This window comes from Diuraphis noxia, unplaced genomic scaffold, assembly GCF_037042655.1.
Source record: "Diuraphis noxia isolate RWA-SAM2 unplaced genomic scaffold, SU_Dnox_SAM2 contig0003, whole genome shotgun sequence".
Taxonomy (NCBI): Eukaryota; Metazoa; Arthropoda; class Insecta; order Hemiptera; family Aphididae; genus Diuraphis; species Diuraphis noxia.
Window position 1 is genome coordinate 77,475,867 of NW_028301713.1, and position 102,176 is coordinate 77,578,042.

At 27.6% G+C, this 102,176-nt stretch overlaps 11 protein-coding genes, 1 long non-coding RNA gene and 2 pseudogenes across 17 annotated transcripts; 6 read left to right on the forward strand and 8 right to left on the reverse strand.

Moving 5' to 3' along the window:
- Window positions 1–3,302: 3,302 nt before the first annotated feature.
- Window positions 3,303–14,718, reverse strand: Naprt (nicotinate phosphoribosyltransferase). Of its 3 annotated transcripts, XM_089223530.1 has the most exons (15): window positions 14,284–14,641; window positions 14,055–14,196; window positions 13,002–13,172; window positions 10,364–10,490; window positions 9,723–9,806; window positions 9,533–9,660; window positions 6,957–7,075; window positions 6,215–6,408; window positions 5,533–5,580; window positions 5,054–5,194; window positions 4,859–4,983; window positions 4,653–4,796; window positions 4,448–4,584; window positions 4,232–4,360; window positions 3,303–4,157 (listed from the first exon to the last, which is right to left on the reverse strand). In XM_089223530.1, exons 2-15 carry the CDS (start codon window positions 14,128–14,130, stop codon window positions 4,080–4,082), a joined length of 1,701 nt encoding a protein of 566 aa, XP_089079656.1. In that variant the 5' UTR covers window positions 14,131–14,196; window positions 14,284–14,641; the 3' UTR covers window positions 3,303–4,079. The 3 variants fall into 3 exon arrangements, 2 of the variants coding, with proteins under 2 accessions (XP_089079656.1, XP_089079657.1); XR_016190918.1 differs by lacking the exon at window positions 4,448–4,584 and having other exon boundaries at window positions 14,284–14,718; XM_089223531.1 differs by lacking the exon at window positions 5,533–5,580 and having other exon boundaries at window positions 14,284–14,628.
- A 225-nt stretch (window positions 14,719–14,943) lies between these two features.
- On the reverse strand, window positions 14,944–32,352 carry LOC149057781 (uncharacterized). Of its 2 annotated transcripts, none has more exons than XR_016190919.1 (3): window positions 32,164–32,352; window positions 31,965–32,076; window positions 14,944–15,593 (listed from the first exon to the last, which is right to left on the reverse strand). It is a non-coding gene; the product is annotated as an uncharacterized LOC149057781 (long non-coding RNA). The 2 variants fall into 2 exon arrangements; XR_016190920.1 differs by lacking the exon at window positions 14,944–15,593 and adding an exon at window positions 20,547–20,667.
- LOC149057782 (uncharacterized) lies at window positions 15,625–26,253 on the forward strand (annotated as a pseudogene).
- Window positions 32,353–33,157: 805 nt separating the features above from the next.
- On the reverse strand, window positions 33,158–34,002 carry LOC149057783 (uncharacterized; annotated as a pseudogene).
- A 2,757-nt stretch (window positions 34,003–36,759) lies between these two features.
- Spase12 (Signal peptidase complex subunit Spase12) lies at window positions 36,760–38,688 on the reverse strand. Its single transcript, XM_089224598.1, has 4 exons — window positions 38,476–38,688; window positions 37,962–38,021; window positions 37,800–37,886; window positions 36,760–36,991 (listed from the first exon to the last, which is right to left on the reverse strand). Exons 1-4 carry the CDS (start codon window positions 38,509–38,511, stop codon window positions 36,851–36,853), a joined length of 324 nt encoding a protein of 107 aa, XP_089080724.1. The 5' UTR covers window positions 38,512–38,688; the 3' UTR covers window positions 36,760–36,850.
- A 180-nt stretch (window positions 38,689–38,868) lies between these two features.
- LOC107169757 (uncharacterized) lies at window positions 38,869–41,631 on the forward strand. Its single transcript, XM_089221777.1, has 3 exons — window positions 38,869–39,071; window positions 39,302–39,788; window positions 40,483–41,631. The coding sequence occupies exons 2-3, from the start codon at window positions 39,336–39,338 to the stop codon at window positions 40,693–40,695; spliced, it is 666 nt and encodes a 221-aa protein (XP_089077903.1). The 5' UTR covers window positions 38,869–39,071; window positions 39,302–39,335; the 3' UTR covers window positions 40,696–41,631.
- A 1,745-nt stretch (window positions 41,632–43,376) lies between these two features.
- Window positions 43,377–71,103, forward strand: Gbeta13F (guanine nucleotide-binding protein subunit beta-1). Of its 2 annotated transcripts, none has more exons than XM_015519600.2 (9): window positions 43,377–43,731; window positions 60,336–60,432; window positions 64,844–64,989; window positions 65,411–65,581; window positions 65,652–65,774; window positions 65,831–65,960; window positions 66,022–66,093; window positions 66,224–66,440; window positions 68,072–71,103. In XM_015519600.2, exons 2-9 carry the CDS (start codon window positions 60,376–60,378, stop codon window positions 68,176–68,178), a joined length of 1,023 nt encoding a protein of 340 aa, XP_015375086.1. In that variant the 5' UTR covers window positions 43,377–43,731; window positions 60,336–60,375; the 3' UTR covers window positions 68,179–71,103. The 2 variants fall into 2 exon arrangements, with proteins under 2 accessions (XP_015375086.1, XP_015375087.1); XM_015519601.2 differs by lacking the exon at window positions 43,377–43,731 and adding an exon at window positions 52,413–52,864.
- On the reverse strand, window positions 66,874–67,394 carry LOC149057784 (uncharacterized). The gene is made up of 3 exons (XM_089221779.1): window positions 67,276–67,394; window positions 67,106–67,217; window positions 66,874–67,047 (listed from the first exon to the last, which is right to left on the reverse strand). Exons 1-3 carry the CDS (start codon window positions 67,392–67,394, stop codon window positions 66,943–66,945), a joined length of 336 nt encoding a protein of 111 aa, XP_089077905.1. The 3' UTR covers window positions 66,874–66,942.
- Window positions 71,104–74,497: 3,394 nt separating the features above from the next.
- On the reverse strand, window positions 74,498–80,841 carry dor (vacuolar protein sorting-associated protein 18 dor). Its single transcript, XM_015519597.2, has 19 exons — window positions 80,687–80,841; window positions 80,435–80,562; window positions 79,652–79,832; window positions 79,381–79,523; window positions 79,107–79,292; window positions 78,855–79,044; window positions 78,489–78,613; window positions 78,199–78,423; window positions 78,024–78,140; window positions 77,836–77,948; window positions 77,625–77,736; window positions 77,382–77,558; window positions 76,493–76,637; window positions 76,252–76,424; window positions 75,818–76,172; window positions 75,597–75,748; window positions 75,253–75,519; window positions 75,054–75,193; window positions 74,498–74,966 (listed from the first exon to the last, which is right to left on the reverse strand). The coding sequence occupies exons 2-19, from the start codon at window positions 80,507–80,509 to the stop codon at window positions 74,903–74,905; spliced, it is 2,940 nt and encodes a 979-aa protein (XP_015375083.2). The 5' UTR covers window positions 80,510–80,562; window positions 80,687–80,841; the 3' UTR covers window positions 74,498–74,902.
- Window positions 80,842–81,009: 168 nt separating this feature from the next.
- Chrac-16 (chromatin accessibility complex protein 1) lies at window positions 81,010–85,178 on the forward strand. The gene is made up of 4 exons (XM_015519599.2): window positions 81,010–81,352; window positions 81,417–81,583; window positions 83,595–83,715; window positions 84,918–85,178. Exons 1-4 carry the CDS (start codon window positions 81,337–81,339, stop codon window positions 85,052–85,054), a joined length of 441 nt encoding a protein of 146 aa, XP_015375085.1. The 5' UTR covers window positions 81,010–81,336; the 3' UTR covers window positions 85,055–85,178.
- Window positions 84,881–95,153, reverse strand: LOC107169765 (U11/U12 small nuclear ribonucleoprotein 25 kDa protein). 2 transcript variants are annotated; one of them, XM_089221781.1, is made up of 3 exons: window positions 95,012–95,153; window positions 85,552–85,868; window positions 84,881–85,421 (listed from the first exon to the last, which is right to left on the reverse strand). In XM_089221781.1, exons 2-3 carry the CDS (start codon window positions 85,807–85,809, stop codon window positions 85,176–85,178), a joined length of 504 nt encoding a protein of 167 aa, XP_089077907.1. In that variant the 5' UTR covers window positions 85,810–85,868; window positions 95,012–95,153; the 3' UTR covers window positions 84,881–85,175. The 2 variants fall into 2 exon arrangements, with proteins under 2 accessions (XP_089077907.1, XP_089077908.1); XM_089221782.1 differs by having other exon boundaries at window positions 85,552–85,865; window positions 95,012–95,147.
- On the forward strand, window positions 85,916–90,866 carry LOC107164740 (trypsin-1-like; the record flags this gene model as incomplete). The annotated part of the gene is made up of 6 exons (XM_089223489.1): window positions 85,916–85,931; window positions 86,993–87,114; window positions 88,844–89,057; window positions 89,461–89,622; window positions 90,068–90,268; window positions 90,470–90,866. Coding segments are annotated over 6 exons (849 nt in total), but the record flags the coding sequence as incomplete, so codon positions are not given.
- Pss (phosphatidylserine synthase 1 homolog l(3)77CDf) lies at window positions 91,166–95,154 on the reverse strand. The gene is made up of 2 exons (XM_015519602.2): window positions 95,012–95,154; window positions 91,166–94,789 (listed from the first exon to the last, which is right to left on the reverse strand). Exon 2 carries the CDS (start codon window positions 94,770–94,772, stop codon window positions 93,486–93,488), a length of 1,287 nt encoding a protein of 428 aa, XP_015375088.2. The 5' UTR covers window positions 94,773–94,789; window positions 95,012–95,154; the 3' UTR covers window positions 91,166–93,485.
- Window positions 95,155–97,777: 2,623 nt separating this feature from the next.
- Window positions 97,778–99,635, forward strand: LOC107169760 (uncharacterized). Its single transcript, XM_015519598.2, has 5 exons — window positions 97,778–98,025; window positions 98,193–98,291; window positions 98,360–98,506; window positions 98,570–98,736; window positions 98,808–99,635. Exons 1-5 carry the CDS (start codon window positions 97,912–97,914, stop codon window positions 98,950–98,952), a joined length of 672 nt encoding a protein of 223 aa, XP_015375084.1. The 5' UTR covers window positions 97,778–97,911; the 3' UTR covers window positions 98,953–99,635.
- The last annotated feature ends 2,541 nt before the right edge of the window (window positions 99,636–102,176 follow it).

The window sequence follows — 102,176 nt, forward strand, 5'->3', positions numbered from 1 at the left end:
AATAATAAATAAATATTTAAAAAAAGAAATTGTTTTATTTTTTCTTTACTTCTAATACTCTATAGTTCTGATATTAGTTTAGAGATTAAATTAAACCACTAATCATTTCTAAATGTCTCATTGAATTTTTAAGATATTACGGTAATACATTTTTAAGTTAATAAAATACTATTTAACTTGTATTATACTTATAGTTGTAAATAATTACAGCTGTTAGTTTGAATCTTAGCAAAATAAATTAATTTATAGTTTTTAGTAATTATAGACTTGATATTTGAAAGTTTAAACTTTAAAGATTAAAGATCAATAACATTTTTATAATACAGAAACATCTGATCAAAAAAATTATGCTAATTAATGTAAGACACAAATTATTAATGTTAGATGATATATAAATAATTTAAGAAATATACTCATGTTAGCAAATTCTCAAACACCGTAATTTTTAAAAAGTTAATGCATTTCAAATTAATTTAAGCAAAAAAAAACTTATTGACTTAGATAAATCTTTTTACCATCGATATTATTCTTATGGTTAGATTCACAAATAGGCTATTTTGAATTTATCCAAAAAACAAAGGATTATACATGTAGCGCGCTAGGGTCACTTAATGAACAAAAAATAAAAAAGCGGGAAAGTGGATGTCGCTCTGCTGTACAGTAGGTTACAAGTGGGTTACTGTAATGGATGGAATTAAATTTGAATCCAATAATATTATATCATTGTATACAAAAAATGATTCTGAGCAAAAACGGTTTATCTGACTAGGATATATTATAGATTATTAAAAATTTTCAAATCTTAGATTTAAAAAGAAAAATTTTTTATGAATTTCTAGCTTAAAATAATTTGTGAATTTTCATGATTTTTACGTATGTTGTCAAAATTCAAAATTTGAACGCTTGTAAAAAAAATTGTGCCTATATGTATCTTTTATTTTTCAACTGCTATTGTAAAAATATGATAGGAGCCTTGTATTAAATTTTCAAATCTTAGATCTAAAAAGAAAAACTTTTATGAATTTCTATCCAAGATAATTTGAACATTGCCGAAATTTTTACATATTTAGTCAATATTTGAACTTTAAATGCTTATAAAAAAAAATCGTGCCTATGTATTTTTAATATTTTTTTACTGCTATTGTTACAATGTGTTAGAAGCCTTGTATTAAATTTTCAAGCTTTTCTACCCAAGAAATAAATTTTTATCGATTTTTAAGCTCAAAACAAATCAAAATATTTTGAAGATTTTATAAAGTATATAAAATACCTATATAAACATTCAGTGAAAATCCAATGTTGTAAAGATTTAAATTTCAAATGCTCATAAAAATTTAATTTGAATTTCCGGTGGACTTTTTATTTGTGATAAAGATTGAAAAACTTGTAAGGAATCTTGTATTAAATTTTTAAATCTAAGATTAAAAAAGAAATTTTTTTATGAATTTTTAACTTAAAATAATTTGTGAATTTTTGTGATTTTTACGTATTTTGTCAAAAATTCAAACTTTGAATGCTTATAAAAAAAAATTGTGACTATGAATTTATTTTATTTTTCAACAGCTAATGTAACAATGTGTTAAGAGCCTTGTATTAAATTTTCAAACTTTTCTGCCAAACAAATAAATTTTTATCAATATTAATTTTTAAAAAAACTAATAATGATCGAAAATTTCAAATACCCATGAATAGTTAAGTCGAAAATTTTTGAAAATTGCATGGTGGATAGAATATACTTATATAAACATTCGGTGAAAATTTCATGTATCTATTGGATTCATGGATCATTCGTTTTAAAGTTACATCAAAAATCAAAATCGATTTTGTTGAAAACTGATTGTACGTAAAATTTCGCGTTTGTTTATACCGATTATTTAGAAAAGTATTAAGAATTTTTTACTTTTGACCCCCCCCCCCCCCCCAAATTACCAACAAGATTCACTTTCTGATCGAACGAGGTACTGAAGTCAAAAGTCAAAGCATTTTTACTGTTCCAAAACGTGATGTCAGACACACAAAAAAAAAAAAACACATCATGGTAATCAATACATTCATCGCTCCGTTTAGAATCTAAAATCGATTTTTGAACAATTAGTTAATGAGTTTAAGTATTTGAAGTATATTTTAGTGGTGAACACTGAACATAGTGAAGTTGTACAGACTACAGGAGTAACCCGTGAAATGTTAGTACTACTTCGCTTATTTAAATTTTAAATACTTATAACTCACAATTTACTTGTGTAAAATTTGACTTTTATATATCAAAATACTCTAAGGGCCGCTTTCACCAAATACTTTAAACGTCGATTACGCTTAATCGACTGATAACAGTTATTTAACCGGCCAAATTTGGCCGATTAAACCCCGGTTTAACTTAATCGTAGTTTAAAGTAGTGGTGAAACCAGACCTAAATAAGTTCCTATTTAGAAATATGAAATATAAAATATTGTTTTGTAACAACTAAAAATCATGTAAAAGAAATATTTTTAAAAACATTGGTGTTTCTGGAAATAATAACTGTCGTATATAAGTTAAATGGATCATTTCCGTATACTATCTACGGTGTCCAGCTAGGATTTACTCATTGCAATATCTCCCAAAATATTGGTTTTGTAATAAGACTCACTGGGATAAGAACCTTTTAATGTTTTGATAAAAAATGATATTTTTTTATTAAATTATTTCCAAAAAAAATCACTATAGTAATTTTGAAGAGTTAATTTTTCTGAAAAAATTGACGTTTCAAAATTATATTTTTGCAAATTTCCAAATTTTCAATAATTATTTAACACCATAGTGTTATCAAACATGTGGAACAAAGCGGCACGGGTGTCCTCGTATGGCTGGCCAAATGCTTTCAGTGTGCCTAGTTATAATGAAATTTTATTTCTTCAAAACTAGAAAAAATATTAGAAATCAGGAAATTAATGAAAATAAAATTTTGTAAGTCAATATTTTTAGAAAAATAATCTAAAAATGGTTAACTTCAATATTTTTGGAAATAATTAATTAAAAAATACATTTTTACCAAAACATTAAAATAAATTAAAAAATGAAATCATTGTAGTTCTTATTCTTGAGTCTTATAACAAAACCAGAATTTTGATATCTCCATTATGTCATAAAATTATTGCAATGGGTAAATTCTCATAGAACGCCTGATATAAACATTCTGATTTCAAACAATTATAAAATTATGTTTCTGGATTGTTTTGGAAGCAAATCCGAATAGAGTCAAGATATAGGATCAGGATGGAATTATAGAGATTTTGTTTTAAATTAAAATAATAATAAACACTGATGAAATACTAAATAGAAACGTGTAATTATTCTACAATTCAAACATTAACAATGTATAAGCTTTCTTTGTCTCTTAAAAATACATTTAAATACCTAAAATACCCAAAAAATGTATATCTATAACATAAATATACTCAATAAAATTATACAAGTAAAAAAATAAACTTTTTGAAAAATTACAAATATTAACTTTTGTATTTCCTAAACATCTAAATAGAATCATTAGCTAAACAACATTTTTCACTTTTCAACAAAAAAGTGGTGAACACAAAAATAATAAAATTAAAACAAAAAAAAGGAATGCCATACACGCTGGTATTAATCTTATTGAGATAATAAACAAAACAATTGCATTAAGTACTTAGATAAATTACTATTGTCAAGACTAGAAATTGTTTGATTTATGTTTTGTTCAATTTCATCACATCATTCTTGTGTAAGATAAACTCAAAATTTACAAAATAAAATAAGTGATTTCATTTTAAATTTAGTTGGAGTATTTTAAAATGTGATCACTATTTGATAACCAAAATATATCTTTTGTGCTCAAAATTAATAAATACATTGGCACCTACATGTTGAATTAATATAATTAAATAATTTATTAAGAGATTGTTAAATAATTTATTCATTCCTTGATCTCAAAATGAATTTACTTTTAGTCAAACAACTTAAAGCTTGTGTTTAAGTGAGTGCACATTCAAGCGTGTTGTTGAGGTTATTTTGAATCTAACTTCATCAGCTGATAACTGTAGGTCATATTAAATCAAGCATCACATCAAGACAACTCTCCGATTGGCGTATTTCGCATCCATAGTTCGTGCATAAACTCATACAAATCATCTGACACTGATACCTATTGTTTTTAAAGATAAATATGTTATTATAAATTTAAACTTAAATACTTTAAGTATAATTTTGAATAAATACTTTATAAGGAGTAGGATTCAAATTTCTTTTAATGTCAGGGCGTATTGTTCTTAAAGATTCTTTAACATGTTCTCGAACTTCTTTTAAATCAGGTAGTCGTTGCATTATATGTCCATTTTCCCAATAAACCTAGATGTACAAAATGAACCAATATAAATAAATAATCATAAATTGTATTAATATATTATTATTTATGATTACAAATCTAATTTATACTTTGTATAAAGGTTTTATTTCTGATGGTACAACAAACGCTCGTTTTTTTTGATCAAATGGATGTCTGCAAAGAAGTTTTGTTTTGGCTAATGGTGGATCTTCAACAGACTTTTTCAATAAGTCTATCAAGGCAAATCCTAAGAGCAATTAAAATAGTATAAATTATATTTTAATCATTCAAACATACAATTCTTAGTTTACATACCATCAGCACCATACAGTCGAAAAGCATCCTTTTTACCAGGCATTGTAATCTTACTGCCATCTTGACTTAATTTAATTCGAGGTGTGCCATTTACTTCAACTAATTTATACACACATCCCAAGGCTGGTTGCCTTTGACAAGTAACTAAATTCAAAACATTTGGTGCATTATTGTTTGAAATATCATAAAATATATTTCTAATTTACCTAGGTGCGTTCCAATTCCAAAACAGTCAATATTATGCTTTTGATCATTTAAACTCCAAATCGTTTCTTCGTTAATATCATTCGATGCGATTATAGTTAAATTAGCAAACCAAGGTATATTATATCTACATAATTTAAATATTAGAATTTATATTTTCATTTTTCGTTCTATTTTAAATTAAACAATTTGCTTACTCTTTTGCAATTTTGACAAACGTTTCACGAGATTTATTTGACAAATAGGCTAAATCACCACTATCAATTCTAACACCAATAGCCTTGTATCCTAGATCATTTAATGCCAAGGCTACAGCACAGAAGTTCAAAATTCCACTTCTAAAAAAGGAAAAAAAACTTATATAAACACCACACGTTATATAAATTATTATATTAATTAATATCTAATTCTAAAGACTATAACTATATATTCGAATAGTTATTATATTAAACCAGTGCGAACCATTGAACCTAATCAAGCATGCGTTTATGACCAAAAATGATTTGTGGATTTTTACAAGCTGTAAATGTAAAAATTGTAATGGGTATAAGTGAAGTATGGATATGGAATATAATTTTGATATTATTATTAAATTTAGAGTTAAAAAACATAAAAAGCATTCAGCGTATCTCCCAAGGTCAAACACATGCGAATAATGGATAATGGGAATTCTTACCCAAAACTTGAAATGACAGGTAGTTCTTTTGGTCCTAAGAAATGCCACCTGTAATATTTAGAACAGAAAAAAATACTGACTAATTTCGTAGGTTAGATTTTTTCTATGATTGTTATAATGTTTTGATAATTTTAAAGGAAGAGGAAAATTTGAAATTTGCTGAAATGCTCAAAGATAATAACCTTTTTCTTGTATATAAAATCTTAAAAATTCTAACATGTAATTTAAACGTAACTAACATTATCATATTTCCTATTTATCTAAGAATTTTAAACCATTTATTTTATTTTAACACATTAATTGTTTTATGTAATCATTTAAAAATCTAACTTTTGGAATATTTAAGAATTTTAATCATATTACTTGTTAAATTCACTTGAAATAGGCATGCTATAAATTTGAATAATATAGAAACATAAAAGCACAAACAAAAATATTAGCTGAAGTTAAGGTTGTTATAAAATATATTATATATATTATATAAAATATACATATGTATATGTTAATTATGAATTGTGAAAAATACAAATGTGCAATATCTGCATATCCTTAAGTATCCCAAAAGTTACATTTGAAGCAAAAAAATCAAAGTAAATTTGGTATGGTCTATTAAATGAACCACCTAATATCATAAATTAGGTGAATCACCTAATATTTATTGTAAAATTCACATTAAACTCACTTATTTACATCATAAGTGTCTATGAGTGCTACAAAACCTTCAGGAAAAGCAATTGCAAATGAAACAAGAGCAGCTAGTTCTCCATCAGATGCTTGGCTTTCAGATATGTGTAAAAGGCTTGATAATGTAGTACGCCATGATAAAGTCAAGTCAATCAAATCTTGTTCTTTGCCATTATTCAAATTAATAAGAGTCTAAAAAAAAATCAAAACATAATATGTATAATAATCAAGGGTATAATACATAAAATATTTAGTAAAAATTGTTTCCACGTGAGTAGAAAATAAAATTTTATTTAGACAAAGCAAAATATTGTTTATGATAGGAATAGTACTTAAAAAGTTTCATAAAGCAACTATGAAAATAAAAACTTTAGAGACTACGATAACATCATTGATTGGTCTTCTCAAAGCATTATAAAAAATATAAGAAAAAAACAAACAGCAATAAATTGTCAAAAAAAAATTAAGAAGTGTAGGGTAGTTGGTTTTTTATCTAATACAATTTAGAAATATTTATAAAATAAAAAAATTACTAAATAAAAATACAAAATTATAAAATTCTTAATTTCCCATAAAATATAATTTTTTTCATTAATTTATCATTGATATCATAGAAGAAACATTACGTTTAGTTAACCTTCAATTAATGTTTTATTATTTTATTTTTAATTTAAAAACCAAAATTTAGAACCATATAAAAAAATAGGAAAAGATTTAACATTAAAAAAATATATTAGTACCTTAGTTTTCAATTCACTAGGATTAGAAAATGATGTTATATATGCATGAGCATGAGTTCCTTTAACTGGTATATTGAACATTTTTCCAGCAAGTAAATTACTTGTTCCATCAAATCCTCCTAAAGAATAAAAGTATAAAAAAATTACTTAGCATTGATGATATACTATTATTATTTTATTTTGATCAATGAAAATGAGTCAGAGTGGATCAGCTACTAATTCAAAGAATAGTTTGTATTATAACTTAAATTTTCTTAGTAAATTAAACAATCATTTTTGCTAAAACATTTCATATAACTTGGAAGTCAATATTTGGTTATATCTAATTAGTATGTCAAACACCATAGAATGATGTCAATAAATTTAAAGTACAAAATTAGTTTAAATATGAGGTAACATTTTTTAAGTTTCTACAATTATTTCAATAATACGTATAATAATACACTTCAATAATTATTGATAATACATATACCCCCCAAAAGGGAAGCTTTATTGAGCGTATTCTGAATTTTAGAAGCAACGTCCCCAGGGTTGAAATGGTATAGTATACTTTTTACCGTACTCAGTGAATCATTGAGGATTATGAACTTAGTATGAGCTTCATGTATTATAATCTCGATTGCCAAGAGGATAGCTAATGCTTCGGTTGTGAATATAGAGCAAATATTGGGTAATTTGCGTAATATATTCTTATTTGGGAAAATTATCGAGAATCCGACCCATTTTGATTCATCAGTGTATACTTCCTGGAAGTCTTTGTAGTTATCAAGTATGCTTTTAAAGAAGTTTTTGAAAATAATGGGAGGGGTTAGATGCTTAAGAAGCTAGCTAAGTTCAATGTTAATTGGGTATGACGTATGAACAAGTCCACGGAGGATGAACGTTTTTTTTCTTAAGTTATGATGAGCAAGTTGATATCTTTCAACTCTTCTGTAAAGAGGTGATTGTTTATTTCGTGAATGGTGTTATTTGGTTTAGCGGATCTTGCTGCGTATTTAAGATGTAACTCTAACCTTTTTATTTCAGGAATGGTTTCACCGGCGATATTATAAATACTGATACACTGGGCTACTCCGAAAGACACCTAGAGCCAGTCTCAGACCACAGTTATTAACGCTGTCAATCCATTTAAGTAAGGATTTGGATGCAGTCATGTAGATCTGTACAGTGATGAGCCGTAGTTGAGTTTAGACTGTATTAATGATTTTTGAATCTTAATTAACGTGTATGTTTTCCCACCCCATGAAGTGTGAAAAAGAATTTTCAAAATTTTGATTGAGTTACCGGAAGAACATTTTAAATGTTTAATGTAAGGAGCCCATGATAACTGTCGGTCCAAAATTACTCCAAGAATTTTTACAATGTTTTTGTGTGCGACTTCAGTACTGTCGATGATTATTTTCAGAGCAAAAACATTCCTTTTTTTTGTGAACAAGGCACAGCCAAATTTTTCTGAAGAGAAATGAAACCCGGTATTTTTTTGCCCAGTTATCTAAACTAGTAGCTATTGATTGTAGCATGCATTGTATTGTGTTTATAGACGTTTATACAATTACTTCTGCACCAGAAGTAGAGATAATATATAATTACATATTATAATAATACTAATAAATTTAACACCATAACCAACCCTCAAAGATAAATACTAAGCAAATTTAATTAAAAAGAAAATTAAGATAATAATTAAATAATACAGAAATAATATTTTGATTTGAATATTGGCAACATATTATGTAAAAATCACGAATTCGTAAATCATTTTATGCTAGAAATTCATAAAAAATTTTCATTTTATATCTAAGATTTGAAAATTTAATACAAGGCTCCTAACATATTTTTACAATAGCAGTTGAAAAATAAAAGAAATATATAGTCACAATTTTTTTTTATAAGCATTTAAAGTTTGAATTATCTATAATATATTCTAGACAGATAAACCGTCTCCACTCAGAATCGTTTTTCGTATACATTGATATAATATCATTGGATTCAAATTTAATTCCATCCATTACAGTAACCCACTTGTAACCTACTGTACAGCAGAGGGACATCCACTTTCCCGCTTTTTTTTTGTTAATGATATAATTTTGTATAGGTAACACTGATTCTGATTTTTATTTAATATTACAAATACACAAATTTTAGTATATTAAATTTAAAAAATAAATTTGTTGTATCACCCTGATTATGTACTAGGAATATAAAAAAAGTTATATTAATAACTAAACAATTATTATTATTGTTATAGAAGAGTTTAAAACTCAAAAAGTAATTTATAACCTGTCAGAAAAATAAAACTTAGGTTTATTAAAAATCTATTATAAGTCATTTACTTAAGGAATTCGTGATAAAATTACACAAAACAAAATAAGTTTGAGTTCAAGTTTAGTGTTGATTACTGGTGGGTAATAAAACACATATCTAGCCATAATTCACTTGGTACCAGTCACTGCCTGACATTGCTTGTATTGCAATCAATAGCCAAGTTCAACCAGTACTCAGCACACTAGCAAATTGTGATCGTAATAATTGATAACGCATGACTATTTTTTGTTTTTAATGTTAAAATTACATACCAATGTATGCATACTTAGAAGCAGACAAACCACCATCAGGACCTTGGGCACGCCTTAAGCCGAATTCTAATAGTGATACATTATCACCGGCTGCCATTCTGTACCGAGCTGCATTTGTTGCCATTAAGCTAAAGCAATTTAAAAAATATTATTAAGTGCTAAATTTATACATTTTATAAATAGTCAATACCTAGAGAAGTTGACCAATGTTAATAAAGTTGTTTCTAGAAGTTGAACCACAATTAAAGGTCCTTCGACTCGAATTAGAGGCACTCTGAAAATAAAATACTAATTGAATTCTATATTATAATTACAGAAAACAGTTATTTAAACAATTCTAAAATCAAATTTTGATAAGACCAATAAAAATATAATATAAACTATAATATCATACAGTAGTAGGTACTGAGTCGAAGTAATTGTATTGGTACTTAAGTGTTTTGATTCCATTTAAAGGCTAACTCTATTAAATAATAGCAATGACATAAATGCTGTTTGGATTTTAGAAAAATAATTATATCAAATATAATCACAATTAAGTGATACTCAGAATAAATTCACTACTAGTAGTTTAGTAATAATATAATATACTCGAAAGAATCTTTGTAAAAAAAAGTTTAGTCACAAAAAAATAATTTACAAAAACTTTAAATGCCTATTTAGTATTTTCAATTTTGACATCAATGACCCAAATTAATATTATACAAAATAATAAGTGTACAACACAATAATTATTTATTATTTATTATTTATATAACTAAAACCTGTTTAATCTTAACAGTGCTAATAAACACTTGACTAATAAACAATTTACATTTCCTTTTCAATTACCTTGGAAACACTACTGAACCTTCATCAATAGCATATAATTTCACATCTTTAGCTGTCAATTCCTTCAAATACCCAAAAAATGATTGTTCAATAGTCGGCGGTAATGTTGTTTTTAAGTACTCAATATCTGAAAAAACAAAAATCATTTTTCACAATTACTCTACTACTATTACAATAAAAGTTATAAAAAAATGTATACAGGTAACTATTGATAGAATAATTGACCAGCAGTTATTGACAAAAATATTAAAATGACATCAGTGCACTTTATGTTGCCTCTCTTTGACCCAGACAAACAAAGCAAATTTGCGTTAAAAAAAACTTTCCTCGAGTAAATAACTTTAGAATTAGAATGAATTAACCTCTAATATAAAACCAAAAATAAGATTATCTACTTGTGTGTTGATTTTTGAGATATTTGGATATGCTGGGATATATGAACATTATGTAATTATAATATTTGTACTCATATTGCAAAAAATTGAAATATCATAAAAAGTCAACATACAAACACATATAATGTTTTAAAATATAAGTTTGATAATAAATAGATTACTTTAAATTGACTCATATTACATTAAATCTAACAACGTAAGATCGGTTCTATGAAACACAAATTTTCAATAATATGTGTAGGTTCTTGTTAATGCACAAACATTCTTTAAGTTAATAAGATTTAAGATTTATTCAATAGAAATTAAATAATGTTAACTAATAATACTTAATTTAAGCTATCAAACAATCTTAAAATTATTTACTATTTTTATCATTTTATATAGACTAAAACCATACCATCATAAGACACCTTCCTTAAAGACAAACTAACCAGACAACTAACCAAAAGATATTATATCTTTGTTTAATTATATTTATTTGCATTTATTGTTAATTTATAACTTCGTAAACACATAAGGTATGTTGAGCTTGAGACAATTAATTAATTAAATAATTTAACATAATCATAATACGCGGAAATAAAATTTTTTTCTTCAAATTGTGTTGGTACATTTCTCCAAGAATAATATTATACATTCTGAATATTTTACATTATTTTTAGCAAATAAAGGTGATGTGAAATATTGTGTATTTAACAAATTGCATGCCCAAGAGCACGATCACCTATATTTTACTTATTATACACCTAAATTTAAAAGCAAACAAAAAGAATATCTCTTTTTAAATATAAAAAGTTGTAAAAACTAAATACAACTAATATTTTTGAACATAATACAGAAGAAAATTAAGAGGATGTAACACTAACATTTGTTTTCACAGTCTTGCAAATGCATAAAACAGCAAATATACGCTCATCAGATCATGTGTAGATTCATTAGTTTAAAAATTATATTTAATCAATCTTTTACGAAACTTGATGGTAAGAATATTATTTGTGTTTGAAATGTAGGTTTTTTACAATAGTAAAATTTTTTAGCAAGTTTTTCATAAATAAAATAACATAAATTAAAAAAGCTCATAATTCACTTGAAACTGAACAACTAACAACTGAACTATTGTAAAAAAAAAAACACATACAGATACAGATAATATTCTTACCAACGTAATTGATTATAGGTCAAATAAATAAGATGCAACATTGAAATAAAAATGTTTTACGTAAAATCATTTATCAAACAAAAGAATTGTAATAAAATATTATTGACAATTTTAATGATGGATTCAAATTCCTATAAAATAAATAATATTATAAGAATTAAGTACCAATCCAAATAAGTTGTGAAATATTTTAAATTAGTATTTATTAGTGTTTATAGCAAATATACAAGTAGGTATTCAATAACAGATATATTGTTAAAGATATTTGATTCAGTATCTATAATACCTAATTATTTTTATGAATTAATTATCTTAACTGTTTAATAGCTTTACAATTCGAACAAAAACAATGTTTATACTAAAAATCTTTTAAGAACATACAGCACAGAAATGTTATGTATGAATATGTATAATATAGTAAATTAATATAATTTAACTACCTAGTTACAAATAGTAATTACTCAGTCCCATTCATATTTCTCAACTTTTGCTTATAATAGAATGACAATATACAAATAAATGTGTTCTACAACCTAACCTATTCATAAAATCCAAAAGGTAACCTACCATTATTTAACATTTAAAAACTACTTAAACAAATTAGAATCAGAAAAAAGTTAATTTCTTGTCATCAATAATTGTATTATAGTACACTAAACAAAACTCAAGTTTAATTAATAAATCTTTACTTTGAAATATACCAAAATTTCAACCATTATTACATACATTATTTAATGCTTTTATATATTTTAATGAACTTTTAATAAGTATCAATATGTAAATACCATTAAAAATATATTTTAATATATTTAGGTAATTTACAAGTGATACCTAAGTCATTATCTCAATAATCAGAAGCGACTTGATTTTAAAATAATGTTCAAAAACTGTCGAACAAACTAACATTATTTATTGTACTATTTTATAATAAAAATGAAATTATTTATGTATGTTTCAAAATACAAACATACACTTTGAAATAACCTAAAATATTACATTGGTACATATACATTATTAAATGTATTTTCTCATTTTGAATTAAACATCCACAATTTTTCAAAAAGAAAATATTTCAAAAACTTACCACTGTCAGAATAACTAAAATTTTCCAAAAATCTTAAGCATTCCTCCAATCCACCAAATATGGTAAACTCGCCTTGGAATGGATTCTGACGAAAAAATAAATCAAATACAGCTGTATCGGATGTTTTTTCTGATTTCCAATATGCATAAGCCATTGTAATTTGATATAAATCTGGTTAAAACATTATAATATTATGTAAATGAATAATAAATTCAGCTAAAGAACATTTTTATTTAAAATAATTATTAAAGCTTTAAATTGAAAAGTTAGCATAAAATTTAGTGCCTCTTTATGCATGCATATTATTGTTTAAGACCAGTATATATTTACAAACTAACTATACATTTATTTTAAATATAACATCAAGCAATGTATAATAAATGTAGGTATGAAATTGTGAATAAATTAACCGTGGGTATGTCATCCAATATAATACAATTTGTATCAAATAAAATCATTAAGCAACGAAGTAAAAATGTAGGTATCAATATTTTTTTTGTCAAATTTTAAAATAGAAAGGTTTTTTCATAACAATGTCTATAACTTCAACCAAATAAATTTAAGTAATAGACTTGCGTATTTTCAATGGCAGGTAATAAACTAATAAATAATGATTGAAAAATTAAAATAGTTATAGAAGATGATGAATTAAATCCTGTTTTTTTTTTTTTTAATTTTGAAAATAATTGTTTAGTAGTATTAAATAAGTACCTTATCATGATGAACAGTTAATAACACCTAAATAAACAACACTAGAAATTTAGTATATTATTTATAACTTAATGAAAATCTAATAGTTTGTAGGAACCTAATTTAAATTAAAAAAATTTAACTATACCTAACAACCTGAACATTATTTCACTACAAATACATATATTAGTACCAAATATATAGTTTATTTTCGAGAAGTCTAAATAGGAAAGTACTTCAACTTTGCACTTTGAAATTGATTAAAAAAAATATAGGATAACTCATTAAAAATGTATAATATTATGAAACACAAACAAAATGAATGGGTAGTGAAAAAAACAAACCCATTTATTTGTTAGGTACCTGTGAGTAAAGGCTGCACTACACAGTTGTGGACCTGAAGTCGTGTATGGACATTGTTGCTTTCATCGATACTCATTTTGCAAATAGGTATTGCAAATGTCAGAGATGAATAATAGGTTTAAAATAATTTTTTTAATTTCCCCTAAAATAATAAATACAAAAAAAAATAAATAAATATTATAAAAACGACTATCTAGGACATTGTTGTGTAAATCGTGTTATGAAATACCTGTGTGTTTGTACACACGTCCATTAACGAACACTTAAAAAAAAAAAAAAAATGAGAATCAACAAGAACGGACAACCGTGCAGGACGGCTTACACAAGCCAACTGAATAGTGAATTCTGTTTATTCCGAAGTCTGAACCGTGAACATCGCTTTGAACTACCAAAGTCCACAACACGATTCCATTCCACTCATTCGCATTATAGTCTATAGCCAGGTACGTTTTGTCAACACGCAAATTGTGTTCAATGTTCGTTGTCCAGTAACCGCAATTGCCATTTACTGCAACTCGTCACGAATGCATGATTTATAAGAATATCAGTACGGTAAATACTAAATTTAGTGTCGGTGAAATTTTAAAAAGTAAAAACTGATAATTTTTGTATTATTATTATTACACCAGAATTCGGTCATGTATTATGGCGCGCAGTAGCACATATGCACAATCGTTGTTTATAATACGTGATATTATTGTCACAGAATGAGAATGTGGTAGGTAATAGGTAAATGACTAATGGCTGGCAAATTGCAACAACAGGCTCTGCGTTGATAAATGATAAGGATCTTATAATATGGGACAATAATAATAATATGATGATGATGAGATAACGAATAAAATTAAAAATCTACCGTGGATAATATAAAGGACAAAGGAAAACATAATAATACTGCAGATTGTTTTATTATTGGACAGTACCTAATCATTCGATGATGTACCTATTCAAAGTCTATTATGGACAATGGTCAGGTATCAAATATATCTAATGCCTATTATAAACTCCTGTATAGTCGAAATGAATGTAATTTTAAATCACATCGTTATAAAACCGTATAATAAATAAGTAATCTATTATAGATTTATATACAGGTGTATAGGTAATAACTAAATAATATTATAATAATATGATATTACTGATACTAGACTTATTAGTTATTAGTAACGTGCCTACCTAGTACCTACATAGTTACATTGCCTAAATATAAAGGCACCATTCCTAATCTATAAACCTTTACCGCTAAATATATAGTTACCTCCCATAATAATGACATAATCCCATAGGTGCTAATTATCACTAGAATATTATTACTATGTATATGTTATGGCTAATATAAAAGGTTAAGTAACATTTTTATACATACAACGTGAAAGATAGTTAGAATAATAAATAATAATAACCTTGACTTGACATTAAAAAAATTATTAAAAATATAGTAGTACCTACCTAGTGTTGTGTATTCCATTAACAACTTTGTATGACCTGTGTCTTACTGTCTTGTACTAATTGTACGAGTGCCAGCTTACTTCTTCTGTACTATAAAAAAAATAAAAATAAAAAAAATAAAATGCGTATCTATGGAAGTATGTAGGCGCCTATATTAATGAATAAATCAATTGTTTTGAAAGTCTAAAACATATGTGATTTAATTTTTTTATTGCAACTGTTTTAAATATTAATATGAACTATTATATACTTAGGTATAGCAACTATAAGGTAAGTATTTTGTTAGATACAATTATACAGGATGATTGATTTATCAAACAACACTCATTATTTAAAAAAGTATTGACTTTTTTCAAAATATTTTTTGACATAGTTTCAAGTTATTAAAAAACCAACGTTTTTATTAAAAAATTATATTTTTAAATATTTTTATCCTTATAATTTTTTAAATTTTTTACTTTTTTGAATGACAATATAGAGTTTTAATTTCATATTCCAAAGCAGAAAATTTTGCTAAGTATTTTGATACATAGAAATCGAATTTGGGGCTAGTAGTTTATGAGTTATAAGTATTTAAAGTTTTGATAAGCAGAGTGGAGTGGTACGGGATTACCCTGCAAAATGTTTGTCCACTACTCCGCTTGTCTAAACTTTAAAAAATACTTATAACTCATATTAACTAGTAATTAATATAATATGTATTGAAATTGAAATGTAGGTTAATACTAAATTATAGATAGGTACCTACCTCAGTATTGGTATTACCTACCTAGTTATTAATTTATAGGAACTTACTACTTACTATAAGTTATTACTGCAGTTAAGATTGAAATGATGGTCTCTTGATCATTCTATCTTAAACAAAATATATCTTTACGTATGTACCCTTTCTAATCTAACTAAATTACATACGATCATTATTTATTATAACAAGTAAAAAAGTTTTCATGAACGCAAATGTTTCCATATAGGTGAGTAGTGAATAATAAATATTTCAAATAGCTTGATATCTAGGTACCACATAGGCATATTGACATGCGAGAGAAACAGTAATGTACCCCCGAGAGATCTGCTGTTCACAAGTGGACTGGATTCCAGAAATTATAAATACTAAATAGGTAGTTTATATGCCATAAATGCTCAAAAGAAAGAATAAGGGGACAACTCCGCCATTAGCTAATAGCTATATAATTGAGAATTTTTATTTTCTATCGTTCTATGATAGGTCAATATTATAAGCAAATAGCATTTATATATATTTTAGTATTAAAATAAAAGTAATATTTTTACTAAAAATTAATTCCAATTACCGGTTGCCATATCATTAGTACCATTAATAATAAACACAAATGTCCAATATAACTTATAAGATAAAATATTTATTTAGGTTAACAGACCTACTCTCGTTTTTGTATGCAATGATTTATTATTAAGTTCAAATATAAAACACTTAACACGTCCATTATAAATATCTACTCTCATTAACAAAAAAACGCTCAAAACTCGATCCATGAAGTTGGCCACTGAATTTCAAAATTTTCAATTCAAGTTTTCTCAACATTTTGTAATAATTAGTAGTTAGTACAAATAAAAGTATTGGTAATTCACAAAAAAAATTGTAAGCAAAAGTTCGAAATGTCCAAGTTATCGCTCTTCCTTAATTATTCATAAAAAATTAAGTATATTTCATAAAGCTTTTCGAACTTAAACTGTGCTAAAATTGCATGTGCGTTTACAAATTTATATTTATTTCAAACAATATAAACCATATTTTTACAAGGTCAACTACTTGAAAATCACAGACAGCCAGGTGTTTCGTAGAAGTTAGCCGTGATTTAATTATAGTGGATAATTGAAAACAGATTAACTTTCAAATTATCAATTTGTGCTTACAAATACTTACTTCAAAAACCGTAATACATTAAAAACTATATTGATGTCCTTAGTTAGATCTAAGCTTGAATGCCATTAACAAGTATGGTCTCCTTAGTCCTTACTATTAAATATGCAAATTCAATGCATTGCAGGGAATATTCAAAATCGTTTTCTTCGTTTCATATCTTATAAATACAATATTTTACGTGTATACCTAATTCGACTTATCAACAACACAATGTTAAACAAATGTAATATTTAGATCTAATCAAATAGAAGAAAAATTAATAGTTAAATATTTTTTTTCAAACTACTAAATGCAGTAAATGGTTTTGTTTTCTTTTAGGACTTCCAAAGTTATTAAGTTTTTCAATTTGTTTGTTCCCCAATTTAGAACTGGGTCATCAATCATTACTACATTCTATCTAAATAAATACAATACAAATTATGCATCATCCGCTCCTATAAATAGAATGATGTCTATCGCTAATGATGAAGAAATTGATTTTTTTAATTTTAATCCTATAGGTATTTCTGTTAATTCTTTCTATGTCGATACAAGAAAAAACGTTTATATTCTAAGATCTTTTAAATTTATAAGAACTAAGTATTTAGTTATTATTTTTATTTTTTCGCAAAACCTTATTTATACTTCTTATATATTTATATGTATATTATGTACTGAATTATTAATTTTATGTAATTGAATTCTTACCCGTAAATAAAATAATAACAAATAGTATTAATAATAATAAAATTACTTGGATAGTTGGATATTAATTAGTAATTATTGAGAAAACTTTAACTTAAAATTTTGTAATTTGACTATATTTCAAGGACCTCCTGAATCTCATACTCTATAGCAGCTGGTCAGTAGAAGTACTGTTTTATCGACTTGCCCGCTTTTTTCGTCAAATATTAAATTTTGTAAAAATTACTTATTACACTATAAAAAAACTTATAAAGAATCATGGATGATTCAGATGATTATTTTAACCTTTTGACTGATAAAAATTGTTTTATTAACATTTGTGAAATAATTCCAAATTTGAATTGTCTTTAATAATTCCTCATGAGTTAAAAGTACCAAGTCAAAATACTTTAAAAGTACATTGTGTGGGATAAATATTTAAGTAATAATAGAAAGTTTTAACCCCCCTCACCAAATTTCAAACTCTATTACTTGCACCAATGATGACTGTTTTTTATGAATTATTTACTATGTGGTAAGTATACAAAATAATTTGAAAATTGTCACATTATTGACAAATTTAATAATTCGTTAACACTATTGTTATAGATTCTGAGCGGAGCGATAAATGTATTGAATTTCCAGTAATGTATGTGTTTATATATATATATGTATTAAATTTAAAACAAGGTCCCAGGTTAATTATGAGACAAAAAAAAAAATCTAAAAACTATACAAACATAGTTTTTTTTTTATATTCAGTTAAATTTAAGTTCAAATTTAGATGAAATTACATATTAAATAACCAAGAATAACAATTTGAGTTATGTTGTTGTAATTTAAAAATATAATTAGTGAGTACTTAAAATTTCTAGAGTATACTTTATGTCTTTATATTCTAATATTAATACCTAATGTCGTTAATGACTTATATTAATACTTTATAATACATTGTATAATGTACATACCTACTATGAATGACTGAGTGAGTGAAATTGTTGGGTAAATAATGAATATGATTTGAATATTTGGAATTTATTTTTTTTTAAATAATTACATTTTAATAAATTAATTTAGTATATAACATATCCTATAGACTGTTAAATCATCTCCACTCAGGATCGTTTTTCTTCTACAATGATATAATATCATTCAATTCAAATATAATATCATCCATTACAATAACTCACTTGTAACCTACTGTACAACAAAGCGACATCCACATATCTGCTTTTTTAAATTAAAATATGAAATAGAATAAATTATAATAAATATACGCACATTCGTTAAAGTATTTCAATAGTTTATTAACAAATCCACTCATATTTACGTAACCTTGAATATTCTTTAAAATATATTGATATAATATTATTGCATATTGGCATGGAAACGATAAACATTTGTGCTTCCCATTATTTTGCCATCTAATTTATTTGGGACAACATAAATCAAAAGCTATGTTTAGCGGAGTGTATACAATGCCTCGAAAAATTTGTTCACGACTCCGACCCGCTAATCTATACTTAAACTTTATAATTTATTAACTACCTACTGATTTTTATGTAATGAAATTCTTTAAAAAATATTTGGCTTAAGAATATTAAATTAAGTATGTATTTAGGACGACTAACTCTTATACAGGGTGATTGATTTATCATAAAACACTCATTATTTCAAAATATTTTGAAAAAAGTCAATACATTTTGAAATAATGAGTGTTTTATGATAAATCAATCACCCTGTATATACTATAATTTAAAAAGGTAAAACATTAATTAAATGATACAAAATAATGGAGTAGTCACTCTAACGTATAGAAGTAGATAGTATTAACAACAACTAATAAATTTAGTTGATCATTAATAATCATTATTGTATAATGAGTTGGTTAGGTTAACAAAATTAAATGATCAGAACTACCTATTTTAACATGATTTTGCTTGAATGAAAATTATATTTATTTTAAATTTGTTCACTTTTCAAACTATTTGTATACCGCTCAATATTTAATATTGATGAATTGATAAATCTTTGTCGTATGATAGTGTAATCTTACAGTATTCGATTTGAATGCAATGATTACATTCGATAAAAAAACTACTCCGAGCGGACAAAAGAATATTTTTTATTCATTTGATATTTAAATATTATTCGTTTCTATGGTGATAAACAAAGCGTTTTTTGCAAAGCAAAATTGAAATCCCGTTTTTTCGTAATTTTTCGGTAGTTTTTAACCGTGGCGTTAAATAACTATTGAGAAAATCGAAAAATTACCTTCCTAAAGTATAACCTGGGTCCAATTTTCTAAAAAAAATATACTACCTATATAATATGTGAAAATCGAAGCACTCCTTCTGGTAGACATTTTGTTAACAGGATGAAAAATAAAAATAAATATCATTGTAATACTAAAATTAAGTTAAAATGTTGAAAAGTTTTGAAGATATATAAACAAATGAGTGATACCTATAGGTTTGGTTTTGATAAAATAGTTGATTGCCCATAATTTAAAAATAAAAAAGTTAGACCCATTATTTAAAGGGTATTTTTTCATCATTTTTGGTATATTTTCATAAGACGTCGGCCAGTAACTTCCCCCTGGAACACATTGCATTTATTTGTATATTATACAATATGTCTATATAGTATATAAAATATAGGTACATAACATAATAACCTACCTATTTTTCTCAATATAGGTACAACATATTAAAGAAAAAAGCTTATATATTTTTTGAGAGTGCACATTTTACAAGTATCCTGTGCACCCCCCTAGTTGCGCCAATGTCAACTAATGAAATGCGAAAAACTATGGGTTAGGACGCTAGAAGCAATAGTTTTATATTATATAGAATAGTGGGAATATGCGCAAACCAGACGAAAACTGGTTGTTTTATAATCGTGCTTATTTATTTATGTCATAGACGAATCATGGAAAAAAACCAAATTTTTATATTTTGCCATATATTATTATGTCATAATTCATTAGACATAAGTTTTAATTTTCTAAATAAAAATGTAGATCAATAATTCAACTGTCCTGCAGGTGTTCTATCTGTTGAATACTTTCGTAACCAAATTTGTAAATTTTTAATAATTAATATATATATTTTTATATTTAAAAATAATATTTAAATTATTATTTTTTGTGTTTAATAATGGAAATAATTACATCTAATAAAGGAAAAGATAAAATAGCCTTTGAAGGCAATAGTTCGTTAGGAAATACGCGGGAAAAAATATTATACATGGAGATGTAGTATAAAGAGTTCTTTAAACTGCCCATCAATTCTCCACACCACTAAACTTTTAACACACCCAGTACTCAAAGAAATGCATGAGTACCCAGCTGAACCAGCAAAAATGTATGTTGCAAAAGCCATCAATAAAATTAAAGAGATTGCGAAGTGTTCTGTAGCTAATCCGTGGCAGATGTGTGCTAGGTTAGGTTCAACTAGGAGCACCACAACAGAAACGACAAAAAACGGTGTACAAAAAAATACATAATTTTCCTACCGTCACAGACATGTTTCATACATATTATATATTTATATTATCATAGAATAGGTTTATGGCCTATTCGCCTATCATCTTATTGTCATGTATATCAATCTTGTTTTGTTTAAAAAATCTTAATGTACATATTATACAAAATTATATTTTCTTATAACATAAAAATATAATATAATCTCCAAATCACAGATATAGTTAATCAAAGGTCCAAAAATAGCAATACCTACATTTTTAAATGATGGGCTTTTTATTATATTTTAATTTTAAGGCGGGTTTTGAGTATTTTAAGAAATATACAAACAATTTACTAGCTTTAAAATTAAAATATAATAAAAAGCCCATTATAATATAGATGTCCTGGATAATAACCTTTCCTTTAATTTTTACATGAAGTCAATTCACTCTAAATTTTAAACCAACAAAACAAAGCTTAACGTGGTATGCTGAAAAATTTGTTATGTTACACACTTGTGGGACAGAGACAACACATCATGCGACATGTGGGTATAACTCAGTATAAGTATAACGTTCGTTATTGTATGTAAGTAGGTATAACTAAACTTTTTGATAAATGTTTAATTTTCTTAATAAAAAAGGTTTTACCTTATGGATAATAGGAAAAATGAATATTCTTGTTACCTAATATATGTACCCCAAAGTTTGTATCAACTAACTCAGAACACGAGATTAGTTGAACATTAAATATTATTTTTTTTTTTCACAAAATTCCGGTATTCATTTTTACGAAATTTGAGTAGGTAATATTTAAAGTAAAACTAACAAATAGTAGCTTGCATATTTATAAATCAATATGATAACTACGTGTGAAATTTATTAAGCAAAATGTTGAGTGTGAAAAATACAGATTAAGTGTGTCCATAAGTCTGCATTTTTTCTTCTATTAGAAAAGCTATTGAAGAATAATATTCACGATACCACTGTATTTTCAGCATTATTTTGGTATTCCTTGAATACACTAATACACTATATGTACGTAGTATAGCGTTAGTAAATCGTAATATTATGATTTATGAGTTTAAGACTGATTAGAAGACGATGAGGAAGTGAAACTGCGAAGTTTACCTACGACTTTTTTTCATTTTTGGATTATAATATATAAATGATAGTGTCCAGAATGGCAAATAAGGGAATACCTGTGTGAAATAAATTAAGTAAGGATATTTTCTGTGTAAGTTGTAGACTTTTTTATTATATGGTGTAGCAGGGGCACCCGCAGAAAATTAGCTCAGTAGGTGCAAAATTAAATGCATTTTATATATTCACATAGGTAATCTGGTATTCACATTATTATGTATTAAGGCATTTGGCCATACATCTACGTAATAAACATAACTCTAAATGTAATACAAAAAAAAAAATTATAATAGAATTTTAAACATAGGTATTATTTATAATATTGCATGAAATATGATTCAAATAGTATTATATATAGAAATAAGAAACGTCTGACATTTAGTCCAAAATATACTACACAGACACATTGCGGTGTGTCAGTAGTAAGTGAATGAGTGTATGATAGGTAGTAGGAAAAAAGAAAACTGAAAAAAACAACGGAAAAAAGCAATGAAAAAAAGGCGGGTAAGTCGTGGATGTCACTCTGCTGTGCAGTAGGTTACAAGTGGATTACTGTAATGGATGGAATTAAATTTGAATCCAATGATATTATATCATTGTATACGAAAAACGATTCTGAGCGAAGACGGTTTATCTGTCTAGAATATATTAAAGATTATTAAAACTTTTCAAATCTTATTAATTCAAAAATTTAAAAAGAACATTTTTTATGAATTTCTAACTTAAAATATTTTGTGAATTTTTGTGATTTTTACGTATTTTGTCAAAATTTAAACTTTGAATCCTTATTAAAAAAAAATTGTGACTATGAATTTATTTTATTTTTCAATTGCTATTGTAAAAATATGATAGGAGCCATTTACTAAATTTTCAAATCTTAGATATAAAAGGAAAATTTTTTATGAATTTCTAGCATAAAATAATTTATGAATTTTCGTGATTTTTACGTATCTTGTCAAAATTCAAACTTTGAATCCTTGTAAAAAAAAAATTGTGACCATGAATTTATTTTATTTTTCAACTGCTATTGTTAAAATGTGTTAGAAGCCTTGTATTAAATTTTCAAGCTTTTCTACCCAACAAATAAATTTTTATCGTTATTTATAGAAAAAAAAACTTAAAAAGTTGAAAAATTAAATTGTCAGTAAACAGCTCAAAACAAATCAAAATATTTTGAAGATTTTATAAAGTATATAAAGTACCTATATAAACATTCAGTGAAAATCCAATGTTGTAAAGATTTAAATTTCAAATGCTCATAAAAATTTAATTTGAATTTCCGGTGGACATTTTATTTGTGATAAAGATTGAAAAACTTGTAAGGAATCTTGTATTAAATTTTTAAATCGAAGATTTAAAAAGAAATTTTTTCATGAATTTTTAACTTAAAATAATTTGTGAATTTTTGTGATTTTTGTGATTTTTACGTATTTTGTCAAAATTCAAACTTTGAATACTTATAAAAAAAAATTGTGACTATGAATTTCTTTTATTTTTCAACTGCTATTGTAACAATATGTTAAGAGCCTTGTATTAAATGTTCAAGCTTTTCTGCCAAACAAATAAATTTTTATCAATATTAATTTAAAAAAAAACTAATAATGATCGAAAATTTCAAATGCCTATGAATAGTTCAATTTAAGTCGAAAATTTTTAAAAATTGCATGGTAGATAGAATACACTTATATAAACATTCGGTGAAAATTTCATGTATCTATGATAATTAGTTTTAAAGTTACATCAAAAACCAAAATCGATTTTGTCGAAAAATGAGTGTGCGTAAAATTTCCCGTTTTTCCCTTAATTTTTAGTTTGTTTTTTTCGATTATTTAGAAAATTATTAAGAATTTTTTACTTTTGACCCCCCCAAAGTACCAACTAGATTCACTTTCTGATCGAACGAGGTACTGAAGTCAAAATTCAAAGCATTTTTACTGTTCCAAAACGTGATGTCAGACACAAAAAAAAACACACACACACACACACACACACACATCATGGTAAAATCAATACATTCATCGCTCCGCTCAGAATCTAAAATGTTTATGGTACTTAAGACACAAAGCACGCTCCCTAGTTGCGCCAATGGTATAGCGTTCTCTTAAACAATATAGGTATGTTAGTGTCACGCTACTGTTTGAATTAGTCAACAGTAGGCAAATTTACGTAATACGATAGACTGTTGGTAGTTTAGTAGGTAATGTAGGTACCTATATTGAAAACAATTTCAAAGTGTAACATAACACGATGAAATACTTGATAAAGTCATGCAACTAGGTATTAGTTCATTTTGTGTTTAAATACTAATGCGTAGGTTTTATTTTAGTTATCGGTTCCTGTACGACTATATATACATTTTTATTTTTTTTAAATTTCCCGTTTTTCCCTTAATTTTTAGTTTGTTTTTTTCGATTATTTAGAAAATTATTAAGAATTTTTCACTTTTGACCCCCCCCCCCCAAAGTACCAACTAGATTCACTTTCTGATCGAACGAGGTACTGAAGTCAAAAATCGAAGCACTTTTACTGCCCCAAAACGTGATGACAGACACAGAAAAAAAACACATCATGGTAAAATCAATACATTCATCGCTCCGCTCAGAATCTAAAAGATAAGTTAAAATTAGTTTACGAAAATAAATTTACAAAAATAACTATAATAATAAATAATATTTAACGAAAATAGACGTTAAATATACATGGTTATTTTGTGCCTTAGCTCTTTGGGTCTCCCTTCTTCTCTCTCTTATTGAGAGGTTTTATAATTTACTGATGACAACCCATTGGAAACCACAAGTCACTAAGCAAGAGAAAATAATCTTTATTATTTCGATTTTGAGAAAGCCGTTATTCAAGCTATTGATAATGTTTTGGGAGAACATATATAAATTGAAGGTTGTTATTACCACTTAACGCAGATAGAAAAATCCAGCCGCTTGGTTTGGAAAATTTGTACCGTGTAAATGAAGAATTTATGTTATTTTGTGGACAAGTCGATTGGCTTTTTTGCCGGTATCTGATATATTTAAAGGGATGTCTCATTTACGTAAAATCATGCTCGAAGAAACACTAGACTTGGTGGGATATTTCGATCAAACATACTTCAATGGGACCTACAGATGTATTGGTCAAGGATATATAATACATTAAAAATATATAAAATATATATAAAAAAATATATAAAATATATACAATACATTAAAAATTCGAAAAGTAACGCCTCCTTTTCCACCTGAAATTTGGAATATACATGAAAGTACACTATTAAACACCGAGCGTATACTAATAACCAAACTGAGGGTTTCAATAATAGGTTTTCAAAGTTGGTAAGTCATAAGCATTCTTCTATTTGGAACTTCATAAAAAAAATGACACTGGAAGTGTCAGTCGATGAGGCGAAGATCCAGCAGCAATTATTAGCTGGCACTGTCCAATAAAAAAAAAAAAAATTAGACGTATGAAAAAATGCAAATTAATTTTAAAAAATTATGTGAAGAGTACCTATATAGAGATGACAACCGGGATCTACCGAATTTTTTGATTCCTATATCTCATGCTATACGATTAATTAGATAATTTTTTTTTTATTATTATAAATTTAAAAAAATTTTACCGATAATATATACATGACCATGTAATTTTATATATGTATTTGCTCTGTTTGCTTTTTTTCATTGCTTTTTTTCGTTGCCTTTTTTCTAGATTCATAGTGTACCTATTTATGTTCTATATTCTTTTGGATTTCCCGGTAATTGTCGTACTCGTAACAACACTGTGTTATTTTGGTAGAATTGAGATGATCAAAAATATTATTTTTGCTTTGTGTAGGAGGTAATCCACTCATGCGGACTTTTATGAACGCCGAAATTTTATAAAATAAAGTTATGAATCCCATGTGCACAATGATGTTTTTGCTTATTAAAAAATTGCCTGTGGGTGCAATACTGCAATGGCACCCACTGGCCCCTATCTGCGGTTGCCCCTGTGGCGTAGACGTGCGATAGTTACATCGTTACATGTATAATTTGTAAGGCTGTTGTAAGGTAAGATGGTAAGAATATCAAACATGACAAGTATACCTACTTTCTGACTGTTTGATAAATTGCTATAGGTACGACGTACGACAGATATAATATTGCATAATAGTATAATACAATACATTAAAGTACCTATTTAAGTGAAGCCGTGAAGGTAAGCGTTTGATTTTCGGTAGACATTACTAGTATTATTATAAAAACTAATAAATAACAACAACTAGGATATATGATACCTATTTGTGTCTCCTTGATTATAATGCTTATTGTTATCTAATCAAATATTGCACTTATAATGGTTTATAGTCACGTAATTTGTTAATTAAAATTCGCAAAAAATATATATTAATAAAATACTATAATAGGTACTTAAAGTTAAAGCTGATTTGGCTTTTTAGTATTTAACATTATATCACGATGTTATTGAAGCTGAATTTCAATCGTGCCAGTCTAAGAAGAAAACAGTCGAGTCAAAATTCCGCCCATTAAATGCAGTTGAAACATTATCAAAATGTAACGCTATTTAGCATGTTTCAAAAATGTTTCAACTCCTAAAGTTAGGCTCTACCTGTATAAATGCTATAGCAGAAACGATTTTTTTTCTTTAAGAAGTTTAAAAACCTACTTTAGGGATAAAACGTCAAAATTTAGACTGATCAGGCTCGCATTATTATCTATTCATAGAGATATTTATATTTTATTTGATAAAACATTGGACACATTAACTTACAGAGAAAAGTCTCGAAGGATAAAATTTTTTCTTAAATTATTTGGTAGTTAATAATTTTAATTTCCTAATTAGTAATATTGTTGATTAAGAACTGTTAATTTTCTGTTGGTCATATTATATTCATGTTTAATTAATACGTTTTTGTTTACATTTATAAATCAATGTTGACAAATTATACTTCTTAATTAAAAGGAGAATCGATTTCTACGTCTTATCCTTCTCATTTTAAAATAAGTGTAAAATCAATGATTTTACCTAGAATGTTTTTGAGTAAGTATGTCGTAAAATAAAAATAAAAATGTATATATAGTCGTACAGGAACCGATAACTAAAATAAAACCTACGCATTAGTATTTTACATCACAGCTATGTATAGTATCAAGCTACGAGTAGTTATGATAATATGTAGGTATTATAATTTAACCATTCTTCTACGCCTTAGCTATTATTCTACCAGCTTGAAAATTAAAATATCGTAAAAAAAACAATGAGAAAAACAGATATTGTTCATAATTTTAAGAATATTAGGACACTCTAATAAATAGCTTTCTATATAAATTGTAACATAAACTTTAAATAATAGGTTAACCAGACTTTTTATAAAAATAAAATAAAATATTGATTATATATCTTGATATTACCGATATATAATAGTCAACAATCGAATTATCTATTAATTAATAATTATTATATTAATCTATTTTCTATGGATATTACCAGCAGCTACGTATAATCGTATCTTAAACACATATTTGGTATGTTGTTTGTTTGAAAGACAGACTACATAATATGATGAAGTTGCATCCTCTTAAAGAGTTAATTAATCCTATTTTTTAAAATGTTTGAACATAAAATGTTATACAAGACTTTACAATAAGGGAAATAAGTAGGTAAGAAAATAATGATTAATTATTATTGCTACACATTCATTAGAATTTAGCGTAAAACATAATTTGATGAAATTAAATGAATTAATATTTAATATTTACAATTGGCCAATTAAAAATAAAAATTAATCACAAACAAAGTACAATACACAATGGTATTATAGTTACAAGATTCCAAATTCCAATACGACAATGGAAATTATGGCTGTACAAATTATTGGTATTTTTAAATTTAATATTAAACACAAAATGAACTAATACCTAGTTGCATGACTTTATCAAGTATTTCATCGTGTTATGTTACACTTTGAAATTGTTTTCAATATAGGTACCTACATTACCTACTAAACTACCAACAGTCTATCGTATTACGTAAATTTGCCTACTGTTGACTAATTCAAACAGTAGCGTGACACTAACATACCTATATTGTTTAAGAGAACGCTATACCATTGGCGCAACTAGGGAGCGTGCTTTGTGTCTTAAGTACCATAAACATTTTAGATTCTGAGCGGAGCGATGAATGTATTGATTTTACCATGATGTGTGTGTGTGTGTGTGTGTGTGTTTTTTTTTGTGTCTGACATCACGTTTTGGAACAGTAAAAATGCTTTGAATTTTGACTTCAGTACCTCGTTCGATCAGAAAGTGAATCTAGTTGGTACTTTGGGGGGGGGGGGTCAAAAGTAAAAAATTCTTAATAATTTTCTAAATAATCGAAAAAAACAAACTAAAAATTAAGGGAAAAACGGGAAATTTTACGCACACGCATTTTTCGACAAAATCGATTTTGGTTTTTGATGTAACTTTAAAACTAATTATCATAGATACATGAAATTTTCACCGAATGTTTATATAAGTGTATTCTATCTACCATGCAATTTTTAAAAATTTTCGACTTAAGTTAAACTATTCATAGGCATTTGAAATTTTCAATCATTATTAGTTTTTTTTAAATTAATTAAAAATTTATTTGTTAGGCAGAAAAGCTTGAAAATTTAATACAAGGCTCTTAACATGTTTTTACAATAGCAGTTGAAAAATAAAATAAATTCATAGTCACAATTTTTTTTTATAAGGATTCAAAGTTTAAATTTTGACAAAATACGTAAAAATCACAAAAATTCACAAAATATTTTAAGTTAGAAATTCATAAAAAATTTTCTTTTTAAATTTAAGATTTGAAAATTTTTAATAATCTTTAATATATTCTAGACAGATAAACCGTCTTCGCTCAGAATCGTTTTTCGTATACAATGATATAATATCATTGGATTCAAATTTAATTCCATCCATTACAGTAATCCACTTGTAACCTACTGCACAGCAGAGCGACATCCACGACTTACCCGCCTTTTTTTTTTTTTGAACTTAAGTCCCATTAAGTTACAAAATACAAAAACCTGGAGCTTAAGCACCCACTTGTTCAAAATATTTTCCAAATATTTGCTATATACAGGATAGCTAGGTTATGTACCAAGCATGTTTACCTCTCCTTTTTATCCTTCAATAATTCAGTTAAGATCAGAGTTTGAAATATGTTTACTTAAATACGATATTTTGCAATTTAAGAGATGTTTATTTTATCATTTACTTATGAAGTGTCCTGTGTAGATATAGATTTTTGTATTTCAAATGAGAACCCGCCAGTGGCGGATAGGCCCACCGTGAATTCGGGATTTTCCCGGTAGGCCTTATCCTGTGTTGATATATATGGGGCCCTAGGACTATTTATCAAGTACTGAACCTTGTGTGATGAAAATTGAAAATAATTTTAATAAAGATGCAAATTGAGTAATTTAATATTTTTAACCACTGTACCATAAAAAAATCAAAAATACCATAATCATTTAGCTATAAACAATATTTATTTTTGTTCCCCGTATCGGCCGTATCATTGGAAATATTGAGATTTATTTTTAGATCAGAGTGATTGAAAACCGTATTTAATATAGATACATTTTAGCTTTACTATAATGTACCAATGCGGTAGTTATACACTTATACGCTCTTATACAAATTTATAATTTTATTTTTATGTCCTATTGGCAGCCAATGAAGAAAACATCAGCATTATCAATATCATGTATTGAAAATGAAATTGTCAAGAATATCAGTTGGACAAGTCTAGTTAAAAAATTCTCAAAAATTAAAGCTAGAAAAAAAAACATTTGTATAAAGTTATTTATAAAATCGTTATTCAATATTATAATAAAAAAAATGTTGTTGTTATTCATGTTTTTATACATTTATTCTTACTGTCTCCTAACCAAATTCATTGTTTATTAATTGAGTTGTTTTACTTGTTAATTTATTAATTATTATAAATGTAAATAATTCAATGTGAAGTGACCGGATAATAATAACATTTTGAATAGTTTCGATTTTTGGAGGGCTTTAGGAAAATGTTTAATGCCCCCTCCCCTCTCTTACGACCACTTGAGATTAGGGGCGCCAAATTTAATTGCCCTAGGGCGCCACTGATGGTTAGCACGGTACTGTATTGGCTGTTGTCATTTGTGTCAGTTTTCACATTATTATTAAGAGTACTTAACAGTGGTATTTGTTGTCTCCGTCTTACCAGTGCGTAATGTAGCAAATTTACGCTCAGCAGAACACTTGTAGCTCCTTTAGATTAAAAATTACAGTAAATCGTGTACAACAAATACCACTGTTACGTACTCTTAAATTGTTTGATTATATATTCATATTTTTCAATGAAGTGTTTAATGTATAGTTTATGCGTATATTAATTTAGATACGTTATAAAATATAAATATAAATTTTAATTTTGCTTTTGAATTACTTAATAAATTATAATATATTATTATATACATTATTTATTATTTAATTATAAACAAACTATGAATACTGATGGCAAAAATTGAATAATTGAATATGAGTCGGAGCTTTGAAATAAGGTAAAAAAAAAAAAAAAAATAGAGAGGCATTACTACAATGTGCAAATGACAAAAATAAATTTTTTTTTGTTCAGATAATAAATACAATTACTTTTATCAATTTCAGTCACACAAGTTGGTTGGTAACGGAGTTTTTCCAAATTAAAATGTATTAAAAATTACTTGTGAAACTCAATTACTCAAGACCATTTAGAAAGTTTTATACTCATGAGTGTAGAAAAGATATATAATAATATATATGATATAATTGATAATGTTTCATTAAATAGTGAATTCTTTAAAAAATGTAGATATAAAATATATTATAATATTATCTCATACCTGATTTAAAACAATAAAAAATAAACAAATTTGTACTAAGAGTACCAATATTACTTATTATATAGTTTTGTATTGTATCGTTTTATAAAAATAAAATGTGGCTCGTGTCTTATTTTTTGGAGGCCCTTATTCAAATTACTTCACGGTAAAAATATATAAGCCTATCCGCCACTGAATTACCCCTATTCTACTATAAACTATTTAGTGGATTATTGAGTTTTATTTGACTTTATGTACCTACTCTGGCTACTCAGGATAATAACTCCATGATAATGGCCATTAGCCATTTTAGGCTTGGAAGATTGGAGGGAGGACAATGTCGCAATGGTGATTTAAGAATTTTAGTATTTACATTATTTTAGTAGGTATTTAGTTAATTAGTTTATTTTTTTACCTAATTGTTTCACATGATGAGCATGGTTCAGACAATCTGGTTGATGATTATCACTTTATCAGCATCTAAGAAAAATGATTCCACAACAGGTTCCACGACATCTGGGTTGGAACTTAAACACGATTTTAGTTGATTATTATATAATATTAAACAAATAATCATCATATTTGATAGTGACATTTTACAAATATGTACCTACTTGGTTTTGTCATGAATTCCTATAATATGCATCACTATAGACACTAGAAATATCAACAGTTTGTTAACTGATAATTTGTTTGATGGATGTAGACGAGTTCGTTTATTAAGTTGATCCATTTTCACGTTAAGAAGTTTAAAAAGTTTAAAACCGTATAGTAAAAATCTAGCAAAAATGTAAGTTATTAGTTTTTACTGACGTTGTCAGTTGAAACTGAATGACAATATCTGTGTCCATTTATTTTGATATTTAATGACATAATTTACAATTAAATAATTATTATTTAATTAGATACTTACCAATGACGTGAATGCGATAACTAAATAAAAATATAAAATTAAGCGTACTTATATCAAATATGATTGATGACCTTCGTCCTATATAATATATACTATTTGGTCATATACTCATATATACTAATGTTCTGGCGTTCTGCAGTTATACATTTATCCAAATCATATAAATGGAAACTCGTGTTTCTACAAATTTATATATTATATCCACAGCATTATTTTACTTGAAAATAGGTTTTTACCTTTCTCTATTATACACAATTGTCTACTATAGTCTTGAATTCAGAAAGGCGTTACAAGTATCATTGATTATAGAATAGACTATTATCCACCTTATAGATATATGCCCTTTTTTTTAGTTACGCCTATGGACTTATTATTGTGAATTAGGCTGTACCTATATACTAGTAGTGTTCAAGAGATAACTACGAAAAAAGTCCAATACGAGTTTTTTAGCGTCATATCCTAGTCGCGACCAGTGGCGTATTTAAGGTTTTTCCGCCTATTGCCTATAGGCACTTTCCAATTCGCCACCTTCCTCCCCCTTCATCATTTTTTCAAAGTTTATTAAGGCTTCAACAACACAGGTTTTTAGCCTACTTTAGTTAAAATTTATACAAGAAAAAGAAAGGAAAATATATATACCTATATATATACATTAAATTTTGGAATGCATTTTACTGCATTATTATAGTTATTATTTACAATGGGTGTTTAGTGTTTATATTATGGAAAAATGTACTGATTGCAACTGTGTTTTCATCTTTGAAGGCTTGATAGAGTGATGCTGGATTTTGGAGTATCTTGCGTGCTTCAGTGAATTTGGGGCAGATGATTACGATATGTTCAATTGATAGAGTTACGTTGCAAGTATCGCATATGGGTGCTGGTTCTTTTTTGATGAGATGTACATGGGTTAAGAAAGAGTGGCCTATTTTGGCTCGAGTAATATTGTTATTTCGTCTTTTCTTTTTGTGCCGGGAGGATAGTTTAATTTCTTGACGAGTATTTTAGTATTTCTCAGTTTGTTGGTTAGGGGAATATTTTCCCAAAAAAGTTGCCATTCTTCCATTATTTTCCGATGGATTGTGCTGAAGATTTCAAATGAGGACGTAGAGTTGATTTTAATGGACTGTGGAGATGTAATGGCTTCATAAGCTGATGTGTCTGCTTTTTCGTTTCCGGGTATCCCGATGTGTGAGGGGACCCACATGAAACATGTGGGGGTGTTTATTTCTGATATTAATTTCTGTATGTGTTGAATAAGTTCATTTTTAGGGTAGGGGTTAGAGATTGCAGTAAGGGCACTCGGAGAGTCACTGATAATGATGTGACAGTTTGTCGGGTTTGAAGCTGAGATGATTAATAGTGCTTGGTAAATAGCATGAGTTTCAGCTGTGAATATACTAAACGACGACGGTAGTTTAAAAAGATGGTTCTCCCAATCTGTGATTACAGAAAAACCCACCCCATTTTGACTTTTGGATGCATCTGTGTATATTTGTGTATAGTCCGGATATTGTTGCGACATTATTTCTGCAAAATGGTTGAGTATGATTCGACTATCTGTATAATGTTTACAGTATTCGGCCAATTGGGTGTTGATTTTTGGCGATCAGAGCCACGGAGGGAGAGGAGGTTGAATTTTGTTAAGAGATTGTGCTTGGAAATCTTAGTTATTACTGATTATTTTGAAGTTTTCGAATACTGTGGTTCGAGAGGGCAGCATATTGGTAGGTAGAGGGCTGTGGAAGATGTTTTCGGTGATGTGGTCAGTCAGATTTTTAATTTTAGTCACATATTTTAGTATATGGCTATGGCGTCTATATTGTAGAGGGGGTTCTCCTGCGTAAAAGAGTATGCTATCGACAGCCTTCATCATTTTCTACAATTTAATTTCTACATGTTACATACAATAAAATTCTGTCTTTATTATAAGAAATCGAACCCGCATTGAATGGGCGTGTTTTGTTATCTATGTGCTCGTACTGTGTTGCGTATGTGTATAATATAGTTGTAGGTACCTACATGTAGATGATTAATTTTGAGCGAACAAAAATTAGTTGAGTTTGATTTCATCAAATGAAAAATACTTTTTATAATTTTGTAAAAAAAAATCGTTGAAATTTGCCGCTCTAGGTCCGGGCCTGAGCCTAAATACGCCTCTGGTTGCGACCTGATATGGAACATAGAGGACGTAATACTGGCATTGTTGTTACCGTCTTACAAGTGTGTAAATTTGGTGTGCAACGCACTTGTAAGGCGGAGACAATAAAAAATGTAACTATTACGTCCTCTTAATATTTTCCATATCTGTCATACACTCATACCTATATATGATATTTAATAAATTATTATTGTTCCTTTGTGTAGCTTGTGTAACTTTTAGATTTATGTTTTTCTAAAGCCGTATATTTTAATGTTTTTCACCCTTATAGGCCTTATATTTATTGGTAAAACCACTATCAACTTTTGATTTTCAAATAGTACCTAACATTTAATTAAAATATCATGAACTAATAAAATTATTTATTTTTTCATGAATTTACCTACGTGTTAACATTTATATTTTTTTGTGATATACAGCTCTAAAGTATTGGTGGTTTTTACTATTTTTCCAGCAATTGTAAAGACCAGGAGCTAGTGATAAATTTTATATTCCTGAATCCAAGGTAACAAAATAAATAATAATTAATTAAAGATTACTAATGTACACTTTGAACCCTTATCATTTATTAACATATCGACTAATTGGAGAATTGGATTAATTATGTTAGGTACCTTGGATTCAGCGGTATCGAATTTATTACTAGCTCTTGGCCTTTACAATTATTGGAAAAATATTAGTGTACACACTTAAATAGATCTTTTTGTATATATAACCTAAATATAAAAATTACTCCTGTCAACATTTATACTAAAATTGGATGTAAGATGTTAAAGTTAAAAACCTGTATTATTCGCTCTACTTATAATTGATGGAGAAGTGGAGAATGATACCAGATGCAATACACTGAATAGTGAATAATGCTGGTCGTAAAAAGACCAATTGTCGCTAGCAGTGTTCGGTATCGGTAGGTTGTCGATAAAATGGCTGGTGCTCATACACTGATTAAATAATAAGGGACGACACGGATATGCTGACCAAAGACAGATAGACGGCCGCGTCAAAAAGTTTCTTTTGCGCATCTGGAAAGTAGATTTCTCTTCGACGACTGAGGCCTTTTTCTTTGGCGGTAAAGAAAGCTACTCGTCTTAAGCTTTGCCGTAGATGAAGTAGGTGAGTGCCGATTTCTTAATTCTGGATTGTATAATATGGATAATTTATTTCTGTCTGAGACATACCACATAGACATAGAGTATTGTAACTCTATGCAACGAGATGAAAATGGTTTCATTAGAGATGTCTGATTTCTACTTGCGACAGTCTGGCATTATTTATTATCGGTTACATTTTATTTTATTTGATTAAATGTGTGAGCATTTCATAACAAATGTCGATTTTCCCTGGGTCGAAAAACTTGAAAATTTAATAAAGGTTCCTTATAAATTTTTTGTTTAACAATTAAAATATAACAAAAACATATATTTCCAATGAAGTTAAAATCTAGGAACTTTTGGAAACAACTGTGTTTTTATAAATATATGAAATGCTGAATTTTTCTAGCTTAAGATTGAAAAGTGAATATGAGGTTTCTCATAAGCAGGTTTAATGTGACCAAAAAATATATAAATTATTGAAGTAATTACTATTTATTTTTTTTTCATAGATATTTTAAGTTCAAATTTGAACAGAATAAGATATTTAAAATTAAAAATAACAAAATTTCTTTGTTATTTTGTTGTCATATAAATATATTATTCTCGAGTACACGAAACTTTTAACATATATTTGCATATATTTACATACCAATTCCAATTATTTTATTTGACAAAAATTAATTTAACCTATTGTATTATTATTAATAGTATAATATTATACTATAATATTATTATTATTATTAATAGTAAAAGAAACTTTAATAGTCATATCAATATATAATAAAATATAGGCAGTAATATAGGCTGACAGACTGTCATCTCTCAGAATCATTTTTCATGTGCAATGATTTATCATTAAATTTAAATTCATCAAAAATACAGTGACTTGATTCAAATGTTGAGATAGATCCAAAAACTACCGTACAGTAAAGAAGTTACTAACTTTCGTCAATTTTTAAAAGTTCTTCTTCTTGCTTTTAGGGCATTTAAATCCCCATCTAATTCATTTAATGTAAACATTAATACTTTTAATACAATAATATATACGTAACATAATTTATTTCAAATAATGGATTTAAATTATATAATATAATAGGAAAAATAAAATATTAAAAAAATTGCTATAAACTAGTTCACTTTATCTTCTTTTTTTCTTTCTTTTTATCTTCTTTGTACTCATCATAGGTAAGGTTATTTTCAATTTTCTTAACTTTCTTTACTTTTTGCCATTTGAGTGGATTACGAGCATAAAAAGGCCAAGGTGGAATTGTCAGCTAAAAATAAATTTTTTTTTTAGAAAATAAGTATTTCTAGTTTTTAGTTATTGTTAAAAAAGTTAGTTCAATTGTTTAATAATCATAATTACAATGCAACATTAAAGGGCTTAATATTTAGTATAATGAAGTACCAGTTCATTATGCTATCAACTGCAGTTTTTGGTTTCAGTATACATTTCGGTGCTAGTGTAGTGTGCGATCTACCTGCTTGTTTTTGGAAATATAAAATTTAAAAAATCCACACATAAGTTTCGTTTTAGCCAATTTAGTCATCGTTAGTTAAGTAAATATATATGTATAATGTATTTATATAAAGAACTGGTTAGTAGGTAATGGGTAGATCACAGGTAGAGCACACATATGCGGTAGATACGTGTACACTAGCATCTACTTTCCATTACCATTATTGTCAGATAATTTAATACAATGGCGGAAACATAAACCTGTGGTTCTCTCTATATTTTGAATTATTAATAATCTAATTACAGTTGTAACTAAAAATTTTAAAACTGATGGTATATTTTTAACATTCAATTAAAAACTATCCTGCTTGTGCCAAATTATCTGACTACTACTGTATAAATTATTAAATATTACATTATCTGATATGAATGATAAAATTAAAATATGAATTTAAATGTTGAATAACTTGATTAACAAAAATACAGCTAAACAAGAGCATTGGTTTATCGATAATAAACATATTTTTCAGTTTAATACATTTTTTTTTAAGCTGAATACTTAGTTTTTCAATAGCAATCATCATGTATTAATAATATCAAATATGTATAGTTAATTTACTTACTAAAGCAGAAACAACAAATCCAATTAATGTTAGACCAATTGTGATTGAAAATTGCTCTTTTACATAACCCAAAATAAAACCAACAAACTGTCAAGTATACAAACAAAAAAAGTATTAATATCAATAATATGATTTATTTTTCTAAGTATAATAAGAACTTACCCCGCACATAGTAATAATGGTTCTAAATAAATATTCAGCATGTTTTTGTCCCACAAAATCCTTAAAAAAAAAAGGGGGGGGAATTACTAAAACATGTAACTTGAATTTTATTCAAAAATTCAGTTAGTATAGGTGCCAAATGAAAAGTTAATTTATATTCATAATTTCAAGGTGCATAAATGATATAAATATTAAATCTATTTAGTACCTAACTTGATAACGAAATATATGTATTTAAAAATAATGTTAGTTGTAATAAAATATTAGAAGAATAATAGAAAGTATGATTGTGTATATACATATATTTATACATTGACATACAAAAAAATTAGGGGTTATTCTATTTATTGAATATTTTTAGCATAGCTCTAATTTATACATTTGATGGGACAAGTTATGCATATTATTTTGAGTTGAGGATGTGCATTAAATCAAATTTATGAACATTTCTAAAAAATCTTGAAAATATACCTTGATTATAATGTTAAACGTTTTTAGAATTTTGTATTCTTACCATATGCCATTTCCAAATTGATAAATTATCAAACATTATGGGAAGCTCACAAATAAAATAATATACTTTACAATATTATACTTCTTAACTATATAAAATAGTTAATAATTAATTTTCAAAAGCTCTAAGAAAGTAAGAAGTAAAACCTAACACTGACTCAGTAACTTGTATTTTATTTTTCTAAATACGAATATTCGAATATTGATATTGAACACCTATTACAAATTTGTATACGACTTACGTTATCGTATTGATAATACTATCGACACACGTCATCGTCCTATTATTCAAAGACCTTGTAATTCGATAGAAGCCCTCTTTGGTTTTGACTTATCAATGTGTTTCGCGCTTTTATCACTATCACTATATAATATATTTTAACTTATTATTTGTTTACACTTTTTTTATTTGAAGAAACGTCTACTCTTTTTTTGTACTTTTAGTCCTAAAATAGGAATCATGAATTAATAAAAGTACTTAATATTTTAATTATTACAGTTAAATTATATTTTTGCTATGAGTATTTTTGGAACAGTTAAATTACATACATTGTTAATACGATTTAGTCATCATTTTTAAAGCAAATCTTATGAACGGTTTGTTATTATTTTTCTTACGATATAATATCTTGTGAATATTGATGATTGACAACTTTTGTTTATTGTGTAGTTATTTCATTTCTAATTATAGTTATGAATAAGAAATTTAATTGTTATAGTCTATTTTTTACCTTGTATGTTATATGTATATACTAGGTTAGGTAGAAACAAATAAATTACTGAAACAAATTGATCTTATGATATATTTTTAATTTTATGTTAATTAGGTGATGTAACTATACCTTGATTTTCTAACTAAATATGGATACTAATCGCAATACAGTTGCAGCCATATTAGAAGAAGTGAGGGATGATGTACACAGTTCAACAAGTCGTTTATCACATCCAGTTCGTCCAACCAGCACTAATGATGCTAATAAAATTGTCATTTATGTTCAAGACAAAAATCGTTTTGTGAAGACTGAACAGCATGAATTCTTTAATCATGTTAATGATCATCCACCTTCTTCAGAGAACTACAATAATTTACGTCCAATAGCAGCAAGAGTCCAAAGGGTATTTGCATCTTTAGGCACTGTCAGTCAAGGCCTTTTAGCAGGAGTAGCATTAGCACAATTATTTTTGGGTGAAGCATCTCAACGATCACCTTTAATATTGATGTCATTTTTCTTATTGTCAACCATATGTATGTGCACAGTTCTTGATATTTTTGACTTGTACAGATGTGAGAGCTTCAAACCAAAATATATTTTAGTAAGTTTAAATAGTTAAGTGATATTTCTCAAGTATTTGGTAATAACTAAGACTAGAAAACTACAAATATTTTAAATTTATAAATGTCTCTACATATCCTTATTATAGATATTTTACAATCTGATCTAAAAATTCTGTTTTTTGTTTTGAAAATAAATGTAGTCAAACTTTTCTTTCCTAATGAAATGTTCAAAAAGAATAGTGATTTTTTTTATTTAAAGATATTATAATTTCAGTTCTCAAAATCCGACCTAACTCCTTTGATTGTGATTCAAAATTTGGCTCTTTTTATCTATAAAATCAAAAAAAATTATATTCTCTTATTTTTATAATTTCTGATTATTTTATCCATTTTATGTAAGAAAAATATTTTTGTGAAATTTAAATTTAATATTAATTTAAGTACAATGATTAAGTGAATAATGATAAACCCGATCTACTCAACGTTTAGTTCAGATGAGTCCATTCTTATATTTCTCTCCTATTACTTTTCTGTTTTTATAAAAAAAAATTCTTAAAAACTATTGAAAATTGTTTTAAATTTTTTAATTTAATTCTCTGATTTAAATTTCCAATCTTGATAGCCAATACATATAACATTGTTTTAAAAGTTACTTAGTTGAATAGTTATTTATTTTCCAACCAATGTAAACATTATATCTTATAGTCATATTACTTTTGATATATTTTTCAGGTATTATTCTTGAGTGTATTAACAGCTTTAGCAGCATTTGCATGTACTACATATGATACAGCTATTATGTCTGGTAGCAAAGTGGAAGCCAAAGTTTCAGAAACTTGGCGAGCATTAAATTGCTGTCGGTGTTATGGTGCTGTTCTTGGATGGATTATTATTATTATTATGAAGCCTAAAGATCAATTAGCAGAATTTTTAAATACTAATTAGTTTTTAAGAAAAAAAATATTTTTTTAAAAATTTCACTAAACATATTTACTATTTAACATTTGGGTAATACACCAATTTATGTTAATGAGTTTCTATATACTCAGGTGTCATAGACAGAGGTTAAAGTGGGAAAAAATTCCTGAGGGGACTAATGTCTCCATATAGTTTTAAGCGTTCCATACATAATTTTATGTATAATGTCTAATGTATAAAATCCTAATTTGTTAAAGGTGACGCTTTTTCACGGCGAGTACCACAATTTTTTTTGCCGTATATAATAATCTACTTAAAATATTGTCAACAATAGGTGCTAATAAAATAACAGTATGAATCTATAGCAGTGATTAAGAGATATTAATGAATAACCCGTTATATAATATTTAAAATACTAAATTAATTTTATATTATTGTATAAAGCCAAAACGCAGTTAATTTAATTACAGGCAACTAGTTTTACCTGTATTTTTATTGTATTTGGATAAACTTTTAAAAAAAAACTTCATGTAAATAAACAGTATTAAAATAATATCCATAGTATTACGGGACAATTGCTTGCACCAACATTTAAGCACCTAAAAAAACAAATGTATAATGCACAGTTTTTTTTGTTAGATGCCAAATTATTATTAATATTATTTTACTAACTAATGTATAATCAAAATCATAATCAAAATTATTTTTAAAAAATTGTTATTATTCTATGTAATGTAATAACAGTAAATGCAATGTACAATGTATTTATGTGCCTTATGTACAGAGTTATTGTTCCTAAATCAATTTTAATCTAGTATTTTATTTTTGTTAAAATTAAAAATTTTTTTTTTTTTTTTTGTACTCTTATTGCATGTGTACTTACTAGTAACTACAAAAAAATATTATGTTCATGTTAATTTGTACTAATATTTATGAGCAAAATAAATATAATTACATAATTGATTAATGTGTTTTGAAGGTCCTTATTGATTTCTTTATACATTTGAGTCATAATCATGTAATAATTTGATCTTGTATATTGTAAAAACATATAAAGATCCAATTGTTTAAGTAAGACCAAATTCATAAAATCTGGGTAGAAGTTATTTTATATCTAAAACACACCAAATTAAAATTTAACTTTTATTAAGAATTTTTATGTATTTATACAACTCAATTTATATTTAATAAATTTTAATAAATTTGACATAATGAAAATGTTTTATTTCAATATAAGACATAATACTATAATAGACAAATTTAGATCACTAAGATATTGTATTATTTATTAAACTTATCAACTTATTGAATTGTATTTTTTGATTCTTAAATATTAGTGTTCAATTAATTATTAATTTTATTATTTGCTCCTAAAATTTTGAGAAATTCTGATAGAAAAATTTATCAGAAACATTACATTTGTACCCACTGAAAGCAAAAAAATAAATATTTTATGACCAATACAATAAAAGCCTTCACCAAAACTATCTTTTTATTGAAACAAAGTTTATATATTTAAAATCTGTAATTACATGTTATACAATAAGTAAATTTGATATTTGATTGAAAGGAGGGGGAAGTCACCCGACACCCAGTGGCCAGTGGCGGCACCTCGTAAAACGGTCTATACAGATTTTTTAATGATATTGATCCTTGGATGGTATAAAGTATGTTAAACTGTACTTTTATGTGAGTAAAGAAATGGGGAATGTCTGAATACCTGTACAACTGTGAACTGATCAAATGCAGATATAGCCAATTGTTGTGTTTTTTATGTAACTTCAACTGCAGTTATCACTTTATAATATTCTCACATCAAAAAACAATGACGGTTTCTAACATGGTAGTATGGTACAATATTTGAGTTACAACTGATACTCGTAAATTTCAATACCTAACATATATAATTTATAAATGAATAACCGAATAACTAGCCAAATAGGTTTTGATTGTTTTTTGTTAGAGTTTATAAAACCAAATTGTTCGCTTTAAAAATTTCCACGCAAACAAAATGCCATGAATGACGTCACAGTGATATATTTTTATTTTCGTTTGCATTATAATCAATATAAGTTCAACCACAATTCTTTTTTTGGTAAAATATGAAAGCATTTTTTAAACATTCCGAATGTAGGACCATAATAAGCTCATTCGGCATTAGTGTAGTTACGCAGTTACGCTGTTACGCATAATTTGGTAAAATGTATAGATGATTATATAATTCATTATTTCGACAAAAAAAAAAATGAAAAATAGATACACTCCACCACTTCCGTATGGATAATATAAAATCAATGGGCCACCTGTCCTGTGCAACTCAAAATGCATACGATTTCTTGATTATTATTATAGACTATAAGTTTTCATTGAAAACATTAATTAATAATTATCAACTATAAATCTGTTATTTTGCTCTAGATTTCATCGATTCTATTTCTATATTTCATATTATAGGTAGAATCAGTAGAATCATTATAGAATCGCGGCCGGCGTTCCCATTTTCCCGATTTGATTTTCTCTTCCAGGAACGTCGAGAATGACGTCAACTACCGGTAGCGGGCCAGTCTGTCGTGGTTTGGCCGTACATTACGCGATGTGGGTGCGGTGAAGTGGTGGTATAACGTCGCCCGCCCGCCAGAACAGCGAAGCGATCGAGTGGAGTGTGGAGTCCTCTACGGAAGCCGCACCCAATTTTTATCACTTCGTGCCGCGGCGCGTATCACACAGAATAATTTTTTTTTTTTATTATTATTATTATTAATTCGATAAAAAAAAAATTGTGAGAGAGAGAGAGAAACAGCGAGAAAGAGAAAATACTGAAAATAGTAAGAGTAAAAGCGAATTAAGAAAATCGCGTCTCGTTACTCAAGTAATATGTGCAGTGCGCCGTCTTAGCCGAAAACTTTGTGCAAGTCGTCCGTCCGGGTTCGTCTTGAGTTTGGCATTCTGCGTGTCGGCCGTGGAACTCGGTGTATCGCAAGTGCGTGAGCGACGTGAATGTGCTTTACAGGAACATCAAGGATTCGGCCGGACTGAATAGTGTCATACAATACACGGACAAGGGTGAGCATTAGTTAATAACAGTAATAATAATTAAAATTAGTTGCTTATAACTAGGGTATGGTTAGGCGGTTAGAACGCAGACATAGTGCACTAATTGGATGATAAGCAATGTATCGGTGCTTGTATGGCGGGCTGACAGCGAACCGTGTATCTACAAACGCATACTGTCAATTACGGTAACGCCAGACCTAATAGTCTGAAGTTTTCGGGACGCCCTTGGAGATACTAATAGGCACAGTGCACTAATTCAATGTACACATTGTATAATTTAATTACACAGAACCTAATTATGTTTAGTCGCTACCCTATACTGTGTCCAACTTTCAAACTTAAAATATTGTCTCATTGATAAAAGCCCTTCAAAGGTGTTTCTTCATTAGTATGTGTAAGTTTTATTTGCTTATATCCATAAACAAAATACATAATTTTCAATAATTATCGTTTTATGAACAAGTATTAATTGTATTAATTTTAGAAATATTTAGTTGCTGATAGCTACCCACATATTTTATTTTATCAACAGTTTTTATTTAATAACTTATTTTATACTAAAAATTAACGTTATAAGCATTTAAATATTTAAAAATGATTTAGGTTCTCAAGAGTATATAATTTAATAAATTATATTGGTGGGTTGTAATAAGTAGTTTTGATAACAATTTATAAATAATTATATTGATTTAAGTACTTATTAATAAACAAATTAATACTGGTTATTAGTATTATATTATTATATAGTTAGGTACTAAACGTTCTGTCATATGACCATATTTTAGAATATTAAATAGGTAGGTAATAGGTACATAAAATAGATTATTTTTTAATGATGAACTATGTTTTAGAAAATTCAAGTATGTCACCCTATCAATTAATTAACTGTTATGATTTATTTTTCAATTTTGATATGCAGTATTGTATTAAATAGTACAAGCACAACTGCTGAGACGAATTTTCTTTAATTTGACATATTACTTAGTAGGTAGGTACGTCTTTAAACGCGTGAATTGTTTTTTTTTTTTTTAGAATATAGCTTATTTGATATACCAACTAAAAATATTAAAAACTATCAATGGATAATTATTTTAACAAGTAAAAAATTCTGATGAAAATTTTCCTTTTTAATATTAACTCTTTTTTGTTAACAATATTTTAGAATTGAGTAATTTTATGTAAGTATAGATGAAGGTTTATAATAACGTATGATAAAGACATGATATTGGTTTCATCAATTATACTTCTATTCCTCATTGTTACTTCCTTTTTGCATCAATTGATATGTTATGAATTATGATAGGTACCTGGTACCTTAATAGTTATAACATTTTATTTGTATCTATATAGTATAACCTAAATCTTATTACTTAACATAATCATTAATTATCCTTTAGGCTTTATTTAAAATTTAAAAATTAATATTGAACTGTATGGTTTATTTATTAATTATGCCATGAAAAGTTATAGTAATGTATAATAATTGTTATGAAAAATTAGGTATGTTTATTGAGTAAAATTATATAAAATATAAATAATATTGCATTTGCTCAAAATTAAAAATAAAACCATAATTTCTGTTATATATCAAGATGCTAGATACTGGTTGCAATGCCTATAAGTGTAATTAATATTGTTTATCAATTTATCATAATAAATATTAGGTATAGATATGTACTTATTAGTTTATTTATTTTCGCTCAACTCTACTCCTGTGTGCATCACATCTTGAGAAAGTCTCTATTCATACTTTTTTTTATTTTTGTTACATTAAAGTCAGATCCTTAATTTTTGATCCCTGTCATTTACTTTTAATTAAATTTATTACCAAGGCAGTCATCCTAATGTAGATTTTTATTTAACATTTGCATCACCTACTCAATTGTATTTTTATCTACTTAGCTATCCCGTGATAACATTATGTGCTATAATACATTATTATTCGTATAATCCGGGGTATAATCCATATTAAGAATTCATGTAATTGGTGCGCTATACCTTTAGAATTTTTTACCTGGACAAAAATAATAATAATCTTGTATTATGTAATATGCAATAGATTAATGTTAAGATCAAAGTTAGTATTATTTAAACATAGTAAGGTATGTTTGGAATTAACTTTTAATGGAACAGAATTTTTCAAAATTAAAATGATATTGAGTTGCATTTACTTCTCACTGTTTAGTGTTATGTGGAGTTAAATATTTACAATCTGTTGATTTACTACCAATATTTTGTTACCAACATGTAAATAAACAGAACCGACACAATAGGTAGTGAAACACACTTTTTTCAGTTGGCTATTTCTGAACCCCAGTGTTATGGTATAATGATGTTGTGAATAATGGTTAATAATTTTAGTATAAAACATGTCGACCTGTTATCTCTAATTGTAGTTAAATTTGGTAAAAAAATGTATTCATATTACACTATTATATTGTATGATGTATTAAACTATGTATGGTTTCAACTAGGTATAATGTTTATAATTGATGTTATGAAAGCCCTAACTTTGCTCTGTAATATTTTTAAATAATTAAAGTTAAATTGAACGAGAACTTTTTAAATTAAAATTGATTTTAGCCTTTTTTTAAATTAATTCAATACATAAATGATTGTAAATTTTGATTATAAGTATTTTGTTAATTGCATAATTAGGATTCTATGATATAACACAATATGTCAATATGTTATAACTATTAAAAAAAAAATAACATTCAAAAATCATAACTAAATACTAATAAATAAAAAATATATAATATGTGAAGGTATTACTATCTGTTACTATCCAAATGAAGATACGTTGATAAAGGAATAGTTACATAAACATTTATAAATGTTTATTGTTTATAACTAGCTATGAATATCGAATAAATGAATAACCTAAACATGTTTGATAAATATATTAATATATCAAAATTCTTAAGTTATAACATTATATGCAATATTATAATAGGTATGTCACTCAGTACTACTCTATACTAGTGGAAATGTTGAACACCCCTAAACCCCTAACAGTCCCTAACCCTTAAAGTCTACATACTTATTGTACATCATGTTTGTACAAAATTCTGATGATTTTTCTAAATGCGATACAAGAATGATAAATTATCAAATAGAAAAGTAAAGAAAATTATCTTCAACGTATTTTGACAAATGGAATTTGAGAAAAAACATTGCTGTCAAACACATTTATAAAAAAACATTTCCTGAGATGACCCATATTTTTAACAAAAATTTGTGGCAGAGTGTTCATTGCTCATCATTCGTCACTTATGTGTTCCTATTGGAGCCATAGTAATTTAGTATACACGGATATGGTGAAAAAAAAAATTATACTTAATAATATCATTATATCTTTGAATAAAATAATGTGTTATATCAAATTTTTATTGATAATAATATTCTTTCAAAATCACAATATTGTGTGAAACTAGAGTCCCTTAAAGTGTTGAATAAAAAGTAAATATAATAGTATTATTATGTATATAAATACATATAAATAATATTTATAGACACCTATAATATTGTACTATAATAATTATTTACATATTTTTTGTAGATAATAATTATTAGTAATTGATAAGATAGCTTACGAATTTAAAACAGTTAAAAATTGTATATAGAAACTATAGAATAATATATGGTCTTTTTTTGCGTGTGAAGTATAAATATGAAATAATAATTAATATAGGTTATAAATTTTATTTTACTTTTGTCCATTAGTAAAATTATTCGTATAACTTTGTACATAAATTAATGTGCAGTAAATGTATTCCCCATTTAAATGCATCACTAATTATGTAATTACACTCTCCCCTTAGCGTATACATTATCATCTTTATTGCAATCTAATTTTTTCGCTGTTAAATTTCTTAGAAATATTCAAATTAGAGTATAAAATATTATAACTATAAAGTTTTAACATTATAACATAATATAATGTCTGCCAGACGCAGATATTTTCACTGTGGATACTTACTACTTAGTGGTTCTATTTATATACCTATATTCCCTTGTTATCATGAGTACCACGTGTATCTAAACGTAACACAAACGTTTTTAAAACATCTTTGAAACAAAATCATACTTTTTTTTTAAAATATTTGAGTTATTTTCTAACAATTGTTTTAGGCTTTTTCGAGATCGTAAATAGCGCATATTTGCTTTTACAACATCTCCACGTTTCTCCATGTGACGTCAATCCCACTATGTTCAACTATCAACTCTACTAAGATCTTTTTTATTTGACCCTACCACAGTTGTCTAGGCCTCCTCCTAAGTCGTAATTTATTTGGTCTTCATTTCGTAACTCCATATTCGCCACTATCAATAATTCTTGCTCTAGCGTCTACCCACTATATTAGAATCGAGTGTATTGACGTATCTTTAAATACTTACATAGTAAGTGTTTACTTTGTTTGGTCTTATTCGTAACCACCTTAGATTATCTTTTTGGTCATCTATTCATCTCAGATGTTTATAGCTAACATTCGTCCTTCGGCGATTTGATAAATGCTCATACTCCCAACTTCACTAGCATAAAGTAGGTATAATGGATCTAACTAGGATTTTATCAAATCTAATTTTGTTTCTCTTCAATAATTGTTTAGATTAAAAAGGATTTAATTAGGTTGTTGAAAATTACATTTGTTTTTTACTGGTATCTATACTTTTTTGCATTTCTTCATGGCTATCGGCTTGGTCTTGGTGTATTACTACATACAACAAATGTTTGTTGAATTTAAAAGTGTTATTTTACAGTGACTTCAAAAAATATGTAAAAAAAAAAAACGTCAATTTTCGAGATACTGTATTATTTCGACCCTGTAATTGTGTTCAGCGTTATTTTGCTAATGTATTTCTGAAAAAAAAAACTGGACGGATGTCTTCTTTTGTAATCACTTATCAAACGAACCATTTTCACTCTATCCATATGTTATTCAATCATTTTAAAGGGCACGTATATAAATGTCGTATATTGTGTATACTGTATATTTAAATAGTAAAATATCAAATTTTTGCCTTTAAATAAATTCTATTAGAGATGTTTCTCGGTCTATTTTTTCTATCCATAATCATAGCACATAGTGAACAGTAATTATTAATTTAAATAAAATTACTAAATAACTAATTGAAACTTAAAATTTCTACTAAAAATGTCATTAGTGCTTACCAATTTAATAAAAAATGTATATACGCCCCAACGCCTGCAATACTCTATGACAACTTAAGTGAAAATACTAAATAGTGGTCAAAATATTCTCCACGTCTTGTATGACTTAATTAAATGCCTTCATCAAATAAGTATTTCATGTTTATTCAATAATAATATAATCCCATACAAAGATGGCATCATAAGTGGACATCTTATTACACAAAATTAAACCACATAAAACATAACACGGACAATTGGACATTTCCCTTCGAAATCCAAAGAAAATTTGAAGTAATAATAACCAGACTGAGAATAGGACACACAAAAAACTCCCACAGTTTTTTAATGTCCAGGGAAGAACCTCCAATATGCACAACCTGCGGTGTTCAAGTAACCATTAAACACATCCTCACCGATTGCCGAACATATCTCAGTACCCGTACAAGCTTCATCCTACCCGAATCATCACTTTCAGAAATATTGAACAACAATTCTCAATCCATTACCAACATCATACAATTCATCACAGCCGCCAATCTTCTTACCAAAATTTAGTTTAATTTAGATATAGATACAATTCATGTAATTTTTTTTCCCCCTTTATATTAATAATTTCTCACGTTAAACCCAATGGCCCATGTTGCCGAGGGTATTCATAAAAAAAATTTAAAAAAAAAAAAATATAATCCCATATTATTTATATATTTTCGTCCATTCTTCATATTATACTTATATGTATTTCATTAATAGCAAACATTTTTTCGTGTTATAAATTGCATTCCTAATATATTAAATAAAAGATAACGGCAATCGCTTTTATATACCTAATTTATTAATATTTTAGTTATTTTCCAAGTAAAATAGTAACCTAACCCAAAGTAAAAATTATTTGATCCATTTGGTCAACTGGTTGTCATTAGTCATATTTATTATGATTTGTGGTAAGGTAACCTTAATTTAAAGTGTTGATGTTCACTTTCTTAGATTATAGTAACATAATACAATACTAAAAAAATTGAATTTTTATTATAAAAACGAATTTAATAAATTTTTCTAATTCAAATTATAAGGTACACTATACTATAAAGTATAAGTGATAATAATAAAGTACACTATAGTATAAGTAATAATTATACTAAAATATAATCGAATTATCATTTATTATTTTATCATATATAATAAATTATACTGTTATCCGTATAATTATTAATAAACATGATGGTTATATTATGTATTGTTTCGTGTCCTCTCCAGAATCCAGTCTACCATTTCCTCTGATTGTATATTATATCGTGTCTGCGAGGTCGGTATACTAGCAGTAGGTGTCCTCGTAATCAGCAGCGCCCACCGGCCCTCTCAATGGTTGTGTTAATGGTGGGGAGTCCGATCAATCTAAAAGCTCATGCGTGTTGCGCCCGTCAAGACGCGGTGTCGCGGTTGAACCGGCAACAGTACCGGTGGTCGACGTTTTTATTACTACAATTGAACGTAATCGAGAACACTCACAGTAGTTATTCTCAGAGTTATTCTGTATTAGATTAGCAAGTAGATTTTAGGGGACTCAAAATTCAATTGATGGTTTATAGTTTTATACTTACATCATTTTACAATATACTAATATATATGTATCTAGTAATTATGGGGTAATTAATACCAAGTACCTATATGTTATGTATCAACTGCAGGAAGTAATATTAAATATTCTGGTATATTATATTTACAGTTTTAATTTCTAAATTGAGTAAATATTTATACCAAGAAAAGACACTATAAGTTAATAAAAATTCTCACTTCAATTTTTTTTTTAAATAATGCGTTATCTGGTTTATTTTATTTATGTTAATTAAAAATGATCATTTGTTGAATGTAATTGTATTGTTCTTATTTTTCCTCTAAGAATGAATACCATGAAAAATATTAAACATATTTTATTAATTAATTACCATCGTTATAATTTCGGTTTTAATTTATAAATTCTTGAGAGTTGTCTATGTGAAATCAATTGTTTTATCATGTGCTTTAAGAAATATAAAGACCATATTATTTATCCATGCAATACAGTATCATGGTATTAGTTGCTTTTTTTAAAACTTAGAAATGTACCAGGTCAAACAGTGAAACGGTCTACCTTAATACCTTATAGGTACTGATATGAAAATGATTTTTTATATTTTTTGTACACAATACCTATATTGAAGTAAACCTTCATCAGAAAATTATTAGTAATATAACGTAGGTACCTATGTCTATAATAAACTTTGAAAACAAAATTATTTAGATCTTTTTTTATGGACAGTAAATTGTTTTTCAATATTATTACTATGTTATAAGAGTTAAGTTACTCATATATTAATATGATATCTTAATTATAAATTGTTTAATACTATAAAATACATAACCTATTGATATAAAATAAAATTTGATAATACGAGGTACAAATTGGTTATACAAATTATTTATTTTATTTCGATTAGATAAATTTATTGCTTTATTGAAGAAAATAAATGAATGGCCGTATGTTCTGAATGAGAAACAATCTACTATAGTTTTTGAATTCACAAGATTTACTCGGAAAAAAAATATCATTTTTTTTATTCTCATAATAAAGGTATCTTGATTTCCCCAATAATTTATTAATTATTATTATATTTCATGAATTTGTTTTTCTCATATTACACTCGAGAAACAACATTAACAAACTTCAGTGTGTTATTAATTTAATTTATTTTTGTATTATTGGTTTTGGTAGAAAGATTTCTTATTAGTTCTTAACCAGAGAATTCGGGGTATTACGATATCATGATTCACAAAGCTTCATATATTATAAAAATTTTATTTTTGCTATTATTTGCTAAGTTATTTTGATTTTTGTCGTAAGAATTTAAAATATAAAGATCCAATGCTTTAGTTGAAATTAATTTGAATCTTGAACGAGTTGCTAATATTATTATTTTTATTATTTTATGTATACCTTTCATAAGTCATTCTATTTTATGTTTAGTAATAATATATTATACATATTATTTTTAATTAAACTGATTCGATGAATGTAAATATATGTAATTGTGTAGATAACACATGCCTTCAACAGTTAGTTATATGGTATATAGAACTTAATAAATTACTGTTAAATAACTTTAAAAAAAGGTAGAACGCTTTAAATATCTATAATAATATGATATGTTTTAAAGTAAGATATTACTTATTTAAAGTTTCCATCCAGATACAAATATTTATTTTTAAATTATATATTCATACTAAAAAACAATACAGAGTATCTTTATATACCATATTATAGATATTTCATATTATATACATATATATGATCGTAGCAAACATGTTGATTGAAAGGCCGTTTAAAATATAATTTTTCTATTTACCATTGTTTCATAGTGTAGTAGGGGACCAAGGAGTAAATGTCGAAATTAGGGAGAGGGTATTGTATGAGCGTTGTGTGATCAGCGCTGCGAAAACCTCTCCTAAAGCTCTAGCGTGCTGCGATGGAACTTTACATCCGCGCTCGACAGGCAGTCAGTACGGCGTTGGGCGTGGTTCGTATAGGAATGAATACAACAGCAACCGATGCGATATTTTTCATTAAATTGTTCACCACTAACCCTTTATAATATTGTAATATTACCTTTTAAACGTTATAACAATTTTTTGTACACATTAATTACCTACCAGCGATTGATGTCTGCGCGTTATTTTATTTAGATAAATCACCCAACATTTAACCCATCGTTTTTCAACTCATTGGTTTCGCGATATATTACGACGATGTTGAAAGGGGTGTTGTGCGATAACAGTGCGCTACCAGTACACGCGAGATAATAAGGTCCTTAATCTTAGTGATCTTATAAACACTTATAACACGATGTCTAGCAACCGTTAATGAAACGTGTATTCGGGATATATACGTCCTACTGCTTAACCTGACGGATACATCCATGTCTTGACCTTAAATATTTGATTTATCTTGAGGTGAGTAACAGCAAAAATAATATAATTCAGTGTACTGTATACTATCTATAAGACTGTATTAACTATTATTTGTGATAATATGCTATTTTGTAACATATAATATTGTACTATTGTAACATAAAAAATAGATTTCCATATCAAATGCTTAGAATACCTAATGCAGTTGTGCGTCATTAAAAACGCTACATTAAACATATCTACTTTACAAAGAGAAATTTCTAAGTTTCACTTTATAAGTATATAATATTAATTATTTAACTTCTTTAATATTGTGGTTCTTATGAAAAAAAATTGGTATAGATATTTTGTGACGTACCCAGCTAGAAGAATTACCGTAAAAAAGTAAAATTAGAAGAGATTTCCTAAATTTAACCATGCTAACTATATCCTTTTTCAAACATATACAATAGTAAATTCAATATTTATGCATCTATATAAATTATTAAAATAAGTTAATTATTATTCAGATTTTGTTTATTCGCTTATTGATGTAGCATGTCAATTGAATACTGGTTAGCTTCGTGAATTATAATTTATAAGCTATATTATTGTAAATAAATGTAGTCGAAAATAAGTTTTACTTTTTTACACTTTATTCATAAAAAATCAGCTTATAAGATTAATAATATGTTTGGGTTTGGGTTGCAGTTGAATAATAATTTTCATAATTTTTTATAAATTCTTATCATCCATTATGAGCTTGCTTAGTATTTATCAAAAAAGTTGTTGAAACTATAATAGCATTAGTAAATTTGATAACATATTTTAAAACTGGACATTTTAGGTATTGAGCTAGCACAACTATTTCATTTTAACTAAGCATATTTCGTATAACCAATCCTGTGAGGTTACGCAACAACAATCAATTCATAGTATTATATAGTTGCTCTTAAGTATACGTTGTCAAACATTAACTAATACCGAATTATTAGTTCTTGTTTATAAAACATGAATAGATCAGAGGAAACCACACATCAGTAACACCCCTGAAAATAACTAATATTGTTTTATTTACTGTTCATTAATTTATATGATGGTTAATACTAAACACCTATAGTTCGTAATATTTTTAATTGCCCATTGTCAGACCCTAGTGAGGGTAAAGTTTTCCATTGATGTCATTCATCGGATTATATCCATGATGAAAGTGAATGTATTTGGATAAATTGTAAAAAAAAAAAATTATGACAGTCGTCACCCTGAACGAAGGAATTTTGTTAACACTTTATAGCAAATTCTTTGCTTGTACCTAATATTACCTACCGACTACCATCATATATGCTTAACTTATATAGGTGTATAATCCAATGTCGATAATTCAGAGTGCATCTCGTGGAGATGATATATATACCTAATAATATAATTTGTTACTGGGAGACTTACCCATCCTACCTGACTTACTGTCGGCTACATGCTTCTAAAAATGTTTTAATAATTATTCAATTATCACCCTTACCTGTCGATTCGAATATCGTAGTGCCCGTGGAAATTAAAATATTGCGATCAGATTCTAGTGTACATAACTTACACTTATTAGATCATTCTTAATACGGAGGTATAAACACACTATTAAAACCTAGACAACCTAACTTATCCTGGCAGGAGGGATTTACCCATTGCCTCCACGCAAATATCATTGTAATGCCCTTGTATCTTCATATCGCATGTGGTTACATAGTGATGAATAGATTTGACAATGATTGTCGCATCTTCGTAATCAGTGGAACACTACCAGATTCGTTTATTTGTGATCGTGATTGTGCCCAAAGCTGTGTTATCAATAATTGTGGTGATGGATTTGACGATAAATACCGCCATGAGTTGAATAAAGAAATGCATTAGCTAGAACGTTGAACGCTATTCACAGCTCGCTGTCCATATTTGCTCCTTCTATGAATAATATAACAATGTATATTCTAAGGATTAGAAGCATGTAACTATGTAGTTTTAATTAGTAATCATACCGTAAAAAATACTATTTAACGTTTAATAACGTTCTTTTATCGTACCGCCTAAAGAACAAAATATTCATCGCGGAACTACTTGCTATACCTTGTTCGATTTTATTATGATATTATACTAGTATTTTTCTTCCGTCATCGTCAACGTCCCAATCACCTAACCTAACGAACTTTAGAATTACCGCTCAACCTACTGCAGTTATTAATTTCGCGCGTTTTCGATTCTCTCACTGTTGTTTTGACGATGACAACGACTCGGTGTCATCGTTCATCTTCCCGGTGGTGGTGTCAAAGGCGTTGTCGAACTGCTTCGCTGTGGCGGGGGAGAAGAGAGCGAGAGAACACCACCGTGCCGTGTCGCCTTCACGGTGCACACGCGGTGGGTGTACCCCGGAGGAAACGTCGGGCGGTCGCCACGGCAACATCCGCGCCCCGACGGTAACGTTGACCTTTGGCGCGTACGATATATATGTGCTTGCGTGTGCGTTTATAATATGTTCTATACTTTACGGATATGACGACGACGGTACTAGCCGCCTCGGAAAGACAACGCCGCAGCAACGCGCGGGTATGTAAAACAAAGAGTGGCCGACTGGTCAAATACTTCCTCCCGCCCACCATCCACAATATTGTGGTATACCGTTTACCGTGTGTAATTCGTCGTATTTTCCGCTGTACGGTTCCACGCTCATATGCGCTACCCTCGACCCCGACCCATCATAGAGTGTCTTATGAGTTATGATGTCCGTGAAATAATATTATAATTATAGGTAGCACTTAATATAGTCATATTATGTTATAATATTTATGATAGTAATATTAAAGTCGTAATCTGCGACAATATTGTCTCCGCTGACACTTTTATATCGTATTTTTTCATGGACGAAAACTCGTAGGACTACATGACCAAGCGTCTTGTTTGAAGGAATTATTCAGCTAGTCATGGATCTACATACGTACAAATCTTTGCATAATATTATTATGCCGCGTTCATATTATTGTATAGATATTAAATATTTCAGCTATAGGATTGAAATGAGTAGTCAGAAAATGACAAGGAGGAACGAAATACACATTTTGAGAAAATGTAAGATGTCTAACCCTTTCGGCCAGTGCTCGAATTGAGGTGTGATGGAGTCTCTATATTTTAAGAAATATGAGGATTTTAATTTTGAGTATCTATTCTAATTATTATATCCTCGTCAATAAGACAATTATAAATTCAGGGACACTATTTTTTTTATATACGGCCTCCTTATAAATATTTTCCAATTCAAGCATTTCCTTAGTTTACGTACACAAACGGTTTATTTAATAATGTTAAATTACATTTTCTCTGTAGTGAACTTATAGTTTTTTAATAATATCATAGATATCTAGAGTAAAAAATTTATATGATGGTTTAAAAGTAGTTAAAAACTTCAGATTATTTGTAAATTTCGACTTACTCACATTTTGGATCAATTCTGTAAAAAAGGATTTTGTACAAAATGTTATATTAAGAAAAAGGTAAGTGGTAAGTTGTATTAGTCCGGGTAATGCCTTAACACACTAAAAATGTTAAAACATATAAGCATACGTATGTTATCGTTATGTCCTCAAAATGTGTAATTCGGCGACATTGATGCCACATAAACAATCCAAGTTCATCCAGCTGAAATATTTAGTGGCACCTCTTATAGCACGGATACCTGTTGTATATATATTGTATTATGATATATATGCATGGTGGTGTACTGGTGTGTCTTTACCTATTAAATAATATATCATTGTGTTTAAGAAACGTCCACAGAGTTTAGGATTATACAACTATTATACAAGGTATAACAGGTAGGTAGATCTGATAAATTAAATAACTTTTGTTCTAATCAATATTTTTTAACTTTTATATGTACTTATGATTTGTTAGCGTTGGACTATATGTATAGTACCTATAACTTATTGTTTATATTTTTTAATAGGTACTGGAAATAAAAAAATTAAAAATTTGCTTTAGCTAATTTGTTAATCTGGGTTTTAAGAAAACTTGACTGTTAAAACATTTATCTAAGTAAAGCGATTTATTATTTTTATATATTTTTAATTTTTTTGAGTAGGTAACTCATTAATTTTTAAAGATTTAACTTTTAAAAAAATAGATATTATCAAATGTTTTAAAGTACCTTATTTAAAAAATCTATACTTTATGAATTTAAAATATTTTTATTACTGGAAAACTTTATTTTATAAAAATAATGAGATTTAAAAATTTTTAAAAAAATGGACTACTTGACTTATAAATGATCTTTCAATTAACATTTTTCTCATCAGCAAATTTAATCATTTATAAATTGACTGTTTTGAATATTTAAAAAAAAAAATGTATTTCAGATTTTAAAATTTTATTTTCAGTATTAAAAATTAATGTGTATATTTTTTTTCCCATATTAATACCCCCATATCCTCCACTACAATAGGCGTATAAGAATGTTTTAATTTAGTATCAGTATTCAGTTTGAAATAAATAAAGTTATAAATGTCTCGACCATATGGCCAATATAAAAAATACTGCTTTCATTATAGTTTGACGCATGTAAAAACGCGTTTGGAGAGAATGTCATTCCGCCTCTACTAATTGTAAACTATAAAATATAAATTCTTAACAATGTTGAATCTCGTATATTATTTCCGTCGTAAGTTAAGTGATTACGGTGTTTCATTTAATCGTGTCATCGACTTATTTCCATAATAAATGCAAATGTTTTTGAATAAGAACAAAATCACAACAAAGTAAACTATATAAGACGCTGTGTGTGTCACATATACCCATAATATGTATTTTAGATAATCCCTAATAATTTTTACCTGTTTGTTGTATTAAAATATCATAAATGGCTTATAACTTCATAACGCATCACTTTATTATTTATTATTATTAAATGTTTTGACAACAAAGTAAAATGAATTATCATTTTTGATATTGATGTTTTTATTTGTTACACAATAGTGCAAACGTGTGTTTCATACTGCTACTAACTGACATTAAGTTGAACACGAATGCTTTTGTGTACTTCAATGGAGATATTCGCTGTACAATTGTGCATGTCTAAAATATATTGATATTACGTTTTACGATTGTCGATCTATTTTGTAGCATAGTTGGGATGAATTAATAAATGTATAAATTTGGTAGCCATAAATAATTATATTTAACAACATACAAGAATTGAGACACCTAGATTTGGGTTTTATATTATCCGCTTATTTTAATTAATTTCATTCTACATTTATTAATTTTACTATTATAAATCGAACAAATACTCTGGGATGAACAGGTGAAGTATAAACATTATTAAGTATATGGATTTTAAATTAATACTTGTTGAAAATTGATTTTACTAACTTATAATTAGATCGCCTAATGAACCCAATTATTATAGAGTAAAATATTTTTTTTTTTTTTAAATAATGTCTAACAACAATGACAGTTCAAATGTTTAAACATAATATTATAGACGACATAATATCGATCTTGTGTAATAAAAATCTTCATTGTTCACCAACGTTTGAAATAATCATATACATATATTGCGATATTCGTCTTATAATAGTTTTAAGTATTTTATATCCAAAATGAAAACAAATAATTACATTTTGCATAATTATTCTAGTTAGTGTGTGTGTGGCGCGTGTGCGTTCGCTCTTGGGCGAGACGTACGCCTGCGCGCGCGTGTGTAAGTACGAACACATGAGTGTGATGATGCCGGCCGGCGGCGGGTTGGGTAAAACAAGCACGCGGCGTTGCGCCCGTTGATCGATCGGCTTCGCGCTTGCGCTTTACCCCCCTTACTCCAGAATGCGTGAGTTAATCATGCACCGAGGACTTGGATTTTTGCCCCTTTTATTTTATTTTTTATGTGCAGAGAAATTATTATTATTTTCCCATGTCCGCGTGTCTTGAAATTAAAATAATTATTATATAATGCCAGTTGTCGCACAGACTTTCGGGAAGGTCATTCGTGACTCCGTCGTACACGCATCGTCCACCGGGATTGTCGTGGTTATACCAATCCGGTCACCAGTAAAAATCACCATAGCGATACTACAATATAATATAGTTAACAAGGGATTCAACGGGGAATTAATAATAATAATTCAATTAATTTTCTGTACCTATTATATACACACTTACGATATTGCAACTTATGAAAGGTACCTGTGTATAATACAAACAATCGTTGAGTTTTATTAATTTAATATTGTAAGCAAGATGCAAATTCAATCATGTAATAAATGTTTATACATTATAAAATCCATATCTATATATAATATCTTATTCATTAAATAAAGTGAATATGATGAAAAAACAAAACGTATTATCTTTGTTAAAAAGTAGAAAATGCTGTATGTAGGAACTGTGTAGTTGTAATGTTATGACGTCATTATATCTAATGTAATAATAGAGAAAATTATAAAAAAAATTGAGTTATACATTTAAATAAAAAAATTATTGAAATATATTATGTTTAGTCTAAAACCTGAATTATTTCTCTAACAGTTCAATTTTATTCATATTGTTTATACAATTTAATATTTGATAAATATCATAAATTACATAAGGTAGGATACCTATATGATTCAAATACATATTGTTTATATTAAGGTATAATATAAATAACAATATTTTTATCTTAATTCATGTATTTGTTTAGTGTCTTGTAAAGATAACAATAATTGATTAAAATAACCTATTAGATTTACATTTCTAGTAATGTATAAAGGTGTGCACAATATCTACTAAATAATTGCAATAATTATAATTGTTTAAAAATTAGGATTTTAAAAGAAATTAGTGAATTATTGTTCGTTGAATGCTCGTGCAAAATGTTCCGAGCCTTGAAAAACTACACATGAAATTATAAACTCATTGATAATTGACGTCACGTATCCGTATTTTGTTCTCTCCCTAACCTATTATCATGCCTGCTGGAATGTATTCATAGACCGTGTGGTCTATTGACGGAAGTCAATTTCGCTTGTAGTTAATGCTACACTTCATCCTGTCAATTGCATGTGTTGATAGATTAACAAGTTGATTGCATTGGTTCTCAGACTTTTAAATAGATATTTTTTATAACTATACTATATTAATGAAGAGATTGAGTAAATCACCGCAATACATCATTTTCATTCTGACATTTGAACGTTGTAAAGTACCCATGCGTTCTTATTGCATGGGTTGATATTCAATCAATTCTTGATTGTTATATCATAAAATATATAATTTAAACGACGTGTTAATGTATTTTATTACTTTATATAAATAAAATTGCGTATACATTTTAAATACACCTATATATAGTATATTCAGTATACATAACAATTTAATACTATGTGTAATTTGCAATGGCAAATTGTAATTATTTATATATAAATACTTTTAAATAATTCAATATATTACATTTCAAAATTATCAGTGCATTATAATTATGTTTTACATAATGACTGACTGACAACTTATTATTTTTTAGCATTTGTGTCGGTCGAGACCGGAGGCCCTAGCCGTGCACAATGAATGAACTGGACTCACTAAGGCAAGAGGCTGAAACGCTGAAAAATGCCATTCGAGTAAGTATCTAATAATAAGTCTAATAATTTATTATTATACAACATATTTTATTCTAATATTGTTATACTATAATATAGTATATACTTAATTTCAAGAGTGTTGATGTCAAAATGAATACTACAAATATTTTTTGATGAATTTATTTTTGTATTGTATTTTAAAAATCTTTTTATTGTAATTAATATACCAAAGGTACTTTTTTTTATAAATAAGAACACAACACATTACAAATGATGTTTGATTATTACCTCATCGTTCATAATATAAACGTTCGCAGACCTGAATTTCATGGTGATGCTTACAGTATTTGTTGACCTTTTTTTACCGAGCTAAGCAATGTTAATGTATTATACAATTTATAAGAGATTAAGAGACGTTTATTACCTACGTGAATTATTGAATTCATTTATTACTAAATCTACATCAGCATTTGCAGTCATTTATTGTTGTGTAAATTGAAGACTTAATCGTTCCAAAACGATGATTCTTAACGGAAGTACATTATACAATAACGCGGAATAATTTTATCCCATATTTTATAGAAAAATGTAAGATAAGCGGTCCAGGCTCGTGGTCTTAATTTTTAGGGCTAAAAATTACTATAAGTGCACTCAGGTCACCAAGAACTCCAAGTAAACTCTTATGATCTCGTTCGATGTGTAGGTATGTCATTATTTTATTTTGGAAAACTTATATTTATCTGATCAAAGTGCCTAAACAATTTTAAATCTTTTGAACGTTCGCTGTTAGAATACTTGTACTGTGTTTAGGCAATAAACATAATATAATTTTAATATATCATTTCATCAAAAATGCTATAATTTGTTATAACTCGTATGACACTATATACAGGATTTAGTGTTTGCATATCATGTAACGTTTTTAATAAATGGTATGATTTTGAAATTATATTATGTAATGTAAATCAGATATGAATTTTAATCACTTTCAAACTTAATATATACATATACATTTAATAATTGTGTAGCCGGCGTGTAGCATGTTCGAAATGTCGTTTGTTCGTCTGTTTAAAAAAATCATGATTAATATTGAATTGTTTTTAATTTTTAAATATGAACTCTTGGTTCAATATGTTTACGGCGGGTTGATGTTGAATTTAGTTTAATCTCCGTGTCGCGATGACAACGTGACAATATTTTTACGACGTGTGGTGGTCTGAAACCTTTAAATTGGACGTGCGCTGGGTAAAGTAACAACTATAGTGATAATAATCGTAAATTCTAATCTGCCGTTGAACACGGAAAGAAATATTTTGATATTTTCTCATCACTACCACTGACGTTATAGCATTAATTCATAGGTAAAACTACGGGTCTGACCACTAAGGCCATGGCCCGACTTAATACTAACTGGATAACATACTGACATGATAATTTGATTAATTTTTATAAAAATCTTATTTCATGTTTAGAATCTTTTCATATTTATAATTTGGCCTGTCCTTATAATGAGCATTATAATTATTATACTAATAATATCAGTTATTCTGCAATATTTCCCTGCTGTCGTCGCAATATGATATTATAAAAAATGAGTAAACCGTGCTGGAAACCAAAAAAAAACGACAGTGTATTATAACTTATAAAATATATTTTGCAATCTAAGTGTCGATAAATATTATAATATATGTTATGTCTCAGTTCTCAGTCAAAAACGCGTTCGTCCCATCGCGCATTCGTGCGATCACGTGTTGCGCTAGCTCTCGAGATCCGCTCGTAAGTCGGTAACACTCGTAACCGTCACACGCACGCACACTTAACATTTATAATATACACACATGATATATAATACAGCTAGGGATAGGACGATACGTTTTATTCAGACGATGGTTACATAGTAATGGGATTTAAACATTTTTTTTTCTTTTATTTTACTTTTGAAGCCGATTGTAACTATTCGAATCGTGTACAAGTACAACTGTACAATATGTGTAAACGAGTATGGCAGCGGTTCTCGAGAGTTAAAAATGTAAACCGTACCATCCCCGCCGCGCTAGTTTGATGATAAAAAAAAATCACCCTGTATAATATTACCGTGGTTATATATAAGCGTGGAGCTGCTATTAAAACACATCGGCATTATTTTATGTGTACAAATATAATAATTTACACTGCGGCTGTGTGGCCAACGCCGCGCATATATACAGCACGCACACGTCTACAAGTCGGCGCACGCTTGGTGAATCAAGCAGTCGGTAGCGTAGGAGGTAGCGGTGCGTGTACCGTAGTACAGAGAGCTTTTGCGGTGCGGTATAATACGGCTGCTATACACGCAAGGAGAAGAACGACGGCGGCGGCGGCGGCGGCGTCGTCGTCATCGTCGTCGTTGGTGGTGGCCAGTGAAGGGGTCATGCGAAGCCGGCCGGCAGTCTCGCTCCCCCCGCCACTCCACTCTACCCCCATCGCCCGTATCTGCTCTCGTATACGGTGGCGGCATACGACCTCTTCTCCATCGCCCGCCACCGCCGTTGCGACCATCTCGCGCGCGCGCTCGTTCGCCCGTCGATCAATATGGCGTGTAGCCGCCGTCTCGCGCGGGTGCGCCGCCGTCGTTGTTTGACTATAACTGCTCGACGAGGGATCGTTCACACTGGCCAATTTGCCCCTTTCTGAAAAATGATGATAAAACCTTGTCTACATATTTTGTAAACAGGAGGGTGTTTCACCGAATGAAATCACCTATAGGTTTTTATTCTTCGTATTTTTGATCCGTGGAGCCTAACCGTATGGGAAAATCCGATAGCGATACAAAATCAACCATCGCCTCTGACAGAGGCCCTCTGTGGTGGTCAATCAGGAGGGTAAAGGGGGATAGACCAGCTCTATAATTTATATTTTTAATAATTAATTAGTGCATGTTAAAAAATAAACCATTCCTCCAGCTAGCCCCTTCCCCCACATGACAAAATCATTTATACGCCACTGCATCGCCTACGTTCACTTGTTCGTCCTGTGTAATAATCGATATATACGCGGGTGTCTGGATGTATACGAGACTAAGTTTATACTTAAATATATTATATTAATATTATACTTGGACAGCGTATCCTCGACTCAAATCTAATTAATTTCCCAAAAATTGATCGTGTATTTAGTTGGGTTTTTTTTATTTATTCGAATGAAAAATTCTTGGTTGAGGATTATACGTGTTTATTGAAAATTTGATATCAATTGATATAAATTTAACTTTTAAATCATACTTAGTTTTATTATTGTTATATACATTGCCACATAGGTATTTGTTATATATTAAGTACATCTGTTATTCTATTATTATAATATATTAATATATCGGTTCAACTTCCAATCATAATTTTTTTTTTACACTTAATTATTAATAATTTTATGTTATTAGTCATTAGTTATTACTCTAAATTTTAATATTCATAATAGTACCTATATTTTAATTATAAAAATATAATATGACATCACGAATACGAAAACGCCCTTTTAATTGTTTTTTGTGATTATGTTAAGATGATAGTCTACTTTTATACAATTAATTTAAGATGTAAAATAATTATGACATGTACAGGCTTATAAAAAAATTAAAAATTAAAGAACTTATTATATTTTGTAATTGTTATTATTTGTGTATTTATTTTTTTTTTTTTTAATTAATCCGGGGTGACAGGCCGTTGAGTGAAGTTGGTTTTTTCTGCGGGCGGGGAATATAGTTGGTTTGAATACGTGTATATGTGACAAAGATTTTTCACTAAAAAACCGGGTGGTCACTTATCCGAGAACTATAAGGACATTGGTCGGTGCTCAGAATACATTTTGTGATGGAGGACAACCACCGTGCCACATCAGGCCACTTATTATTTCTTACTTATTATGTATAATATCTCCAACGTTTAATACTTTCCTTTCAGACAAATAAAAATTATTCTATGATTCCTCTAGTTGTATTTTTATTGCATAATTTGTACTTATTAAATAAATAAATAAAATCCAATGTTTGTTATATTTTTAATATTCTATAATACTACTTAATTAAAACCATTATCTGTTATTCAAATGCATTGTAGATACTTGTTTAATATATTTTGGTGCATGTACGCAATGCAGAATGCAGAATGAAAATAATTATATTCTTATATGTATTCACTGGTCTTTAAATAGAGTTTTATTAGAATGTACCTATATTGAATATAAATAATGATATGTATATTGTATGTAAAATGTATTATATTTATATACTATATGTTTTATAATACTAACACTCTTCAAAAATGTATTTGATGAGTACATTAATCATTGTACGTTTGATTTTTACTTTAAAATTCAAACGTTTATTTCTAACAGAAATGCTTTATATTATTTACACATACAACAATAGCACTGATATTTAAACTAGGGTTTGATTCAAAATTTTATTGTATTATAGGATGCAAGAAAAGCAGCGTGCGACACAAGTCTGTCGCAAGCAACCACCAGCATGGAACCGGTCGGCCGGATACAAATGCGAACGAGACGTACCCTCCGTGGACATCTCGCCAAAATATATGCCATGCATTGGGGTTCTGACTCCCGGTAATTAAAGTAGTTTGATAGAATAGATCCATATGTATTAATATGGATTAAGGTTTAGGTATAACAGAATTGGTAATTTTAAAAACTTATATAGACCCGTAACTTGTGTCATATTTATAAACAAATTAAAAATTATGATTATTTTAAAAGCAAAAAAATGTTATATTTTAACAACATTTGTGTATTGGTATTGGTATTAATATTTATAGTTTTCTTTTAAAAAAACTTCATAGTTTGATATGACTTAAAAAATACTATGAATACTATTACTTTTACTAGTACAAGAAGATGTAAAATTGTTACTAAAATATTAAATTGTTTATTTTCATTATTTCTTGTATAACATTTATTTGAAACCCCTATGTATAATATAAATTAAATATCTTTAAATCTTATTGTGTATTTAACAATTTCATTCCAGAAATCTAGTATCAGCCTCACAAGATGGAAAGCTTATCGTATGGGACAGCTATACGACAAACAAGGTGCACGCCATACCACTTAGGTCTAGCTGGGTGATGACGTGTGCATATGCCCCATCAGGCAGTTTTGTTGCTTGTGGTGGCTTAGACAACATATGTTCAATTTATAGGTATGCTATCTAATTTCTTAATAATATAAGCCAAATGAGATTTTATATTTGTTAATTGTAATATTTTTAGTTTAAAAACAAGAGAAGGTAATGTAAGAGTTAGCCGAGAACTGCCAGGGCACACAGGTTACTTATCATGTTGTAGATTCCTTGATGATAACCAAATTGTAACTAGCTCTGGAGATATGTCATGGTAAATATTTTAAGTATAATTACATCTGATTTTTTCTAATAACTATTATGCTATAGTGCATTATGGGATATTGAAACTGGCCAACAGTGTTCATCGTTCATTGGGCATACTGGCGATGTTATGTCTCTGTCAATGTCACCTGATATGCGGACATTTGTATCAGGAGCTTGTGATGCTTCAGCAAAAGTATTTATATTTTATTGTTTTCAAATAAAATAGAACTTCAATATAATTATTTAATTTTCAGTTATGGGATGTTCGAGATGGAACATGCAAACAAACGTTCCCGGGACATGAATCTGATATCAATGCTGTCACGGTAATTCATTATTTGCTATATAATTTTTAAGTAAATTCATACTAGTTTTACTAATTTTATATTATAATATTATACTCATATGAAACCTTGATTTCACAATTTTAAAAGTTTTTACTGTTTTTATGTTTAGTTTTTCCCGAATGGCTATGCTTTTGCTACTGGCTCAGATGATGCTACCTGTCGTTTATTTGATATTCGGTCTGACCAAGAATTAGCCATGTACTCACATGACAATATAATATGTGGCATAACATCTGTATCATTTTCAAAATCAGGACGTCTACTATTGGCAGGTTATGATGATTTCAACTGCAATGTTTGGGACTCAATGAAAGCTGAACGTGCCGGTTAGTTACAACTTATTTTAAGTTAATACTTATAAAAACAAATTTCAATAAACAATTATTTAGGATCAAAACCCAAAATCTAATTGTATCTTTATAGTTTAAATGAAAAGATAATAAATATTTATGTACTCAATATTGCATCTAGTTCAAAATAAACTATGGTAATAATATTTTTAAATTTACATTGTAAGTTAAAATTTACTTTTGATAATTTATCATTAAGTAGCTCCAGTAAATAAGATTTGCTATTATCTGCTTTTATATGATTTTTCAGTATTTTTATAATTTTTGTTTAATCTTATTAATTTCTAAAATAGTTAGGTATTGCAAGTTTATTAAATAATAATTATAATATTGTTCCTAATCTAAAACCTTTTAAATTTATAAATAATTTATAAAAATATTTATTTTTTATTTTTCAGTATCCCAAATAGTAGGGATTTATTTTCCCAGATGTACTCCCTCATTTTCCAGCACATAATTATACATTAATTATATGTACCTATAAATCATTCTTGTAATTTGGTTTTATTTCAATTGGTAAATGTATAACATATGGCCCAAAAATTTCTAATTGAAATTCTTGTTTACTTGATAACCAACCAATCTAAATAAATAATAAATATCTCATCATATATTAGATCACAATATTTTTAATTATGTACTTCTCTTGATGTTGTGTTAGGAAAAGGCAGTACACTTCTAAGATCCGTGTTTAAATTTCCCTTTCTCATCATTTCATTTTTATTTACTGCGATTAATTTTTCATTTCTTTTTCTATTATGTTTAATTATATATTAATAACTAAGTTATATACAATTTCTTATAGTATTACTTATATTCTTCTAATAACCATTCCCACTTATTAGGCCAATCATCAAAAGCTTTTTGTTCTTGCTCACAGCGACTTCTGAAATTCTGATCATCCCTTACAGATACATTTGCTCTAGCCATGTTATAAAATATTATGATTAACATTCAATTTTAGATATTTAATAAACAATAATATTTGTAACTAAGCAATTTGATATCTTATGATTAAAACTAAAGTCTTCTAGCAGTTAGGAATTTGTTTGAATCTGAAATATATAAGTGAATACAAATATTGAAATATGGTTCACAAAGTTTTTGTTTAGCTTATAAATTTGTAACAAATTTATAATAATTTATTTTATAAAACTGCATGTATACTAGTTGTAAACTAAGATACAGATAAAATTGTCTAGAAAGATAAATAATCTATAATCATTATGTTAGCAATAAATTAACTGAGTAGTTATCAATATTTATTATTACCTTTGTAACCCTAGATTAGTAATCTTTAATAAAACTTATATTTTAAAATAAATGTCTAGATCAACAAAGTAGAAAGTGAAATTGAAAGTGAAAAATTATTAATAATAATATTATCATAATTTGGTTATTTGGATGTTCTGTTAAAGTATCATAAAAATGAAATGAAATAAAACTTATTTATGTGTTTTTTGATTCTTTTGAAATGACATAACTTTTATCTCATCCCCTAGTAATAATGTATTTTATACATCCTTTGTCCTAAAACTATTTTAATTGTGTTATTTAAAATGTTTTATATTTTTAAATGACATTCAATTATTTGTATTTTATTTTAGGTATATTGGCTGGTCATGACAACCGAGTCAGTTGCCTGGGAGTAACCGAAGATGGCATGGCTGTTGCTACCGGTTCTTGGGATAGCTTTTTACGTATTTGGAACTGAGTTGGCCCTCTGATGAGACCTATGAAGTCAACGCCAAACGGTCCCTGAATTACAAAAAAAAAAAACCCCAAAAAACAGCTAAATAAATAAATCAATAAAAATACAACAAAAAACCAAATTAAGTAAAAAACAGTTCAAACATTTTTCTTAACGGGGGACCACTCACGCGAAATGAAATGTTTTGTTTTTATCACTTTAAGTAATCTCTAAGTTGCATTATTCAAAATCCAATATCACCCGACTTGAAGGTCTTCCGTTTCGCGCATTTTGGGACAAGTGTCCGCGGCTGTTTAGGTGCTCAAAAAAACAAAACCGTGGCAACACAAACTATCTATGGAAACGTAGTGTTAATAATTATATTTTACAACATATTATAATATACAGATGTGTATATATACATATAATATACTTACATACAAACAAACTAAAATAATTATGAATATTTATATCTAAGTCATATAACTAGAATAGATCAGTATTTAAAGTTATAAAACGCTAAAAAAAAAATTATATTCCTAAAAAGTTTTTTAACGAGTGTTCATATTAAAAATAATTTTTAAAACAACAAAAAACAACTTTATATATTTTTCTGTGTAAATACTAGTAAATTAAATCTTGTGTATAATATTAAAATTTAGTTCTTAGAGTTAAAATATATAATCAGAATTGTGTGCATTTTTCAAATAAATCTGAACTATATATTATTTTCACCAAGAAATTTTAGATTTTACACCGATGTTGGTTTTTAAAATAATGGCGTTATTTTACCATAAGAAGTTGATCTACTACAGTTTGTTCTCAATGCAATGGTCAGTTATTTCTCCTTGCTGATACCCATTTATACTTAATTATTACACTTGATGTGTTTTCATTTATAAGTGAAGAACTTTGGGTTGAAAATTGAGGTCAACTTCTTAAAATATTTAGAATCGTCTTAACATTTTGTAACACCACGGACGGCCTTCATGAGGGTTGTGCTCTGATCATACACATCTTTGGTTTTTATTATAAACAATATTCTTTTAATATATATTTTACTTTACAATTTTTTTTTTACATTCTAACGCACACATACACATTTTTATATTACATAACCAGTTTTTTAAAAAGCATTTATACCTATTAAAATATACGTGTGAGTTATTTGTGTTGTTTTTAAACTGTCAAGCATTCATTGAATAGTTAATTTTAATTAATATTAATTTTATTGTTACTTTGTAAACAAAACCATTATTTTAGCCTTATGAATCTGATAAAACCATAAGTTTTGCCACTATATTATATCTAATAGTGGTCATTATTTTGTATTATTATTATTATTATTATTATTATTATTTAATTACTTAATTCTTTAAATGTCCACGAATTACTAAAATAAATGTTTGATTCCCTAAATGGATTTACCTACACCATTGAACATCCCGCAATTCTTACTGATAATAATGGTGGTGGTAATATTTTCAGTTTCTTTATAATTTTATATGGTATAGCTAACACTCAGTATGCATATTTATGGCGAATTACACATAACATTTAATATTTGCATTTTCCTATAAATCTGATAATTTAATTGTTAATGTATCAATGCAAGGCAGAATGTTTATTAAGTCTTACATAGATCTTTCATGGAAGTGTTGTAATTTATGTTTATAAGAATGTCTTATTTCAATTTATCTAATCTTCATATACATTGTTTTTGGGTTACTTAAACATAAAGTAAGACTTTTTATATGCATTACCTGTATACTATACCATGTTTTGTGTTCTAATATATTAGCTATTTGATTCAGACATTTTATCTTAATACCTAAAGAATTATTGACATAGAAACCTTTTTTAGTTTTATGATTTAATATTTTTATAAATATATATTTTTTCCTAAAAGACTAATTATTTCTATTAAAAATAAAAATCATTGAATATAATATTTAAATTCAATGATAATTGTCAACAACCAAATGATTAAATGTTAGAAAATATTTTTTTTTTTCAACTTGAATGATCAGCTGTATAATAATTTATGAACATACAAAATATAAAATTAATTAAAAGTATTAATTTTACTTTTAGTTACATAAGAATAAACAAAAAAAATGTATATTTATATGCATGTGTGTAAAATATTTATACATACATATATATATATATAGATTTATTAATAATAATACTAATAGTATGTACAAAATATCAAATTTATAATTACATTTTTTTGCTTAACCAAACATCTTTGTAAACATTTTAATACATTCAGTACTTAGAGAATCTTAACGATTATTGTAATGATTTTGTGTTCTATTTTCATTTTGTTTTTGTTTTTGAGTGTGTGTTGCAGTCATTTTTTGAATTTTTTCTATAGTACGTATATTTTATAATTAAAAAAAAATTATCAATAGGATTACATCTTACCATCTAATATTATTATGTAAATATAAAATAGAAATTACATAATTTACAATTATAATTATAATTTTTTTTTCGGCAACAGTTTGATGTCACACACTGTATCATATAGGTACTTTTACTATGATTATAAATTATAATTATAAAATATTACAACTTTAGGACTTACGTAAAGATAAGGTCTTAAAATTATCGTTGTACGATAACTATTAAGGAAATAAGGAAAAAATATTTAAAAAATATTGCAGTCAAAAGAATATCGCTGTTTTTGTCGAATTTCTAATCATATTAATTAATTATAAGTTAAGTTATCATTATTAATTTTTAATTTATTGCCAAAAGGAAAAAACACTAAAAACCAAGTAGTTTATAGTGTCTTGTATTTTTTTTATTTCCTTTTTTTTATCGCTATTGCGTTTATTTATTTATTTTTTAAAATGTAAGTGTAATAAGTTTGTCATGGTAAAAATAAAATAAATATTTAACATATTCAAATATGTTAAGTGTTATTCAATATGCTTTTTACATGTTGCCAATGATTAAATGATTAAAAATAACCTTTAGAGCACTCTTTAAATTTTAATTTCTTCAAGCAGTGATTAACCTTATTTGTAAAGTACATAGATTTTATCAAAAATCATAAATCAGTTAGTTTAATACATCAGGTGACCTATTAAACTTACCACACCAATTTTTTACATCAAATTTTATGTTTTATTATCATTATACTTAAGTACATTTTTAGTATTTTTTACAACTAAAAATGAAAATTGTTTTCTGTAAATTACAATAACCTTAAAGATGTATCATAATTTTTATGAAACAGCTATCTTTATTTACAGTTTATTGATAATATATAATTATTAATAATCCTAAGTCAAATATTTTATTAATTATGATGTTAATATAAAAATATTAAACCTATATTATTATTTCATAATTGATTAAATGATTCAATGTTGAAGGCTAAGCCTTTTGTAACCTAAAATTTATTTCTATTTAAATTAAATCAATTTTACAAGACTGAAATAAAAAAGTAGATATCCACAAAGTCTTACTGCAGTATTTCTTGTAAATAATAGATTAATAGTTTAATATTGATATCAAAGTATAAAAACTATAGTGTTACAAAATATAGAATTAAAAATATATATTGCAATTAAACCAAGCTATATATTTGGAATTGTTGATAGTTTGAAAAACTAAACCCTCTTTCAAATACAAAATCCAATTTTAATCGATTTAAGTGTATTGGTATTATATTTTCAGAACCTGTGCCTGTAGTTTAGAATTGTCGCCAAAAAACAGCTAAGTACTAACTTAACTATCTTATCATTATTTCTAATTACTAATACATATAATAATTGGTACAGAACGTATTACTGTGACCTATAGCTTCATTTATTTCTTACTTTCCAATTCTGCTGGCTACGACTATATAAAGACCTCAAATACCTGTAAAATATTAATACAAATATAGCCAACCAACATAGTGATGATATACTGTTATCGGAGTGTTATGTAGTCTGTGATTAAATTGAGAGGGGGCAGAATTTCTCAAGTTTTATTTATTTTTTCTTGGATGGGAGAAAGGTGCAAAAAACTGGTGTCACGTCAAAATATCGCGACGTTTTTGTTGCAAAAATGTCGCAGGTAGTAATTACTAATTATGGCCGAAGTCGCCAATGTGGCTCGTAGTTCCGGTTTTCGTTCAGTCGTAGATAAGGTTAGATTAGATTAAATACCTACGAAAATAAACTTCAGTATACATATTATATAGTGTGTAATGGTTATCGATAACGAAAAACGATTAACGAACACTTCGTTCTTGACATTGCGATATTTTTGTATTCGCGGCTTTTTTGTGTTTACGACATTTTAACCGCGACATTATGACGTGTATTCCAAAAAACTAGTGCCCAAAATATTTTTATTAAAATGCGAAGTGGATTTAAATTTATATTGTTGCTATAGCTGCCTAATGTATTTTACATTTTGTAATATCAAAAATATTTTTCTTATTCACGATTTAGATCAGGTACCCAAACATTACTATCTTTTATTAGGTATATTTTGTTTATATTATATCACACTTATTATTCGCCTAGTTTAGTACTAGCCTAGCCTAGCATAGATGAGTACAATAAACTTGTAATATCAAATATCCGTGGACTAATTCTGATTATTGACATAAGTATGTGTCTCGTGTCTGGAACATTTAGGTATTATTGCATTCAAAATAGGAATAATAAATAATATAAAAAAATGACATTTATAAATAACTGAATGTTGGAAAGTTTTAAAAAATCCGATGAATTAAAAATATAAATCAATATTTATTTACATGTTACATAATACATAGTAACTCCGGGGGTCGGAGTGGCGCATTGGTCACGCAGTTGACTTCGACTTACATACTACATAGTCATCGGTTCGATTCCGAGCAAAATGCAAAAAAAGATTGTGTGGTTCTACGTGATCACCAAATCCCCACGCTGTCGTCCGACTGTGTCATCTGATTTCCAACTAGGTCCCTCTCCGCTGGGTGAGAAGGCCGCACATGTCTCCTCTTGGAAGAGAGGGGTAGTATCATGTATATAGTGATATATACATACATAATTGGATCACATCCACATGATCTCCATACTACCCACTTGTGATAAGCATCATTGACGAAGACCTAGAGGTCGTTTCAATGAACAAATACAAAAAAAAAAAAATGTTACATCGTAAAATATGTTATATTTGAAATATAATAATGCTAAAATGTTATAACACTTATAACTAAGCTAATTTTAATAATAAGGGGTATGGATGTTCCCAGGGAGGCAAGACGGGGCATTTGCCTCCCCCCTTGGAATAATGTTATTTCCACAGCAATTGGTGAATGGCAATTGGACTACAATAAACAATGCGTTACAACCTTAGATCCGAGTCTTTTTTATGCATGAGAAAAATTAGAATGCATCAGGTTGACTGTGATCAAAAGTAGATTCAGTGATCTGTATTTAAGAGGACTTTACACCTGCATGTGTCGTCTCCGTCTTACAAGTGCGTAACATCAAATTTTATGCTCAGCAGATCACGTTTAGCTCCGTGAGTTTAAAATTTAAAGTGAATTGACCACTTATAAAAATTAAAGGTAAAATTATTATCGAGGGCTCAAAGCGAGTGATGAGTATTTTAAAATGTTAAATTGTTGCTATATCTTAAAATATGCTGTTACGCACTTGTAAGACGGAGACAACACATGCGGGTATAAAGTCCTCGGTCAAACTTTGATTCTATAGTTTGTTTTTATTGTGATTTCCATAAACTCCAGTGCGCCACTGCCCAACCGGCGAGCCGCGTATTGTACTTATTATTGATATACATATTGCGACCTAGCTGATACGATTTTAACATGAAATATTTATTTATTCTCGGTTCTTTCCCGAGCGAAACAGTTTTTGCAATGTTACGCACTTGTAAGACAGAGACAACACATGCGGGTGTAGCGTCCTCTTAATATAGTTTAATTTTAATTAAGTATCTATTAAAGAAGATCGCTGAATAATTAACTAAAGAAACACATAGTATATAATTAATTAAGTTAAAGTTAAAAGTAGAATTATTTTGTTTTTAATGAAAAAGTAAGAACCAAGTATTTATTTAAATAAAGTTTTTGCCATTATTAAAATGCTAATCGCAAAAGTAATTTAAGTATGATCGTAGTTTTAAAAGTATCATTTTATTGATTTACTAGTTTTATTATTTTTAGCGACATCTATGAAAAACAATATTTCTGAATATTTAGAAATAGAATTAAATAAAATTAATAAAATATTTTGTTCTTATAATTACTTATAAATCACTTATGCTGAACAATGACCAAATATGATTTCAAGCAGACAATGTAGGACAGTAAACTTCAAGGATATCAACAATTGTATTGTATATTTTATTATTTCAATAAATACTTTATATTTACATTTATCAATAGTTAAAAATGTGTATATAATAGATAATGTAAATGTAATTTTACTAATAAAACATTCAAAACAATAATTATTTTAAACAACAAATTTAACAATCCTTTGAGATCATTATATATCTATAGGTATTAAATACATGGAATAACTCTTTACAAGGCATATAATATGTAATTTATGCGGAAGGCATAAATTAAAAGAATACAAAATATTATATTATTATTACAACTAAGATTTAATTAGATTAATTATTGGTGTGAATAAAAATAAAAACAATAAATAGGTATATTCACAATGTTCCACACGGTTATATCTTAAAAAGTGTAAGAGTAAATAATATTATATAGATTATTTTATTCCCATTCTTGTTTTATATTTTCGAAATCGGCATCTTCTATGAAAGGCTTATCGATAAGACTAAAATGATAATAATTCAATCATATAATGTTTATTTAAGAATAATTCAATTTGTTTATGGTAATAGAAATATAATATATTATGTACCTTATCATAATTTCGCCACAGAAAAAACATTCCGCTGCTAATAATTTATCTAAGGATTCTTTGATTTTATCGCGACGATTTATTACTTCCAATGACTGTGATATGTCTTTGTTGTTTTGATACAAAGTGCTGAGCTGATTCTAAAAAATAATGTTTTACTTAATTTAAAAACAAAAACAACTATTTCACAGCTACATACCTGTAATTCCTTAACAGTGTTTATTATACTAGGATTAACAAATGGTTGCATTTCTTTGATCAGACAGTCTGCGTGAAAACAATGTGAACAAGGGAACGTATAGAATGCTTTGGTCACTAATTGTTCTTGACAACTGCTACACTCATTTGATGGTTGGATTAACATGTATCCATTTCTAAATGACAAAATTTCAGATTTAATTACTTCAGCTGATTTAGTAGCATCTTCCATTTCTTCCTTGAGATTTTGTATATCCTTATTGTATTCCTAACAAAAATAATGCAAATGCAATTATGTGTATAAAGAACCCAATACAAACTTCATTAATAATCATATTATCTCACTTCAAGAGACGAACACACAGCATCTTTAAAATGATCAATTGTTACAAAATCTGGGAAAAACGGTAAGATATCTTCAATTTTTATAAACTTGCATTCTTCCAAGAAACGCATAGCTTGTTCTATGTCATTATTTTGTTTCACTACATATTGTGCTAGGGTAAAAATAATAGACCATAATATTATTATTATACCTAAAATAAGTATATTTAACTGTAACTCACCGATTTTTAGCCAAAGTTTTTTTGATAAGTCCATGTTGTTATTAGGCAACGAAGCTGTGGTTTTAGCCAAGTCAACACTGATTGTCAATGCTAAATCCACTGCAGCTTCCCATAGACCCAGGACAATGGACAATTGTACGCATGCTTCTCCTAATTGGTGTTCACGACACAACCGCAGAGCGAATTCCGGGTTGTAGCTCACAGCCGTTATTTCTCGACCTTGTAGCTTTAAGTAATTCATAAGTTTGTCTCTATTGTGCTTGATGTAGAGTGATATCAAATAGTTGTGTACAGATTCCACGTGACAGTTCAAGCAATGTATACTGTACTCCAAGTATCTGATAATTTCTAAAGCCTGTATATAATTTATGTACAGTATAATTATAAGTACTAATTTCTATGCAAATAAGCTCAATATTTGATATCATGCTCACTAGTCTTTCACTTGGATTTGGAATTATCAATGTATTGATGACCTTTAAAGGGTCTAATTTTTGTCCTTGTTTTATCAAAATAGATACAGTTTGTGCCGGGGCTTTTTCAACAAGGTCAGAAGAAAACGTATAAAACAATTCACTGAATGGATGATTGTCCAATAATGTTAACGCTACAAGCGTATAATCATAATATTAATATTACTAACTATAAATTCTAGAAAAATCCAATTTTTCTTACCCTCTGCAATTTTTTCTTCATTTAAATAATGCTGAATAACACGCTTATAATCTTGATTTTCAAGTGCCAACCAAATCATAAAGTTCACATCCCCATGGCTAGCTAATATATCATATATGCTTTCCCAATTTTTACGTATACAATCCTAAAAATAATAAAAAAGTAATAATGTTATAAATATTAAAAACATAAACATAGTGGACACACATAAGACTCATAATATACAACTCAGTTGCTTATTTGAGAATATATTATCCAGAACGGTCTGGACTGCATGTTCATTTTAAATGATTCAATTTCATATTTTAGTATTAACTACCACCTCACAATATACTCTCATATACATTATTTACTTATAACAATGTGATGATGTAAATAAAATGTGGCCAAAAGAGGATCAGGTCATGGTTAAACTTGGCAAGGATTTAGATTACTGCATACATCCCTTTAAAAAGTTGACACAGCTGTGTCAAAATTGAGGCTTTCGGCTTGCCACTAGTCTGGAGTTCTAGACGTATTTAAAATTTAAATACATAAAAAACATTTATTAAAGCCTTATCACTCCGATCATAAGGTTCAAATAAATTATGTCCCAGCCCTCTAAAATTTCCGCGAAAAAAAATGGCAGAAAGTTTAGATGTTTTTGGTAAAATTTCAAAATAAAATAATAATAATAAAATAAACTAATACTAACAAATTAGCTTTTAAAATTATCATTTTAAACAGAGCTATTTGCATTGTAGTGATTGGTTCCAATTCATGCTTTATATGTACAACAATCAAAATTTGTTAATAATATGCAAAAGTAAAATACCAGATGTTGTACTGTTACCAAAGACAGTCGTAAGTAATGTCCACTACATATAATAATTTATAAATAGATATTTACTTGAATGATGGATCTAGATAAAAATTGCTGAAATGATTCTTGCAGCATAGTATATTCTTGTGATTTTTCTTGTTTATAGTTTCTAAGTATAGCTAATTCATTAGCAAACAACTCAATCAACCACAAAGTAATCATTGTGATTTTAGTATAATCCTGTGACTTTAAACTATCTAATTTCTGTAAAAATAATCTTATAGTGATCATATAAATTTATAAATTTATAAATATAACTAAATACTATACTTTCATAAGGAATAGTTTAATTGGTTTTTTTTCATTTAAATGTAAAAATTTTAACACTAATTCTTCAAATGATATATTTAAATTGGCATATATCAGTGCACTATTTTCGTACCTACAAAACAAATGGTGTAATAATAATGACTAACTATGTTTGCGTTAGAATAATATATGTTTGTCATATTCAAATAAGTAGGTAAAAAAAATTAATTACTGTTTTGAATTAAAAAAATGTTCTGCTTGTCTAACTAACACTTGATTCATCCTGTAAGGATTGTTAATGCATATTTCTTTTGCTTCTTCAAACATTCCTTTATCCAGATACACCTAATCAAAAATACTGAAGTTAATATTTTTAAAATCCAGAAAAGAAAATTTAATTGTTTAAGATCTCAATCATACTTTCCACACATGGCGATCTTCTTTAACCATTTTATATCTAAAAACAGCACGCTCTGCATACAACCAAATTGTTCCAGTCATCAGATCTTTAGTTATATTTAACAGTCTACCATGGCTCTAAAGGGCATATTTAATTGTATCAACAAATAAAAATAAAAAATATCTAACCATTTACATCAGAACAATAATCTTCATCCATCACTTGAGATGCATTACGATCTGCAGGAGCTATTAAAGAAACAGCAATAACTCTTTCTGGAAACAACAACAATACATGATAACGCGTAAATGTCATTGATATTGGTACACTGAAATCATCATCATCTCTTCCGTACAGACGACTATATTCAATGAGTTCATGAGAGCTAAATACTGTTTTATCATCTTTGTTTATATCTACCTGTAATAAATGTTTTATGAGAAATTAAAACTCAGTGTATTTATCAAGCGAAAATAGAAGTATACCTCAGCAACAAATACTCCTAACTCGGTAAGAAATCCAAAATATTTTGGAACCGTAAAATCATTGTCTAAGAAATAAAAATGTAATTTGCTATGTTTCACTACAGTCGGGACTTCGTAAAAGCGTTCTATAAAAAAAAAATTATTATTAGAAAATACTCATAATTTTCTTAATTTCAAATTGAACTTAGTACACTAAATATAAGTACCACTTGAATAATCAATTGTACATAGTGGATTACTATGTTTTGCTATTTTCTTATAGTCATATTGACTAACAAAGGAAAACTGAATACAATAGGAGTATTCATAAATAAATTGTATTTAATTGAGCCAATCTTTTTTATTATGTAGGTATAATATACTAGCCTGGAATAGTCAAATAATTGTTGAATATTTGTTGTAACATCGGTCTTTCATCTTTATTAAATATGAAATCAACAAATTGATACAATTTTGTAGGTGTAATTGCTAATATATAAAATAAATTCGATTTTCCAACTCTGTGATATTGGAGGCCAATTATAGGAATAGGATGTCCTTTACTTATATCAAACACCTATAATATGCATTTTATAAAAATTTTAATTGAGTTTTTAAAATTATGGCAGTATTACAAACCTCTTTCCAATATTGAACTACACTGCCTTGAAAAAATCTATCAAACTCTGTTCCTAGTTGTGTTTCGATTATTGTACCAGATGAATTTCCAAGCAATATGGGCCCAGTTGTGCTGGACGTAGATTTCACCTTACGATCATAGTTCCATGCTACAGATGTTATTTCTGACCCCTGGTATTTGCCTACCTATAATAATTAAATTACAGTTCAATACCCAAAACAAATGACAAAAAATATGGCAATTCTATATCAATTCAATTTTTTTTTCACTTACAGGTTTGAGTTTGGACAGTTGTTTAGTTGCATAAAAAAGCTGAGAACTAGTTATGTTACCACATGAAATAAGTAAATGTTCTCCGAAGGGATCCAAGAATAATTGCTTCACTTTTAAAGATGAAGTTTTCAATGTATCAATTTCTAAAAGAAAATAAGACAATTTAGTTTTGCAATTATTACAAAACAATAAGTTGTAAGAGTGCACATTTATCACCGGATTCAATACTAGGAGTATTGTGCTTAATCACATTTACTTCAATCCTTCTCACCTTCAATATTATCCTGTTTTAAGTTTATTCGCAGCAACACATTATTGACCATGACTAATACCACATATTCATTGTTTACCAGTAATTGAGTAATCTTATCACTTGGAGAGAAGTTGACTTTCTTCTTGGTCAATATGGGTATTCCTCCGAGGTCGGCATCTCTATCAAAACTTTCATCAAGCTATAATATTGGAAAACAATCAATGTTGTGTTCAAATAGTTTATTGCTGAATTGGTTGAAAATTAACTAAAAATATGTCAATGCACCATTAGTTTTCTCTCTCTGACCTATGTGCAACAATTCATTGATGTTTAGCAGAACTTTTTTTAAGAAGTTACTTTTAGTATTAGATAAAATTCACCTCATTCGAATTTTAAGCTTAAAACATTCTAAGAGAACTGTGTTCCTATGTTGGATTTTTAAAATTTTTTTTAAATTTATAAGCATTTTTAAACTAATAATTTACATACTCATAGTATATAAAAATTTAAATTTAATAAATTAGTCAATGTAAGGTCAGGTCTCTTAAGGTATAATTTTATAATGGGTGAATTTACTCTAGTTTTAAAAGTAACTACACAAAGTCGATTCTTCTAAACATAAACGAGTTATGTTGTGGGGTCAAAAACAGAAAATAAATCGTCAGCTAATATCCTTTTAAATTAATAGACCAAATCATGTTTAACGGACAATAGCTCAGTAGTTACTACAGACTTAATAAATGTTTAGTGTTCATGTTATTCGGATAGCAAAAGGAGGTTTAACAAGCAGAAATTGTTTACCAATTGCTTGGACGTTGGTGCAATTTTAAATGTGCTTTCATCTCCCTGTTCAAACTGGTCCAGTATTGAAATCATCGTGTAAGTAAGTAAAAATCAAATCATAGGGTGCCAAATTACGTTATGTCCACCTGTATAAAATTATATTCGTTTTAAACTTTTCAAGCAAATATCGCTGTTCTTTTTAAATTTAAATTTGTTATAAAACAATTAACGAATTACTCGATATTAGAAATAATTATTAAAAGAACTGACCCAATTTGTGATCTACATTAGAAGCTAGTAGCTACTAAACTTAAAAAGTAGTAACTTGCTAACGACTAACGCCTAACCATTAACGTAATAACGTGAGACGAGACGGGTTGAACTGTTGAACAATTTCAACAATTGAAGAATTGAACGAGTAATCATTTATCACTAGTAATCTATGCAAAAGTTGTGGTCTGTGGTCACTGATAAGCTACTCGTTTCCAGTCCATGCTAAGAACCATATTCAGAATTATCACTAAACAGGATTTATCATTTATTATTATTCTGTTATCGGACGACCGTTATTATCAATGTGTAAATTGTAAGCAAACAAAGCATGAACGTTTGGATGAAAATATAGAATAAATAAAATGTGGTTATATACTAATTACAATACTGACTACTGAGTATTTTATGTAGTTTAATAGTTTATGCAGTTTTGCTCCATACTCCATAGACATTATAAGACTTTATGATATTTATTATATACCATTACAAATACCTTCTTAAATAAACAATAATAATTATACAATACAACTTTGCAAATTTAGAGTTGTTATTTCTTGAGCATTTTCAAAAAAATTGCTTATCAAAATTCAAGCTCATTTAGATAATTTACCAGTTTTGAGTAGCAAAGTTAAATTATAACAATAATCATGTCGGCTTTAAACAGTAAGTATAAATTTTGCATCTTCAAATCATTAATTTTTTTCATCAAATACTTATTTGATTATAGGTTCCAGTACTAGTACTGACCAAAATGATCCAAATAAAGACAAATCAAAAACTCCAAAATCTAAAGACATGCATTTACCCATATCAAGAGTACGTACCATCATGAAAAGTACACCAGATATTGAAAACATAGGATTACCTTCATTGCACGTTGTCACTAAAGCAACTGTAAGTATAGAATCGTACTTTCATCAATATTTCAACAATATAAATGCATTACTTATTAACAGGGCCGTATTTAGGAATTCGACACCAAGGGACAAAAAAAAATACGCCTTATTAATCATTATACACAATACAAATTTAAATTATAAAAAAATTAGCCCCCCTCTCCTACTCAGCCGCCCGGGGCAACAGTACCCTGTAGCTCCCCCCTAAATACGGCTCTGCTTATTAACTTTAACAATCATTTAAATATACCTAGTGGATGCTATCTGAAATATGCCTAACATGTATTAAGAGCTGTTGGTTACATTTTGTATTGAAATTCTCTGTATTTCAAAGTGATTTTATTTTAAAAGGATGTGGGTACTTGTTAATATAGATTTAATCAATGATTATATTAATATCATAAATTATATTAGGTAGTGTACGTTTATACCGTATATTACTTCCAAGTTAGATAAGTATGTTCGATTAGATTTACATTTTCAGTCGTCCAAGCAGTATATATACTTAGAAAAATTTAATTTTGGTATTGATACTACATTACTAGGAATTCAATTATATTTTAATAGAAAACATACAATCTGTATCTCAAAGTATAGTATGCATAATATAACAGAAAATAAACTTTCAAGCATTTCAAAAAAACAAAGTTTTGTATAAAAAATTTTTATTTGTTTGTTTTTAATAAAGAATAGATTTGGATGCTAATCGTATTTTTTTCTGAATGTCTGAACTCTAAAGTAGGGATGGTTATAAAATCCGAATATTTAAATTATCCGGATATCCAAATCCCGATTTGAATCAAATTCTTATCCGGATTTCCCGAATAATCCGGATTTATGGATTTGATAAGCTAAGCGCAAAACATCACTGGTACTTAAAATGCGTTCGAAATTTTGTATACCTATGTCTGAAAATTATATTATAGAGTTAAAATATTATTAGTATATAAAAATGAGTCATTGAACAGCTAAATCGAGTTGAATAATCTGAATACTTCAGATTTGACAAATCCGAATAATTCGGATTTTTGAAATCCGAATATGCCCACCACTACTCTGAAGACATTGCTTTCCAGGCACAAAGTTTTATACATCTAAGAATTAAAAAATGTAACTTTTATCTTGTATTTTTTAGACTGTTTTTGGAGCACTTTTTGGTTTTTAAGTCATTTTTATCTAGAAATAGATAAAGCCTTGACGGATTTCCTTGGGTTGCTCCTGTAGGGGAGCAGTTAAAAAGTTACCCACCGTTCATTTTTTTATTTAAAAAAAAATATTCTTGTTGCTCTCTATAATTGTACTTTATTAATTTGATTATAATCACTTATAATTTACTGTAGTTCACAGAAAATAAATTATAACAGACTAAAGTTTATATTACACTGTGAGATTAGTAATTAACACCCTGGCTATCCTCGAGAGCACATACAGTCCAGTACTTGCTAACCTGTCTGGGGTCACTGCGAAGGAGTCTTGGATTAAAGTTGAAAGCTAGTCAGTTGTGAAATATTTTTGTTTATTCTTGCATGGATTTAATAATGCATTAAGTTTAGTATTTGATTGTAAAGTATCATTGAAACTTAAAGAACTGAATGAGAAATCTTGGAGTACTATGTATTATAATTATAACGTTTAAATTAATTTAGATTTGATTTTTTGTAAATATTTTGGCCAATGGTCAATATAGAGGGTAGCACCCCTGGGCCATAGCCCATAGTAAAATTTCAAGTTCAATTAAAATATTATTATTTTGTAAACTTAACCTTTGTTATGATGCAATCTATATGTTAGAAGTTTATTTCCTTTTACTATTGTAGGTATATAACCCACTTTGGCATTATCTATCTCAAAGTTGGGTAGAGATAGTAAAGTGATCTCAAAATAATGTTTTGATTAGATAGAAACATTGAATCTAAACACTACTATATATTTAATTTTGTTTGATTACATCTCATATTTATATAAAAACTTATTTATGTATTTTAAAACAATTATTTATTGCATTTTAGGAGCTATTTATACAAAAACTGGCACAGGATGCTCTCAAAGGACAAAGACACTTCAGACATTTAGAATATAATGATCTTGCCAGAGCTGTCGAAGATAATGAAAATATGTATTTCCTTAGAGGTACATTTTTTTTTTTTTTTTTGTATGATTTATAATGATAGTATATGTAGGTCCCAAAGATAAGATTACTTGGATTATCCCAATTAATGGATTTTTATTAAAATTGAAACTGTATCTGCCATAGTTACCGAATATAAATTATTTTTACTTACACAACTTGAAATTGTACGCATTAAAAAGTGACTTGTGCACAAACCCCACAAATAACCAAATTCAATTTAGTTTATAGTCTATTTTATTGTATCCCGCCTACCTAACTCATGTTTGTTCACAAAAATTAAATTTTTTGTTCATTAGAAATAATTTTGTGTAGTTGAATTTTATGTTTGAGTAAACTGACCTAAATCAAACTTAAAGTTAAGAATATTTCATATATTTGTATGTTAATTATTTTATTATGCATTTCATGATTAGGTATCTAAAATATTACGATTTAAAAATGCTATACATATTTCTTGAAAAAACAGTATTCAAACACAGTCCACAATATTTTTTATTTTTAGTTTGATGATAAGTCCATTCAATATAATTTGAAAAGTTAATAGCACAAATTTACTATATTGTGCATTGTTAGAGAGAAAACAAAACATTACCCACAAAAACCAATTAATTCAATTATTTTCACTAATAGTTTTAATTTAATTTAATTTTTTTCTAAGTATTGTGAAACACAAAAATTAAATAGTTCGAATTGTTTATGAGTTATAAGATTTTAAAGTTTTGGTGAGCGGAATAGAGTGGTACATATAAATTTTAAATACTTATAATGTTATAACCAGGGCTCATAAGTTCATGCACTAAAAAAATCAGAAATATATTTTTATATGCACTAAAATTTTTAAAATATGCATAATGCAAAAAAAATATTGAAATAATAAGATAGGTATATTTATTAATTGATTTTTATACATTATATAACATTCAATGTATATAAATCGTATACCATGTAGAATTCAAAATGTTGTCATCTTTACTAATCTTAATTTATATTTGATTTTTTTTCATATTTAATATTAAATATTTCATATTTTCAAAAACATTAATAAGTGCTTTTTAAGAATAAGTGTCCTACGTTTTTTTAGCAGTAATGCGCAAGTAATTCTCACAGCGTTGTCGTTTCAACCCTAGAAAAAAGTGTCCTACGTTAAATGAATCACACAATATATCTATTATATATATATAATATGTATTTTGTTTTCCAGAGGTTTTGCCTAAAAAAATTACTATGGCTGAATACTATAAATTGGTTGGTAAAGAGTCCTCAGAGGATGGCGAGGACAATGATAACAGTTCTCAAACGTCACATTCTTCATCATCATCAGTATCATCAGACAATTAATCTATTTAATACATTATATTCCTTAACAGTAACAATATGTGAAATTATATTGTTTTTTTTTTTTAATTTTTCTATTATAATATTTATAATAAATTATTGTAATAAAAATTAATTTTTTAAGTCATTGATCGTGAATATTTTTTTCTCTAAATCGTTTTACAAATATTAGTTTTGAGTTGTTTTCCATATATTTTGATATTAAATCATGATTATTCTTGATTTTTTTCCCATCACAACTTAACCAATACGTTTTCCATATTCGTCTCCAACTGATTGTTGATCTCTCACCAGCTCTTTTTAAATGTAACGTCATTTTTCTCTCTATGCTCTTTTTCAAATCAGCCACTTTTGCTCCATTCTTCTGTACCTATGAAAAAAAAAAAAAAAAACTACAATACATTAAAAAAGAGATTCTTGTTACCTGCCTATTCACAAATTTCACAACATTGAATGACGAAAAATTCGCGACTTTAAAATAATAAACATGTTATACTGACGACAATCGGAATGACAATGCCGTCAAAGCGTTCCAGGTACACGGTTATCGCTCGGCCGTGTTCAATCGCGATTTGTAAGTCGACTTCTCCCAAGGTCACGTCGTTCGGTAGGTCTCCCAACACGCTGTCTTTGTCCAGTACCCTGTTCAAGACTTCGCCCGTGAGGTCTTTGAGTCGTTCGTGACTGATCGCGGCGACATCGACGTCCGCCAGTTCAGACAGCGCACTCGAAGACGACGGATCTGCAGGCTCGTTCATCGGACCCCACTTGGTTCCTGCCGGTGCTGATGGTGGTGGTGGTGGTGCTGCTGCTGCTGCTGAAAGAGAAACCGTGTTTTACCATTATGGACGCTGATATAATACGATACGACATGTAATCTGTAAGTTTGCGACGAGGTCGTTATCGGGTCAATGAAAAAAATAATAATGTTTTCAATAATCGGCCGACCATCAAACAATGAATTCGCTCGGCATGTGGGCCGGTGAAATGAAAATTGTGTACTAAACTATTATTAACTATAAATATCTACATCGGCGGTTATGTAGTCATGCAGGTACTGTCGTATACACAGGCTAGTGACTACACGTTTTGTCCATTAGAGGAGATGACCGTTGCGTCATAATTATAATTTAATAATAAAATTTGCAAGAAGGGGTGGGGGCGGGATGTTGCTCAATAGATATTAATATTTTATAGTCATTGTCATCAATGTATATTTAGGTATTACAGTATAGTCGTGTGTATTTATATAAAGGTAACCAGCAGCAGTCAGCTAGTCCCAGTCGATATTAACTACGCGGAGTGCCCGAGAGACCATATTCGATTTCGGTCTTTAGTAAAAACATCGTTTTGCCGACATCGCCAGTACAAAATAATATGTACGATGTTACATTATTCGTTATTCGCGTTACGAACAACTCATCGACCTAGTGATCCGACGATATATTATTATGTACATAATATTTAGTGCATAAAGCGTTTATCTGGAGGATTTAACAGGATTTAAATAGTCAATTCATCAAGAGAACTAAATGTCCACTAATTAGTGATTACATCTATATATTTATGATTATGACATACCACCATATTCGCTATATCATAATATAAACCGTTGAGCGTAGCGTTCAAAGTTCAAATCATATTATTTATTTAATACTCATAATCACTTCAATTATGATATAATATTATACTATAAAAAAAAATATAATAAATGTCTAACAACAGTTGTGTGTCTATTATGATACATTATAGCTTTTCTATGTGCGTTTTGTTTTGGGGGACAAAGCGTGCGTGGATTGGCTAAAATAATTATATTAATATTATTATAAGCGTCGAACGGGCAAGCGAAATCTGCGCTTATGTTTTTCATTGTTGAACTAATACCACGAAATTGGTTAACTTCAAACGGTTTTTGTACGCTATTTTATTATGATTTTCCAGATCAATTGCAGCATGCCGCTTGTGGTACGAGACTGGTATCCCATCAATTGAACCAACGGGGATGGCCGCAGACCAAAATCATAGGAGGCTCGACCACGCCATACGGAGCATATCCTTGGCAGGTAAAAAAAAAAGAAATATTCGATTGGCTCTTTTTACGATAACTACCTACCTAGTTAATTATAATTAGCTGCCGTATAGATAGATAGGTAGACCGGGACATGTTTTAACACACATGAATCGTGGTATATTATGAAATACACACCCGTATATTATAACATTTATAACTGTTTTAATCGAGCTCTTGTAATTAGGTAGGCTCTTTTCTGTATGTAGTATATATAGGTACTAGGTATTCATAAGACAAAAATAAATTACATTAATTTGAATATTAATCGTTTCGCGTGTTTTGCAACATTATAGAGAAAGAGCTTTTTAATACACCCATGGGGGGGGAAGATAGGGCACTTGCCCCCCTGGACAAAAGTAATATGAATCAACTGTACCTATATAAATATATATATATATGACAATACAAATATAATATGCATATTAACATTCATATGTGAAAATAGCATAAAATCTTTACTATCTTACATTTGAGATTTTTTTTTATTTTGACCCTCCTTAAAATTTTATTTATGGGCGCCCATGAAGGCATGAATACACCAATAATAGGGTAAATAGTAAACCTGTACATACCTACATAGAAGAAAAATATCAGTTCAGTAATTACTACGTCTCATGTACATGTACAAGTATACCACCTACCACCGTAAGTATATTACTGTTAAATTTGACTAACTTTTATATTATTATTTGTATTCAATGCATATTTGCATAAGTACATTCAGCATAGACGTAATTTCAATAAAATAACTAAGGGTGCAGGGTGCTCATGCTATGTATTTTGTCATTATAGTTTTTTTTTTTTTTTTGAAAGAAGTTTTTAATACATAAGCATGAATGTATTATTTCATCATCATTATTTTAGCGTGCTGATACCCCCTAAGCCCCCCCCCCCCTATTTGCGCCTATGACATTCAGGCTATAGATATGTTTTCTCAACAAAAATAATTTCCATAAATAACAACTTAATAAAATCGTATTTTTTTTTCAATTGTAGGTTTTGTTTTTAAAATATTTTTAAAATAAACTATCATAATACATAAAATGCACAATAATATGATATAAAAAGGTCTATAAGCAGGTGTAGACATAAAGGGGTCACCTATTAGATATAGTGTCATAGTTATCATAATCTTGAGAAAAAACTAGCTTACTTTTTAAAGAAAAATTTTACTGACATAGGAATGACAAACCAAAGGTCTAATTTTGGATTAGTCTTGGTCATGTCTTGTTTTCAATCTTTCAGAAGATATAGTTTATTGCTTAAATCGTTAACAACTATAAATGAAAAGTAGGATTTTTTTGTGGTTCTAAAGGATATAATCAAAATATATACACATTCAGGAAACACAATGAGTAAAAACTATAAGACCGAAATTTTGTATGATGGACGTGTCCAGTGACGCGCTACTTTAATACGTTTTAGATACTAATCAAATAAATATTAATATAGGTACGTTACCTACCATAAAATATTAATACCAACTTTTTCTGATTTATCATGACTTCAAATTACATTACAATAGGCAATAATTATTGGCATTCATAATGTGTGTATATATATATATATATATATACTTACCTAACAAACGACAATTGTCAATTATTATAACCTATACGATTTTTAAAGAGAAAAAATAAGCATGTCTTTAATTGAATGACTTATGATTATTATTCTGCAACAATATGATTTGCAATTTTATAACCATTGTTACATTATAGGTAGAATTACAAGCATACAAAGATGGATGGGAACATCACTGCGGAGGAGCTCTAATTTCCGAAACGATAGCTTTAACGGCTGCCCACTGCCTAAAAGACTTTAAAAAATCCCAACTCCGTATTATAGTTGGTAAACATAATTTAGCAAAAAACGATAAACATGAAAAAACCTATAGAGTACAAAAGGCATTAGTACACCCCGAATTTAGAAAAGGTAGGTGAAGTACCTATATCTATTTATAAATAGATATAGCCATCTAATATTTTTTTATTTGGAAACTGGTTTTTAGGTTTAATTTTAGGACTTATTAAACATTCATATATCTCTTTGATCAAGTTTTTAAACTCCGTTCGAAAAAACTATTGTTTTAAAAATATGTTTAATTTATTCCCAAATATTGTAGTGGTTTTTTTAAATTTATGAACCTACAACCAACATTGAAGTTATTAATAAGTACCACCTATTAAACTTTTTTCAATAATTTTTTTTTACATAATAAAGAAATCGATTTCTTAGTCAACTTTTATAACATTGTTGAACATTTAAGTGTCTTACAGTTGAAATTATAATGTAATTTAATATTTTAATTTACCTATTCACAATTATAACATTTCAGACGGACCACATAGCCATGACATAGCGATATTAAAAATTAATTCATTGAACAGTAAAGGAGTAAAATTTGATTCACATGTGCAACCAATATGTTTGCCGGATTATTATACGAAACCCAACGACGTAGATTGGTGTACCGTGACAGGTTGGGGAGCACAAAAACGTATGTAATATATTAATCTACCTAACTTTATTTACACTGTACATACCCAACTCATCTTGTATGGCCGTGTTCCGTGTATATATAATTATAAGTAGTGAAAAACTATAGTAATAGTATTATAGTACATCATGATTCATGATCGTATAGTTAAATCCAGTCTGGATTTCCGGGTGTACTGGGAAAGGGGGGGGGATTGAAAATAAATTTCTTACAAACTTTATTTAAATAATTTATTAATAAAAATGTTGTTATTAATTAACAATTTTAGGGAGATGGGATTCATCCACATAATCCCCCTAATACGATCATGTAATTATGTAAGTTGTAAGACAATATTACTGTATAACTCTTATTTAATATTTATGGTATATCGGCCTTTTGATCTACAGAGTGTTTTATTTGTGTATGTGAATGTTTTTACAATATTTAAATATATTTTTTTTAGAAGACGACATGACCAGTTTGTCCAAAGTGTTGAAAGCAGCTTCAGTACCCTTGCTGGACTTAGAAACCTGCAGACATGACGATGTATATGGAGGTCGACACCAGTTTATATTGGATAGTATGTTGTGTGCGGGAAGTTTAGAAGGAGGAGTAGATGCTTGTGGAGGTGATTCTGGAGGACCACTGGCCTGCCAAGTAAATGGTAGGTTCTAAGGATCAAATTAAATATTAAAGAGAAGGAATGGTACTGTGGTAGTAAATACACAATTTCAGTTCAATATGTAATAATTAGGTGTGGTGTGAAATTAAGAAAATAGAATTTTATAGGAATTAAGTGTTCATTTTTAAACCAAAAGATAACTAAAAGATATTGATTTAAACCATAAGATTTTTTCTCTTTCAGGAAAATTTATATTGACAGGTGTGGTATCATGGGGCGATGGATGTGGAAAAAAAAATAGGCCTGGTGTGTACACACGTGTGTCATATTACACAGAGTGGTTAAAAAAAGTTATGACAGAACTACAGAATAATTGAACTACTTGATGAAAAAAAATTCATTATGATTCTTTAAAGTAGATTTAAATTTTATTATATAGAATAAAATTGCATGTAATATATATATATATATATATATATATATATATATATATATATATATACATGTGTGTAAATTGTTATGATGTACATATCTATGTGTTTTTTGTAAATAATGTAAATCATGCAAATTAAATAATGTACAGCTATTGAATACTTGAATATAATATTTTATACAACTATAATAGTAACATTGTAATGTGTAAATATGAAACAATTAAAATTGTACTTATGATTTTCTGATGATATAAAAAATAAAATTACACTTACATCATAATATTTTTAAATTTGTCCAAGTTAAAAAATATACATAATAATATGTAGCAAATAGTTTTATAAATATAAATTAATAAAAACAAAATACAATACACATACTTTTGAAGGAAATTAATATTGATTATTGAGGAGTATTTGTAAAATAGAGTAATTTTAATGTGAGATCCATAGTATATGTACTATGTTCATTGATATAAGAAACAGATCGGTCTTAAGAACAAAACAATTATCTAAGTTAAAAATTTTATTTTAAAAATTATTTGTTATTGAGACTCTTCATAATTTTGGCTTGAATCACAACCCCTAGATCATTCTGAATATTTTTATAAGAATTAAAATATAGCTTTACTCAATACACAATTGTTATTTAATATATTATATTCTAGCAGTCTTAGAATAATACAAGCCTGAAGACATTTTCTACTCAGTCATAAATGCCACATTATATTAGGCAAGATAAGCTGGTAATTGGTTATATTAAAACAAAATATTGATAGTTGCACTAGAAGATAATATAGAATAATTAGTGAAAATATTTTATCAATTTAAATTAAAACTTAAAATATTACATGACAACAGACATATAAGTCGTAACATTGCTTACTGGACACAGGTACCTAAAACTATTTTATACCGAAATTAAATTGGATTTACTTAATTAAATAACATTTTACAAATTAATATTTTTTATTTTTATCATAATTATATTCATGAAAATTGAAAACTATCTAGCTTCAATAAATATGTCTGATAAGGGAATATACAATTAATTAAAATATATAATATGTATGTCCAAAAATTAATGACTAATTTAATTAAAATTAATATCCAATGTGTAATATTATAATTTATGAGATAACAAAAACATTAATTATAACTGCTTAGCTATTAATATTATAATTATATTATATTATAAAGTATAATAAATTGTAATAGTATTGACACATGAATTATGATAACATTTTGAAAATATAACGTAATTTGTTTCATTTTCTGAGTGATATTAGTTATGCTCATGATTGCAAGTGTTTGCTAATTGGTTTTTAATTTACTATTTTAATTGTTTTAATAATATTAATTTATGATTAAAAAAACAGCACAACAAGAAAATGCCAATATAATTAATTTGATTATTAAAGTATTGTCCAAATAATGTCTGTTAAAAGTGTAGCTTAAAATTTAATTACTGATACATAAATAATTTGTTTTATATACAATAGAAATCGCTTATTAGGAACACATATAATTTATAGAATCACATTATTGAAACAAAATATTTAAGGACAGATTGTGTATTAAAACATTGTAAATCAATCTGATTATTGTAAGAGCATATAAGATAATTGATTTTAAGATAACTAATGTACCATAATTACATTGTACATACTATACATAATATAAAACCTACGAAGGGCAGAGGAGAGCTGAATTTAATGTGGTTTAAATTTTATTGGAATGAGTGAATTAGACTGGGTTTTATTTAAGATCCTTACCCAAACACATATACGCACTCAATAATAACAGAGCCAAAAGGGCAAAGACGAGCAAAAGGCAACTTTTTGGTAAAACGACATTGCCAGAAGATACATATTTCAAAACATAAAATTTTTTTTTCCGTTATAGCTACTATTTTTAAAATTATAATATTTTTTTTTATAATAAATAAAACCAATCGCTTAGCGCATATTACAAATAATCAGTTAATATACACACATCAAAGTCCAAAATTTTCCTAATAAGCGGCTTCTACTGTACTATATTTTCATCTCAAAGCTCATGGATATTAATAGAAACACGATTATTGAAGATGTAAGAGTATATGATAGTCAAATGAGTATAACAATTAGCAATACACTATTTTAAATATAATATTCAAAATAATTAATTCTAAATTTTTAAAGTACAAGCAAAATATTTCTGTAGGTAGAATAATGATTTAAATGGTATAAATACTAGGATACTATGATAACATAATTTGTTTTTCAATATGCTAATTTTATTACCTTGAGCAAACACTTAAATCAAATATGTTCAACGTCTAGGTATTATAGTATTTATAATGAAGTATACTTTAATTATTCTACAACACGTTTATTTTTATTTTTTCAGTGGAGTTTATTAATATTATGGAACAATTAAAAATCAATACAGTCGAAAAAAAAATACAAACGAGTAGTTCAAGTAACCTATTTATGCACTAAACACACAATATTACAATATCAGTACTTGATATTTTGTATCACAATAAATATCATTTTAAAGAAAAATGATTTAAAATAGGTAATAACAAATACACATAACGTGACTAGGCTTAAATAAGTCTTTTATCATAACGTTATTACAATAACTAATAACAATACAAGATCTGATAGTAAAGAACTCATAAATAAAATATACATGTCCCATTATTTTTAAATAAATACCAAAATAATTATTTTAAGGAATAGGTCACATATATCAAGTTTACAATTTGCAATGTCATCTAATGATTCTAATATAGGTACATATTTGGCATCTACTAACTAATGCTACTTAGGGAAATAATTTTAAAGTGTTTTGCTCTTGCTAGTTTTGTAGTCTTCTTCAAAATTGTTATCATTCGAAATAGAATTTGGAACAACATCTGCATCAAATTTTTTTCCTGTTAACCAATCAGCCTGCCAAAAACCCAATACACTCACAACAGAGAAAAATAGCATGATCATCAACCATACTGATATGTTAAAAATTTCAGTCTGCTGAAATAATTCTTTTCCATTCTTTATACACAACAGTGACTCTGTGACCATTATGACTGCATAGACCCAACACTGTGTCCCAAGTCTTTTACAATTAGGATCTGTCACATATGTATAATATTGACGAGTAGATGGTGCAACTACGATACTCAAAAAGAAAAGCCTGCCAACAACTAATGGATGTGATGGTGGCATTTCAAATATGTGCTTCAAAAAGAATGTATTCAGTTCAGATACTTGCCACATAATTACCATTTGGCACACAGAAAAAAATCGCATATATGATGAATTTGGATCTAGCCACCGAACTGGTGTCCAACTAGCTGGTGTAAACTGTAGTGCAGCTCGTTTGATTTTACCTTTAGTTGTGTCGATATCTTTAATACCAGGCCAGTTATAGTCCCTCATTTCCAACATTTTGCAAATTTTCATTCCAACCCATATACCAAATCCATTGCAAAGTAGAACATCTAAAATCCATGCATCCCACCAACATTCCTTAAAATTAGGCAATAAATGAGAAAACATTACTTCAGTGAATTCCCACATCATACTCATTGACCACAATATTCCATAATGTCTCACTAGTATTGCTTTTGATACCCATCCAAAAAAGTGACCAGCAGCAAATACATCCAAATGCGCCCAAAACTTCTCTATAGAGATATCTGAACAGTTAACGCCATATTCTTTATCCATATCGATTCGGAAATCTTTTAGATTAGGATCAAGCCATAATATCATTCCTTTAATAGTTTCATATTTTTGAAATAATAAAAACAGCAATGTTAATGAGTATAGAACACTTAGTCCGAATACCATTCGCCAGACTGCTGGGTGAGGTCTCACAAAAGGGCCATTTGGGAATGCCAATAAAGATACAAGAATTAAAAAAAATATAACGCACCAGATTCCAGCACAGATATTGCTATCAATCGATTTGTCATCTCGAATAAAGGACATAAAAATCACTCCAATGATTGACAAAATCAATAAAGTTATGGTATGAGGTTTGTAGAAAAACTCTAAAGTAATATCTTCCACTTCACATTCGTTGAGTGTGTTGAACACGCTTTCTTTCTTCTGGACTACCATGGCGCGACCGGTAGTTTCTGGCAACAAATGAGAACAAAAAATGAACTTGGGGACAGTGTCAGGCGAATATTTAAATAACTTAAAAAAATTTCTATTGTATGTAAACATAAACACACACACACACATAATATGCATAATAAATTGGATTTAATTAAAGTGACATTTTTAAATTACTATTACTATATAATAGACAAGTTCGAAAGCGTAGTAAATTTTAAATTTAAAACCATCATACTTACCAGGGATATAAATGAAAAATTATGTAGCACACTCGTACCGAGTCACGCCTACTGTTTTCGGCAACTCATAATATTATGTTCGGCTTTGAAATTTTAAAAAGCTCATAAATGAGGTAGTAAGAGCAATCGAGCGCATCACGTGTTTGAATGATTAATGTACATTGAACGGTGGATGAGAAGACGGAAAACAGTGGCAACTAGCGAGAAGAGTGAATAAGTGATCGCGTGACCGCCGATCGGTCCTCGGCTCGGCTCATGGATGGTTAGTGATTATTACTGATAATATAGATAAGGTTTGTACACTCCATACAATATAAAGTCACGGTATACTAAAGACCATCACTCTACGCGGTATACAGAATATGGTCTACTATAATATTATTTTGTCACTATAATATCACAGAAAAGATTAAATTTAATCTATTCTTTGATAATATTATATTGCACAGAACAATATTATAAAAAAAATAGTAATATAGGTATACGTATAATGCACGGCCGTGTGTATCATAGACATATAAAGAGATATATATCTTATATATATATCTTTATATGTCTATGGTGTGTATTCATCATAGACCTCTTTTATAGGTCTGTGGTATTCATAATGCAAACAGAATATTGTTCCAGTGAATGCGGTTGATTTGCGAGTTTACCGTTAGATTACGTTGCAGTCTTTTGGCTCTAATTTTCAATTTTCATTCTTGCGGTTGCAATACCTACGATTATACGAATTGTATGCAATAAACAAAAAAAAATGTTTCATCAAAAACAAAATTTCACATCAAGATAAATGAAGACGTGTATATTAATATATTAAACATATTAATTAATAAAAATAATTAATATTAATATTAATTTTTAATATATTAAAAATTCGACGTTATGCTAGGTAAATTGTAATTAATATTAATCAATTAAGTTGAAATTATAAAATCAATAGACAATGATACAGATTAGATTGGTTAAAATAAAATTCAGTATTTAAAAACTAACGCCGAGTTGCATGAAATATTTATCAATTTAATGGACAATTTTATGATCATAGATGATCATGGGCCACTAAATTATGTTTAAGGGATCATTGACCATTAATTTAGCTCACTATTGATTCGTTAAATGTTAAATGTTTAGTGATAGTCCATGTAACCCAACAAGTCATACATAATTTAGACACTTTTATCTTTGGTTATTTATTTGAATGATCTATCTAGTTCTCTTTCATATATGATTCTCATACCTATGGATGCAGACATCTAAAAATGAAAACACCTTGCCACCTCACTAGGGGCATGCACTAATGCATTTTTTTTTCATGATCAATTTTTGGAATCCTAGACATAATATCATCTTACTTTATCAGGTTTATTAGATGCATATAATACACTTCCTATGTAATATTATACAGAAATTATTAAACTCCTAAAAGTTCTTTAAAAGATCTAGAAAACTATAATTTGGGATAATAATACAAGGTCTTAAACAGATAAAAATGGAATCAAGTAAATTTTTACTTACATATTGTAGTATAGTACAGTTAAATTTTATTGGATCCTGTATTTTATAAAAGTTCATTGAAATCATTTAAATATGTATAAACTAATTTCTCAATATTGACTCCTTTTAAGCAAAGTGTCAAGTTATTTGTATAGAATGATTAAAATGATACCAATGATTGTTGATGGTTATTGTCAAATTATTATTAAAACTACTCTCACACTGAATTAAATGTCTGTATTACACTTTTTGAAGATCTAAATAGGTACCTAATTTTTTAGTGATCATATAGAGATTAGTGTTTTTATTTTTATAAATAATTTTTTAATATCATATTTTAATCATCTCACTTGTATTGCACTCTATTAATGCCTTAATTGACATTATTAGGTGGATATCCTTTGTTATGAAAACTTTTAAAGTTTTTATGCATACATTGTATAATGTTATAATCGTTATACTACTCAAAATTTAAAAATAGTTATGATAAATTCTAAAATAAAAATATTTTGAACCTCAAATGTTATCTTTTAATAGTTAATGACATGTTATACATTATAAAAAAAATGTGATTATGTCTGTAGGTACTCTGTATAATCAGTAATTTTTGTAAACTTATATTTATATTATTATTTATTATAATTATTTATAAACTATAATCATATGAGTGTAGAATATTACAATACTCACTGTGTTATATTTTCTAAAGATAATCACAAAAAAAAATAATAATAATAAATTAATAAATTAAATCAAAAATAAAGATTTAGTATTGAAGTAGTGTCACTGGAGGCTCCTTCTCAGCTTCTCTCACGCTTAAATAAACATAACATCACTAACATCTGTGCTACCACAACATGCCTACTACAACATGCCTTGTACATGATTTTCTAAAATTTACTTATTGTATCAATTAAATAGGTACAGATTGTATATATTATCTATTTTTATTAATGAAAAAAAAAGGAAAAATATAATCAAAATTTTTGAAATTAGGTAGTTACATAATTTGATAATAATAGATAATTAATAATAGATACTTAGTTATTTTTGGTTTTAATTTTATTAATACAATTAATATTTAATGGTATAATAATTAGGTATGATTTATTGATCTATTTTGCATTCCGAATTATATTATATGAAAATATTTTTATTAAAACCCCTTGTAAAATATACATAGGCAATAGAATATTCAGTATTATGGTTCCCTGCCATATCAGAATAAAATTGATAAGTTTTAAATTTCCGAAAGCTATCTATCATCATTCTTGATTCTTCACTTCTTTAGTAATATCATAGAACAGTAGTAATATTACACTTTTACAGAATATTGATTATTATACAAAATAAGACTATTGACTACTGATAAATTATTTAATATTTTATTGGACTATTATATTATGGATTTTGAAAAGGTAAAGGAAAAAACTTTTGAAGATGCACATAAAGGTAATGTTGATCAAGTTATAAAAGCAGTTGAAGAGCATTTGAAACTGTTAAAAGAAGTGGATGTTGTACGTAATATTCTGATGATTAATTTTAGTTTTTATATTTAACTAATTTAAAAATCTAATTAACAATTAAGCCATTCATTTATTATTGTTTGAATGTTATAACGATAAGATTTTACTTTGCTGACTAATCATACAACCTATATCTAACCAATTGTATACATGTTTAGAACAATCGATTGCTCCTTCATTGGGCAGCGCTTGGGGGACATGATAGACTTGTACGATATCTTCTCGAAAATGGTCAACCAGAAGATTCTCTAGATGACGTAAATATATAAATTATATAATATTATCTGATAGGTAGTAAATTTAAAATCATTGTCTTCTCATTCAGATGCAAACTACTCCTCTTATATTGGCAGCATCAGGTGGCCGCATTGATGTAGTAAAAACTCTAATTGAATATGGAGTAAATATCAACGCAAAAAATCAAGAAGGACATTCTGCACTTCAATATGCAGCTTCAAAAGGTTGGACAGAAGTAAGTCAATATTAAATACTCTTAGTAAATTATTAATATTATATGTACTATAAAATTATTTAGATAGTCAGATATTTAGTATCAAAAGGCGCTGAAGTTAATATTGCTGATAATAGAGGAGCAACACCATTACATAGATGTGCATCAAAAGGAAACTTATCAGTGCTAAAAATTTTGTTAGACTGTGATGTACATGTTGATGCTAAAGATAATTACGGAAACACACCACTGTAAAAAATTAATAATTAATAATTAAACCATAGAATTAAGTTTTTAATATAAACGGTTTCTTTTTTTCTAGCCATTTAGCTTGTGAAGAAGGACGTGTACAAGAAGCTGGATTATTGATTAAAAGTGGAGCTGATAGCACTCTCTTGAATAAAGAAAAATTAACACCTTTTGACTTAGCACCATCTGATGTTCAAGGCATTTTGAAAAAAATATAAAAATTGTCCGATGTGCGAGGATCATAATGTAATATTTTGTACAATTATTAATTTTAAAAGTGGACTGAATAATGTTAAAACATTCTTCTCTCGTAAGTGGTAAAAGAGTTCAAGAAAAATAATAATTTAATTATATTTTAATCCTTCTGTTAAAAATTAACCAAAATATATGGTTTGTGACCAAAGTCCAAATGCATTTTAAGAATCACCGCCAATAATCAATATTTTTTAATGTGATTTCTTTTAGTGGAATCTTAAGAAAAATTTGGTCTTATATCTGAAATTGTTATGCTTGGAATATTTTTTGTTAATAACTTTTTTGAAGTTGATTAAAAAAATATAACTACTATACAATTCAAGTTGCAACTGATAAAAGCTTTGATTTTCTTGAAATTAATAATGTATTGATCTGACTTGATTGTAATGCCAATATTTTTATAAAATTGACTAAAAATATCTATCTTTAAGTAGAGATTTGTGTTCAATTAACTTGGTTAATTATATATTTTTCTAATTGAATTCAGTAATTAATATTTTATTGATTTTCCATAAATGTCCTTGTGGGCTATGGTTTTATGTGACTTGGTATTCTACAAACAGCTATTAGGTATCAATATTTACCAGCCAAATCTCATAAAATACCTATTAATTATCATACTAATAAAGTACCTATGTAAAAATAATTTCAATTTTTGTATTTTCAATTAGAAATCACTTACTATGTGTTCATGTTAACATTGTGTGTACTAAAAAATTAGTGGTTATAATAATATGTATTAAATAATGCAGATAAAGTCAAATTTTACGCAATTGATATACAATATCAGTCACCCACTTCCTATTTATTATAAATGATAATAATAATATAATTTAGTTTTATAATTGTTCTAAAATAGTCTTATTGCATATATTTAAATAACTAATTAGTATTGTGATGAAATTATTAAATTTAATTAGACTATTCATTAAAGCATTGATAATACAATATTTTGAATGTCATTGCTTCTATCTAAAATGCCTGGTAAAATGAAATTTCAATTCTTGTATAAAAGAAAATAATTTTAAACTTTTACCCTTTCAAGTCATAGTCCAGCTACAATCAACCAGAAAAGAAGCGTCATAGGAGGCTATGATTTGATTTAAACATTTACCTACTTAGAATACAGATAAATAATGTAAATAATAAATTTAATCAAAATAACATATATCTCCATATTCCCAATTTTTCAACGTCTTCCAGACTTAAAGAGACGCGCCTTGCCTATGCAATTAACAATCCCGCACCTAACCCTAATAATAATATGTCACTGTTTGACCTTTATATAAAACATACTTTTCATTTTAATCAGATCAGTGAAACTAATATTAATTCTACTAGCAAAGTGCATAACCTCCAATAACAAATGAAAAAAGGTTAGCAAGTGGGAACCGCTCTGCTGTATAGTAGGGTGTAGGTCACTATAATGGATGTGTTAAATTTAAAATCAATGATATATCATTGTACCTTTACAAAAAAAGTTTCAAAGTGAAGATGATCTTTCAGTCTATGTTCATTAAATTTTACAATAGTGTTTTTGATATTGCTATTAAAGTAACTTATTTTAAGATTAGTATTACCACATTTATGGGAGGCTGATTTAATCTTTACCAAAAACATTGCAATTATTAGGTATATTAATGAATAATTATTAAAACACTTTACATTTTTATAGTATTATATTATTGGCTACCAATCACTTATAAGTTTTTGAGTAAATAATGTCTTACCAAAGATCGTAGGACAGAGTATATGTAATAAATTTATTATCTCTTAAAATTAATCTTAATAATTAAAAAATGGTGTTCCAATATTGGATAATATAGTTTTTGAATTACAACGAAATAACCGGAGCGACCGGAGCCGGCAGGTGAAGGGAGCCACTATATACTTATAGAATTTACGAACAAAAGTCCGGTAAAAAAAGACCCGCGAAAAAAAGTCCGGTGAACAAAAGTCCGGTTTATTTATTACACATATGTCGTACAAGAAAACATTAATGTTATTAAAAATAATAGCAATAATTATAAAATACAATTATTACAATCAATATTATAGGTAGGTAGGTACTATAAAAATTAAAATATTACATACAATATGACATTATAACTTTTTAGTTTTTGGTCAGATTGATTGTTACTTTTGAAATAATACAATTTCATGTCATATACAAGAAAAACACTAATCACCTTGGCCGTGTCCTACTTGAGTTTTAACTCTTCAACACTTGCTCGGAGTTATGAATTCCTAACCAAAAAATTATAATGTCATATTTTTATTTTTATTGTACCCAGAACCGGATTGGTTAGGCGAGCTACCGAGAAAGTCTCGATGGGCCGCTTAAAGTTAGGGCCGGTAGTGTCGGAGTGTCGGTGAAAATAAATACATGTTAGAATAAGTAAATAAGTTTGTATCGGTTTTAGACGTAATAAACAAATAAAAAATAATAGAGACCCAAATTTGGGACAGTGAATATGTAAATGGGCCGCTTAGAAGTGAAAATCTCGATGGGCTGATATATACCAATCCGGCCCTGATTGTACCTACCATAACATTGATTGTAATAATTGTATTATAAATTATTGCTATTATTTTTATTTACATTAATGTTTTCTTGTACGACATATGTATAATAAATAAACCGGACTTTTGTTCGCGGGTCTTTTTTTACCGGACTTTTAGGTAGAATACCATAAGTACTTAATATATAATTTTAACTGACAAGGTATACAATATACTCATTAGCCTGTCTACTTATTGATAATTGCAAAATAACTTAATAGAGCTTATTTTATTATCATAAAGATAATTTAATTAACAATTTAGTAATAATGAGATACAGTGAAACCTGACTTAACGGACAAAATGACCAGGTCCCGGAAAAAAGATAGGCATTCCAATGTATTCGCCCTGTCTATAACGGACCTGGACACTAATATTTTACTCGACAATTTCATAACGGACAAAAAATACATACATACTACGTTGATAAGAAACGCAATTAGGACATTAAGAGAAAACACAGATTACGACCAATTACATTATCCATATATAGTATATTATACATAATCCATAATAAAATTATCCATCACGAGTTGGAAATTACCAAATCAAAGCACAAAAAACAAACATCAATAGAATCATTTTTTAAGAAATAATTAATAAATTTATATGTAATGTGTCATTG

Coding starts and splice junctions, on each gene's coding strand:
- Chrac-16 (XM_015519599.2), top strand. Junction 81,584..83,594: donor ACGTTGTCACTAAAGCAACT/GTAAGTATAGAA, acceptor ATTGCATTTTAG/GAGCTATTTATACAAAAACT. Junction 83,716..84,917: donor AAATATGTATTTCCTTAGAG/GTACATTTTTTT, acceptor TTTGTTTTCCAG/AGGTTTTGCCTAAAAAAATT.
- Naprt (XM_089223530.1), bottom strand. CDS start 14,130: ATGAGTATCGATGAAAGCAACAATGTCCATACACGACTTCAGGTCCAC. Junction 10,491..13,001: donor TTTTAGTTATTCTGACAGTG/GTAAGTTTTTGA, acceptor TTGTTTTTTCAG/ATATTGAGTACTTAAAAACA. Junction 4,984..5,053: donor TTTGTCAAAATTGCAAAAGA/GTAAGCAAATTG, acceptor TAAATTATGTAG/ATATAATATACCTTGGTTTG.
- Pss (XM_015519602.2), bottom strand. CDS start 94,772: ATGGTAGTCCAGAAGAAAGAAAGCGTGTTCAACACACTCAACGAATGT.
- dor (XM_015519597.2), bottom strand. CDS start 80,509: ATGATTTCAATACTGGACCAGTTTGAACAGGGAGATGAAAGCACATTT. Junction 79,045..79,106: donor TAGTTCAATATTGGAAAGAG/GTTTGTAATACT, acceptor TGCATATTATAG/GTGTTTGATATAAGTAAAGG. Junction 77,949..78,023: donor AAGATCGCCATGTGTGGAAA/GTATGATTGAGA, acceptor ATTTTTGATTAG/GTGTATCTGGATAAAGGAAT.
- Gbeta13F (XM_015519600.2), top strand. CDS start 60,376: ATGAATGAACTGGACTCACTAAGGCAAGAGGCTGAAACGCTGAAAAAT. Junction 60,433..64,843: donor CGCTGAAAAATGCCATTCGA/GTAAGTATCTAA, acceptor ATTGTATTATAG/GATGCAAGAAAAGCAGCGTG. Junction 65,961..66,021: donor CTTGTGATGCTTCAGCAAAA/GTATTTATATTT, acceptor TTTAATTTTCAG/TTATGGGATGTTCGAGATGG.
- Spase12 (XM_089224598.1), bottom strand. CDS start 38,511: ATGTTTGATAATTTATCAATTTGGAAATGGCATATG. Junction 38,022..38,475: donor CAATTTGGAAATGGCATATG/GTAAGAATACAA, acceptor TTTTTTTTTAAG/GATTTTGTGGGACAAAAACA. Junction 37,887..37,961: donor CCATTATTACTATGTGCGGG/GTAAGTTCTTAT, acceptor TATACTTGACAG/TTTGTTGGTTTTATTTTGGG.
- LOC107169757 (XM_089221777.1), top strand. CDS start 39,336: ATGGATACTAATCGCAATACAGTTGCAGCCATATTAGAAGAAGTGAGG. Junction 39,789..40,482: donor TCAAACCAAAATATATTTTA/GTAAGTTTAAAT, acceptor TATATTTTTCAG/GTATTATTCTTGAGTGTATT.
- LOC149057784 (XM_089221779.1), bottom strand. CDS start 67,394: ATGGCTAGAGCAAATGTATCTGTAAGGGATGATCAGAATTTCAGAAGT. Junction 67,218..67,275: donor TGGTTATTAGAAGAATATAA/GTAATACTATAA, acceptor TAAACATAATAG/AAAAAGAAATGAAAAATTAA. Junction 67,048..67,105: donor CTAACACAACATCAAGAGAA/GTACATAATTAA, acceptor TTATTTATTTAG/ATTGGTTGGTTATCAAGTAA.
- LOC107169760 (XM_015519598.2), top strand. CDS start 97,912: ATGGATTTTGAAAAGGTAAAGGAAAAAACTTTTGAAGATGCACATAAA. Junction 98,507..98,569: donor CTTCAAAAGGTTGGACAGAA/GTAAGTCAATAT, acceptor AAAATTATTTAG/ATAGTCAGATATTTAGTATC. Junction 98,737..98,807: donor AATTACGGAAACACACCACT/GTAAAAAATTAA, acceptor CTTTTTTTCTAG/CCATTTAGCTTGTGAAGAAG.
- LOC107169765 (XM_089221781.1), bottom strand. CDS start 85,809: ATGAACGAGCCTGCAGATCCGTCGTCTTCGAGTGCGCTGTCTGAACTG. Junction 85,422..85,551: donor GCATTGTCATTCCGATTGTC/GTCAGTATAACA, acceptor TTTTTTTCATAG/GTACAGAAGAATGGAGCAAA.